The sequence below is a fragment of the Odocoileus virginianus genome, chromosome 12, assembly GCF_023699985.2.
Source record: "Odocoileus virginianus isolate 20LAN1187 ecotype Illinois chromosome 12, Ovbor_1.2, whole genome shotgun sequence".
NCBI classification, from domain to species: Eukaryota; Metazoa; Chordata; class Mammalia; order Artiodactyla; family Cervidae; genus Odocoileus; species Odocoileus virginianus.
The window spans coordinates 12067971-12212149 of record NC_069685.1 but is presented as its reverse complement, the minus strand read 5'-3'; the positions used below and the strand labels follow the sequence as shown (position 1 = coordinate 12212149).

General features: G+C 42.4%; 1 protein-coding gene across 5 annotated transcripts; it reads left to right on the top strand.

The window, feature by feature from the left end:
* The first annotated feature begins 38323 nt into the window (after nt 1-38323).
* SMAD1 (SMAD family member 1) lies at nt 38324-122159 on the top strand. 5 transcript variants are annotated; one of them, XM_070474802.1, is made up of 7 exons: nt 38324-38450; nt 73310-73884; nt 104863-105120; nt 107863-107979; nt 110854-111075; nt 116453-116709; nt 120790-122159. In XM_070474802.1, the coding sequence occupies exons 2-7, from the start codon at nt 73485-73487 to the stop codon at nt 120931-120933; spliced, it is 1398 nt and encodes a 465-aa protein (XP_070330903.1). In that variant the 5' UTR covers nt 38324-38450; nt 73310-73484; the 3' UTR covers nt 120934-122159. The 5 variants fall into 5 exon arrangements, with proteins under 5 accessions (XP_070330903.1, XP_070330904.1, XP_070330902.1 ...); XM_070474803.1 differs by lacking the exon at nt 38324-38450 and adding an exon at nt 38664-38933 and having other exon boundaries at nt 107866-107979; XM_070474801.1 differs by lacking the exon at nt 38324-38450 and adding an exon at nt 38666-38933.
* The last annotated feature ends 22020 nt before the right edge of the window (nt 122160-144179 follow it).

Here is a 144179-nt window from a genome sequence, read left to right as displayed (position 1 = left end):
GACTATGGCCTGCCAGGCTCCTCCATCCATGGAAATCTCCAGGCAAGAATACTGGATTGGGTAGCCATTCCCTTCTCCAGGGCACCTTCCTGACCTGGGATCTAATTCAGGTCTCTGGCATTGCAGGCAGATTCTTTACCATCTGAGTCACAAGGGAAGCCGAAACCACATGCTATTTCATGGAATGTCATGGAAAAAATGAAAAGTGGGAGCATACATCATCAAAAAGTCTATAAATAATAAATGCTGGAGAGGATGTAGAGAAAAAGAACGCTTTACACTGTTGCTTGGAATGTAAATCAGTATAGCCACTAGAGAGAACAGTACGTAGGTTCCTTAAAAAGCCAAAAATAGAGCCACCATATGATCCTGCAATTGCACTCCTAAACACATATCCAGAAAAAAACATAATTCACAAAGTTGCAGGATAGATAAACAATACACAGAATTCATTTGCATTTCTGTACACTAACAATGAAAAATCAGAAATAGAAATTAAGGAATCAATCCCATTCACCACTGCAACAAAAATAATAAAATATCTAGGAATAAACCTACCTAAGGAGACAAAAGAACTGTATCAGAAAATTATAAGATACTGATGAAAGAAATCAAAGATGACATAAACAGATGGAGAGATAGTCCATGTTCCTGGGTAGGAAGAATCAATATTGTGAAAATGACTATACTACCAAACACAATCTACAGATTCAGTGTGATCCCTATCAAACTACCAATGGCATTTTTCATAGAACTAGAACAAAAAATTTCACAATTCATATGGAAACACAAAAGACCCGGAATATCCAAAGCAGTCTTGAGAAAGAAGAATGGAGCAGGGGGAATCAACCTTCCTGACTTCAGACTATACTACAAAGCTACAGTCATCAAGACAGTATGGTACTGGCACAAAAACAGAAATATAAACCAATGGAACAAGATAGAGCGCCCAAAACCCACGCACCTACAGGTACCTTATTTTTGACAAAGGAGGCAAGAATACACAATGGGGCAAAGACAGCCTCTTCAATAAGTGGTGCTGGGAAAACTGGACAGCTACATGTAAAAGAATGAAATTAGAACACTTCCTAACACCATACACAAAGATAAAATCAAAATGGATTAAAGACCTAAATGTAGGACCTGAAACTATAAAACTCTTAGAGGAAAACATAGGCAGAACACTCAATGACATAAATCAAAGCAAGATCCTCTATGACCCACCTCCTAGAGTAATGGAAATAAAAACAAAAGTAAACAAGTGGGACCTGATTAAACTTAAAAGCTTTTGCACAGCAAAGGAAACTATAAGCAAGGTGAAAAGACAACCCTCAGAATGGGAGAAAATAATAGCAAATGAAGCAACTGACAAAGGATTAATTTCCAAAATATATAAGCAGCTCATACAACTCAATACCAGAGAAACAACCCAATCAAAAAGTGGGGAAAAGACCTAAACAGACATTTCTCCAAAGACGACATACAGATGGCTAACAAACACATGAATAGATGCTCAACATGGCTCTTTATTAGAGAATGCAAATCAAAACTACAATGAGATATCACCTCACACAGGTAAGAATGGTCGTCATCAAAAAACCTACAAACAATAAGTGCCAGAGAGGGTGTGGAGAAAAGGGAACACTCTTGCACTGTTGGTGAGAATGTAAACTGATTCAGCCACTACGGAAGACGGTATGAAGATTCCTTAAAAAACTAGGAATAAAACCACCATATGACCCAACAATCCCACTCCTAGGCATATACCCTGAGAAAACCAAAATTGAAAAAGACACCTGTATCCCACTGTTCATTGCAGCACTATTTACAATAGCTAGAACATGGAAGCAACCTAGATGTCCAGTGAAAGATGCATGGATAGAGAAGTTGTGGTACATATACACAATGGAATATAAAGGCCATAAAAAGGAATGCATTTGAGTCAGTTCTAATGAGGTGGATGAACCTAGAGCCTGTTATATAGTGAAGTAAGTCAGAAAGAGAAAGATAAATATCACATACTAACACATATATAAGGAATCTAGAAAAATGGTACTGAAGAATTTATTTGCAGGACAGCAATGGAGAAACAGACATAGAGACAGACTTATGGACATGGGGAGAGGGGAGGAGAGGGTGAAATGTATGGAGAGAGTAACATGGAAACTTACATCACCATGTATAAAATAGATAGTCAATGGGAATTTGCTGTATGGCTGAGAAACCCAAACAGGGGCTCTGTATCAACTTAGAGGGGTGGGATGGGGAGGGAGATGGGAGGGAGTTTCAAAAGGGAGGGGATATATGTATACCTATGGCTGATTCATATGGAGGTTTGCCAGAAAACAACAAAACTCTGTAAGGCAATTATCCTTCAATTAAAGATAAATAAAAAAGCATAATTCAAAAAGATACATGCACTTGCATGTTCACTGTAGCACTATTTACAATAGCCAATATGTGGAAGCAACCTACGTGTCCATCAGCAGATGAATAAATAAAGATGTGGTATATATACACAATGGAATATTACTGAGTCATGAAAAAGAATGAAATAAAGACATTTGCAGCAACATTGATGTACCTAGAAGTTATCATACTAAGTGAAGTAAGCCAGAGAGAGAAAGATAAATATCATATCACATTGTTTATATGTGGAATCTAAAAAAATTATACAAATGAAATTCTTTACAAAACAGAAATAGATCCACAGACATAGAAAACAAACTTATAGCTACCAAAGGGAAAGGGAGTTTGGGATTCACGTAACACATTATTTTATGGAAAATAGATTATCTACAATATAGCACAGGAACTATAACCTATAATAACCCACAGGTAAAAAAAAGAGTTTGAAAAAGAACATATATAGTTGTGTGTGTGTATTATACCATAAGAGTAGGACCTGAAAGTGAAAGTTGCTCAGTCATGTCTGACTCTTTGCGACCCCATAGACTGTAGTCCATGGAATTCTTCAGGCCAGAAAACTGGAGTAGTTAGCCTTTCCCTTCTCCAGGGGATCTTCCCAACTCAGGGATTGAACCCAGGTTTCCCACATTGCAGGCAGATTCTTTACCAACTGATCCACAAGGGAAGCCAAGAACACTGGAGTGGATAGCCTATCCCTTCTCCAGTGGATCTTTCCGACCCAGGAATCAAACCAGGGTCTCCTGTGTTGCAGATGGATTCTTCACCAACTGAGCTATGAGGGAAGCCCTGGCATATGCCAAAGACTAGTTCAACATAATGTGATTTCTGCTTTTTTCCCCTGAAGAGTTTCAGACAAATGTGTTGGGATTTCATGGATCAGTATTTAACAAGCACTGTCCTTAAGTCTTCTGATCAGAAAAGCTTGTGGAACACTGCTTAAGGTCTAGAGCAATCAGTGGAGCACTGGATGACAGCCTCTTATGAAAGGTGAAAACGTAGGACAGGGACTCAAGGAAGAGAAGGAGATACTGCCATGCACAAGAACATTTGGGGAAAGCATCCAATCAGGAGCTGGCAGGTCTAATGTTCTTTGAAGCACACATATTGTGGAAAATTAGAAGGGGGGAATGTTGGCATTCTAGGAAAGAGTGCTGAGCCAAGTTTCAGAAGTGGGCAGCACAGAATGAGGTGTTTAATATGAAGACTGCATTTTGGATTGGCATGCAGAAGGCTGTTGAACAAAAAGGCTGAAGGAAGATTATGCAGGACTTTGGAAGCCAGGGGGAGGTTTAGACTGAGCCCTGAATAACAACAGAACTTAGAGGTCAGGTAGAAGAAAGAAATCCAAGAGAGGAGTTTGAGGAAGTGGAGCCAGAGATAGGAGGAAAATGTAGAGGAAGGAATTTCAAGAAGGTGGGTCAACTATCTGGAATGCTGCTGAAGTGTTAAGTGGGAGGAGGACTAGAGGGTCTTTCTCAGGTTCAAGAGCACGCATGTCACTGAAGATGCAGAAACACAGCTGCCTAATGGATCCTGAGCCATTCCCCACCTTTTGTTTCTGGACACACAACTAGTCTAGCTTTCAACCTCTTTCAGTTTGGTTGTGGTCAAAGTGAATAGTCCTTGGGCAACTCTTGCCTCATTTACTTAAGAGAAAACTCCTAGCCTTGAATGTCCACTTTTCACAGTGCCTGGAATGCAATGACTAGCTTGACTTTGGAAGGTATAAGTTGAAGATGACAGGGTCATTGTCATGGCGCAGAGGTATCCACTAGCTCTCATGGTCACCTCAACATTGTTATGGAGGAGAGAAACACATTTCTTTGTTCTTTAAGACACATTGTTGAGTCTCTTATTACAGCAGTTTAGCCTGTTATCCCAATAGAAAATTGGCACCCAGCACAGGGTGGGTGTGGTACCACTAAAACAAAGAATTAAAATTCTGTTGCATTGGCTTAAGAGGCTGGTTGCCAAGTAGTCAGAACACAGACATCACTGTCTGGAAAGCTGATGATCCTTATATATCACAGTAAAACATTTATTAGAAGAACCACCTGCAATAGTTTGGAAGACAGCGTACCTAATGAGCTAACAGCTCTAGAAGGGGTGGTAAAGAGCCAGAATATGGATTTTGATTGCCTACTTCTCAAAGAGGGATTTACCAAGAAGCTCTTGAAGCTGAAGGGCCCCTCACTGGAGGCACCCCTTCCATGGATCTGGAAGCAACACGTTCACAGGGGCATAAGACACAGTACTTGTGCGTGCTCAGTCACGTGCGACTCTGTGACCCACAGACTGTAGCCCACCAGGCTCCTCTGCCCATAGGGTTTCCTAGACAAGAATACTGGAGTGAGTTGCCATGCCCTCCTCCAGGGGCCCTTCCCATCCCAGAGACCGAACCGGGTCCTCTGCATCTCCTGCATTTGGCAGGCAGAGTCGTTACCGGTGAGTCATCTGGGAAGTCTCTCTTCACAGAGGTATCTGTTTTGGCAATTTTTCCAAATTAAGATTTTTTAATTATAATCAGGTAAGACAATTCTGTTTCTACTCCAGCTTCCCTGTGTCACATGTTCCCTTGCGGGAGATGATGAAGTAATGGCCGCATTTTAGTTGTTGATACATTAATTTGGGGTAAAGTGAAACATAACTACATGATTTGCTGTTACTTTCACATATGGGCAGGTTATCACTAGCCATCCCAGAGTAAGAACAGCTACTGAAAATATCACTACTGCTTGGTGGACTATCTTATGGAGAATATGGCAGGAAGACTTGGCATTACTTTAACAATGAATGACTCCTACAGTACCCAACATCACATGTATGTAGACAGTGGAGAAGAAAAAATAGATGAGGTGGTTGAAGCCAGAAGCTAGTGTGTGGGAGACTCTTCCAATCATTACACAGGTCCAACTGTAAACACAATGTGGCTCTGTTTGGTATGGAAAATTTAGCACATTTAAAACATGTGTGTTATTCTGTGTATATATGTATATTATATGCAAATTAAAAGTTTAAATATTTTAAGCAGGAAATTTGTTTCTTATCAAGGCCTAATCAAAGCTGAAGTTCTCCTGTTAGAAATATACTCATTAATGGGTACCAAGTCACTTCAGTCGTGTCCAACTCTGTGCGACCCCACGGGCTGTAGCCCGTCAGGCTCCTCTGTCCATGGGATTCTCCAGGCAAGAATACTGGCTGTGTGGGTGGCCACGCCCTCCTCCAGGGAATCTTCCCAACCCAGGGATCGAATCCACGTCTGTTACGTCTCCTGCACTGGCAGGGGGCCTCTTTACCACTAGATCCTCCTGGGGAGCCCACACTCACTAACATATTTATACAATTTTAATTGGACCACGCAGTTTTCACCTTTTTCACTTGGAACCCATTTCATGACCATGAAAACACACTATTCAGGGCTTCTGGTACAGAAATCGCAATTGGCTGACAGCCCCAACTGCTGTTCCACTAGTTCTACCACTGCATTCACCAGCCCGTGAGCAAGCATGGCAGCGGTGCTCAAGGTACCAGGGCTCCTTCTTCTGGGAAAGGCAGGACTCCCCCAATTGCTGACTGTGGCCTGACGATGCCCCATCAGCCAGGACAAACTGCACTATAGCCCAAGGCGCTTCTTCTCTTCCCTCCCCTCCATTTCCTTCCTACCCTCTCTCCTTCCACAGATGCCAGACCCACAGCACGATCTGAAGGTTCTCCCTGCCTTCTCCTTCTCCCTCCCCCATATATCTCATGTATGTTTCATCTTAGCATCTGGTTCCTGGTGGACCTGAACTAAGGCAAGTGTCATAAGAATGGTCCAAAAAACAGGCAGGAAGGTGAAGATTTGGGGGGCTGATTCACCTACTGCCCTGCAAGGCAATCTACTCCAGTATTCTTGCCTAGAGAATCTCCATGGATAGAGGAGTCTGGCAGGCTACAGTTCACGGGGTCACACAGAGTCAGACACAACTGAAATGACTTAACAAGCATGCACAGCGGGCAGTGAGCGTAACATCCCAAATGATAAAGTGAGGCGGCCTGGCCCAAGTGATAAAGTGAGGCGGCCTGGCCCAAGGTGGCAGCTCAACTGTTAAAGATCTCAGTGGTGATGACCTGGGGAAATGTTCTGGAGGAGGAAAACAAACGTGCAGGGTGGTGTTTCAGCCAGACATGGAATCTGACAGGGCACAGCATACACACCAGAGGCCCTGTTCACAGGGAAGGATGTGAGAGTGGGCCCACAGCCACGGGATTCCGTGGTCCGTAAGGTACCATCATTCAGAAGGAGCCAGCCTCATGCAACAGTGAAATAACCTTTCCAGGTTACTCAGTGCCAGCTCTAAGACTATCCTCTGTAAGGGTTAGGTATTGCTCTCTAGGAGATATCATATGTACTTAATCAAAGAGCCTGCTATGCCCCAATGAGGAAGACGACAGGGTCCTAGAAACCAAGAAGTGGAAGCAGAATGATCCCATTCACCATGCTTCCCATGACCCAACTGAAAATCATCTTTCTGTTATTTTATTCAACAAAAGGAAGCTCTGGACGATTACAACCTGCTGTGGAACAACAGCCACTGTCAGGCTTAGGACAACACTCCTGTTGTGGAGGTGAGCACCAAGGAATGTGAGTGCGACTCACGTCCCTCATGTTAATATATCTGCATGCACATCACGTAAGGCTCATTCCTTTCACAGGAGTCATGTTTTGCACAGCTATATCTTTCCAGCTTGCCCCAAAGACGGCCTATTCTAGACACAGAGGCTGTCATGGGCTGGACTGCGGCCCCTCCAAAATTCACACGTTGAAGTCCCAAACCCTCAGTACCTCAGAATGGGGCTATATTTGGAAACAGGGCCTTTCAAAAGGTGGTTAAGTTAAAATGAGGCTGTTAGAGTGGGTCCCAACCCCACTGACTTTATAAGAGGAGGCAATTAGGACACAGACGCACAGAGGGAGGGCCGGGGTGAGGACACGAGGAGAAGACGCTGCCTGCAAGGCAAGAAGAGAGGTCTCATCAGAAGCCAACCTTGCCAACACCTTGATCTGAGACTCCAGTGCGGACAGAAAATTAATTTCTGCTCTTCAAGCTCCCTAGTCTGTGGGATTTTGTTATGGCACCTCGAGCACACTGATGGATGTTCTAACTTAGATTTTTCTGTAAAGAAACTAAATGTAACCACAAGGTCCACCTCCTATAAGGTTGTTCAAGGCTTACTTTTTTTTTGGCCGCACTGCATGGCATGTGGAATTTTAGTTTTCCAACCAAGGATCAATCCTGTGTCCTCTGCAATGGAAGCACGGAGTCTTAACCACTGGACTGCCAGGGAAGTTCCAAGACTTGCATTTTAAGGAAAACCGATATTTTCAAAGATTTGGACAAGAAATCCAAATCCATTTTCCTTTTTGAAAAATATTTACACAATATATTAATACAGTAAATTACATCATTTTAATTGCAATTTGTACAGACATTTGGAACATTAAAAATGCCTGATCTGGACATATATGAATGGTATTTTCTTTTGTCATCTATAAATTTATACATTCAACAATAGAAGTAAAACTCAAACTTATTAGAATGTGAAAGTGATAAAGATAATTGATTAAATCAATAGGAATTATTTTGACAAAAAGCAAATTATAACCAAAAACTTTTCAGATCACACCTAAAACCATAATGTATTGAGAATTACAGATCCATTTGTGTGTCTCCTTTGGGAAAATGTCTATTCAGCTTCTCTGCCCATTTTTAAATATGTCTGTTTGGGGTGGAGGTTGTTTTTGAGTTGGATGAGTTCTTTATATATTTTGGATATTCACCCTTTATCAGATATTTTGCTAAAGAAGACATACAGATAGCCAACAGGCACATGAAAAGACATTCAACATCACTAATTATTAGGGGAATACAAATTGAAACCACAAAGAGATGTCACTTTATGCCTAGTAGAATGGGTATTATCAAAGAAGCAAGAAATACTAAGTGATGGCAAGGATATGGAGAACAGAGAATCTTCATACACTGTTGGTGGGAATGTAACTTGGTACAGCTACTATGAAAAACAGTATGAAGATTTCTCAAAAAATTGAGAGCTACTATATGATCTGGCTATCCCACTTCTGGGTATTTGTTCCAAATATGAAAACACTAATTCAAAAAAAGATATGTACCTCTGTGTTCAATGCAGCCTTATTTACAATGTGCAGGCAAGACACGGAAACAACCAAAGTGCCTATTAATAAATGGATTAAGATAAGATATATATATTTAATATGTATATTATAAAAGATACATTATATATGGGCTTCCCAGGTGGTGCTAGTGGTAAAGAATCTGTCTGCCAATGCAGGAGACACAAAGAGTTGTGGATTCAATCCCTGGGTCAGGAAGATCCCCTGGAGGAGGATACGGCAACCCACTCCAGGATTCTTGCCTGGAAAAGTCCGTGGACAGAGGAGCCTTGGGGGCTACAGTCTGTGAAGCTGCAAAGAGTTGAACACAAATAAGCAACTGAGCATATTCTATATGCTCACACAATGGAATATTACTTAGCCTTTAAAATAGAGTGAAATCTTGCCATTTGTAACTGAAGAGAGAGCTTCAGTCTATTAGGCTAAAGTGAAATAAGTCAGATAGGGGAAGACAAATACCATATTATTTCACTCATATATAGAGTATAAAAACAAACAAACTAAATGAACAACCAAACAAAAAATAGACACATAGATGAGAACAGAGTGGCAGATACCAGAGGCTAAGTGTTGGGGGGAGACCAAAATGGATAGTGGGGATCAACTGTATGGTGACAAGTGAAAACTAAATTTTTGGTGGTGAGTACACCATAGTGTATACAGCAGTAGAGACATAATGTTATACACATGAAATGTTACCTCAATAAAAATAAATTTTAAAAAAATTTTAAAGAAAAATAGATCCATCTCAAACAGAAATAATGAATAAGTTCTTTGATTATTTGGTAACAATTAATTAAATTAATGATATATACAAATACATGGGGAAAATATAAATTGCTGCTGATTTAACAAAATTCTGATTCCATCCAAGATACTAACAGAAAATTCATATTGCTCTGCCTAAACAAGTATATCACTTTTCAGTGACAAACTACCTACTGAGTGCTGTCAATTCAAAGATTATTTAAAAGTTGACCTGCACTAGAAATCTTGAACTACTCTGATATCTTATAGTCCATACATGAAAGAAACCAGATTGAGGTTTTCCCAAATTAGATGATAATCATAAAAAAAAAGAGATGAAACCATATTGATAATAAAAAGAAAATAAAATCCACATACACTTAGAAATTAACAGACTATTAAATCATAGTTTAAAAATAAAAATTCAAATTTAAAACACTTAGAAATGAATAAAGCTTGAACATATAACTTGCAGAGTGAGGTGAAAATGGCACTTCCAATGAGGGAGTGTTGTAGAAACGAATAGAGATCGAAAATGAATGTGTTAAATGTCCAACTAATAAGTTAGAGAAAACAGGATAAGTCTGCAGGAAGGAGATAACAATGACAAGAGCAGAAATGAACAAAATAGAAAAAAATTACAAAAGAGAAAAATCAATAAAACCAAAGTTAGTTCTTTAAAAATATTTATTAAAAGGTCAATCTCTCATAAAAGTGATCAAGGAAGAGAAGGCGAGAGACAGCATGATCAATACTAGCACTGAAAAGGGATGTATCATTTATCTCTGTTGTATCCATGGTTATATTAACAGTACTATGAACAAACTTATATTAGTATAAAATTGAAAATAAAGACAAAATGCAGAAATTCTTAGAAAAATATATCCCCAAAATAACTCAAAATAAATATATATTATATATGCAATAGGCAAATTCTACCAAATTTTATGAAATGAGTATTTCTAATCTCATACAAGCTTAGAAATGTAAAAAGGGGAAAAATTCAGGAATATATTCTCTGAGGCATTTTTAACTTTGATACTAAAACTCGAAAAGATTGGTACAAGAAAAGTATTTTGGGAACATGATGCAAAAATTTTAAATAAAACACCAAACTGAATCTCACATGTACAAAAAAGCAAGATACATCATGATCAAGTTGCATGTTTATCCCAAGATTGAAAGACTGCTTTATTATTAGAAAATCTATATATGTCAGTTACTGCATAAAATACATTAAAGGAGAAAAACAGTGTGGTCATCTCAACAGATGTAGAATAAAAATTGTATATCTTACTTTTGATAAAAATCCCTAACAAATGAGAAACAGAATTTTCTCACCCTAATAAAGGATAGCTACCAAAAATTTACATAAACTCTCATTTTAAGTGTGGAACATTGAAAACATTCCCTTTAAAAGTAGGAACAACACAAAACGTTTCACTGATAGTAAACACTGTGATAGATATCCAAGCCAGTGAAATAGAGATAAAGAAATGAGATACAGGAAATAGAAAGGAAGAAAACACTCATTTTTCACAAATGCTGTATATACAGACATAGAAAACCCAAAAAAACCTATAGATAACTTATTGGAACTATGAGTTTGATGAGGTAGCTGGCCAAAGATCAATACACAAAAATCAATTGCATTTATATACACCAGTCCACAAAGAGTAAATGGACTCTAAATACCCATTGAAAATGGCAACAACAATGGCTGATTACAAGTGGCCCAAATTTCATGAAATATATCCAAAAATTATTCCAAATTTAATCAAAATACCTGCAATTCAAGAAACTCACTTGGTGTCCAGGAATGAATGAATGGATAAAGAAAGTGTGGTGTATTTATACAATGGAATTTTATTCAGCCATGAAGAAAAAGGAAATCTTGCCATTTATGACAACATGGACAAACCTTTAGGATATTATGCTAGGCGAAATAAGACAAAGACAAATACTGCATGGAATCACATGTATGTGGAATCTGAAAGAAACCCAAAAAACAAACTCACAAATACAGAGAAGAGATTGGTGGAGGTGGGGCATGGGCAAAATGGTCAAAAGGTACACAGCCTCACTTGCGTTTAAAGGACAAAAATAGGCTATATTTCAAAATTTAGGTCCTGGGAATATAATGTACAGTACAGTGATCATAGTTAATAGTGTATTGTATATCTGAAAGTTGCTGAGAGTAAATCTTAAATGCTCTCATCATAAGAAAAAAATTGTAATCATGCGTGGTAATGGACTAAACTGTGGTAACTAAACTGGTAAGTGGTAACTTACTGTGATGGTCATTTTGTAATACATGCAAAATGGTACAGTACGGTGACTATAGTTAATAGTGTATTATATATCTGAAAGTTGCTGAGAGTAAATCTTAAACGCTCTCATCATAAGAAAAAAATTGTAATCATGCGTGGTGATGGAATAAACTGTGGTAACTTACTGTGATGGTCATTTTGCAATACATGCAAAATGGTAAGTAAGTGGTAACTTACTAAACTGTGGTAACTAAACTGGTTAGTGGTAACTAAACTGATGGTCATTCTGCAATACATGCAAATATTGAAGCATGTTTTACACATGAAGCTACTGTAATTTTATCTGTCAATTATATCTCAATATAAAGAAAGAAATTCAATGGAAGTTCCAGTGGGTTCTTTCTTGAAGGCCTTCAAGACAATCACTAGAAACTGCCAACACAGAGAACCTGACTTTTATGCATTTGTAAGAAGACAGCAGTTCATAGTTAACCAAGGGCGGGGATACACAGAAATGGCAGGTGTTTCCTACTTCTTCAAAACAGACTGCAGGTGATTTAATTCCAAATCACTGATGGTTTTAGCCTGGGAACAACTTCCAGACATTGTCTTACCTATTTCCTCTGGTTACACATATACATACAAGAACTGAGAACCAAGCTGTTAGCCAAGCAAAATGACTTGTCCAACATGATGCAAAGTGTTACAGAATTGCCACTGGTAACTCCTTAATGCCCAGTCTTGAGGACTTTCCCATAAGTCAGAGGAAAAACTTTTTTTTCCCCCCCACTAATTCCCTGTACCCTGGTAAATCATAGGGTACTCCCAATAAACAAACAGAATTGACCCAAAAACTTCTTTCAGGGAAGAGCCAAGAAAATGTGAATATGGTTTGGGGGTAAAGAAGAGTTTAACTGGAGTGTGAGGATTCGTTGAAGAGACATGAGGGAGAAGGCATAGTTTGGTTCCCAATTCATGGTCTGGGGACCTGGGACACTTTTCATAGAGTCTGTGAGGTCAAACCATTTCCCATTTACACTTAGATGTGGTTTCCCTTTTCACTCTCCTTCTCTCTTAAGCATACAATGGAATTTTCCCGGGGCTACATGACCTGTGATATCACAACAGATTCAGTGCAGAAGCAGATAGGAGAATATAGCTGTTTTCTACTAAATCAGACACGGGAGAGATTTTTAAAAATGTGAAACGATGCCCATCTTCTCACTAAATTTTTGAAAAATAGTAATCTTTTCATAAAATGTGTTAACATATCAACATATATTTGTTATTGTATTTTTAATATATAAGTAAATATTTTTGAAATTTCTTCAGTCTTAACTTCCAATACAGTAAATGGTGACAAATATTGCCCATCTAAATGAAGGCTCTTTGAGGTGCTCAAGAACTTTTAAGAGGGAAAAGGGATCCTAAAACAAAAATGTTTGAGAATCACTGTCCTAGATTTCTTAAACTATGTTGAAGAATTTGTCTTTCACTCACAGGGAGTGGCTCGTCACTGGAGGGTTTTGATCAGGGAAGTGCAAGGTCAGAGGCAAGACTTTGGGAAGACTTATCTGACTTACATATGGGTAGATGGACAATGAAGCGGGGATGAAGATAAAACTATTAAGAGGCCATAAAAATGCAGTTGAAAAGCAGTGACATGGTGGGACTAGACAGAAGTAGGCAGAAGGATACAGTAGTAGGATTCACGAGTGAGGCAACTGACGGGGCTCAAGCAGTACTGCAGGGAAACTGATGAATGTGTTCCCGAGTTGACCAAGGCCGAGGTGGCACCCTTGAGGGGAGTAGGGGAAAGGGGAAGTAGATGTGTTTCTCAGTGTTGAGTTTATGCTCTGACACGTTCACCTCCAGGCAAAATTGTGACTCTGAGCAGATAGCTGGAAACGTGAAAGAGGAATTTGAGAGAGGTTCGTTCACATTGGGCATGTGGAGTTGAGTGGGTTTGAGATGATGAAGACATTTCCCAATGAGACACGAGGAGAGATAAAGATGGGGAGCAAAAAACCCAGAGGAGCAGCAATGGAGTGGTGAGGGAAGCTCGGATCCTAAAGGCAGAGAAGAAATTGGACTTTGCAATGTCCCAGAAGATAGGAAGGAACACTTCTAAAAGAGAGTAAATGGAACCCAGAAGTCGACAGGGTTGAGGGGCTAAGAGAACTGGAAGACCCCCTGAAGGAGGGCATGGCAACCCACTCCAGTATTCTTGCCTGGAGAATCCCCGAGGACAGAGGAACCTGGTGGGCTATAGTCCTTGCGGTCGTAGAGAGTCGAACACGACTGAAGTGACTTAGCATACACGCACAGGGAATTTGATATGTAATTTTACTGGAGAGGTGACTGTGAGTCAGACCACAAGGAGCAGAGGAATGAGTGTAGGTTGAGAACGCCTAAGAAGCATGGCAGCAAGAAAAAAGAGAGAAGGTGGTAGCCTGCTCAGAGGATGGAAAAACTCTGAGGATGGAGATATCCAGAGAAAAAAGCAGAGGTACCAAATAAATTCTCTCTTCGGAATCAGTAAGAGGAAGTCTGAAAAAAAGGAAAAAGACTGATTAGTATTGTAGAAAATGAGTGGATAGAATGTGAAAGAAAAAAAAAAAGAATGTATGACAGTGTTAAAGGTAGCAGAAATGTAGGGACACCTGAACTGGGGGAGCTCAGTGCATTCCAGGAATCTATGCCTGCCAACAAAACAAAACAAAACACAAAAAGGTTCTAGTTCCAGCAAACTCCTGGAGCTTTGACAACAGTAAACATTCAACTCAGTTTCCTCTGAAAAGTAGAACTCAGGGAGATTTTATTTTTGCATATGCTTCTTTATAACTGGAAAGTTATTATCACTTTTTCAATCAGGAGTTTGTATTTCTTTTATAATTAAGAACATTTATAGTTTTTAACACTGGGTCAAGGCCACAGTTTTATTTATTTTTAATCTTTTTTAAGGCTGCACTGCTCAGCATTCAACTTCCCTGGTGGCTCAGATGGTAAAGCGTCTGCCTACAACGCGGGAGACCTGGGTTCAATCCCTGGCTTGGGAAGATCCTCTGGAGAAGGAAATGGCAACCCACTCCAGTACTCTTGCCTGGAAAATCCCATGGACGGAGGAGCCTGGTAGGCTACAGTCCACGGGGTCACAAAGAGTCGGACATGACTGAGTGACTTCACGATCATTCACAATCTTAGTTCTGCAACCCGTGCCCCCCTTATTAGGAGCACGAAGTCTTAGCCACTGGACTGCCAGGGAAGCCCCAGGGCCACAGTTTTAAACAATCTATCCCTGAGGAATAGGAAGGAAATATAATTACTTATTATTCTATACATTACTTATTACTCTCTCTATATATTCTCACTTATTACTCTATATATTTATACTTTAGAATTTCAAATGTGCATGAAATTAAAAAAAATTTTAAGACTTACAAAACACTGTCACAAAGGAGAAACAAATAGTTGATGTTTCAGTCTCTGCTATTCAGCATTCAGAGCCAGACACAAGGGTACAAAGCCCTTACCCTTGAAGTGTAAAGAGATGGGACATGATGCAAAGTAGCTTCTAAGCTCTAACCCAGTGTACAAAGTGAAAATGTCATGGCGCAAGTTATAAGGCTGCTGGGACTGATAAGAAACAAAGTAATCTGATACTTTCTAGAGCAGCGTCAGCGGGCTTCTGTGGACACCAGGTTTTAGAAATTAAGGAAAGATTGAATGATGGTAAAAAGAAGGCATCAAATGTAAACTACTCACCTGAAATCACGGCTGGGACAAAAAGCACTTTACAGTAATGTGCTTAGGAGTCCATGCTCTAAAGTCATTATTAACACATGGGTATGAATCCTGGCTCTGGCTCTTCACATTGTGTAGTCTTGGGCAAATCACTTAATCTTAAAAGGGGGTAACTGTAATATTTGCCACATAAAATTTCATGAGACTTAACTACAATGCTGCATGTAAAACATTTAGTTGGCTGTCTTGCATATGGTCAGTGTTCAATAAATACTTGTTATTTTTCTTGTCAAGTTGCATTTATGTCTATTATAAAACATAAATGTAGCAAACATAGGCCTCCATAAATTCAATTAATATTTACAGTCTACTCCTAGTTATTTATGCTAATATAAAATAACATAGCATGAAAATAAAAATTCATTACAATAAATGCTTTGAGAACACCATGCCTGCAGATATGCCACAAAATGTATGAGATATTATCTCTGCCTTAAACACTAATTTGCAAACAAGATTTTAAAAGATACGTAACAATACAGGTCAGTTAATGCCATGTTTCAAATATGTGATTTGGATCAAAGAGGTTCTGGAGTTTGAGGGTTAAAGAAATCACTGAGCACAGAAGGAATTCGGAAAGATGTTTCAGGGATGAGATTTGAATTGATCTGAAGAATAGGTAGGACTTAGGAAAGTCAGGAAAGGAAAAGGGCATCCTGGGGAGGGAAAATGTGATAAACAGAGCTTGAAACAAAAAAAATTGCACCCCATCTAAATGAACATGGCGTCCTGGACTGTATCCTAGGAGAGCCAAAGGACATCAGCAGGAAACTGGTGGTTAGTTAAGAGTAATACAGTGATGTTGTTTTGTTAATTTGGGAAAATGGCACATGATAATGTAAGATGTCAACATTTAGAGAAACTAGGTGAGGAGTACAGTCATTCATCAGTATCCCAGGGAGACCGGCTCCAGAACAGTATTCCTGTGGATACCAAACTCTGGGGATGCTCAAGTCTCCTGCATAAAATAATGTAATATTTGCCTAGAACATAGGTACAGCCTCCTGTATACTTTAAATCACCTCTAGGTTATTTGTAATACCTAATCTAATGGAAATACTATGCAATTACAGTTGATGGCTTGTGAGAAGTTCAAGTTTTACTTGGGGGAATTTTTTGGAATTGTTTTAAAAAGTATTTCCATTCATAGTGGTTGAAACTATGTTACAAAACCCCCAGATTCAATGGGTGAACCATATGTAGAAACTCGACCATCTCTGCAGCTTCTCTATAAATCTAAAATTACTCGAAATTAAAGTTTATCTTTAAAAATGAGTTTGTGGGAAAGTAAACAAATATAACCAAAGCTCAGAATTTGGCTAGGAAAATACTGGTGAATTAAAATGAATCGGCGGAATAAGGGACCAAATAGTAAATGACTTTGCAAGCCTGGCTAGAGATTTTGGACTTCTGAAGTCCTTGTAACGTCACTGAATGTAGAAGGATGGTCACGTGTTTGAAGGAGAAGGGAGCAGAGCCCGCCTTGAAATGGGTGCTCTGTCCCCATAGAGGCTTGAATGTCATCGTCGTTAGTTTATACTTGTTCAATCCCACACTCCCTGAAAAACAAGTAACACATTTTCGCTTTCATATTTTCCCCAGTTATTAAAATCCTAATGCTGGGTTAAATGCAATCAGAACTCACAAAACCTTTCAGAGTTCATAGAACAAAATCTGAATCAAATGGAACCAGGACATACAGATCCTTCTGGGGTCCATGGAACAAACTTTGAAAAAAATGGAACCAAGACGTACAGAGCCTTCTGGCAATCAACTGAACAAACTCTGATTAAATGGAACCGGAATTCACAGAACTTTCCTGGGCCCACTGAGCAAACTCAACTCAATCACAACTCACAGAATCTTCCAGAATCCACTGAGCCAGCTCAGAATTAAATGGAACCAGAACTCACACAACGTTCGGAAGCCCACTGAGCAAGCTCAGAATTCAACCGCACCAGAACACACAGAACCGTCCAGAACCCACCAAGCAAACTAAATTAAACAAGCAGAACTCACCCGGAAGCTCCGGGCTCGCAGAACCATTCGGCAGTCGGCCAGGCATCCCTCCGCACGCGCCCTGCGCTGCGCTGCGCTGCGCTCGCCTGTCCCGGCAGCCCGGCTGCTTGGACTCCTAGGGCCCCGCAGACAGGAGACACCGCACCGCTTTGCGTTGCTGCCTCTCACTGAAGTGGGGTCAGGGGCTGAAGGCTCCTCCTCCTTATGGACCACGAGCCCACCCGTTGGCATCACCTGGATCTTGTTGAAGTCCTGCATCCTAGGCCTTCAGCAGCAGATGGTTCGAGGATCTGCATTTGACCAGGTTTCTCAATTATCTGTAGCCGCATAACAAACCACTCCACAGCGGAGATGCTAAACCAGTAAACATTTACCATCTCACACCTTTGCTGAGGGTCAGGGCACACCTTCATTGGAGGGCTCCTGCCGAGTGCTTCCTAAGGCTGCAGTGGTGGTGGTTTAGTCGCTCAGTCACGCCTGCCTCTTGCGACCCCATGGACGGTAGCCCGCCAGGCTACTGTGTTCCTGGAGTTTTCCAGGCAAGAGTACTGGAGTGGGTTGCCATTTCCTTCTCCAGGGGACCTTCCATACCCAGGGATCCAACCTGGGTCTCCTGCATTGCAGGCGGATTCTTTACCAGCTGAACCAGGAGGGAAGCCCCTGCAGTAGGACATGGCCAGGGTTTTCCGTGGTGGTGGCGGAAAGTCCGCTCGCTGCCTGGCCAGTTAATACTAGTGTGATCAGAGATGACAGCTCTTCATCACGGGGCCTCTCCACCCCACAGGACAACTTGAGTGTCCTGACAACGTGGCAGCTGGTGCCCCATGCCAGTGGTCCGAGAGAGCCGGTAAGACGTCCCAGCGCCTCCAAAGTCGTCTGCGTCATTACATAGGTCATGTGTAATGACATTACCTGCCTCACTCAGCCTGGGAGGGACACCCAGGGCCATGACTGCCAACCAGCAGGCTCACTGCGGCCGACCTGAGGCTGCCGACCCTGCCCAGTACAGTCGGGGGAGCACCAGCTTCACCCAGAGCTCACAGCCCTGATGCATGGGAGCTGGGAAGGTTTTTGAGATTCCTTGGCGTTGGCAGGATGTGGGGCCTCCTTCAGGGCAATGGGCTGCTCGCACTGTCCAGTCTGGCAAAGCGTCTCCCAGCCCTTGCTGCAGACGCCAGAAGGATGAACGCATTGATCCTCACTGACATGCAGACATGCAGGGCTAATTGAACCCCACGTGGTGGCTTGTGAGCACCACTCTTCCCAAGGCGCCTAGGTGGCTGGCTCTCCCACTAGCATCTCCATCCCTCTGCCTCCCATCAACACAATTTCTGTGTTTACCGCTTTGGTAGGTGTGAAATGGATCTCATCATTGTCATGTGAATTCCCAAGATTAGTTACTAAGGCTTCTAGCCATTTATATTTCCTTTGTGTGCAACATCCATTTTTCTACTACAGGGTTTCTTTCTTGACAGTTGACATCTTTTATACATTTTGGATACTAATCTTAAGCAATTACATGTGTTACAAACAGATAACAATTCTGATCCTGGGGTAAACTACCAGATGCTGAGGAGCTGAAAGTAACTGATGCCTACCCCCCAACCCTGATCATTCAAGCCTTCATTACTTAACCTCCCTCAATAGCCATAGTCTTGGAGTGGACTTTTTCTTTATGAAAAATTAGTATTGGAATGAGGTGCCACTTCTGCTGTATAGCCAAGAAGAATCCCTTGGAGGATACTGCGTCCTTGTAGAGAAGGATTAAAAAACAAAGCCCTAAGTTATAAAAATGTGAGGCAAACAGGCAATCCTGCCAGTGAAAGTTTGTGTGTAGGTGTAGGAGTGTAAAATGACTGTGTTTGTTGCTTAGCAACATTTGACTTTCTCCTTTAGGCGCAAGGGGAGGATCCCTTGTTGGGAGGGGTCAAGGTGGTCCCATCCAGAAGGAGCCAAGCCAGCTCTATGGGGAAGATTTATTTCAACACCTCAGGAGGCTGGGGTTGGGTTTTTTCCAATATGGCCCACCTGGCACTGTGCTAAGCTTTAAGGGGAAATGGCTGGGCGTGTGACTATGATCTTAAAGAGAAGTGTCCTCAGAGTTCAGGGGGACGCTACTGGGGTGATGGAAAGAACAGAGCTGAATCAATAGGAGTCTCTTAGCAAGCATGAACAGATTTCCTGCCATCGGAGTGTGCAGGACCACCTGTAACCTCACATGGCAGAGACCCAAGGCCTGGCGTTCGTGGACTGGTCACGCTTCCGGGTTTTCTCTCTCTTCCTGGCTTCTTACTGCAGAGCCAATCTGCTTTGAACTAAGTTCTCGTGTCCCTACCCAAGTAGGGTGGTTGGGGGAGGCTTTGGGAAATAAGGAGACTTCCTGTCACTGAGGGCAGGTGGGTGCTCAAGCAATACTGAATAAATAAAAGGTGAGGTGTCTGTACTTCAAGCTAGTGTGTGGAGCATTCCAGATACACTACTGACACAGATTTCCACCCAGTGAGTCATTCCCCTTACGGTCTTTCTCTAAGTTTCTTAAATGTATTCCCACAGCACCTGCAGTTAAGCTCAGTGTTTCTGGGAATGTAAGAAGCAAAACACATCTCTGAGAAAAATGGACCCACAGGGTAATAACGAGGGCTTTGAGAACAGGAAATCTGCATGTGCTGGTCTGGTTCTTTATGCTTCTTCTTGCTCGCCTCCCAGCAGGCGGCCTGTCTGAAGCCATCTCTAAGGACACTTGCAGGATCCTCTAGGTCGGCCATTCCATGAAAGCAAGAGTTCTGTGTTCCTTACTGACCTACAGGAGGGCCAGTTAGAAGCTCAGTAAATATTTATTTAAAAAGAAGAATCTAGAGAGCTAAGGGACATGAAAGTATCTAAACACTACCCTGTAGGATTGAAGATGGATGACGGTTCATTTCTGCCCACTGAAAACCCTATAGAGAGGGACCAGTTTCCTCGGAGAAGATTTGGTGCACGGAAGGAACACATTAATACAGATACTCTGGGGAGAAAGCCTGTGTGATGGAGGGCTTCAGTCTAGGTCTCTGAGAGTTAAAATGAGCCAAAGAACATTTGCTTACTGACAAGTATCCATACCAAGAGGAAATAGAGAGCTTCAAAGAAAGGGAAGTAAACCTCAGTATTCTGGGCCTGATGCCAGATATTCCAGCACATGAAAGATGACAGACAAAGGAGACAGCACCTTGAGACCTATTCCAGACTGTATATTTTCCTCCCTTTGTGGGTCAGCCGCTGTTGAGTAATGTGTGTCCAGGAAGTAATAGAGAATGTGAGGAAAGATGTTTTCTGCTGCTCTCTCTCTAATTCTAGGAGCCACACTGTCAGGAAGGCTCGAGGTCTAAGTCATGTGGTGATGTCTAGACTATGGGAGAAGAAACAGGATGACGGTAAGATGTAGCTTATCCAAGGATGCTCGTGGCTGAACGAGTATTCATAGTGTGATTTCCCCTCCCCCCAGAGTGACTGAAGGGTCAAGGCAGCCTCTGTGCTCTGCTCAGTCACTCAGTTGTGTCCGACTCTTTGCGACCCCATGGACTGCAGCCCGCCAGGCCCCTCTGTCCATGGGATTCTCCAGGCAAGAATACTGGAGTGGGTTCCCATGCCCTCCTCCAACCCAGGGATCGGAACCCAGGTCTCCTGCACTGCAGGCGGATTCTTTACTGTCTCAGCCACCAGGGAAGCCGCAAGGTAGCCTCTACTTACTGGGAAAGAGGAATATTTTATCTTTTTTTTTTTTTTAAGTTGTTGCTGTGTTAGGGAGCTCTATTGTTGCAGGTTTTCTGGGACTTTGTACCATGTTTTTCTCCTTAGGCTAATATAGAGAATGATCTAGTAAGTCGCCTGTGTCTTGCTACTTGTTCAGCTCTCTCTGGTGGCTCAGAGTCAGACATGACTGAGTGATTAATACTAACTCTTGCTACTTGCAGCAGGGGAAGAGTTTTGAAAAATGTAGAATTTTGAAAAGGCACAGAGTTTATCTGACCTGAAAGGTTTATACCTAATTCAGGCAAAGTGGGGAGGCTTTCTGCAAAGATGAGAATTGCAAAGCATAGGAGTTTGAAAGACTGAAAAATCTACAGGCTCTAAAAATCTTGAGTAGAAAAATAAACACTTTTAGAAAATTTACTCATGCAGGCTGGGTTCTCACTACTGTAAAAGTAGAGGTAAGACTTAGCAGGACACACTATTTTGACAATTTATATTAGTGAAAGGACCATTTAAGAAAAGCAATTTTGGCAAAAGAATAAACCCGTAGTGAGACTGTTTTACACAATTAGCATTATTGACATTTAGGAAACCTAAGTAGAATAAAGTCAATAAAATTATAACAGGTATTCATCATGTTCTTCCATTTTGATTCAGTGTATTCCCTTATTAAATATATATTTCAGCATAAGTAGTATATTGATCACTTAACAACAGAAACTCAGAGCCCAAATATCTGAATTTAAATAAACACTTGGGAAGTTACTTCCTTTACAAACATGTGCTGAGCACCTGTGATGTGGCCGATCCGGTAACAGGTCTCTTGAACACGTGGCTGAATAACACCCAGGCACTTGCCTTATGAGCAGCTCATATAATCCAGGCAGCAGCTGCTCACACAAAGATAATCCACAAAATAGGGTCTCTGAGGTCATGCCAAGTGCCAGCCAGCACTATATGTAATTCTCACAGTCTCACCACAGCAGGCCTATTAACCCATTGTATAGATAAAACAAAGAGCATGAGCTCCTTGCCCAATTTCACAGGGCTAATCTGGCTCCAGAGCTCTTGAAGCTTTCCTCTGCTTGTGTGTAATACACACAATGATGGGCCTGTAAGTGATGGACACACACACAGTATTATAAAAACACAGAACTAGCACTTTTGACTGGGGTGGTAGGAATAATGAGGGAAAGCTTCCTAGAGGAAGCCAGGCCAGAAGGAAATCCTAAAAGATGTGTGAGTATTAATGTTACCAGCCAGGGTTCTCTGCCTTCCCCAATCAGTAGAAATTGACGAGAGGCCAGACCAGAAATTCAGGCAAGGCCTTATTCGAGGCCCTGCTGCAGCGAGTGTGAACTCCAACAACAGGGTCCCTTGCTTGCTTGCTCCCTGAGGGGCCTGAACTTGTTCCTTATATGGGGTGAGGGTGGGCGTGTGTCTGGGCATTGGGCTGCAGGGGAGTTTAAGGTGTTTTGCCCAACCCTCTGGTGGTGGTGTGTGCAGGCAACAACGTGCAGTACCCTGCCTTCACTCATGGCTCCTCAAAAGTGGCAGTTGGGATTTTTGGTCTCTTTGTATTTTTTGGGTCAAGAATGTGCTCCAACTGTGCGTGTATGCAATTGTTTTTCTTCTCATACAGTTTCTTTGCATTTTGTTGCTCAAGGAGCGGTGTGTCCGGGTGCGAGCATTGCACTGCACTGCAGCACAGAGTCCCAGGTCCCAGCTTGTCTCATGAAGTTGATGGTTGAAGGAAGGTAGGCAGGAACTGGTGATGGAGAGTCCTGTGAACCTTCCCAGGAAGCTTGGACTTCTCCCTGTATTCAGGGAGATTCTACCGAGAGGTTTTAAGCTGGGAAACAACATGGCCAGACTTATGTTTTAGATCCACCTTCTCCTCTGATGGCGTTTCAGAGCGGTGGATCTCAGAGTTCAGCATTTTCCTGAGGGCTTTTGTGTTCCCCTGGTGGCTCAGCTGGTAAAGAAGCCACCTGCGATATGAGAGACCTGGGTTCAATCCCTGGGTTGGGAAGATCCCCTGGAGAAGGGAATGGCTGCCCACTCCAGTATTCTGGCCTGAAGAATTTCATGGACTGTATAGTCCATGGGGTCCCAAAGAGACTTGACTGAGTGACTTTCACTTTCCTGGAGGGCTTTTAAAACAGAGGGCTGGGCCCCATTTCCTGAGTTTCTTATCCAGTTGCCTTGGTGTGAGACCTGAGAATTGGCATTCCTAACAAGTGATACTGCTGTGACTGCAGGCGCCACACTTGGAGACCTCCACTGTTGTTGTGCACGATGTATCTGAAGGGGGTGAGGCAGGAGACCATTTAGGAGGCTAATATCAGTAATTTAGGAACGAGAAAAAGAACATCTAAAGTCAAATCTAGAACTAGAGTATAAGCTTTATAAGAACAGGAATTTTGTCTCTCTTATTTAATTCTGTATTTCCACCATCTAGATTACCGTCTGAAAGTGAACATGTTAGTCGCTCAAGTGTGTTCGACTCTTTGTGATCCCAGGTACTGTAGCCCACCAGGCTCCTCTGTCCGTGGGATTCTCCAGGCAAGAATACTGGAAGGGGTTGCCATTGCCTTTCCTAGGGGATCTTCCCGACCCAAGGATCAAAACTGGGTCTCCTGCATTGCAGGCAGATTCTTAACCATCTGAGCCAACACAGAAGCCTCGATTACTGTCTAGCACGTAGTAAGTGCTCAATAGGCGTTCACAGAAAAAAAGATGGAGTTCCAGGTTTCTAACCTGAATGACTGAGTGATGCCATGAATAGTGCTAGATACTAAAGGATGAAGGACAGCTTTGGGATGGAGATTGTGATATGTTTTGGATATGTTGCATCTGAGGAATGTGTGAGAGTTCCAGGGGAATAAAATCATATGATAGCTAGGTATGAGAATCTAAAGCCCAGAATGTAAGAGCTCTGGGCCAGAGATACCCATGTGGACCCCACTGGCAAGTGGATAGCTGGTAGTCAGAGCCAGGAGATTGGTCAGTGAACTTGCTTGAGTGGAGCAGTTGGAGTGAGAAGAGCCAAGAGTTAAGAGTGAAGCACCACAATTTATGGAACAAGTAAAGAAGAAAGAAGAAAAAGAAGATGGTCAGAGAGGCAGGAGAGAGCTAGGGGAGTTCAGTCATGGGAGTCAGGTGTTTTAATTATTTGCTTTACTTTTAATTATATAAAATTTCACACATAAAAAAGAGTGGAAAGAGTAATACGATGTCCCATAGAGCCCTCAACAATGGTCAACTCACAACCAATCTTATTTTACTTATGTTTCTACCCACTTCCTCCTGCCAACTAAATCATATTATTTTTTAAATGAAAAATACACATCATATTGGTTCATTAGCAAATATTTCAGTATATGTCTCTAAAAGGTAAGCTCTCTTTACAAAAATAGCACCATCATGTTAATTCAACTAGTCCTCTGGTTGAATGGCTATTTGGGTTGTTTCCGTTCTTTTACAAAGTCAAACTTTTTGAAAATGAAGGAACGACTCATAGTGCCCAGGGAATCTGAGACATCTAAAGAAGACATTAAAGAATTCATCCGATTTTTCAATATGAAGGTCACTGACCTTAACCTGGGCTAAGGTGTATATACATAAACTACCCAGCAGTATGCAGTACCTAGCTTGGCAAGGATGGTTTTGATGTCATGGTACAAACTGAAATCAGAATATTACGGTCACTGGGTGACTGTAAGAAAATGGAGATGTCAGGATGTATAAACTACTCTTTGAGCAAGTTGAACAGGAAAGGACACAGAATTGTAACTGGATAAGTATTTGGAAATAAGGGGTTTTATTTGGGGGGCTCTGTTTTATATATTTATGAATGTATTAGAAGATAGACAGTGTGTATGGAGATATAAAGAGAGTTAAAATGAAAAGAAATGTTGATGGCAGAGAAATGCTGTAATCCTTCATTTTTGAAGAGAAGACTTGCAGTTGTTGAAAGTATGGTTGGAAAATCTAAACATGTAACAAGCATCTTTAAAAAAAAAAAACTTTTCCTGAAATGTTTAGGAACTCAAGTTGCCATGAAAAGGCAACTTTCACTGGCCTGATCCTTGTCCCCTTGAAGCTGACTATAACAGAGGCATTCGTCCTAACAACAGCATTCTAGGATCTCTGCTACACTTCTGTCACTACCGCCTAACCGAAACCACCATCTTTTCTTGCGGCCACCATAGCAGCCTCTGTCCGGCCAGCCTGCTTTCACTCTTTGTTCTTATGTGGTTTCCCTTTTCTCCAGAGAAGCCAGGAAAATGTAACTCAAAATTCTGCCTCTCCCTTGCTTTAAGCCATTCAGTGACTCAAAAGTTGAAAAAGACTCCAGAGTCCTTGGAAGAGTGTGGAGATGATGATCTGTAACTTTTTCAGTCTCCTCTCACTATCCACATCTTAGCTCAAAGCTCTTCCCTTAGAGGGGCCATCTCTGGCTGCCCTACCTAAAACAGAACCCTGCCCATTCCCTAAAGTCACTGTTTATCACCACGTCCTGTTTGTCCCCCTGCCTTAAATGATCACATCTTCTCTCACCTTGTGTTCATTGTCTGTCTCCCCAATTAAAATACACACCAACGGAAAGGAAAAGCTTTTAGTTCACTGTAGTAACCCCGAGGCCTTAAACAATGCCTAGAACACAGTGGCCACTCAATAGACACTTGCTGACTCTATTAATACTGTTCTGTGTCTCTTGCAAGGACCTGCTATCTTTGTCCCACTTATTTTCTCTACTTTGCTTTTACACAAAGCATTTCAATTGAACAATTATGACTTCAGGGAATCAAACTTTGAAATGGACAAAATGGAGTTTGAGTTCCTTAACAACAAAATGCAAACTTTAGGGAGTTTTATATAGGCAGAGTGGAGTATCCCTGAGTTAACTGGAAAAAAAAAAAAAATCCTGATCACCTTGTCTCAAGTGGAAAAGTGCAACATTAGCCTTTCTTTTGAAAGATGAGATAACTCAGGATATGTGCTGATGCAGAGTGGAAGAATCCTTTAGGGAACCAGAAGAAGGGTATTCTTGGTGACAGAGTAACCCTTTTGATCCAGCTGTACAGATAAATTGCAACCCACAATACTAATGCCTGAGACTGCCTAGTTTGGAGGCAAAGTATGAGCAAGCCAATTTGGCTACAGATCTATGGCTAAATATTCCAAGCTACTTTATAGATAATGAAGATTGTGTTTTGAGTTCCATGTCCCTGACTTTTGGGTTTGGTTATTATTTTTCCCCATACTCAGGAGACAAAGGAAGTGTTATTTATCAACTATCCTCCAAAAATTCTTGAGAAGACAGTGGCTTAAATGTGATTGATTTAGTTGGATATCCAAGCCTTATAGATCAGTTATTGCTGATCATTGTTTTAATTTTCAAATAAGTTTCCTCATCACAATGGCTATAGTCAGAAAACATTAGCTAGAATAAATTATAAAAAGCAAGATTTTTTAAAAGAAAAATCTCTTATAAAAGAAAAAGCTTGACTATATTTACACAACGGACTTTAAAGGTGATGCCCTGTGCCATGCCGCGCTCAGTTGTTTCAGTCATGTTCGACTCTGTGACCCCATGGACTGTAGCCCACCAGGCTCCTCTGTCCATGGGATTCTCCAGGCAAGAACACTGGAGCAGGTTGCCAAGTCCTTCTCCAAGGGAACTTCCCGACCCAGGGATCAAAGCTATGTTTCCTGTGTCTTCTGCATTGCAAGAACTTTCTTTTTTCCCTCTCTCTTTTTTAAAATTATTTTTAATTGAAGGATAGTCATGTATGGATGTGAGAGTTGGACTATGAAGAAAGCTGAGCACTGAAGAATTGATGCTTTTGAACTGTGGTGTTGGAGAAGACTCTTGAGAGTCCCTTGGACTGCAAGAAGGTCCAACCAGTCCATCCTAAAGGAAATCAGTCCTGAATATTCATTGGAAGGACTGATGCTGAAGCTGACACTCCAATACTTTGGCCACCTGATGCAAAGACTGACTCATTTGATGATACCCTGATGCTGGGAAAGATTGAGGGCAGGAGGAGAAGGGGATGACAGAGGATAAGATGGTTGGATGGCATCACCGACTCAATGGACATGAGTTTGAGTAGACTCCAGGAGTTGGCGATGGACAGGGAGGCCTGGCGTGCTGCAGTCCATGGGGTCGCAAAGAGTTGGACACGAGTGAGCAACTGAACTAAACTGAATTGCTCTACGATATTGGTTAGATTGCTGCCATCCATCAACATGAATCAGACATAGGTATACGCATGTCCCCTCCCTCTTGAACCTCCCTCCCACCTCCCATCCTTTCCCACCCCTCTAGCTTGTTACAGAGCCCCAGTTTGACTTCCCTGAGATACAACAAATTTCCACTGGCTTTCTATTTTACGTATGGTAGTGTATACACTTCCTTGCTACTCTTTCCATTTGTCTCACCCTCTCCTTCCTCTCCCCCATCGTGTCCACACGTCTGTTCTCTATGTCTGTGTCTCCATTGCTGCCCTGCAAACGGATTCATCAGTACCATCTTTCTAGATTCCATATATATGCGTTAATATATGATATCTGTTTTTCTCTTTCTGACTTACTTCACTCTGTATAATAGGCTCTAGTTTCATCCATCTCGTTAGAGCAGGCTCAAATGTGATCCTTTTTACGGCTGAGTAATATTCCATTGTATATATGCCCCACAACTTCTTTATCCGTTCATCTGTCAATGGACATCTAGGTTGCTTCCATGTCCTAGCTATTGTAAATAGTGCTGCAATGAACACTGGGTACAGGCATCTTTTTCTATTTTGTTAATATGCCTAGAAGTGGTATTGCTGGGTTGTATGGTAGTTTTATTTCTAGTTTTTAAAGGAATCTCCATCCTGTCTTCCATAGTGGCTGTATCAATTTACATGTTCACCAGCTGTGGGAAATTGTTCCCTTTTCTCCACACCCTGTCTAGCACTTGTTGTTTGTGGATTTTTTGATGATGGCCATTTTGATCAGTGTGAGGTGGTCTCTCCTTGTAGTTTTGATTTGCATTTCTCTAATAATGAGTGATGCTGAGCATCCTTTCATGTGTTGATTAGCTGAGCATCTTTTCATGTGTTGATTAGTCATCTGTATGTCTTCTTTGGAGAAATGTCTGTTTAGGTCTTTTGCCCACTTTTGATTCCCCGGGTAGGCCAGATGGCTTCACAAATGAATTCTATCAAACATTTAGAGGCTAGCTAATGCCTATCCTTCTGAAATTCTTCCAAACTTGCAACAGAAGGAATACTTCCAAACTCATTCTACGAGGCCACCATGACCCTGATACCAAAACCAGACAAAAACATCACACACAAAAAGAAAACTACAAGCAAGATCACTGATGAACATAAATGCAAAAATCCTCAACTAAATTCTAGCAAACAGAATTCAACAACACATTAAAAAGATGAAGTTGGGTTTATCCCAGGGATACAAGGATTCTTCAATATATGCAAATCAATCAGTGTGATACACCATATTAACAAATTGAAAGATAAAAACTTTATGATAATCTCAATAAATGCAGAAGAAGCTTTCAACAAAATTCAGCACCCATTTATGATAAAACTTTTCAAAAAATAGGCATAGAAAGAATCTACCTTAACATAATAAAGGCCATGTACAACAAACCCATAGCAAAATTATTCTCAGTGGTGAGAAAATAAAGGCATGCCCTCTAAGATCACGAATAAGACAAGGGTGCCCACCCTCATCACTGTTATTCAATATAGCTTTGGAAGCCCTAGTATGGCAACCAGACAAGAAAAAGAAGTAAAAGGAAATCACATTGGAAAGGAAGAAGTAAAACTCTCACTATTTGCAGGAAAATTCTTTACCGCTGAGGCACTGGGAAAGCCCTGAAGGGTGACAAAATAATACTAAAAATCCCAGTCCTTAAGTCCCTTCACCGTTCAGCTAAAACTATCACAACATCGTTAACTGGCTCTACCCCAACACAAAATAAAAAGTTTTTTAAAAAAAGCTAAAATTTTTTTAAATAAATGAAAACCAAGTTTTAAAAGATATCAGCCAAAGAAATAAAAAGTTAAAGACAAGTTTAATGGAAAACTTCAAAAGCTTCTCTGTCAGTCTTATTAGTTTATCATAAGAGAAAGATAAAGAAAAATCTAAAAGTACAACTGGCAACTCTAATTTCTATGTGACTTTGTTTCTGTTGCTCATTTTGAAATGCCCTAAATTGTATTTTTGAGGTGAAACCCCATAGGTGAGGTCATGTTCACCAGCCCTTGAGATTTACTTTTCAATTTCTGGCTCAGCTCCTGAAATCATTCTTTATGTTCTCTCTCCAAACCAAAGGGAAGGCATTCTTTGTGTCTATCAATGCTGTGTTCTCAAGGGCCTGGTTGTGTTCAAAAGGAAAGCAAAAACAAGACTTACCTAAGGAGTCTCCTCTTTTAAGAGTGAAACCCCATCAGTTCCTCCTTGTAATCAGGAGAAGAAAATGTTCCCCCATACTCTTTTTCCAGGAATGCATTTTGAAAGAAGAAATTATTTTAAGAAATTTTTACACCTCAGTAGAGTTATACCTTAACTCAGAAAATCTGGTCTGTCTTTGCGACAACTTGATATGACAGTTGTCTAAACACAACATACAGGGGCTGTTTCTGCACATTCGTGAGTCTTACCAGAACAGAATATTTTTACATAAAACTTTTCAAGTTCCAGGACAGAAACTTACAAGTGTTTTATGTATCCTTAGCTTAATACCAAAGAAAAACATTTACAATCTCTAAGAAAATAATAAAACCTAATCTAAACGGATACACCTAACATCTTTACGCAATAAAAAGAGGGGTGTTGTTAATATACCAAGTACTTCAAAAGATTATCTGGTGAAGTGCTCACAAGCCTCAACCATCATGGTCAGAGATAAATGGCAAAGACGGAAGGGCTTCCCAGGTGGCGCTAGAAGTACCAGTGCAGGTAGAATAAGAGACGTGAGTTGAATCCCTGGGTTGGGACCATCCCCTGGAGGAGGGCATGGCAACCCACTCCAGTATTCTCACCTGGAGAATCCCAAGGACAGAGGAGCTTGGCGGACTACAGTCCACAGGGTCACGAAGAGCCAGACACGACTGAGGTGACTTAGCATGCACGCAGAGTGTGGAAGATAAGAAGACTTCTGTAGCAGGGACTTCTAGCTACCTATCCAGTATTCAGCAGGATGCTGAATGTTGTCTAACAACAACAAAAGAAAGAAAGTCTTCATTTTGGGGTGTTTGTCTGTTTTTGTGGTGTAAACGCTCCCATTGTGACATACTTCAGGCTACCGATGTGTTTAACAACCACCTTGTTAAAAACAAACAAACAAACAAACACCTGAAAATCTAACCATTAGCTCTCACAAGCCAGAATGAGCTATTTGGAGCACATCACTGCATTCATCCTCCTCTTCTTCATCACTAACAGAAATTCCATTTTGTTGCACTGACAATTTTCTAAGATTAAAAACAAAAGAAAGGCATTTCCCAGTCATTTTTTTCCCCAGTCATTTTTTTTCCCCCAGTCATTCTTGAAAACAGACCATAAGACACCATGTGCTGATGAGAAGTATGCACAGATCATGGTGGCAGTGGTGCTGGTGGTGTGAGCCTTAGAAGAGCTTCAGAGTGCTGCTGTGTTGAGAATACAATTTCTGCATCCACAGTCAAGTATTTTAGGTAGACTCATTCCAACAAGATAGTTAGTGGATTGGTCAGTCTTTAAAAGGCTTTGGATGCAGAAATTGTATTCTCAACACAGCACCATGAACGTTGAGTGAAAAGAATATTGGCTACCATCGTTGAACACCTCCAGTGTACCAGACACCGTGATAAGCACTGTAGAAGCATCAGCATACTTGCTCTGTGACCTTGGCAACCCACTTAACAGTCTGATGCTTCATGCTTGTCTATAAAACGGAGATAATGTAATAGCTATATCATGGGGTTGTTTTGAAAGATAAAGGAGTTAATAATATATATGTAAGGTGTTCAAAGCAATGCCTGACAAACAGCAAACACTAAATAAGTGTTAGCTATTATTAGCATGATTATTATTCCCCACTAACGCTACTGGATAGGCACTGTTATTACCAGCAGATGAGGGTAAGGGCACCTGTTTCATAGGGAGGTTGTGAGACTATCAGGAGACGATCCCTCTCAAGTGTTTAGCATTGTGTCAGGCAAACACTCAATAAACTCTAGCTATGATGAGTTCATTACAGAACAGCACTCAGATGAGACTTTTCAGTGAGATCTGTGCAAAATAGTGTGAAGGAAAAAGTAGTTTTGTGAGGATGGGCGTGGGTGGGGGGTGCGAGTGAAGGTTAGTGTTATTCACCTATCCCTGTAATGTACTTATGGTGCCTTGTGATATATAATTAAGCTGTCAGAGGATGAGAGATATTTGACATGCAATAGATATGAAACAAATACATGGACATGGCAAGAATGAAAAGGAGCGAGAAGACTTCGGCTTGGGGGCTTTGGCACAGCAGAGAACTCAGGCTCAGGGAACCCGGAGTTGGCCCTGATTCTGCCATTTAATGGTTTTTGACTTTGGGCAAATCATTTAACTTTTCACTTTCCTCATTTGTTAAAATGAGAATTCTGAACTCAGTGCACTCACCCATCCCACCTTTTTGTTGTCTGTTAATTAATTTATTTATGTATTTGGCTGCACCAGGCCTCGGTTGTGGCATGCAGGATGTTTAGTTGCGGCATTCGAACTCTTAGTTGTGTCATGTGGTATCTAGTTCCCTGACCAGGGACTGAAACCAGGCCCCCTGCCTTGGGAGCACAGAGTCTCAGCCACTGGGCTACCAGGGAAGCCCCATTTCAACTTTAAGTAGGAATTTTGTTTGTTTAGTATCTAGGAGGTGATGTTGGACCATAAAGAATAGGCCAAATTTTGTAAACTGGAGCTGCGGGTTCATACATCAAGTATGAATGCAGGACAATATTTAGATGCATTGGGGTAACACCATTGCAAATTTGCCAGCATTTTGCTTGAGAGTATGAGTGAGACCAGGAAGGAAATGTGAGTCAGGGTCATGCTTTGAGAACCTTGGGTACCAGGCCTTGAAGTTAGAAGTGTATTGGAAGCACTGCTAAACTACTAAACTTTTCTCTTTTTTAATATTTATCTAATGACGCTGGGAGGGATTGGGGGAAGGAGGAGAAGGGGACGACAGAGCATAAGATGGCTAGATGGCATCATCAACTCAATGGGCATGAGTTTGAGTAAACTCCGGGAGCTGGTGATGGACAGGGAGACCTGGTGTGCTGCGATTCATGGGGTCGTAAAGAGTTGGACACGACTGAGTGACTGAACTGAACTGAACTGAACTGAATTATTTATTTGGCTATTACGGGTCTTAGTTGCTCCATAGGGAATCTTTGACCTTTGTCGCAGCATTTGGGATCTTTATTTTGTTTTTTTCTAGATATGGCATTAGAACTCTGGTTGCAGCAGTTCCCAGACCAGGGATTGAAGCTGAGCCCCCTGCATTGGGAGTGTGGAGTCTTAGCCACTGGACCATCAGGGAAGTCCTCACTGAACTTTTCTGAGCAGGAGAATGACATGCCCAAATCACTCCCCTTGGGAGATTATTTCAGCAAGGAGAATTTTTTAAGGATCATCTGAGGTATGGGGGAGGGGGAGGGGACCACTCTAGAGGCCTAGGCCTGAGATCAAAGCAACTGGGGGCATGGGAAAGGAAGGATATGAGAGAGTGTCAAGAAGGATGTGAGTATCACATGGAAGGGATGAACCCGTGGAAATTCTCCCATATGATTTAATTGGCAAGGCACTGATGTGACAGTTCAGCAGTTTGGTGCAGAGCCATTCATTCTTGGCACAACCTAGGGGTCTGAACATTTGTTAGGTGAATTTGGAAACAACAGTTTGAGCGGTAGGTGGTAAACTCATAAACTCAGGGATCAGCCATTGTTAATAATGGTTGAATCAACAGGTTAGATAAGCAAAGAGAACCCTATCGATTTATTATAGTTTAGGAATTCAGTAGCTTTAATATTCACTGTGAGTTTGGGGGGATAGCAATATTGAAATTCCTTGTGGTAGAAGAAGGGAGGAAAGTCTTCAAAGGCTGATGACTAGATGCTGCAAATACTACCTGACCCAAATGGAAACGTGGTCTCCGAGAATAATCCTAAGCAAGGATTCTAGAAGGCCCCACACACTTCAGAAACTGTTGAAATTCTTCCAAAATTCTACTGTCCCCGGGATATTTATCATCAAATGTCCACAGTGCACAGACTGTTTTGAAGATCTTAAGGCTAACAGCTTTTGGCAAATTCTTAGAAGTATCATTGGATCTGAAATTTAGAGTTGAGAGTGAGAACCATCATAAGAAAAAAAGCATTACTGTGAAGTATGTTCTACTCTGGGCTTCCCAGGTGGTGCTAGTAGTAAAGAAACTGACTGCCAATGCGGATACACGTAACTTGTTCGATCCCTGGGTTGGGAAGATCCCCTGGAGGAGGGCATGGCAACCCACTCTAGTATTCTTGCCTGGATAATCCCATGGACAGAGGAGCCTGGAGGCTGCGGTCCAGAAGGTCGCACAGAGCCAGACACGACTGAAGCAACTTAGCATACATGCATGCACGCACATGCTCTACTTTAAGAAAGATGCCCATTGGAATTTTCACAGTCATTCTATTACAGATTTATTTCTTCAGCAAATATTTGAGTGTCTACCGTGATAGGTCTATGCAAACTTTGGGGATGTAATGAAAACCAAACTAAATAGAGCTCCCACCTCATATTACTTAGAAGGCTGTAGTCTTCCCATGAATATTCAACAACATGCTACGTCCATAACTACAAGCAATTCAAAGTTCTATGGAGGGAAGTGTAGGATGAGAGAAGAAAGGGATACCGATGTCCAAAATGTATGATTCTCGCCACTCCATGATCCCTGGAACACCCCCCACCCCCACCCCCAGCACTTTATTTTTGCCTCCTGCTTCTTTTTCCTTCTAGTTTTATTGAGATGTGATTGATATCCAGCACTGTGTAAGTTTCAAGTGTATAGCATAATGACTTGAATTACATACATCGTGAAATGATGACTGCAGTAAGTTTAGTGAACATCCATCATCTCGCCTAGACACAAAAAGAAGGGAACTTCCTTTATTAATGTGAAGAACACCGCACCAGTGATCCTTGGCAGGCTCCTTCCTGGGAAACATTCACTTCAATTCACTTAAAAAGCTGATACACAGACTCTACATTGCATTTATTTTTTTCTGTAGAACCATCTCTTAACATAAGCTTTTGGGTTCATAGTTGGCGTTCATATAAATTTTGCAGCCAATTTTAAGGGCCCACCTTTTGGTAAATGATTAATGATTGATGGACCAACTGCTTACATAGCAAAATGAAATTGTCTTCTGTCCCGTGACACCTCCTTTTCTGCGAGGATCTGGTCCACTCCCTAGCTCAGCCCATCCACTTTTTCTGATCATACTGCTGAATCTTGCCATTATCCCAGACTGTCCCAGCTCCAGGATTTTCATCTCCAGCATCCCATTCTCAGACTGTTCCTCATCTTTGGGGAGTGGCTCCCAGCTCTAGCAATTGTTAGGCTCCCCCACCCCAGACCATCATTCCTTTGAAATTCTCACCTTTCCATCATCATCACACTCTCCTGTGTCCTCACCTCCTTCCTTATCATGGCTTTTCAGAGTCTCCCCCTTGCCTACATCCTCTGCCTCCTGACCCTGGTTCCCCCCATCACATCTACCTGCAAAATTCCAGCTCCGCCCGCTTAGGCCGACCGAAGCTAGAGGAAAAGCCACAGCCATGCTGACTGGCCTCGCTTTAAATTCATGACCACTAACCTCAAACAAGCACTTAATAGCGCTGCCTGGTAAATTTGCTCTCAAACTCTTCCCTAGAAGATAACTGTCTCACGTCTGCTCCTCTCTCTCAAACCTCCAGCATCTCTTCCCCCCTCGCCATTGTCAGGAAGTAGGGTCTGTGGCTATTTCACCAAGATAAGAGGCGCAGAGACAAGAGAACATCCCTGCGTTTCCAGCCCTGCAGTCACCAGCCCGCGTGTAGCTGGCTTCACACGCTGCCTTCCCTCCCCTGCCAGCTTGTCCCCGCCTCAGCATGGAGGATCCCGGCTCTTCCGTGAAAGGGGGAAAGAAGACTCAGCTCCAGGGTCTTTGCACTTAGAAACTCTCGCTGCAAATGCTATGGCAGGCTCCCTCTTCCTTTACAACTTCTTTTCTTGTTTGTTTGTTTGTTTGAAAGGAAGTAAAAATAAGATTTTATTATTTACCACTCTAATAATCATAGGATGTCTAAACATACCATTAGATAATGCTGTTCCTTTAGTCCTGTCATTTTTTTTTTCATTTATTTTTATTAGTTGGAGGCTAATTACTTTACAATATTGTAGTGGGTTTTGTCACACACTGACATGAATCAGCCATGGAGTTACATGTGTTCCCCATCCCGATCCCCCCTCCCACCTCCCTCTCCACCCGATCCCTCTGGGTCTTCCCAGTGCACCAGGCCCGAGCACTTGTCTCATGCATCCCGCCTGGGCTCTGCGCTCGGCACAGCGGGTATAGTGATGAACAGACACAAAATCCTGCCGTTTTGGTGAGGGAAGTCCTTAGGCAGTGATAAGTGAAGTGCCCACGCCAAGCAGGGAACGAGGATACGAAGTGTACGTATCTGGTGGAGATGTGGTGGGGGTGGGGTGAGATTTTAGAGGGACCAGAGTAGGCCTCATTGAAAGAGGAATGTCTAAGTGAAGACTGGAGAGAGGTGAGGGAGGGTCCTGTGGGCATCTGAGGGAAGGGCTTTCCAGGGAGAAAGCAGCTGGTGCAAACATCCTGAGGTGTGAGTGTGGCCCGGGTGATTCCACGACTTGTGAGGAGACCACGGTGACTCGAGGAAGGAGCAAGGGATAGAGCAGGAGAACAGGTCCGGAGCAGTCAAGGGAGGCAGGAAGGAAAGTTCATGAAGGGCCTTCTCCACATTGTGAGAACTTTTGAGTGAAATGGGGAGTCAAGGGAGGATTTGGGAGCATGCAATGATATCAAGGCAACCCACATTGAAGTTTTCACAACTGTCTCAATTAGGTCCTTTTAAAAACAGTTCAATTTTCTATTGCTATTGAAAGAAATACCTGGCACCTGGGGCAAAATCAAATTTCATAGCATGTGTGGACATGAGTGTGGGTAAACTCTGGGAGTTGGTGATGGACAGGGAGGCCTGGCGTGCTGCAGTCCATGGAGTTGCAAAGAGTTGGACACAACTGAGCGACTGAACTGAACTGAACTGTGGTATTAGTAATTATCATTTGGGGCTACTAGGCTTTGCTGGGAAAGGTCATCTATAGGTTAAAAAAATTAACAGCTCTTTGTCTTTTTATAGCTTCCCCCCAGAGTCCAGGATCCAAACATGGATTAATCCTGTCTTTTTTAAAAACAGCTTTATTGAAATAAAATGGACATGTCGTATAAGTTGCCCACTTAAAGGGTGCTGTTCAACGAGCTTTAGTATATCTATATAGAGTTGAGCAATCATGATCACAGTCTAATTTCATTTTATTTATTCATTTATTTTGGCTGCACTGGGTCTTAGTTGCAATATGTGTGCTAAGTTGCTTCACTTGTGTTTGACTCTGTGACCCTGTGGACTGTAGCCCGCCAGGCTCCTGTGCCCCTGGGGTTCTCCAGGCAAGAATGCTGGAGTTGGGTGTCATCCCTTCCTCCAGGGGATCTTCCCAACCCAGTGATGGAACCCGTCTCCTGCCTTGAGAGGCGGATTTTTTACCTCTAGCGCCACCTGGGAAGCGGCTGCAGTATGCAGGATCTTCATTTGAGGCATGTGGGATCTAGTTCCCTGACCAGGGCTTGAACCCTGGACCCCTGCTTTCTGAGCATGGAATCTTAGCCATTGGACCACCAGGGAAGCCCCAGACTAATTTTAGAACATTTTTGTCACCCCTTAAAGAAACTTTAGCTATCACTCCACACCCTCAGTCCTTCCATTCCTCCAAACATAGGCAACTATCATTCTACCTTCCATCTCTATAGGTTTGCCTGTTCTGGATATTTTGTATAAATGGAAGCTTACAATCTGTGGTCTTTTGTGTCTGGCTTCTTTCACTTAGCATAGTGTTTTCAAGTTTCATCCATGTAGCTTGTGTCAGTGCTTCATTCCTTTTTATGACTGAATAAGGTTCCATTGTATGGATATAGCATACTCTATTTATCAAAGGAGGGTTTGCACAGAGGAATGACCTGATCAGAGTGGCATTTAACAAGGCTCACTCCAACTATTGTTTCAAGGAGTAGAGAATGAAGAATTGTGTCAAATGTTGATTTTAGGAAAAATAAGGTGAGGCCCAAGAATTGATCTGTAACTGCTCAAATCATTTAATGAAGAAATTAGCAGAAATATTCTGATCTGTGTATAAACAGGTTTTACATATTTGCGGGGACTTGTTGCATTTCCTCTGAATAATTAAACATGGAATGCAGAAATAATAAAATAGCTAATAAATAAGAATTTTAAATGAATGTGCACATGTAAAAGTACATAAACAATTGGAGAGTACCATTAATTTTCTAAAAATACTGGAGGTAATGGCTCTTTTCCTACATGTGAAATTTATTCCTCAGAATAATTATTCCCCTCTAAACATAACTCAGCATTATGGTAATTATCCAAGATTTCGTGCCAGCTTACACAGAGCTGGCCAAGAGAAAAATTAAATCTCACGAAAAGATACTGTCAATGTCTATGCAGATCAGGTTGCTGGGAGCTAGTTCGTTTTTATTTGGAGAAGTTGGTGTCATTTGAAAGACTTAGAAACTGGTTGGAAAAACTGTAAAGTTCTATTGTGGCATTTGTCATCTGTAGCAACCAGGTAACCAACTGGAATCATTAGATCCCGAACTGGCATAAAACACACGTATTGATTGATTCAAGGTTTGGTATAAGCACAGGCAATCGTCATTAGGATATCCAGTTCTGGGTACGTGCAACTTCTAGGGCTTGCAAATCACTAAGTGAGGGGCAAGGAAAACTAGACATTAAAAAGGCGAGCCTCGAAAGGTAATTGTCAAAATGCACTTCGCGTTTCCAGTGCGGTTCGGTGGGCACGGTAGGAGTGTGGATGAACATTTCGGAAATAAACACTGACAGCGAAACTTCAGCGGCAGGTAAGGCACAAGCCGGTTCCCCCTGGACGGAAAGAGGCAGGGGCAGTAGTGTTTTCTCCTCGGAACAAGCGGGGCGTGGGGCTGGAAGCGGGGGAGGCGGCGCGGGCCCAGCGATCGCGCCGGCAGGGCCGGGAATTTGGAGAGGATCCCTGGTCGGGCGGCGGCGGCGCGCGGGTGCGCGTGTGAGCGAGCGTGCGGGCGGGCGGGCGAGTGCGCCGAATATTGGCAGCCGAGGAGTGGAGGCTGGGCGGCTCCGACTCCCTGACGCCAGCGCGACCAGATCAATCCAGGCTCCGGGAGCGAGCGAGCGGGCGGGCGGGAGGAGGAAGGAGAGGCCGAGCCGCTGAGCCCGGGCCGACGCTCGGGGAGGCACCCTGCGAGCGCAGCGCGGCGCAGCGCCCGGCCGCCCGGACCGGGGCCGCGGGGGACCCGGCTCGCCCGGCCAACTCGTGCGCCCGCGCGGATGGGCGCGCAGCCAACCCGGTAAAACGAAACAGACCCGAACCCAACTTTCCCCTCCGCCGCGTCCCCGCCCTCCCCTCGGCGCCCCGGGCTTTCCAGCGCCGCCGCCGCCGCCGCCTCGGGCTAGGGCGGGCGCGGGCGGGCCGGGTGGCCGCGACGGAGCGCGGGGCCGGTGGCGCGGGCTGCGGCGGGGAGGGGGTCTCTTCCCCGCGTGGGGCGGATCGGGGGACCCCCCACCCCCGCCCATGATGGCGCCTCCCGGCCGCTCTAAAGGAGCAAACCTGCTACCTTCCGCCCTCGGCGCCGGACCAGCCGGGCAGGGCTCGGGCCGCGGTGCCCCCCGCGTCTTTGTTGGGTCTGCGGTGGGGAAGCCGCGCTCCTGGGCTCCCGGGCTCCCGGCCCTGCCTGCGCCCGGCCCTCCGCGGCCACCCTCCCCCTCCGCCCGTTTCCCTTTCCCTTCCTGCAGCCGGGCTTGGGCGGTCGGCGCGGCCCGCGGGCCCATTGTGTCCCGCGCCGGCCCGGGCGACCCCTGCGGGAGTCGGAGGGCGGCCGCCGGCGCTGCTCTTTCCGCGGAGCCGGGCTCGCGCCAGGGGGACACCCGGTGCCCTGGGTCCCTCCGCGTGCGGGGCGGGCTCGCTCCTCTGCCCCCCACCAGCCTCTTGGGGGTCGAGGTCAAGGAAAGTTCGCACCGAAATTCCCTCTAATTTATTCAAAGGTCTGGCAGCGGCGGCGGCGTGTAATTTTTTTTTTCTCTTCCGCCTATCCCCCATCCCCCCCGCCGAGTCTCCCGAGTGTCGTCTCATTCCTTTCCCTTTCCCGGATTCGATTGCCTCACTGCATGTGTGTTTGTGAGTTCGCGGTGCAACAACTGTTCATTTACTCCGAGCCCGGTCTTTGTTAAGTGTTTCTTCGTGTTGCTAAGGGAAGGTGGGGGTGAAAGAGACGTGGGCTTGTTTTTCTAGTTGATTTATATATATATATATACACACACACATCTATATGAAGGCTTCCAGGGAGAGCGTTTTCTTAATGTACTTTGGGAAGGGCGGGGGAACCGATGCCTGCAGGTTCTTGTAACAACAGTAGCTGCGGCTTTTGTTTATTTTGCGGCGCGGACGTTGTTTCCATGCACTTGCAAGATCGCCGGTAAGGCACTTCCCTTTCTGAAAATCCGGGCGCGTCTCCCAACCATCTCCCGAGAAAGCACCGTCGTCTAAGGGCTGTGACAACCGGCCGCCTGTTTGTTTCCCCTGAGGTTCTCTGGCCGTTGTAGCTGAAGTTTCTTGAGTAGGTGGAATGACACAGAAGTTGCCTCATTTCTCGGTCTGTGGTTCCTGCTGCTGAAACTTGGAGCTCGCCGCTCAATCGCAGAATGCCTTGATTTCAGAACCTTTCTCGCTCTCGTGGCCTGCCGTGGATAGCGTGCTTACCTTCAGGAACACAATGAGAAAACTGTTCTCTGCGCTGGGTTGATTTTTCATCTTGTTTCTAATTACCGCCTGATGCTTTATTGGAGGTAGGTGAGCTGTACTGGAGCCACGATTGAAAAAGAACCGGGCCTGAATCAGTGTTCACGGCCCCGGGGTTTTCCAGTGGTATAAATACTTTGCATCAGTGTTACTCTGTTGGAGGGGCCAGGCCTGAATATGCTGTAGCTGATTTAAGTGTTTGTGCTCCCCTCTCCCTCCATCTTTCTCTTTTGCAGTTACTTGGTATTTCTGTGCAGGTGGTGTACATTTGTACACTATTGCAATTCTTTAGGAAACTGTAACCAGGGTCTTGGGAGATGGTTTTCTAGAGGTGGGTGATGCCAAAGCCTCTGGAGGATTCCAGCAGGATCGGGTTTCTTCTGAGGGTAGGGATTTGTCCTTGATTTAGTTTTGACCGCTCCAGCCATAGGTGTGTAACAAAATACATTTTTCCTGTTTTCAGTGTCCTTTGGTGTTATACCCCGAAGGAGCTGATGACCTTTGCATTTTAGAGAAGTGACAATTTTTAGGCCATTTAACATGTTGACTTATACCTCTTGGAATTCAGTTTTCTACTAAGCTCAGTGGAGCATTCAAAGGAAGTGTCTCATTTTTCCAAATACATTTATTAGTTGAAGACTAAATTGCAGTTTGTAATTTTGATTTCTAGTAATTCTGGGTTTAATAACTTGGTTAGATTGGAAAAAGAATAAACTTGCGTGTAATTAGATGAGTGTATTTAAGCTGCAGTCGCCGCCGTAATCAAGGCCAAGTTGTGTGTGTATAAAAGATCTCATTTGTGTAGTCTTACAAGGCTAATGGAGGCATCACTGAGGCTTTATAAATAATGTAAGTTGTGTATAATGTGAGTCTCCAGAGACGGCACAGAAAGCATCATTACCAGCCTTTTCAACCTGCTTGAGATCTTAAATTGATTTACAGCACTGAACTGGTGCAAAATGATACATCAGGATGACATGGGGTCAGCCTGTAAAAGTCTATGATGTCAGCCTATTAGTTCAGTCATCATAATTAAACCATATTACAGGGGCAGCTGAGCAGGAGTCTGGCGTTATCCTTCAGATATGGGTGGTACATGGATTCTGTTTATAGCGGAAATGCAGAACTGGTGAGGAACGCTCGTATTTCTGAAAAAGAAGAAAGGCTTTCAGAACTCTGAGTTTCTGAAAAGAATTGTAGATAGATTAAGGGATGTTAAGTCTGCGTTAAGTAGCTTTCCATTTGGTAGTGGACAGGCGGATGCTTTGGGAGTGCTGATAAGGACCTTTGCAGCTCCGATCCCTGCACTGAATCATGCTTCATGTGAGCTTGAATTTAACTTGGCCTTAGAGACCTTCTAAAATATCAGAGGACCACATACTTTGCATCTCTGATCCTTAACATGGAGTCACACTGTATTGATGTACGTTATTTCTTTAACTAATCAGAGTTACCTGCTCTCTACTGAAAACAGAGACACTAATATTTGAATTGAACATATGAACAGTTCAGGAAAAGAAGATCCTTCTTTTCTGCTTAAATTTCTGGCACTCCTTGTTCAGTGTATCTGTCATCTGGGGTTGTGCTATCCAATCTGGTAGCCATAACCACATGTGGGTATTTAAATTGGAATTAATTAAAATGAAATGAACAGTCACCTTCCCAGCTGCACGAGCCACATTTCAAATGCTCAGTAGCTTACGTCGCTAGTGGCTACCACATTGGAGAAGGTATACACAGAATGTTCCCATCGTCACAGATGGACAGTGTTGGACACTGCTCCTTTGGAACCTTTGCCTCTCCTCATCCTTGCTTTCTACTCTTCTTTCAGCTGCTACTCTGCCTGTTACCTCTGTGGATGAGTTTGTGGGGTCAGAGACAGAAAGAGCTACATCACTCAATTTTGCTGTTTACTAGTTGCTTTTGTTAAAAAAGCTTGGAAGTGACCATTGAAGCTGCTGCGTAAAATGAGGTTGACTTTTCTGTGGATCCTATTAATCATTGGTGTCATGGACACTAACTTGATTTGGAGCTTTGGGTAGGAGAATTACTAGTAGCTGATTTTTTTTTCCCCTGGTATTTTACCATATCCTTGTCTTTAACACTCTATCTCATTTAAGCCTCAGAACTTCCCCAAGTACTGTTGTCAACATTTTACAGGTAAGGAAACTGAGTTCAGAGCAATTCATTCTCTTGCCTCAGGCTACATAACTAGTGATTATATTCTTAGCAGTGATGTGAACAAGGCCACCTCACTCTAGAGTCTCTCTCTTTAAACTGTTTTCCCCCTTTTAACTGACTTTTTTTAATTGGAGGGTAATTGCTTTACAGTATTGTGTTAGTTTGCTGTACAACAATGTCAATCAGCTTTAAGTATATATGGGATCTTTTCTCATAGCTCAGTGGGTAAAGAATCTGCCTGAAAGGCAGGAGACTGGGGTTCGATTCCTGAGTCGGGAAGATCCCCTGGAGAAGGAAATGGCAATCCAGTATTCCTTCCTGGAGAATCCCATGGACAGAGGACCCTGGCAGGCTACAATCCATGGAGTTGCAAGAGTCAGACACGACTTAGCAACTAAACCACCACCATAGATATATCCTCTCTTGAGTCTCCCCACACCCACCCATAGAGCTTCACTTTTAAATATATTAATATATCTAGAGTACCCGACTCATCATTGTTCTGCTGGGCTTTATTATTCTGGTGTAGACACAGCTTTAATTTTATTTTTACGCTTTTAGGCATATTTGCCTTTTCTTACTGTGCTCCACTGGGTCATTTTCTGTTATCTTTTAAGTGGTTAAGAAAGGAAACAGTGATTCTACATATCTAAGCAGAACATAATTGGAGGAATAATTCTGGCATAAAAGTAATGTATTTCAAAGCCAAATTAGTTTTATCTCTGCTTGTCTAGAAACCTATCACTTTCTTTTCCCTTGCTTTTTTCTTATATAAAATCACAAACTGATGGTGCTAAAAAAAATGTTCCAGTACTGTTTGTCTCATTAAAATTAATCTTCCTTTGGTTGGTAAACACTGCATCTTGAGATGCAAATAGTTCACTGCAAATTCCTTGGAAAACTTTTTTCTTTACGTTTAATGTCTACTTTAGTGTAGTCTTGTAGTTCAGCCAGTGTTAAATTTGGGTGGGGGGCAGGGCCATCAGGGCTGTTTAAGAAATCTGATGAAACCCTGGATCGTCTGTCTCGCTTGCATCCTCTAATCCAAACATGCTTATTTGCTCTGGTAAGCTTGTGTGTACACAAAAGTACCCCAATTGCGTGATATTTCAGGTGAAGGACATCCATGGGCCTGCCTTGCCAAGTGTGCTGATAAACATAGGATTTGTAATTTCCTTTACAAAGCGTAGAGATACTGAGTGTTAAAAACTCCTCAGATGACTTTCTGCTCCAGTTGGTTCCTATCGAGTTGAGTGATCAGGGATCAGGGAGGGACGGAGGACTTGGCTGAAGTCACCGGCCAGTTTCTGGAGGAGGGAAGCCCACGCTTGGATCTCTCTCACTGTCAAGTTCCCAGGTGTTTGGTTTTTTTCCACCATGCCTGCAGTGTTCCTGGGCTTCCCTGGTGGCTGAGATGGTAAAGAATCCGCCTGCAAGGCAGGAGACGTGTTATTCCTGGGTTGGGAAGATCCCCTGGAGAAGGGAATGGCTACCCACTCCAGTATTCTTGCCTGGAGAATCCCAAGGACAGAGGAACCTGGTGGGCTCCAGTGTCACAAAGGGTCAGACCCAGCTGAGCAGCTGACACTTCCCAGTGCTCCTGGGGCTTTGGGTCTGATCATACCCAGTGTTACTTGGGGAGGGGAGGAAAGAAGAATTTTGGGCATGGTGCTGGCTTTGTGTGCCCAACATTGTTTGAGATGATAAGGGATAAAGTCTGATCGCCTCACAGAGACTTTTTTACAGAGTAAAATTGATCTTTTTCTTTTTTAGAGAAGGAAAAGAAAATGCCTCATTTAATCAATGAACCCTTTCTAGAAAATGGGAGATCCAAGATTGTACAAAGCGCAAATGAAATCAGGCAATTCTACTATACAAATCTCCTCTTTCAGCTCTCAAGAAGAAAAAAGAAAATCACATTTCTCACCAAAAGCTAAAGATTGAGGTATTTAGGGAAGGAGCTAGGGGGTACTCGGGAGAGAATTGGAAGGTCTTAGGAGAAAAAGGATAATTTAAATATTCAAAGGTAGAGAAATTTGACTTTAATTATTAAATGACATTGAAGTTGATGAAGTGTTCTCTGCCATTGTACTTCTGTTTGTGGTTTTTCTTTTCTTTTTGAATCACTGTTACAGGTTTATCGTTAAAGGGCATGCAAGTCAGCAACAGCCAGATGGAAGAGATGCGCAGGACACGGTACCAGGAAAAGTGCTCCATGCCCTCCGCAGGCACCCCACCCTCATAGCATCTTTTTTTTTTTTTTAAACCAAGGCTTGCTTATTCATTTGGCTGCATCAGATCTTAGTTGCCACACGTGGGATCTTTGTTGGGGCACATGGACTCTCTAGCTGTGGCTTGCGGGCTTAGTTGCTCCGTGGCATGTGGGATCTTAGTTCTTCAACCAGGAATTGAACCCGCATCCCCAGCATTGCAAGATGGCATCTTAACCACTGGACCTGGGGGAAATTCCTTCTAAGAGCATCTTAATGTGTATTCACCAGCCTGGAGGCTCTGGTCTTAACATTTTGGTACTAAGATGAGCAGGTCGTGCTTTGATAGCAAATAGAGGCATCTCTGTTTTGCCTTGAGCTGAAGTCTCTTGACTGTTTATATCCGTTTTCTGCTATTACCTCGTAGTGCAGCTATTCCAGCTAATCTGGTGATCTGTCATCTGATTTGCTGCAAAAATACCTGAAGTATTTTTAATACTTCTTCTGGAGTTACTGTCTTTAAGAAGAAAAAAAAAAAAAAGCTAAGCTAAGTTGCATGAATGTATTTACTTAAATCTAAGTCTAAATCTTCACTTTGGTGTTCATTATTTTTTTTTACATTTTAATAATCATTTTATTAGTAACAGAAGAATCTCCCTAGTATTTGCATAGTGCAAAAAGCTGTTATTACCCCTAAAATGTGATATAGCAGTCATCCTTCATAACAGCAAAAGAACAAGAGGAAAATCCCTTCATGTTATAATTCACACTAATTTTGCTAGTTTTAATTAGAGCATTACAATGAAGACCTTAAATTATAAATTCATGTGGTATGTTTAGAAATTAAATTACAAAATAATACAAATCCTTTTAAAGTCTAATGTGCCAACAAAGTTTAATTAGGATTCAGTTTTCAGATTAGGCAAACAGTTTGATTCTGTGAAGTGTGTAAAGTTTGGAAGGAACAAGTTAGGAGGAAGATAAATTATTTCACAAACTTTTTTTTAAAGATCAAAAAAAGACACAGTGTTTAAACAGATAAATTAATGTTCTACCTTGTTGACAGCAACATACAGAAAATACTTTTTTTTTTTTTTTTTTTTTTAAGCAAAGTGTTCATTATTAAGATAGTGTCAGTTTTAAAGACATCCTGCTAATCCTAGGCAAAGAAGTAACTTTTACAGCCATTGCTGGCTGACTTGCAGAAGTAGCAGGCCCTGTAGAACATTCATTTGCATAATGAAAACTGTCTTTCAGATGGGAAAAACCAGTCTTTAATAAACAGTTCAATTCCAGTAACTGCATCAGGTTTTTAGGCAGATACTAGGAAGTGCAGTATTTGAGCAGTTTAACTTAACATCTTTGTGATGATTTAATAAGCTAAAATGAGAACTTTAGGGAAGATTCCCTTTTGAAGATAAAGCTTCAGACTTTACGGTTTGCGGGAGTTCATACCTGGCAATTCTCCCAAATCTCTGCTTGGTTCCTGTGCTCACATAGGAGCCTTATTTAGAACCCAGGTCTATGGTGTGTGGATTGATTTCTTAACTAATTTTCTTGAGACAGACAAGCCTGCATTTCAAGGAACACATAGAACATATACAACAGTTAATTATGCATTTTATGCTTTTAACCTCATAATGAAAATGAAAATTCACTGTCATGTTTGTGAAAAGCATAGAGGAGTCTAGCTTTTGATTCAAAAATATATGCATAATTATTTAATGCTTTATTTGTAATTTCCTTTTAATTTTAGGGCAGCTATATTGTATTTTTTCCTACAATCTCAAATAGGATATAGTTACTCAAAGTATTCATTCATTTTACCTCTCTATCTTTTGTAGTTTCTCTGCAGTGTGCTTTTGCAAAGTGGAAGTATTTCAGGCCTCTATAGTTTTTGTTTTTTTTTCTTTTAGTTTCAAATACAACAAGAGAGAAAAGGGAACTAATTATCTTTCAAGTATTATAATTAGGCATTAAATTAAGTCATTATTTAGTTAGCTAAATGCAAGATCTTTTGGGTTTTTTTTCAATTGAGAGAGAACATGTCTTTTTAATGGAGGAGAAGGGTATGAAATATCTCCTTACTTGATAATTTTGATGTAGTGTAGTAATGAGCATATGCTTCACTTAGTCAGCAAATCTTTATTAGTTCAGAGTGGCTCAGTAGTTCGTGAGAAGACAGAAAAAAGTGAAAAATTAGATGCAACATTGCGAGAGTTGTTACATAGTGTTAATAATATGAGGGTAAGTTGTACAGAGAGCACACCTGAGGTCTTCTGTGGTGTGGAAGGACCTGCAGGTTTGCATGGGCCAAAGGATGAGACATGGGGTCAGAAGAGTGGCTTGGAAGACTGGAGGGAACATCAGCCTTAAGAGAACTTTCTGCCGTGATAGAAATGTTCTGTAACGAACGCTCTTCAGTACTGTAGCCACTCATGACAAGTGGCTGTTGAGCATTTAAAATACGGCTAGTGCAGCTGGGGACTGCATTTTTAATTTCGTTAATTTATGTTTAAATAGCTACCTAATTAACAGTGCATTTTTTTTTTGGACAGCACAGATCTGGAGGCCAGCATGCAGCTCCAGAAGGTATTCCCACAGGGGGTTTCCCTGACGGGGTCCTATAGGGCAGTGGTCCCCAACCATTTTGGCACCAGGGACTGGTTTCATCCAAGACAGTTTTTCCATAGACGGGGGTGGGTGTGGGGGATGGTTTGGGGATGATTCAAGCACATTACATTTATTATGCCCTATCAATGTAATGTGCACTTTCTGTTATTATTACATGGTGATATATAATGAAGTAGTTATACAACTCACCATAGTGCAGAACCAGATCATCAGGCATTAGCTTCTCACAGGGAATGTGCATCCTTGGTCGCTCACATGGCCAGTTCTCAGTAGGGTTCGCGCTCCGTTGAGAATCTAGTGCCACCTGCTAATCTGACGGGAAGCAGCGCTCAGGCCGTAACTGGAGGGATGGGGAGCAGCTGTAAATGCGGATGAAGCTTCCCTCGTTCACCTGCTGCTCGCCACGCACGTCCCGCTGTGCGGCCCAGTTTTTCGCTGTGGGTTGCTGTGCCGGGGGTTGGGGCCCCCTGCTGTAGCGTGAGGGGGGAGAGGTGTTCCCCAGGGTGAACTTGGATGGGGATTTGAGGACCTCAGCGTGCCTGAACAAGGAAGCATTGGGAAGTCACTGGAGGTGTTTGAACATGCAGTTTGCACTGGAGAGGGTAAAGCCCCTATGCCAGCAGATAGATAAGAAAGCACTTTGAGTTATCTTTCTGATGGGGTGGGTTTTGTGAGTGAAAAAAAACCACTTGGTAGTTATTTGACGATAGAGTAATGGGGGAGAGATGTCAGAGATTACGCTTAAGTCCCAGTCTGTGCCTGCTCAGTTGTTTAGTCATGTCCAGCTCTTCGACTCCACAGGCTGAGGCTCTTTGGGCTCCTCTGTCCATGGGATTCTTCAGGCACGAATACTGGAGTGGGTTGCCATTTCCTTGGCCAGGGCCTCTTCCTGACTCGGGGATTGAACCTGTGTCTCCTGCATTAGCAGGTGGATTCTTTACCATTGGGTCACCTGGGAAGCCCTTCCAACCTGAGTGGGTAGAAAATTAATAAAGTCTTTAAAAGAACAGAGAACTGGCTATGGAAGGAAGGCTGTGTGAATGACAGGTTGAATGTAACGCGGTGTACCTAAGTGTTCTACGGGCACGTTAGAGACACATAGCTACACTGAAGTCTACGGAGGGGCTCGGAGCTCTCTGTAGACTCCACATAGTCAGCTGCTGGGAAGGACAGTGGAGCATCCAGGAATGGACGGGCATTTGGAGAGGGTCATGAATGGAGAAGCTGAGAGCTGGTGGGTTGCCTCTTCCACTGATGCCCACGATTAGGAACTAGTAGAAAGGAGAGTGGAGAAGGCAACGGCAGCCCACTCCAGTACTCTTGCCTGGAGAATCCCATGGACAGAGGAGCCTGGTAGGCTACAGTCTGTGGGGTCGCTGAGAGTCGGACATGACTGAGCGACTTCACGTTCACTTTTCACTTTCATGCATTGGAGAAGGAAATGGCAACCCACTCCAGTATTCTTGCCTGGAGAATCCCAGGGACGGCGGAGCCTGGTGGGCTGCCATCTATGGGGTCACACAGAGTCAGACACTACTGAAGTGACTTAGCAGCAGCAGCAGCAGAGAGAGGCATGTTTGGAGTAGACCAAAGAAGGGACTGGAAGATGTGGGGTCAGGGGGGTTAAACCAGGGAGCCAAAAGGAGAGAGAGCCCAGAGGAATCTCTGGGGAGCGTGTTGTGTGGTTCAGGGTGAAGGAGAGAATGTCAGGGTTCATCAACTGAATGCAGCTGAGATGAAGAGGCTGCGTAAATTGAGAGAGAGTCTTATACTCCCTCAAGTGACTTACGTTTCAAAATTGATGATACTTCTTCATATTTGAAGCTTGAGGGAAAGAAGTTAATGGACAAAGAACCATCACAGATGATGGAGTTAGTGATCTGGAGATGGTGACGAAACCACAGTCATGGTAAGGAGGGAGACTGCGAAAGAGGCAGATTGGGGCCCATAGAAGAGAGGGAAGTGGCTGGCCGCGCTCATGCCAGCTTGGCTGGTTCCCTCAGTAGAGGAGGAGACAGGTCAGTGCCTCCATTGGGATAGTGAGCAGGAGTGGAGGATCAGAAAACGGTACTGAAGATATAAGAATAATACAGACATTTTGGAATAACTGTCATAGTTGGCATGCTAGGAGATCTATGGAGAATTTAAAGTTTGAACAGCCCAAGGAAGCCTGGGGTAAAGTTTGATGTGGCTGTGGAGCAGACTAGTGTTGTTGCTTTTTAGTGTTGGTATAACTTGGTGGCCTGAAAGTAAGAGTGGAGAAGAGTGCTGGCAGAGATGATTCTGGCCTAGGGATAGCAAACAGGTTAAGAAATGAGGCATTAGAGTCAGGTTGCCTGGGTTTAAGTCCATGCTCCTAACATTTACTACCTTTTTGGGTTTTTTTTTCTTCCAACTTTGGGAAAGCTACCATTAACTTTCGTATGTCAAGTTTCCTCATCTGAAAAATAGAGATAGTAGTCTCAGCCTCAGAATTGATATAGTAAGATGAGTTATCCTTCCATATTTTATCCAAGATGCTGCTAATCGTAAGATGTTATTTCATATACTGCTGAGGAGAAAAACCATCATATGGGGACCACATGCCATTGATTGTAAATTTCCTGGTTTGGAGCGGGTGCATCTTGCTGTCAGCTATGTAAAGAATACATGAAGGGCTTAGCCTGGGACCTGGCACATAGTGAGCCTTCAGAAAATATTAGTGTTCATTTGTAAGAGGCAATGTGATTTTGAAGTCTAGAATGTTAACGAGAGCAATATCGAATCCAATCTAGATAAGGGGTCACAGGTTCTAAGGCATCTAATGCATTAAATGAACTGAAAAGGGTTAAGCAATGAGAATCCCGATAAATGAAATTGTAAAATATCAGGTTTGGGAATTTGTAGAGCAAGTGTTTCCCTGACAATTCCAGATAAATCTTTTTAAGAAAAGTATAGTAGTTGAATTAAGAAAAGAATCTCCTTTGATGACTTTTAAAAGTTGTTTAAGTTGCCCAGAGCTTTTAAAAGTATTCTAAATTTATCTTTGTGCTTTTCTTACAGTGTTCATCAGTGTTAAAAATTTTTTTTTTTTTAAATCAGAGAATACATTCTCAGTGCAGAAAAATTCTGGCATGGATTCTTGTCAGAATGGAAGGGGGAGATTGATTTTTGATAGTTATTGATTGAGTGAATTGACTGTCATTTTCAAAAGATAGTAGAAGGGTAGTATCAATAGCTACCTATAGAGCTCTTCTAATCATGGCTCCAAAGGCAGAAACCATAAGGAAAAATTTATACATTGAACATCTGTGTGACCAAGCACACATTCATGAATGACCACACTCAAAAACACAACCTTTCAAATCTGCAGCAAGTTAAACTTTCTTTGTAAGAAACTTTTTAAATCAATAGGAAATACACCCCTGCAGAAAATTGGTACATGGACCTAGAGAGTATTATACCAAGTGAAGTCAGACAGACAAAGACAAATATCATAGGATGATATTTATATGTGGAATCTAAGAACATAATACAGTGACCTTAATTGCAGAACAGAAACAAACTCACAGAAAATAAACTTACGGTTTCCAAAGGTGAAAGTGAGGGAGGGATAAATTAGCAACTTGGGGTTAACAGATACACACTACTGTATATAAAACAGATAATCAGCAAGGGCCCACTGTATAGCACAGGGAACTGTATTTAATATTTTGGTATAGCTTGTACTGGTTTGTTGTTGTTCAGTCTCTAAATCATGTCTGACCCCCGTGGACAGCAGCTCACCAGGCTTCCCAGTCCTTCACTGTCTCCCAGAGTTTGCTCAGATTCATGTCCATTGAGTTGGTGATGCTATCTAACCATCTCAACCTCTGCCATCCTCTTTACCTTTTGCCTTCGATCTTTCCAGTGAGTTGGCTCTTTGCAGACTGTAGTTTGCCAAGCTTCTCTGTCCATGGAATTCTCCAGGTAAGAGTACTAGAGTGGATAGCCATTCCCTTCTCCAGGGGATCTTCCCGACCCAGGGACTGAACCCAGGTCTCCTGCATTGCAGGTGGATTCATTACCATGAGCCACTGGGGAAGCCCAGTTTGTAATGGAAAAGAATCTAAAAAGAGTATATGTATAACCGAATCATTTTGCTATACACCTGAAACACTATTAACCACCTATGCCTCAATAAAAAAATAAATTCTGATCTCTTAAAATTGGTAAAGGGCATGAGCAAGCAATTCACAAACAAATGCAAACTAATAGAAGTGAGATGTTCTGCCGTGCCCTGGATGAGACTCTTCATTGGAATGGGGACAGTGTCTTCTCTTTTACTTGATTGTATCATTCTTGTGGACCAGGAAGGATCAGTCTGGGGAAACTGCACTTTTCTCACTGAAGGAAAGGAAGCCACAGTTTCCTTGCCTCCTGAGAGAAGCTGGAGTACAAAGAGGTACCCGATGAATCTTAAGTTGGAATGTTGAGAGACAAGCCAGCTCCATCCCATTTCCTTAATGTTGCCCCACGCCCCTCATGACTTTGGGCTCGGAGTCTCCTTGTTAGCACGTGTTCCCAGCACTTCGGGGCTGCCAGGTCCAGGCAGTTTCCCAGCTGGCACAATCAGTGCACCTCAAGGATACCAGTGCTCCATAGAGCATATCGAGATGGGCCCCTTTCTCTCCTGCCTGAGTCATGGGATTAGATTTGATTCATTGCAGTGTTTCCTTTTTCATACGAGACACAGCAATGGTCTTGAAACATGGTTTTGATTATTGAGCTAGACTGGCTCATAAGGTATTAAAAATAACAAGTTTCCTCACACAGTAAAGCCTCGTATAAAGTGAAAAAAATTTCAAGTTAGGCATCAGCATTTAATTGTCTCTTAAAGGTAATACTGTAAGTCTCCTGCATACAAACAAGTTCTGAGAGCCCGTTCGTAAGTCCAGCTTGTTGGTAAGTCTGACAAAGTTAGCCTAGGTAGATTTAACTAACACAATCGGCTATATGGTAGTACTGTACTGTATAGATTTATAATACCTTTCACATAAATAATACATTAAAAGCAATAAAGGAGCCATTTTTAATCTTACAGTAGAGTACCTTGAAAAGTACAGTAGTAAGGTACAACAGCCGGCACGCAGGGTACACTTGCATCTTGAATGTCCAAGGCTTGAAGGTTCGTATGTAGGGGACTTACTGTAGTTAAGATTGTGGGTGTAAGAAAGGCTTTTCATGTGACACCAGTTGTTGGTGGGGTCCTTACCTAACTGAGGTACACTCAGACTTATCTCAGCATTGAGTTTTTTACCCGGCTGCTAGACAGAAGAGAGTTTGTCAGCATCTTCTGCCCCACCATCTCCTTTCTTTAAAAATGATCTACAAGTATTTCAACATTTGCGGGGGGGTGGCTCGGGGAAGCTTTTGAATCTCACCCACAGGCTTACCCCTGGGCCTGTTACCTCTCCTCTTCATTCCTGGGTCCTTTTGGGGGGCGGTGACTAGGAGCAGGGGGCCTGAACCTGTAAGCATTAGTCAGACACATCGCTCAGACTCTCTAAACAAAGTTGGGGAAGGAGGAGCAATGCAGGCACCAAGAGTCTTTTGGTTTTATCAAAGTGTGTCTTTAATTTTATGGGTAGCTTTGCAAAGGGAGTGGTAAGGCTGCAGTGAGTGTCTCTGTAGGAATTACACCCTCAGCCCTCTGCCATCCCATCTGTTACAGCTTCATGTTGTGCTGTGTCCGTTGCTGGCTTTGCAGTCCGGTATAATTAATAACAACCTCTTTCTTCCCCCAGTGTTCGTGTTGTGTGCTCAGGACTTCTATTCAGTTTGTTCAGGCTCGAGAGAACGTTTGATTAGTTTCAAATGGTCGTCTGTTAAACTGTGAACAAAATTAACTTGATTATCATTGAAATGATCGGCATTCAAACTGTCTTGATAGCATTTATTTGCATGGAAACGCTGAAGACTTCTGTCTTGTCACACTGTCCAGGCTGAGATGTTGATCTGTAGTCCAGGAAAGCCTGCTTTAAAAATAGGTGCACCCTCACTGAGTGGTTCTGCTTTTTGTTGAGCTGGTGTTAATCAATTCTGCAAGTATTTGACACGTCCAGCACTGAGTTCTATCTCGGGGAGGGAGAGAGAAGCATCTCAGTCAGTTTTTGCCCTGCAGAAGCAGTCTTACTACCGATAAGAGGAGACTATGATTCTTTGGTGGCTCAGAGGGTAAAGAGTCTGCCTGCAATGCAGGAGACCCAGGTTCGATCCCTGGGTTGGGAAGATCCCCTGGAGAAGAAAATGGCAATCCACTCCAGTATTCTTGCCTGGGAAATCCCATGGATGGAGGAACCTGGCGGACTACAGTCCATAGGGTTGCAAAGAGTCGGACACGACTAAGCAACTTCACTTTCACTATCATGATCATACGAAAAGTTAAATAACAAGGCATCATTATTCATGTTATAGCATCTTTAGGATGTAACTCCAGTAATTGGGATGGCCTTTTAGAATCAAGGGATTGAAAGAAATTGGATGCAATTGATAGAACTCCTGTGTCCTGCCCACTTCCAGCTTAGTGGATGGAGTCTTTAAGCAAGTTTTTGAGAGTCTTTATTTATACTTCTGTTGGTAGTGTCTCTCTTAGCTTGATAAAGTTGACATAAGGGGTCATAAATGTGGGATTTGCTCTGAGAGCTTGTAACTTTGGGGAAAAACATGAACTTTGTCTAGTTGGCTTCTGTTTTAATAGCTTTTATTAGAGTTATCTTAGAAGACTTAGAAGATAATGGCTACCCACTCCAGTATTCTTGCCTGGAGAATTCCATGGACAGAGAAGCCTGGCAGGCTACAGTTCATGTGGGTTGCAAAGAGTTGGACATGACTGAGCGACTAAGGCTTTCACTTCACTTTCATTCGGTTTTTAGACTGCGTTCCTTGAGGGTATGTGGACAGTATCTTTATGATTTTTGTGTTAGCCCAGTGATTCTCACTTTGCACATCAGAATCCTGTGAAGGACAGCACTGCACAGACCCCGGGGCCCAACTCACAGATGAGTTTCATGTACAGCAGCAATAAGAATTGTCGGCTTGACACGTGGTAGTTTTGAGTGAATTTCTTCATTTCAGTGTCTTTAAAAACATGTCAGGAAACAGGACTTGTGGCGTGTCGTAGGTCCTTTGTGAGCACGAAGTCTTGATACCCAGCAGTGCTAGGTGCCGGGTGATACCTAGGCTAGGTGCTCCATGCTCCCCAGGTAGTTCTGAGGGTTACTGTTTTCCACCCCCTTTTTTTCTCTGAGGAGAAAAGAGAATGTGTGTCTTTGAAAGCTTTCCCTTTTCCCTCCTTGAAGGAATCAGCAATTCCTTGTGTGCAGGAATCTAGAGGTGGGGGCTCATAAAGACAGTGGTTGGGACCGCAGGCATCAGGAGCTCACGAAGAGGAGAAAGGTGTTAGAGGAGAGCGGGGGTCGTCCGCAGAGTCTGGAGGAGAGCGGGGGTCGTCGGCAGAGTCTGGAGGAGAGCGGGGGTCGTCGGCAGAGTCTGGGGGAGAGCGGGGGTCGTCGGCAGAGTCTGGAGGAGAGCGGGGGTCGTCGGCAGAGCCTGGAGGAGAGCGGGGGTCGTCGGCAGAGTCTGGAGGAGAGCGGGGGTCGTCGGCGGAGTCTGGAGGAGAGCGGGGGTCATCGGCAGAGTCTGGGGGAGAGCGGGGGTCGTCGGCAGAGTCTGGAGGAGAGCGGGGGTCGTCGGCAGAGCCTGGAGGAGGAGAGCGGGGGTCGTCGGCAGAGTCTGGAGGAGAGCGGGGGTCGTCGGCAGAGCCTGGAGGAGAGCGGGGGTCATCGGCAGAGCCTGGAGGAGAGCGGGGGTCGTCGGCAGAGCCTGGAGGAGGAGAGCGGGGGTCGTCGGCAGAGTCTGGAGGAGAGCGGGGGTCGTCGGCAGAGCCTGGAGGAGAGCGGGGGTCGTCGGCAGAGCCTGGAGGAGGAGAGCGGGGGTCGTCGGCAGAGTCTGGAGGAGAGCGGGGGTCGTCGGCAGAGCCTGGAGGAGAGCGGGGGTCGTCGGCAGAGTCTGGAGGAGAGCGGGGGTCGTCGGCAGAGCCTGGAGTAGCGCTTTTGCGTCACAGCTGTGGGGAGGGCAGCGCTGTGACCACCAGCATCTCATGGGGAGAGGCCAGGGATGTGGCCAGATGTCCTGTGATGCCGAGGGTGAGAAGCCCTGGACCAGGGGAGAACCAAGGGGACCAGGAGGCAGATAGGACCCAGGCGTGGTTGTGTCCCTGGCCGCTGCTGCCGCCACACCTGTCTGCCGTCGGCTGTGTCATTGTCCCTCCCCCAGATCCTCCGAGTTGAGAGCACTGTGTTTTGCCCGTCTCTCGATAGCATTGTGACTACCAGCTGTGTAGGAGCCTTTAAAATGCACAGCTTAGTATTTTCTAGAATAAAATGTGATAGTTGGCAGAGTCCTTTAGTTATTTTCCATCTCTACATTTACTTGAATGGAACAGTGTTAACCTCGTGGGAAAAAAAAGAGCCAGTAATTTTTGTCCTGTTTTGTGTATATTTTCAGTAAAGGACCTAAAGTAAAACTGGAAGAAAACATTAAAAAAAAAAATCTAGTAAGTCAATCTCTGAGGAAATCAGAATGAAAGGAAACTTTACAATCTTAACAGAGTCTGGCTACTAAAAACTTAATTTTTAAAATATTATTTCTTAGTGAGCTAAAGTTGCTCAGTCATGTCCAACTCTTTGTGACCCCATGGACTATACAGTCCTGGAATTCACCAGGCCAAAATAGTGGAATGGATAGCTTTTCCCTTCTCCAGGCGGTTTTCCGAACCCAAGGATTGAACCAGGATTCTCCTGCATTGCATGCGAATCCTTAACCAGCTGAGCCACCAGGGAAGCCCAGGATTACTGGAGTGGGCAGCCTGTCCGTTCTTTAGCAGATCTTCCTGATCCAGGCATCAAACCAGGGTCTCCTGCATTGTAGGTAGATTCTTTACCAGCTGAGCTACCAGGGAAGCCCAAGTTATTTCTTAGAGCATCATTTATAAAGGAAAGGTTTGGGATAGCCCAAGTGTTTCCCGTTTAGGAGTGGATAAGAAATTACAGCCGTGCTGCTACTTTTTTAAAAAAGAAAAAACCTTGAAAAATTCTGGAGATGATGATTGTGATGGTTGCTTAATGGGGTGAACATACTTAATGCTACTAAAGTGAACACTTAAAATGGTTAAAATGAAAATTTATGTTTTGTATATTTTCCACACAAAAAGTGCCATATGAAAGAGGAAAAAAAAACCACTACACAGTAATTGGTAAAAATAAACTAGATTTCAAACAAAAAAAAAAATAATCAGTGAGAATGTAAAGAAAATGAATTTCTTTAGAGGAGTTTAATTGTAATGTTCCACAGACTCATCACAAGAAAAGAATATTAATACTCAAGCACATAATGTGGGCTGTTAGTGTGAAGTAATGGTGCTAACTGCCTTGTGTCTTTGTTGAGTTATAACTTTTTATCCCTGTTTTAGGCTCTTTAGATGAAAATGGACTTAATCTCATACTTGCTGCCCTGGTAAAACTCTTAGTTTTTCCATATTCTAGGAAAGTGGCAAGGTACCAAGAAGGAAAACAACACCAAAAACAAAAATAAGTTGGGGCGGGAAGGAGCTAGAGGGATTAAAATAAAACTGTAAGCAAATCCTTGCTTGTCAGTCCCTCTCCTTTATGCATGAGACAAAGGAGGAGGTTATTCAGGAGAAGCAGGAATGGTAGACGGGTTGCCTTGGCAAGCCCTTAACCTTGCTGCACTTTGGTTTCATCATCTCTAAAACAGTCTTTACGTCATGGGATTCCTGTAAGGATTAAGAGAGTTAATAGGTATAAGTGCTTGGGGCTTCATTGTGGCGGCAGTGGTGGTGATAGCAGAATGATTTTCTTGCTCTCTCTGCATACTTGAGCTGTGTTGGAAATTGACGGCAACCATCACCATGGATACGCTCTTGCGTGGTGTTTCCCATAGAACCACCGGCATGACAGTCCTTTGAAGTGGGTGGTGAGAGTTTATGGAGTCTTCGAACTGGGATATTTCAGATATTCTGTAAAGACTACTGCCAATAGGATGAATTTCGAGAGGAGGATTAGAGTGATTCCTGTGACAAAATAGGTTTTTAAGTTTTTATAATATAATAAAATGACTATAGTTAACTCTGTCATCTATGTATTTTCCACAGCAATATTAGAATCTTGAACAGGCATTTCTTTAGAATTTGCTGTGTTCTCAGAGTATAGAATAGTTTTATGATTAGTGTAATTAAGCAAAGTGTGCTAAGGAATGAAAAGCTTCTTTGATAAAAGTGTAATACCTATTTGAGAAGCAATGGTTAATTTTTATTAAGGCTGCTTTGGATTATCCATTCTGTAGTTCATCCCCACTGATGCACATGGTTGATAGCTGAAGCTCGTTTGGATTTCTGCATCAGGGTAGGTAACAGAAAGCCCAGGGTGCACAGGAGATGGAGTTGTGGTGAAGAAATGGCCTAGGTTTTTGTCCACCCTCCCTTAGATAATTACAGAGCCTGAACACGTCCTGCGACTCTTATCACAGTCAACCTGATGATGTGGTTCTTCCACCCTTCACGCCTCGCCTCCGCTCAACAGCTGTGAGCCTGGTGATGCTGTGAGCTGTAGCCTCCCCAGTTTTTCCTGCCGTCCCTTTATGTAAGCACTTAGAGAACTGCTCAGTTAAATAGCGAATCAGTGGAGAGTAAAAGTTTCTTAGAAAGTTGAACATACAGAGGAGGAGGAAGCCTTCTAAGTGCACTGTGTTGATTGGGTTTTTCCATCCCCGTTGGTAAATAACTGACTCTGGGGAGGCTGATAGGCAGAACTGGACTAAACAGCTGATCTGAGGCGAAAGCGGCCTAGGTTTCTGTGCAGGTCTCACCTGATCCGTGGGTGACGCCTGCTTGTACCCACAGCATTACTTCCCTAACCGATGAGAGACAAGCGCCTCTGCTGCTGTGTCGCTCTTGCTGGAGGGAGCTCTTGCTGGAGGGTAAAGCGGGCGGCCGCTCTTTGCTCAGTTCTCCTCTGTGAAGGCCTCTTAAGTCCAGCTTGGGTTTTTGGCAGATTGAAAACAAGATGTCATTGATTGTGAAGGGGAGTGAAATCTGGCCGATCTCAATGTTTGTCACAGTGGTTATGTAAACTTAGATTTTAAGGAGTTATTTTTATTCTTCCAAATAACAGATTGACATACTGGGAAAGGACAGGACTGAATTGCTTTTGAGGTATCTGATTAATACAGAACATTTCTTTGGTAAAAAAAATTCAAGCATTGAAAAATGTGAAGGATATTTGAATTATTAATGGGAAAGGGACTAGAACGGGGAGGGAACTTATTTTTTGTTATAATATGCCATTTTGTAAAATTGAGTTTTTTGATCATGTGGTTGAATTGCTTAATAAAAAAGTACATTCCCATCAAATATCCTGTTCACCCAGAATTAGATCATATATCCCAAATCCATAAATAGGAATGAATACATTTCTGTGAAAATCCTAGTTCAGTGATAATTCTCTTCTATACAGAAACACTTTCAATGATTTTTTTTTCTTTATAAAAAGATAAATCTTGCCACCTGTTAGTCATAATATTGTCTTCTGGGGCCATGTAGAACAAATCTCTTAACCTACTTTGAGTTTTTATTTGTTTTTATTATTGGGGCTTTAAAATTGGAAACAGTTACTGGTTGTAAGTAAAAATGGTCTGCTCTCCTGCTCTCCTCTCCACCAGCTCACTCCCTAAAGTAACTGCTTTTTCAGCTTTGTTTCCTTCCTGGCTTTTCAAGGTACACATATATTTTACATGTACAGGTTTTGTTTCTATTCGAGTTTTTAAAATGAGATTGTACTGTGTGTAGTGTTCTGCAGCTTTTTTTTAACTAAACAATTATCATGTTTTTTTTTCCATGTTAGACATGAAAGGCTGTCCTCCCCCCATTTTTTTAACAGTTAACATCTTTGTCGGATGTACTATAAGTCAATCATTCCATTATTGTTAGACCTCTGGGTTATTTGGTACGTGAGTGGTCTTGAACATAGATCAGGCTCATCTGAGGATGTTGCTTCCCTGGGAGCTGCTTCTCCGGCTGTTTTCTCTCATAACCCTCATACCACAGGGTCTACAGGAGTGGGGGTCTCCCCGCTGCCCGCCTCAGGCCATTCTTCCAGCATCCTCCATGAAAACACCCAGCTGTGACTGTCGTGGCAGACTGTGCCACACCCCCCACCTCCTCCCTCACTGCTCCAGGATTCTCTGTCCTTATTCCCTTCGTTGGCGCAGACAGTAAAGAATCTGCCTGCAGTGTGGGAGACAGGAGACATGGGTTCAGTCCCTGGGTCGGGAAGACCCCCTGGAGAAGGAAGTGGCAACCCACTCCAGTATTGTTGCCTGGAGAATCCCATGGATGGAAGCCTGGTGGGCTACAGTCCATGGAGTCACACAGAATCAGACACAACTGAGTGACTAACACACACACTCCCTCTCTCTCTCCCCTGCTCCCTTTCTGCCTCCCATGATCATTCTTGAGAGAAGCCTGCTGGGCTACAGTTCATGGGGTCGCGCAGAGGCAGACATGACTGACTCACACACACCCACTCCCTTTCTACCTCCCGTGATCATTCTCGAGCTACTTCTCTGGTGACCTTTGACCCCCACCTCAGGTACCCCATCTCATAGGGCTGTGATATGGGATTTTAAGACCCCAGAATTAAAAATTAAACAGACACCACCAACTTTATGGATAGGTATTTTCTTCATAAAATGTATTTGTTCATAGCCGTAACTTCAGAATGTGTTAGTCGTTCAGTCATGTGACCCCATGGACTGTATAGCTCTCCAGGCTCCCCGGTCCATGGGATTTTCCAGGCAAGAATACTGGAGTTGGTTGCCATTTCCTCTTCCAGGGGGTCTTCATGACCCAGGGATTGGATCCCGACCTTTGCATCTCAGGCAGATTCTGCACCGCTTGAGCCAGGGCAGTAGCTAAGGTCTGACCGTTTGCTGGACTGATGCCAGCCTTTATCGTCTTGAACTACAACAACTGCTGTGGCTTCCTCACCGGTCTGCTTACTCCTTCCCACTCTGTATCAGTCTTCTTCCTCCTGCTCCCCCACTTTCAGCCTGTTCTCAGCCCACCCACACCGCAGTCACCCCGTGAAGCTGGCGGTGGGACCACGTTGGCACCTCTGCCCCCAGCTCAGTTCAGAGGGAAAGCTCCAGAGTCCTCCTGGCTCTCCTGTCTGCTCCTCCCCTTCCCTCTCCGTCCGGGCCGTGCTGGACTCCGTGCTGCCCCTGGCACATTTCAGGCACATTCTTGCCTCTTGGCCTCTGCCCTTCCTTGCTTCCACTCTGCTTGACATATGCATCCTCAGATTGGCTCCATCCCTCACCTTTTTAGGCTTCTGTGGGAAGATCACCTTCTCAGTGAGGTGACCTGAACCACTAGAATGTAGGTCTCATGAAGGCATGAATTTTTTTTTTTTTAAACTTCTTTTTCCCTCTTGTTCAGTGCTGTGACCCAGTGCTTAGAATATTGTCTAATATAGGGGCCCAGGTTTGATTCCTGGCCAGGGTACTAGATCCCATATACTGCAACCAAGACCTGGAGCAACCAAATAAATAAATATTTAAAAACAAAGAATAGTATCTCATATATTCTGGGGGTTTGTCAAATGAGCTGAAAGACTGCAGTGGTTATCAGCTTTTCTTTTTATCATTTTCTTTATAATAAGTTCAAACTTCACTGGACAGACAAAAACTAGGACACAAACTGTGTGTGTAAACAGAATATTAAAATTAGCTTACTGTGAACCCACTCTGTAAATATGTTACATTTCTCAGCATGTTAGAATTCTCAAATCAATTTTACGTATTCCTATTTAAGGCTGGTAACAACCCAGCGGGGTAGGTGGTGAAATCAAAATTTCGTGGAAAAGCAAATTGAGGCTCAGAGGTGTTTTATAGCTGCTAAGTGGGAAGCTTCCCTTTAGACCTGCCTTTTTTCATTCCAACTGAAGCTCCTGTTTTCTCACTTAGAAACGTCTTAAAATGACAGAAACATGGTGGGGATCTGATCTGGAAGTCTGGAGACGGGGTCCTGAATTCTCACTCTGGGTTTTCGCCTGCCTTTTGGGTCCATTTCGCAAGCGCATAAAATAAATGGTTCGCTTTAAAATTCCTGACAATGACAGAGCAACAAGTTTTATTTCTCTCACCTGTGGAGGAAGTGGCCTCCACCCAGTTTTACTGAATTAGGAGGGAAGTGATTTTTTCAAGTGATAAAAAGAAATAAAATTCCACGTTCTTCCCAGAGGAGGAGTTAACAATTGGGAGAGTGGCGTGAGACTGCATGTTGGTTTGTAAAAGGATATAACTTGTAAAGATGTTTCCTTTGATGCCTGTGATGAATATGGATGTGTTTCCCTTTTAGAGGGTTCTGATTAAATGACTCAATTAAGAGCAGAGCTGGAGGATCTAAATATAGGGAGAGGGCGCAGGCCGCCTGCCCGGCGTATGTCACTCACCCCTGCAGATGTGCGTGTTTGTGGTCATAAACAGCACCTGTGAGATCGGTGCAGGAGCAACAATGTTCCAAACACTGAAATACAGCAGGATTGGTGGGTTTTGTTTTGTTTTGTTTTGTTTTAAGTACAAAGGTTAGTTTTTTTTCCTCCTCTGGCCTATTCTGTTTTCATCTGTGAATTTAGTATTTGAATTACTTATTGTTTTAACCTGATGAATAGACCTCAGTATCTCTTGTGGTTTAAACTGTAGATCTCCTGCTTACTAGAAAATGATCTGGAATAAGTAACTCAACCTCTGATCCTCAGGTTTATTAGTAAAATGGAGATAATGATATGCATCTTGAAAAGTTGGTATAAAAAGTCAGTATGAGTGTGAAAACTATCAATACAATCCTTCTAGTAAGGTAATAGCCCAACTAAAATAGTTTCTTCCATTTGTTAATGATTGAATCATTCATAACTCGTCACTTAATGGAAATTTACCACATTTAGCATTCTTTGCAAGCTATAAAATTGCTCTTTTATGATAATTTAAAAGACTCAAAAGAAATTTTTTTCTGAGAGACAACTACTGCAGACCTTTTCCTCTGGTAGACAGACAGTAAAGTTTGAAAATGCCTCTGCTCTTCCAGTGTTTGAGTAAGCAGGTGCAAGCCAGTAACTGTACAGTTCTTGAGTTGAGGTGACTACAGATGAGATTTTTCAGAATGATGTCGTTATGACCTGGATATCTTGGAAGGCTTACCACCTACAGAAGGACAGTTTTCCATTATAAGCATAAATTTGAGGAGGGGAATTCAGGGGGGTTAAAGAGTGCTATACAACTTTTAGGAACTTCCCTGTAACTCATACGGTAAGGAATCTGCTTGCAATGCAGGAGACCCGGGTTCGATCCCTGGGTCAGGAAGATCCTCTGGAGAAGGGAATGAACAACCCACTCCAGTATACAACTTTTAGAGGAAGTGGCAAGGAGATGTAGAAATAAGCCAAGTTTCTTGAAGTTGAGGACAGTAAGGAAACTCTGCTTTAAGCATCTACCTACCTAACTAATAAACATGTATCATCTGGTGAAACAAAACCAAACGGACACTATTCTGCAGGGAATATCTGTGACTAAGAAAAATTGATCAGGTGCCCTGTCAGCAGCCTGAATTTGTCAGGATGGAAGGACTTGTGTATGCTGAGCAGAACCAGAAAGAGTTCTTGTCTTGAAGAATTTTCCAACAAAATGAACACATATTGAAGAGCGTACTTAGCCCAATTGAAAATGTAAACTACAGCACTATCATTAGAGACACATCTAAGTGTGACATCCATAAATCCTTGATTCCTTTTCATTGAGAGGATGGTGATTTTGAAATCATTTGGCTGATATATTACAGCTTGCAGTGAACTTCCAAGTGGCAGGTGGCAAACTCGTCCTTTTCTTTTTGATTCCTACGATTCCCGCTCACTTCACACTCCGTTGAGAGAGACCACATCTCGGCAGCTCTGGCTGGCTTGTCCCTCAGATCACACCTAAGAGACTGGAAGAGAGGCTGTTGGTGCCTGTATTTTTTTTTTTTTTTTTAATTTTTATTAGTTGGAGGCTAATTACTTTACATCATTACAGTAGTTTTTGTTATACATTGATATGGTGCCTGTATTTTAAAGGCACTGGTACCTGCATGATTGCATGATGAAAATTAGCTTTCAAGAGCTGGTCCTCTCTTCCACCTTCACCCCCTAGTTTCTCCAGATTTGGAAAATTAATCTCTGAAAAAAAAATTTTAATGAAAAAGAGGCAGACTAGCTATTCTTTGTCATCAATCTCACATTTAGAAAGTGGGGAGAGGTTTGGAAGTAACTGAAACAGGCTTAATAGTAAGAAATTCAGGAAAGTTAAATCTGTCTTCTGGGTGTTTGGGCTTTCCTGGTGTCTCAGCTGGTAAAGAGTCTGCCTGCAATGCAGGAGACCTGAGTTTGAAAGATCCCCTGGAGAAGGGAAAGGCTACCCACTCTGGTATTCTGGCCTGGAGAATTCCATGGACTGTATAGTCCATGGGGTCGCAAAGAGTCGGACACAACTGAGCAACTTTCACTTTTCTGGGTGTTTGTGTCAACAGGACATTGCTGCTGTTCCAAGACCAGCAGAATTCCTCTGTGGTCTACAGTGGATGTTCATATTACTTTATTGTATAGGAGCTATAAATATGTATATTTATAGCTTATATATATATATACACACACGTATATATATTTCCCCCCTAAGGACTCAAAGTAGAGTTCCTTTTAGCCCAACTTCTGAGCAAAGAAATAGAAGGTTTAAAAAGTGCCTTCAAGTCTGTCAAAAAGATAGAGATTTTAGTCATCTGCACTTTCTTCTTGTTCTAGGATTTTTTTTCCCCTTCATTTTGATTAGTGGCAAGCTTTATTTAGCTGCGTTTGACCTGTTTGGAATTGGGAAATGTTGAATGGAAGTTGAGGGCTAACTGCCGCTTGTTTGATATAAGAAAAAGAAATGCAGAGGGTCTTCACCTATTTTCTCCTACAGGACAAGTATCTCAAAAGTGAGTCCTAGTTGGAGTAACCGGGAGAAGGAAACATTTGAACAGATGATTTGTTGAAATCAAATCATAGACGATTTTTTACTTTGGGGTCTTTTCTGAGACTGAGATAACTAGAGAAAACCCTTCTCTCTCTCTCCCTCTTTTTTTTCCTCATTGGGATGGCATTGTACTTGTGTAGCAATTTTAACTTTTCTTTTCCGCCCCTGTTTGCCTTGATAGTGGATAATGGTGTAGCATTTTCCTTAAGGAACTGTGTGATCAATAATCTATGGTGCTTTTATGCAGAGCTGTTTGGAGTTGGTACCATTCCTATTGTGTCCTGTGTGTTTCCAGGGTACTCTCTCTGCCTGTCTTCACTACTGGTTTTCCTTGGTACCCTTCCTAGGGTTGGTTTTCCAGCTGGAAATGTGAGCATGTGTGGCTTCAGCCTTCCTATTCAGGCAGTCTTTGGGGTGTCCTTGGTTCTGCTTTTAAGTAATAGGTATTTTAGCTTTATCCAAAGCTTGGTAGTTTCCCAGTTCTTCATAACTTTTCATTAATTCTGTAGCCTGTTTGGTATGGTTCTCCCCTTCTTTCTGTGAATTCGCCATTGTACTCTTCCCAGGAAAGCTCATGGCAGTTCTTGGATTCTTGGCTTAAATGGGTTGCTCTTTCTGTTTTAAAATATATTCTAGCATTGAGTCTCTGGAATATTTTTTCTTTGAGGGTCTTCATCTTTTTAGGCATTTTCAACCCAAATCTGTAGTGTCTCGTCTGTGATTCTGTGGTTTCTATGAGTGTCAGGAATGTTTGGGTGTCTGTTTTATCCTTCTTGGGAATCATGATTTGTTTTGAGGCATCTACTCTTGGTTAGGAGTATATATGGAGAAGGAAATGGCAACTCACTCCAGTGTTCCTGCCTGGAAAATCCCATGGAGTCCTATGGGGTCACAAAGAGCCAGACGCAACTGAGCAGGAGTATGTGGTTGACATTAGTAAATGAAATAAAGCAGGTTAAAAAAGAAAAAATAGTCCATTTTGGAGTGATGAAAAGTTATATTACAGATTTCCTGGTATGTTCACTTTTTGACCCTTTTTGATGTTTTAATTCAAGCATCTCAGGGGAGGTAAGAGTTCTCATCAGGCCTTGAATTCTATCTAAAATTGGATGTTAGGGTAGAGACGCCTTTCCACAGTACTAATTAATATTGCTGCCAGTCACTTTATGCAGTACACCTCTGAGGGACTTCCCGTTTCCATGGCATTCTAGTGAGGTGTGTGGTGAAATAATTTAGACTTGACAACTACTAGACTACAGGAATCATATAGTTTGCTTATGATTTCTCAAAAGCTCCACGGTAGCTCTTTGAGAACTGGAGTCTTTCTGTTTCTTCACAAGGTTATCCGGAAAAGGCAATGGCAACCCACTCCAGTGTTCTTGCCTGGAAAATACCATGGACGGGGGAGCCTGGTGGGCTGCCGTCTGTGGGGTCGGACACGACTGAAGCGACTTAGCAGCAGCACAAGCTCATCAGTTTAAGAAGAGCTGGTGGTATATGTCAGGAAATACACATGCATTTTATGTATGCTGGAAATACTTTCTCCAGCAAAATGGATCAGACTTTTTCGTAGAAATACAGTCTTTACAAAGTTGTCCTCTTTCTCAAGTAACTTACCCAACGGTTAAACAGTTCCAAAGCGAAGTTAATCAATATCCCATACTTTTAGTTCCTTGATTCTTTTGATCTTTATGCCTTGATGTTTTACCGTTAGAGTTAAGACAGTAATGAACCAAAGAACAAGAAGTTGGGGGCTGGGGTGAGTCACTTGCTTCACCGACAATAGACCATTTATCTACTTTTTTTAAGGCACCTGGCAGGAGTCTTTGATACTTCTCCCCCAGTAGCTTTTGGAGCCTGTATTTTTTGCTGATTTTGTTGAATAATTTAGTTATTCTTCAGTATTTAAAGGGATCATTTATTTTGTCTAGTTCACTGAATTCCAGCCAGTGCACGAATTGCAACATCACTAGTCTGAAGCTGCAGAGGGCGACTGGCCATCCTCTGTCCCCCTTTATCCTGCTTTCCTTGATTTGTAGTGCTTGGGAACCCCCCACCCCACCCCACCCCACCCCACCCCCATGTCTTTTTATCGTATCTTCTGATGCAGATTAGAATAATTTTCTTTTGAGACTTTCAGTGGGAATCTGGGATCTGAGGCATTGCCTGGCAGAGAGTGTGTTTTGTTGATATCCACACAGTTGGATAATTACATGTTTCTTTGCTAGATGAGGCAGAGATGAAGAAAATGCCCCGTGTGCAATTGGCTAATGAGGGTTCCTTTCAATATAGAGCAAGTTCACACACAGCAGTTAAAGGTATTTTACAGCTTTTTGCTTTTTTTCTTTTAACGTTTAGAAATACCACATAAGTTGCAGAATTCAATAGCCATGTCAAAAGGAGCATTATAAGAGTATTTTTCGCATTTGGTTCTGATAGTGGTAACAGAAATCCTTTCCATGAGTGAGACTCCATAGGGAAAGGTACTGACTTTAGAACCCTGTCTTAAACTGCATTTTTATTACATCTCAAATTGGGTCACACTGTAAGTCTAATCTGATTTATAAGTAGACTTTGTATGTGGCTTGAATTAATGAATTGAGGTTTTTTTTTTTTTTTTTGTCATTTGCAAATATTTGTTTATAGAGGCTTTTTAAATTTTTTAAAGTTACAGATTTTCATTAAAGAATGTTTGACAAGTTTTAACAAGTAGGAATGAGAGGGACTTAACCTTCCAGACCCAGACACTGTTAATACTTTGATATATTTACATAGTTGTTCAAGCTATATACACAGTTTTATGTTCTGCTTAAGGTTTTTTCCAAGTTATCATTTTTATGAAAATAATTTTTAAGGACTACATAATACTCTTTTGGATGGGCTATACTACAGCTTCCTTAACTATTTTCCAATTTTTAGATATTTATTTTTTTCCTTACAATAAAGAATACTCTGATGAAAATCATTGTGCAAAAACAGTTTTACGTTTTCAGTGCAGAATATTTCCTTAGTGTAAATTTCTAGAAGTGAAGCTACTGGAACAAATCTTGCCTTTTTTTAAAGACTTCTTGGGGGTTCTTTACCAGTTGAGTGCTTTTTCTTCTTTGTCAGTGTGAAATGTTTGTATTTGGAGAAGAGGGAAGGAAATCTCTGTTTGCTGACTCATGTTTTTATTTTGCACTTTAAACTGATAAGGCCACTTAGCTCTTGACATAAACTAAAGCAGGAAGTACCAAAAGGGGCAGAAAAAAATGAGTTGTCTTGCCAAGGCCATCGTGTCATGGACTCTTGAGTTCCTGATGGGAGGTCGGTTACTTGTTCAACTTGAATATAAAAAAAAATGCTTAACCCAAGGAGGCAAAAATCAGTCATCAACCTGTGTTTTGTTTCATATGCACATTTATATGCAAGAGTTTGTGATCATCTTCTCATTTTAATATTTTTAGTGGCATCAACCCCTCCCACCCCCCCCCACCCCCCGCAATTGCCCCTAAGTGTTTGGAGACATTATTATTATTATTTTGTTGTTGTTGTTGTTTTTACTTTACAGGGAGGCCTGGCGTGCTGCAGTTCATGGGGTTGCAGAGTCAGACACGACTGAGTGACTGAGCTGAACTGAACTGGTTAACAATGTTGTGATTCAGTTTTTTGATGTTGTTGTTTTTGTTCCCTGGGTGGAGAAGCCTTCTATATTGAGGATATCACCTTAGCTGTCTTTCTAAAAGATGAATCTAATCACAGTGATGCTCTGATTTAAAACCTTCCATTTGTCCACAGGATAATAGGTATCACAGGTCCTTCACAGTCTTGCCCTGCCCTTATCAGCCTTGTATCATCTACATCAACCTTGAACCCTAGCATTTCCCTGATGTCTGTTAGAACTAGCTATTTAGAAAAGTGGTTTAAAAAATTGAGCCTCTAGAGCCAGAAACATGGGTTCCCCCTCTGGCCCCACCACTTACAACCGTGCGCATAAACCTTGGACAAGCTAATTAACTTTTCTGTATTTCACTCTCCTCACCTGTATAGTAAGGAAAACAAAACGCTCACTCAGGAGGGGTTGTCACCAAGTTTAAACTCGGTAATAAAGGGAGCAATGTCTCTCCTGTAGCGATCACGCCAAATACTAGTTGTATTGTTTTGCAAAATTCTGCTCATCCTGTAATGATATTTCCTCTTTGGGAAAGCTTCCTGAAATCCCTGGAATTAATTGTGCCTTCCTTTTCTTCTCTCCTTTTCTGCTTTTACATACTGTCGTGCGGCGTTTTTGCCCGCCGTAGAGCTTTTGTGGCACAGCGTTGTGGTTGGCTCACGGTTGGCACACGCGCGTCCAGGGGCCGCCTCCCCCGTTCCTGCGCTCAGAGTTCGCCTTGGTCCACTCGGGGAACGCCATTCCCGCTGAGACCTGCTCCGCGCAGTCCTTGAACTTGGCGTGCGGGGAGCCCGTCTGCCTCCGGTGAGCTCGCTGTGGACACCCTGGCTCTTCAGGTGGAGCCGTCTCGTCTCCGGCCTCAGAGGGGTGGCTTCAGTTCTCAACAGGGCGCAGTGCAACTTCGGTGAATGAATGTCCATTTGAGTAGTTAAAGCAAAGGTCTGAAATTGTGGTCCTCAGTCTCCCCAACTCCCCCCCCCCCCCCCCCCACACACACACACCTTCTGGGACAAATCCATCAGCTCTAGAGTTTAAAATAGCCCCAGGTGATTTTGGTAGAAACTCACCCCCTCAATTTGAAAACCGTCGACTGAAATAAAAAAATGCAGTTTTTGGAGTTGAAGAAAAGGACATACAGGATAAGAAGAAATGTATTCCATTGATAAATTGTTACTAGAGGACAAGAAAAAAAAAGTTGTCTTTCTTGTTCTTTTGTACAATTAACCTTTAGCAACAGTAAATAATCGTTTCAGGAGGTACACCCTGACCAAGTGTGAGTCTTGATGCTAGCTTAGTCTTTTATTTTCTCTTATTGTTAGGCATAAATAATGCCACTTTCAAAGGATTGGTAAATCTGAGTAAAACTCTTTACAGAAGGGAACAGCTGAGCCCCTATAGCCTATTGAGCGAGTAAAGCTCCACCTGGGCCTTCTGATTCCTTTAGGGAGCTAAATCAATCATCAGACATTTATTGAGACTCTGACATGTGCCAGGTACAGGGCTCCGCTCCAAAGACAGGAAGACAGTCAGATAGAACTCCTTTTTCCTCTAGTGAGGAAGTAACTATCGGCATGTACAATTTGCTGTGACAGCAGTCCATCATTATTATCCCTTTCAGTTCTCAGAATCAGTAATGATTTCCCCCTTTTATTCCTGTTACTGGTAATCTGTGCCTTTTCTTTTATTGATTAGTTTTGCTAGAGGAATATCTGGTTTTATTAGTATTTTCAAAAAGCCAACTTTGATTTCATTTTCCTATTTTTTTTTTATATATATATATATTTTTAATTTTTGCTCTCATTTCCTTTTACTGTCTTTGGGTTTAATTTGCTGTTCCTTTTTTTTTTTTCTTTTGGTAGATACATAGAAAATTAGTTTTCAGCTGCTTTTCTTTTCTAATATATGCACTTAAGATTATATATTTCCCTGGATGAGCATGGATTGAGCCACATCCTACAAGTTTGATGTGTCAGATTTTTATAATCATGCCATTTAAAATACTTTCTAATTTCCCCTATATTTGCTGCTTTGACTCACAGGTTATTTAAAAGTGTAATTATTTTCAATAACAATATTTATTCTTAGTTGTACTATGATCAAAGGGCGAATTCTGTGTAGTTTTATTCCTTTGACATTTGTCGAGATTTGCTTAACGGCCCATTATATGGTCAATTTGGATAAGTATTCCATGTGTTTTTTAAAGTACTATGTACGCTGCAGTTGCTGGAGGCATACGTGAATTGAGTCAAGTCTTTAAATATACAGTCTCCTATATCTGTCAATTTTTATTTGCTTGTTTTGTCATTTACTATGTTGATCTCCCGCTAAGACTGTTTGTCATTTTAATTATGTCAGTTTCTACTTTATGTATTTTGAAACCGTTACTGCTTGGATAAAAAATTAGGATTGCGATATGTTCATGGTAGAGCACCTCTTTTAACATTATGAAATGTCCCTCTTTCATCCTTGGTGATACTTCTTTGAAGTCTCTTTTGTCTGATTTGATAGCTATGTGAACTTTTTTGGTTAGAATATGCACAGTACAGTTCTTTCCATTCTTTTTCTTTCAACTTTTCTCTGTCCTTATATTTGATGTGTGTCTCTTGTAAGTACACTGTATGTTTTCGTTTGGCTTATTTAGTCTCTTGATTTGTAAGTAATTCTCGAGACTTTGAGGATTATATCTGAATCTTACTGTTTTCTATTTGACTCACCTATTATGTACTCCTTTTTGTTCTGAAGTTTTTTTGGTTAATCATATTTTTTAACAGAATTCCATATTTTTAACTCCTCTATTACCTTTTTATCACTTTTAAATTATTCTTTCAGTGGTTGGTTTATTATGACATGAATTCATAATTTATATCAATAATAATTTAATGCTTTAGCATGGCCTCGGTAGTATAAGGACCTTAGAACTCTGAATTCATTTATCCCTTCTGCTTTTTTGTTATGCATTTTAATTCTGTAATTTAAACACCACGAGATATTCCTGTAATTGTTTTGTAAAGTCCGTACCCTTATGGAACTCTTCATTCTTTCCTACAGTTTCTTGCTCTTCCCTTGTGCTTGAGAATTCCTCCTGGAAGCCAGTTATTTCAGATTTTGTTTGTTATAAAGCATTTTTATTTCACAGTCATTTTTGAATGATTTTTTTCCCACTAAGTATATAGCATTCTGAGTTACCAGCTATTTATTGCATTTGGCATGCTAAAGATATCATTTTACTATCATTTTGTTTTCATTGTTACTGTTGAAATGTCAGCTGTTATTCTTATTGTACTCATTTGAAAGTATTGTCTTTTTAAAGATTTTTGTTGTAGGTTTTCAGCAATTATACCATGATATGACACATTAAAACTTGTGTATTTCTTTCTATTTCTCCTTCTTGGGATTTGTAGGGCTTCATGAATCTGTGGCTAGATGTCTGTTGGCAGTTTTGGAAAGTCTTTGGCCAATAACTTTCAATATACATACATCCTCTCTCACAGTTTTTTTCTCCTCCTTTCCTTTCATCTTGATCTAGTCCAGCATTAATATTCTAGGCTGTGTTTCTAAACACTGTCCATTTCAGTTTAGCCCTTGCACTAGGGCATGCCTCTTAAGGGTCTCAACGGGAAACCAGAGTTTCTCCTTCTTGGCAGGCCCTCAACGCTGGTTTTTTTTGGGGGGGTTCTCCTCAACACCATGAGACTCCTGAAATCTCTGCTTGGTCCTTTAGCTTCTTTCGTCTTGGCTTCTTACAACGTAGCTTTGGCAAATGCCTTGAGAAGAAAAGCAGTGAAGATTGTTCAGCTTATCACTTCATCATTTTTCACATCTTTTCAGATGTGGCCCCTGATGTCCTTAGTACTTTGATTGCTCATTGATAACTTTAAAAAGTTGGACTTTCCCCCCCACCTTGATTTATTCATTTGTATTTTATTCAACTTTTATAGTTGTTTTGGGGAGGAGATTGTTTTGATACCTGCTAGTCAATCTTAGCTGGAGTTGGTGCAAAGTTATCATCTTTAATCTTTTTAACCATTTGTGTTTTTATCTTGTGAAGAGTAACTGGAAGGTTTAAATGAAACAACTTGACTAAAGTATTTGGTACAGTATGTGTTCATGTGCTTCATTTCATTTCATGTCAGTAAAAAGCATATTTGAAGAAGCAGGGAGTGAATTTCCTACCTTAATTGCTTAACAGTCCAAAAGCATAGATTTATTTACTGAATAAAGACCCTAAAATGTTGCTACATTTATCTAGTATAAATATAACTAACTACCTTTTCTTTTAGCATGAGATATTTGAGCAAACCAAAAACAGATGTTTAGACTTGTGTTTTTAGTTTTTCCTGTTACTTTTAATTTTTGTTGATTGAGGTGTGTTTCGAAATAAATATTTTAGAGCCCATGAGTGACTCTAAATATAAAATATCACAGTATCTGTTGAGAACTTGAACTTTTTTTGCACTAAGGGGTATATTGCTTCTACCTCATAACTCATATAAACAGTAGCATACTTCTTTTTAAATTGCATCTCAGTTTATTCATCTATAAAATTGCAATGATTGTACTACCTAGTGGAAATAATTATTTAAAGGATTAAATACTGTGCTAGTCTGCTGCCATAACAAAATACCACTGACGGAGTGGCTTAAACAATAGAAATGTATTTCTTACAGTTCTGGAGTCTGTGAAGTCCAAGATGAAGGGTCCAGCCAGGGTGGTTTCTGGTGAGACTATCTTCCAGGCTTGTAGGCAGCAGCCTTCTCTCTGTGTCTGCAGGTGGCCTTTCCTCATGGATGCACACATAGGGCAGGGGAGAAATCTCTCCCTTCTTCTTATGAGGCCACTAATCCTCTCAGGTTGGGACCCTATCCTCATGACCACATTAGACCTGAATTACTTCCTTGAAGGCTCCAGGTTCCATCTTCAAATACAGTCACACTGAGGCTTCAATATGAGTTTGGGCTGGGGGGGGGGGGGGGGCGTGCATAATTCAGTCCATAGCACACTGTAATACATAAAAGCACTTAAAATAGTACCTGGTCCATGGAAATTGTTTAATAAATTGTGATTTTGTGGTAGAGACGATTTGAAACATCTTTTCCCCCTTTTTTTCTTTTCCAGGTGCTCACTTTGCATTCCTTTTGGAAACACCAGGAATGGTCATTTCTGCTTTGCAGGACCTCGGCACGCAGAAGCTAAGGAGAATCTTATGTAGATAAAGTGAGGCCTCTCTGTCCTTTCACGTTTGGGGACATCTGCATTTCTCCCTGCACAAGGAGTTGTACGCAGCACCATCATGAACGTGACAAGTTTATTTTCCTTCACAAGTCCAGCTGTGAAGAGACTTCTTGGCTGGAAACAGGGTGATGAGGAAGAAAAGTGGGCAGAGAAAGCCGTTGATGCCCTGGTGAAAAAACTGAAGAAGAAGAAGGGTGCCATGGAGGAACTGGAAAAGGCCTTGAGCTGCCCGGGCCAGCCCAGTAACTGCGTCACCATTCCCCGCTCCCTGGACGGCAGGCTGCAGGTCTCCCACCGGAAGGGGCTGCCGCATGTCATCTACTGCCGCGTGTGGCGCTGGCCCGACCTGCAGAGCCACCATGAACTGAAGCCCCTGGAATGCTGCGAGTTTCCCTTCGGCTCCAAGCAGAAGGAGGTGTGCATCAACCCCTACCACTATAAGCGCGTAGAAAGCCCTGGTAAGTGAGTCCTTCCTGTAGATGCGTTGAGCAGATTTGTGTCGTTTCTCGAAATCATCCCTTTCCATGTTTTTTTGTTAGGGGGAAAGTCATGTGTCAGTCCTTGGAAGGGTCATACGTTCTGACAGCACAACCTCTAGTTAACTTTATTTCTTAGGAGCTGCTGCTGCTAAGTCGCTTCAGTCGTGTCCGACTCTGTGCGACCCCATAGACGGCAGCCCACCAGGCTCCGCTGTCCCTGGGATTCTCCAGGCAAGATTCTTAGGAGCAGGGCTGTGAAAACTGTCATGGAGGTATTGATACCTCTACCTTTTCATAAATTGTTTTCTTGCTAAATTTATTCTTTATGTTTCCCTTTGGTTCTATGCATTTCTTGAGACAAAGTTAGCTATGATTTTATTGCAAGGGAAGAAAATCAGGAGAAAAGCATGGTGTTGCTGTCTGCATACTTGAGGGTGGTTGCCAGTGACTTATATCACTTTATCCTTAAAAATAGCACTTTTTATCATCTCCAGTAGAATTTTGGCTATGGCATACTCCCTGTGGAGGATATGAAGGAATTATGTTCTGCTGTGGAATCATTTGATACTATTACTTTATACGAGATACTCCTAGTTTTTACATGTGTGACCTTGGAGGGGGTGGAGGAAGCATAATAAAAGATATACTTTTAACATTTACTTGGTTTTGACTTAAATTAGAGTCTGAATTCTAGACAGTGGCATCAGTTGGAAAGTGATTAGGCAATCTCGGGCACTTAAATATCTCAGTGTCAGATTGGAATCAAATTTGTTGATGGATTAGTTATTAATAGCTAATGGTTACCAGGGGTTCCCAATGAGGCTATGCGTTAGATTCATGTGGCTCCCTTCCAGAAATTCTGATTCTGGCAGAGCCCAGTGATCCGTATTTTTTTTTTTTTTTTTGATCCATGTTTAACATGTACTCCAGGTAGTGTTGATGGGGGCTATTGGATTGGTGTTTGGGGACTGTGCTACATCCCATAATAACCTGGTTGTCAAATAAAAGGCATTCTGTTTTCTTATGGTTTCTAATATTTATGACATTTAAAAAGGGAATAATAAACATCTTTGTATCCACCACCCAGTTGCCTTCAGTAACTACTGTTTTGAATTTGATGGTTAGATTTGATGAACATCATTCCCAGGTATGCTTTTTACTGTTGTTTTATATGTATGAATCCTTGACAGTATGTATGTCATTCAACAGACAGTATGTTGTTTTGTGTATTTAAAGGTATTGTATAGTGATATTAGAGTATCCTTTTACAACTTGCTGTATTCATTCAACACCATGGTTTTGTGATTTCAGTATTACACTTTAGGGTTACCTTGTCAAGGCCTGTGAAAAATCCTTAGGAGGTTTTATTAGAATTTCGTTGATTTCATTTGGGGAAGAATTGACAGTTCTGCTCTTGAGCACAATATTTTTCTAAATTTATTTAGGTTTTTAAGTTTTCTCCATGAAAGTTCTTGCACATCTTTTCTTAGATTTATCAATATTTCTAGACAACCAGGTCTTATTGTATCCTTTTTTTTTCATTTATTTTTATTTTTATCCTTTTTATTTCATTTTTTTTCATTTATTTTTATTAGTGGGAGGCCAATCACTCTGCAATATTGTAGTGGGTCCTGTCATACATTGACATGAACCAGCCATGGATTTACATGCATTCCCCATCCCAATCCCCCCTCCCACCTCCCTCTCTACCCGATCCCTCTGGGTCTTCCCAGTGCACCAGGCCCAAGCACTTGTCTCATGCATACAACCTGGGCTGGTGATCTGTTTCACCCTAGATAATATACATGTTTCGATGCTGTTCTCTCGAAACATCGCACCCTCGCCTTCTCCCACAGAGTCCAAAAGTCTGTTCTGTACATCTGTGTCTCTTTTTCTGTTTTGCATATAGGGTTATCATTACCATCTTTCTAAATTCCATATATATGTGTTAGTATGTTGTAATGTTCTTTATCTTTCTGACTTCTTCACTCTGTGTAATGGGCTCCAGTTTCATCCATCTCATTAGAACTGATTCAAATGAATTCTTTTTAATGGCTGAGTAATATTCCATGCTGTATATATACCACAGCTTCCTTATCCATTCGTCTGCTGATGGGCATCTAGGTTGCTTCCGTGTCCTGGCTATTATAAACAGTACTGCGATGAACATTGGGGTGCACGTATCTCTTTCAGATCTGGTTTCCTCGGTGTGTATGCCCAGCAGTGGGATTGCTGGATCATATGGCAGTTCTATTTCCAGTTTTTTAAGAAATCTCCACACTGTTTTCCATAGCGGCTGTACTAATTTGCATTCCCACCAATAGTGTAAAAGGGTTCCCTTTTCTCCACACCCTCTCCAGCATTTATTGCTTGTAGACTTTTGGATAGCAGCCATCCTGACTGGCGTATAATGGTACCTCATTGTGGTTTTGATTTGCATTTCTCTGATAATGAGTGATGTTGAGCATCTTTTCATGTGTTTGTTAGCCATCTGTATGTCTTCTTTGGAGAATATTGTATCCTTTTAAAAGTTACATTTTGTTACAGTTGTTCATGGCTAGAAGTGTACTTGATTTTTTCCAACAAGCTTGATGAATTCTCCTTGTTCTAATATAGACATTCTTTTACTGCTTGTTATACCCACTGTGATGTAAATTTTAATGTATAGTATATACAACAGGGTCATTCAGGTACATGGCTTTTTGATCCCCATAGTAACTCTAAGAGGCACAAAGGGAAGATTCGAATCCCACTTTACTAACGGCGAAACTGAGGTCCCTATAAATTAAGTGACTGCGTGTCAGACAGCTAAGAGCTGTATTGAGCAAACACTGGACGGGTTTTCTCCAGCCCTCTCCCTCCGTCCTGACCGTTCATCCTGCGCAGCGGCACTTGCCTCCTGACTGGCGCCCCCTGCAGGGGGGCTCCTGCACTGCAGGGAGTGTTCTTTCAGGATGCACGCTCCAGCCATGTAACCTTCCTGCTTCCCATTACCTTACACACAGCTTTGTGTTCTGGTCCCCGCCTACCTTGCCAGCTTCTTTCCCCACCTTGCTTCTTTGATGTACTTCCCTGGTGACGCAGGTGGTAAAGAACCTGCCTGTCAGTGCCGGAGATGCAAGAGATGCAGGTTTGATCCCTGTGTTGGGAAGACCCCACAGAGAAGGAAATGGCAACTGGCTGTAGTATTCTTCTTGCCTAGAGAATCCCATGCACAGAGGATCCTAGTGGGCTACTGTCCATGGGGTCACAACGAGCTGAGCCTGACTGAGCACACACACGCTTCGTGTGGTTGAGTCACATGGGAACACTTGGATGCACTCCTCCTATGCACCTCATTTCTTCTGCTGCTTTGCCTAGTTCACTCTTACATAAGACACACTTTTATTTACCATTTTGTTGGTCTTCCTTGCAAGAGTAAATCAAGCTCCAAGATGGCAGGAACCATGTGTATAATTAACATCTTTACTTTTAATAGTGAGCACAATTCAATACATTTCTGATGTTAAAGGCAAACACTGCTTTTAATTACTCTGTTTGGCCATTTTTTCTTTCTTGAGAGATGAGTTTTTGGTTTGTTTGTACCCTCTGACCATTATCTTCCCTGTTGTTTCATTTCATTGCCATTACTATTGGACATTAGATGAATATTAAAACATTAAAAGTTAATACGGAAATGATTTTGTTACTCTTAATAATTTAAAGACCCCGTTGCTGGGAAAGATTGAGGGCAGGAGGAGAAGAGGACGACAGAGGATGAGATGGTTGGATGGCATCACCAACTCAATGGACATAGGTTTGGGTGGACTCCGGGAGTTGGTGATGGACAGGGAGGCCTGGTGTGCTGCGGTTCATGGGGTTGCAAAGAGTCGGACATGACTGAGCAACTGAACTGAACTGAATAATTTACATGTAATTTTAATATATGTGCTACCGAAACGAGCACTAATTACATGTAAAAGGCTTGACAGGTAGGAGTTGGAAAACCAGCTAAAATAAGGCATTTTGAGACTCCATGGATATCACTCCATCCTCCCCTTTAGCCAAGAATCTGGGGAGCCATGTGTAGGCCAGTTCTCAAGAACTATGAGGCCAAGATTTGGTGAATTTGAACATGTCAGGATTTTCCTTGTTTTTCATACTGTGAAGAGGATTGAGAACAAATGGACTTTTTCAGAGACCACCATGAAGCACTGCCTGCACTTTAGGGGGGAAAAGCTCCACTAAATAAAGTGCCTGGGGGGCCTTAGCCCCGCACACTCCGAGTTACACAGGCCTGCGGCAGGGCACACTCCTGGCTGTTTGTGTGAACTGGGAAACGAGGGGGAGTTCTAAGCGGCAGGGCACACTCCTGGCTGTTTGTGTGAACTGGGAAACGAGGGGGAGTTCTAAGCGGCAGGGCACACTCCTGGCTGTTTGTGTGAACTGGGAAACAAGGGGGAGTTCTAAGCTGCAGAGGCACCGCTCAGCACTGCATTCCTTTGAACTTTGTTTTTACCTTTGAACTGGTTTACCTCAGATACAGTATTTCAAAGAGCAATTTAGCAGTTGAAGCATAAGTTAGGTCTCCCAAATTTGTCGTTTTCTGCCAAGGCCCCTGTTGAGACCTCAGGAGGAAAATCCAGGAGAAACTGCAAGTGTCTGGAAGGTTTAGAGCAGTGGTTTTTCAAAGTGTGTGGTCCCCAGATTAGCAGCGTTGGCATCACCTGGGAACTTGGTTGAAATGCATATTTTTAGATCCTTGCACAGACCTACTGAATCAGACTCTGGGGATGGGGCCAGGAGTCTGTGTTTGGACAGGCTCTCCAGGTGATCCTGATTCAGGCTCAGAGTGTGAGAACCACTGGTTTCCAGGCAAGTCATCAAGTCCAGTTGACAAGATGAGGTCTCTTATTGAGAAGAGATGCTAATGAGTTAGAGTTTGAAATCCCTCTTTATTTAGAAAGTTGCATCTTGTTAGGGGTATAAAATTGACTTGCTCTCTCCAGAATGTCCCTTCCTGCTGATATTTATTGAGATTAGCTTCTGATACAATGTGTCTCTAAGGGGGTGGTAGAGTAGAGGGGGAGAAGGGAATGCTTTGTTATTTGACCCAGTAGACATTTTCTAGTTGTTCTTTTGGGTATCTTTTCTGTGTTTCTTTGACCAAAAATAAGTTTAATAGGTTTAAGTAGCTGCTGTTTTTCTTTAACCTATGCCATTTGTTTTGATTTTTTTAGACAGAAAAGAGTCTAAAAATTGTAGTGGTGGGGGCAAGAAACCAAAAGTTATAGAAACACTTGTACTCATCACAGCTAACAATGGGATTTACCTATGGCTGATTTATGTTGTGGTTTGACTTCCCTTGTGGCTCAGACGGTAAAGCGTCTGCCTACAATGCAAGAGACCAGGGTTCAATCCCTCAGTCGGAGGATCTCCTGGAGAAGGAAATGACAACCCACTCCAGTACTCTTGCCTGGAAAATCACATGGATGGAGAAGCCTGGTAAGCTACAGTCCATGGAGTCGCAGAGAGTCGGACACGACTGAGCAACTTCACTTCACTTCACTTGACAGAAAATAGCAAAATTCTGTAGAGCAATTATCCTTCAATAAAAAATAAGTAAATTTTAAAAGCCCCCAAAAACAATGGGATAGAGTGTGAGAGGCCAGAACCTTTCTTTTGGGCTTCCCTGGTAGCTCAGACAGTAAAGAATCTGCCTGCAATGCAGGAGACCCGGGTTTAATCCCTGGGTTTGGGAAGATCCCCTGGAGGAGGGCATGGCAACCCACTGCAGTATTCTTGCCTGGAGAATCCCACGGACAGAGGAGTCTGGCGGGCTGGTAGTCCATGGTGTCACAAAGAGCCGGACGCAACTGAGCAACTAATTTCTTTTGTTCTTTTTTTGTAAGTACTTACCAGAGGTAGAAGGTCCAGAGTAACTTAGCCATTAGTGAAACATGCATCTTTGGGGAAAGTATTGATAGAAAGCAATAAGACTTGTCTGCAGGTGTGTGGACAGTTATAGGAAAGAGGAAGTTCTTGTGGCTTCTGAAGACTAAGGTCCTGCTGATGAGGTAACAGGTGGCTGTTTACTTGGACTTTTGGTAGTCTTTAGACTCCAGGCTACTTATTAGTGGTTGGGTTAAATGGCGGTCTTCTTTTTCTTGACCAAAGAAAATGCTGACATGATGAAGTCAGTCGTCTCACTGTGAGGTGAGAAGCCATTCCGTGGCTATCTGCTGCCATTAAAATGCCTTCGTGGAGATTTCTTGTCTTTTTTTTTTAATGTTTTTCACATGGTTCCTGAGAATTATCTCCTGTACTTTGAACTTCAAAGGCCATATCGAATCTGAGCTTGAAATTCTGACATTTCAATTTTGATTCTCTCTAAAGTAACACGCTGGTGTTCACTTCCTGGTGTTCCTTTCATTTTCAGCATCATAGCTCCCAGCTGTTTAAAGTTCACCTAAAATCCTCTTCAGAATTCACCTGAAATCTTCTTCACCTGTGGACTGAATGCGGCTTTTGCCCCTTTGGCTGCCTCAGTCACTGGGTAGTTCCTAGCTCTGTAAATTTTGCCTTAAAATCTTAGAAGTGGACAACGAGTCGGTGGTTACTGGGGTCTGAAGGGGAGTGTGCGTGGCTGTAGAAGCAGCGTGGGGGAGGGACCCTTGGGTGGACGGAAGTGCTCTGTGTCTCGGCTGTATCTGTGTCAGTGGCATGACTGATCCTGTTCTAGTTTTGCAGGGTGTTACCATTGGAGGATACCGGGTACAGGGTAGGCAGGATTTCTCTGCTATTTCTCACAGCTGCATGTGAACCTGCCATTATCTGAATCTAAAAATGGTGATCCCTGAAAGAAGCAGCTAGTCTGGAATCAGTCACCTGAGTGCCGCTCCTCAAGACAGACCGTTGTATCTGGCAGGCAGCCGAGGTGCTCTATGAGAACTTTCATTTTGTCACACAGAATATACTGAAGGCTCAAGATTTAACAAAGCTAATGTTCAAAAATAGAATCAAAAATTTTAATGTGTTTCTTCACGTTGTAAGTGTGGTTTTTCTTGAGCCAATGATGACAAAAACCTCTGTGTAATTAAAGTGTCTTTTTTTTACAGTCTTGTGTTAGTATATCCATTTGGAGGATGGGGAAGGGTGGGGGCGAAGTATTGACTTTTCCTCCAAGTTTATCTGAGTAATGTGGATATCTAGGAGTCTGGTAACTGCAGCTGTAAGCCAGATACAAAGATACAACAGTTAGAAGCATTGTGAAGATTTGGGGTTAACTATCAACAATATCAACTATAAAAATTAAAGCTTTGTGACCTGTGTATTATAGTCAGTGTTCTCCAGAGAATCAGAACCAATAGGATAGATATGGATCCTATGTATTTGTAAGGCCCTATTAAATTAAAAAATTTATTAATTATCCTACTAATAAGTCTGCTGTTGGTGCTTCCCTGGTGGTCCAGTGGTTAGGATTCAGCTCTTGGTGCTGAGGGCCTGGGTTCAATCCCTGGTCGGGGAACCTAAGGTCCCACAGGCTGAATGGCATGCCCCCCTCCAAATAGATTTTAATAAGTCTAAAAAGAAGTCTTAATATTTATTATAGATTTATTATGGAAGCTGGCTCACATGAGCGTGGAGGCTGAGAAGTCCCACAATCCGCTGTCTGCAAGCTGAGGAACCAGGCAGGCTGGTAGTGCAATCCCAGTTTTAGTCCAAAGGCCTGGGAACCAGGAGCGCTAGTGTCCAAGGGCAGGAGAAGACAAATGCTCCAGGCTTTTTGTTGGCAATCAGCATTTGGGTGCAGTCCACTCACATTGGCAAGGGTGATCTCCCTGACTCAGTCTGTCATTTCAAATGCTTCTGTCCTCTGGAGACACCCTCAAAGACACAGCAAGAAGTACTGTTTCACCAGTTCTCTGATCATCCTTTAGCCCAGTCAAGGTAACACACGAAAATAACCATCCCACCCCATGAAAAAAAACCCAAATAAAATAGAAGCAATATTGTAACAAATTCAATAAAGACCTTTAAAATGGTCCATATTAAAGAAAAAAAGAAAATTTCTTTTCACTCAAACATCTACAATTCATGTACAACTGCCCAGGAACTGAGTCTGCCCCAGAAAGACAGTAGGAATCTGCCGGCAGTGCAGGAGAGCTAGGTTCAATCCCCGGGGCCCTGGAGAAGAGAACGGCAACCCACTCCAGTACTCTTGCCTGGAGAATCCCATGGGCAGAGGAGCCTGGCGGGCTACAGTCCATGGGTTGCAAAGAGTCGGACACGAATGAGCGGCTGACACACACACACAGGAAAGACAGGCACGTGAGTACAGCAGCATGCTAAACTGAGTGATGGAGTGTGTGTGGGGGACACAACCTACGCTTACAGGCCTGAGAGTGGCCACAGAACTCAGCTCGCCTGACTGTAGCGCGTCGGACATTGTGTTCCAGTCGGTGTGGTGGTTCAGATATATGTCTTAACGTGTATCTGTACATTTCATTGTACAAAGGATTTAAATCAGTCTACAAGGAGACTTATAGTAAAGTAGAAAGTATTACTAATAAAGTAGGCCAGGGGAAAAAAAAACTTCATAAGGAAGGTCAAAACTAAGGAAAATCAGCACGTCTATGTTGCAGGAATCACTTGATACAGATGTAGTGCCGTGTAGTTACTGTGTGTGTGTGGTCCTAGGCTGGATGGCTGGCTCCTGCTTTTGGTGTGTGAGAGATGTGTTTGACCCTGATGAAGGAAAAATGCTCTGAAGGTTGTAGAGCATTTGTGCCTAAGGGTGGATGGTGGGTTAGACACTGAGGCAGTTTGCAGAGCCTTCCTTGGGGCAAGCACGGTGTCCTCAGACTTTGCAGTTCCTTCTCCACCGTCTACTCAGGGCTCTATTCTCCCATCCACGTGGAAGTTTTGTTTTGCAAAAGCGTTTCACTACTACTTCTGCTTCCGTGCAAGCTCAAAGCACAGCCAAGTGGACAGGTACTTTAGATGGTAAACTTTTTTCCCCTATATTATTATATTGGCATTTGGTTTGTGTCTGATAATTCATCACTGTCATCTGTGGTTTAATTAGAAACGGATGAAGTAATGTAATCGTGTATGGGATTTTATACCCAGATCTCTTAGTGGATTCCTTTATCTTAAATCCAAGACAAAATATGAAGCTTATTATTTTGCTCTTTTCTTCTTTCCTTGAGCAGCTGTTCTTAGTGCATGATTTGGGGCACTGGTTTTGTGCTATTTATGATTGGATGAACTCATGGAAGCTTTAGCAGTTACTATGTATTATTTGTACATAAAATATAAAAGTACATAAACTACAGAAGTTGAAGCAGATATCTAGATAATTATTGTGTGACTTATTTCTGGGTAGAGTTTTTTTTATTGCCAGATCTTTCCCAACTTGAAATTTTAAGACTGTGATCCACAGATTATACGAAGTGTCTTGCTCATACTTTTGTTTTCCTGACCATTATCCTCTACTTCATTCCTTTTCTGTCTCTGCAACAGTTAGGTGGACTAGAGAAGATATTTTCAGACCTTTTGGATTCACTTAAGGTTCATCGCCGTTGCGTGGCTGTTCCTACAGTCCATAAGGCTGTAGGAAAACTAGCCAGCCAGCAGCCGTTAAAACCCAAGCACACACGCAAAGAACCATGGCTGATGGAAAAGCATTTCTGAAAACCACAGAGAAACACTTGTAATAAAGTAGTTCACTGATTGCAGTTGTGAGGTAGTAATGTTTTCAGTCAAAAGGAAAAGCCTGGCTAATAGCTTCCAAGATTGGCTTGGGGTGAACTAACATTGAGACCTGCGAGTTGTGTGCTGGGGCTTTTGGTTCCTACATGTGGCTCCTCTTGAAGCAGCAGTTTCTTGTGGGTCTGGGAGTGTTTCGTGTGGTTGTGGTGGGGACGCTGCAGGTGACCGGCCCTGGGTTGGTGCAGTGCCTTAGGCTCTTGATGGACACTTGAAAGGAGAGAGAGAAGGGAAGGAAGGTTGGATTTTGTAACGATCTCAGGCTGATTCTCTTGGTTTTATTTTCAGCCTCCTTGGTATTAACTGTTCAAAGCTTCAAAGAAAAGACTGGACATGTCTTTCTTCTGAAACTGTCCCGTTTCCTTGTCTTTTTCTACTTTGAAATGCAGTACTCTCTCAAATGACCAAGCCTCATGCCTGACAACCCTGAGTTAGCCAGATCATCAGACCTCAGCCCTGATATTTGGAAAAACGAGATTTGTTTGGGGAGGAGGTAGGGAAGGAAAGAGTGGAGGTTTACAGAGCAGGGCTGAGGCACTTCTGGCAGCTGGAAGCTACCCTGACTACTGTGTTAAAAATCTCAAGGGCCTGGAGAGTAGGAGAACTAAAAAACAAATTTTGTTAATTTGCTAGCTTGGTACTGTTAGATGCTGGTCTCGGGACTGGTTTGAAAGGCTGCAGTCTTGTTTGCCCTGCGTTTAGGCTGGTCTGGGCACTCACGACGCCAACAGCAGTTCTTCCCTGTGGGTGAAGATGTGTTGAGGGACTGAAAATTTCCCTTAACCCGTTTCACCTTCCGAATTACCAGCACCCTCAACTGAATTCTCTATTGTCGTGACCTTCAGCACCGAAGCCTGCCCTTTAACATTCATTCCATTCAGTCTGCTCTTCATAACACTGGTATAGGCCACATGGGTTGTATCACTGGAAGTAATGTTAACCTCTCTGAGAAAGAAAGAAATCTGGAAACAGACTTTGTTTAAATAAAGAGATTGAGATCCACAAAGGACTGTTTGGCATTTTTCTCCCCTGGTTATTTCTTTATTTTTCTTTTATTTTTTGAGAGAATCTAGTTTCCAAAATTAGTAAGCTTTGATTTATTAGCTACATAAGGAGTAGACTTTTTTTAATTGAAAATTTTAAAAATTATTTATTTTTGACCTCACCAGTGGGCATGTAGAATCTTAGTTCCCTATGTGCATGCTAAGTCGCTTTAGGCATGTCTAACCTTTTGCAACCCAATGGACTGTAGTCCACCAGGCTCCTCTGTCCATGTGATTCTCCAGGCAAGAATACTGGAGTGGGTTGCCATGCCCTCCTCCAGGGATCAAACCCACATCTCTTATGTCTCCTGCATTGACAGGTGGGTTTTTTACCACTAGCACCACCTGAGAAGCCCTCAAACCCATTCCTTGCATTGGAAGCGCAGTCTTCCCACCACGGAAGTTCTGCCCTCCGCCCCCACCCCATTCTTTAAATGCTTGTTTTTATGCTCCGGAATCCATTTAGCAGACCTTACAATGAAAGATGAGGTTTCCATCCTACTGCATCATGATGTCATTTCCAAAGCAGCTCTCTGAGATGCTGCTGTTCTCGGCTCCCTGCTCTCTCACCAAGCAGCCGTTTCTTATCTGAGTTAAGAGTGTGGCTCACATGGTCACACATCACCTGCCCGCCTGCCCACTTGCCTGGGTGGGATCTTCAGTCAGGAAAAGGCAAAAGGAGAGACTGTGCCTCTTTGAGTACTATTTGGGAAGCTTCTTGTAAACTGAAGGTAAACATATATATGACAACAGAGTGAAATTCATTGTCTTGTATGTTTTTTCCTGTGTGTTTCCCTATAATTCCATCTAGCTAGCTCTGTAGCAGACTCAGCAGGATTTTTTCTGTGATAGTATTGTTTCTTCAAGCATGTAAAAAGTGTCTCCAGAGTATGGTGCTGTACTGGACGGGTTTGTTTGTTTGTTTTAAAGAAAACATTTTTAAAATTTATTTTTTAAATTGTGGGGAAATTGCTTTACAATGTCATGTTGGTTTCCGGGCAGGTATTTAGGTGCAGTGGTTGTTAGGAAAGAGGTGTGGGCGAGTGCTTTTGAGACATCTGACTACAGCTCTTCAATAGGAAAAAGAACAGCTGATGTTAAAATGAGTTATTTTTCAGAGAGAAAACTGATGGGAGCATGTCCTATGGACTCAGGTCAGCTTGAAGGGGCTGTTCCTGTCTCAAGCAGATAGTATGACCAACAAGATGATTAAGGTCAGAAATGAATTACCAGCCACTGGAGGATAAAAACAGGGATCCAAGCTGATAATGAATGAGGGAGAGGGCTTCCCAGGTGACTCGTGGTAAAGAATCCGCCTGCCAATGCAGGAGATGCAGGTTCGATCCCTGGGTCAGGAAGATCCCCTAGAGGAGGAAATGGCAACCTGCTCCAGTATTCCTGCCTGGGAAATCTCATGGACAGAGGAGCCTGGCAGGCTATAGTCCATGGGGTCACAAAGAGTCGGACATGACTCAGTCACTAAACAACAGTAAATGAGAGAGGAGGGTTGTTGCTTACAGTAGAATGCTGACTGGTAGATGTGGAGTTCTCTAGGAAATTCAGGACAAATGGGAACTATTAAAGGAGATGCTTCTCTGTCGTTGTAGGGTTAAAATGTGGTGGGGCAGAAGCTCAGGGTCAGAAGCCTTGGACTAAAATTTGGCATTTGGTTTTTTTGACCTTGGGCCTGTTCCTTCTCTGCTTTGAGCTTGTGTTTGCTAACATGTGAAATGAGGAGTGATAATATCTACCTTCCAAGGTCAAGCTGAGGATTGAATCATGCACGTGAACAGGCTTTCTGCACTCTTGGGAACATTAAATGTGGCTGAAACAGTGATAGAAAGAGCATAACTTCTATGCCCATCTTCTTCAGAATAAGAACAAAATTGGTAATGTTAAGTTTTCACCAAACACATCTTCAGAAAACTATACTACAGTTGATTAATGAACAACTCCGAGTTTAGAGCCCTCCACACTGTGGAAAATCCATGTATGAATTTAGAGTCAGCCCTCTGTATCCACGGTTTTGCATCCTGGGTTTCAACCACCTGAAGATCATGTAATACATATTTAGTGAAAAAAAAAAAAATCCATGATTGTGGATCTGTGCAGTTCAGATCTATGTTATTCCAAGGGCAATATTTATGGTATTAATAACAGTAGCAATAAAAATTAAAATAGCTACTTTTTATGTGCCAGGCACCGTGCTCATGGATTCATGTGCATGCGCATTTCCTCCTGACCTCAGCTATAAGAGGTACAGAGAGATGCCAAGCAGCTGGGCCTCTGAGCTGCTGTTTGTGTCACGTGGCTTTAAGGGGAGAGGCGGCATTCAAACTTCTACTTTGTAGTTGAAGTCTAACCACAAAATCCATGCTGCCACTCACCACACTGCTGCTTCCCTGAAGGAGTCATTCCCCACACTTAGTTTTCTTTCTTTGACAAAGGAGAAAGGTATCCAAAATTTTCAGTAGCAGAGGATTTAATCTAAAATACATATGTGCACCAGCAGGTTGAGTTTGGGATTGATAGGAGATCAACTCAGTCAATTCTAAAGGAAACAACCCTGAGTATTCATTAGAAGAACTCATGCTGAAGCTCAGATACTTTGGCCACCTGTTGGGAAGAGTTGATTCATTGGAGAAGACCCTGATGCTGGGAAAGATTGAAGGCAGGAGAAGAAGGGAATGACAGAGGATGAGATGGTTGGATGGCGTCACTGACTCAGTGGACATGAGTTTGAGCAAGCTCCGGGAGATGGTGAAGTACAGGGAAGCCTAGCGTGCTGTAGTCCATGGGGTCAAAAAGAGTCGGACACGACTGAGCGACTAAACAAAAAATGATAAATTGAGGGTCTACACCTGTGCTTCAGATGTTTCTGGAGGTTTTATTGGTATTTATTTTGCATCAGTCAGTCTTCATCATTAGATAACAAGTGTCTGTTTCCTGGATTATATTTAACAGAATCAAATTTGATCTCAGAATGAGAACTAATTGCAGGCTGCTGCAATGACAAATGACTGCCTGGTGTGACACCTGGGGAATGACCATTTCTGTCCGTATCAGTAGCAGCCAGTAGATGCTTAGGCCCACTCTGACCAGAGCCCAGGAACTTGTTAAAACTGACCTGTGCAACATCAGGGGACAGCTGTCTCCACTGCTGCCTGGTTGTATATTCGTGGGCAAGTTAGGTAGTCTCTACCTCAGTATTCACCCTAGGTCAGAGTTGTCATGAGGATTGTTACTATTCTGCAGTCGCTTAATTGTGTCTGACTCTCTGTGACCCCATGGACTACAGCACGCCAGGCTTCCCTGTACTTCACCATCTCCCAGAGCTTGCTCAAACTCATGTCCATTGAGTCAGTGATGCCATCCAGCCATCTCATCCGTTGCCTCCCCCTTCTCCTCTTGCCCTCAATCTTTCCCAGCATAGATTAGTTAACATTTGGTACAGCACTTGACGTAAGTCAGCACAATATAAATGATGAAATACAAAGAAACCTGTGAGAAGTACTAATGTTCCCATTTTACTAGTAAGAAGTGAAGTGTAAAGAGTAAATTCCCCATCAGTTGGCTCCTAAGTAACTGAACAAGACTTCCGTCCAGAAGTCCAAATCTAAAGCCTGCTTCTAACTCTTTTTAAACTTCCTGTGAACCTTATGAAGGACCTTTTCCTCTCCTGATATTTTAAGCTGACACCCTGACTTTTTTTTATCTCTAACAAGCTATGAAGTCTCTGATAACATAGCACCTTCCTTCTGAGGGACTTAAGCAAATAAATATTGGTCAGAGGAAAGGAGCCTGGGGTACGGATGGAAGAGGAACTGGAGAGAGGAGCCGGCCACAGTCGGCCTCCCAGAACGGGGTCTCTAGCCCTGCGGGGAAACGGAGGCTCCTGCATCTGAATTCACCCCGCCAGGACCCTGGGCTTCTTGATCTGAAGCCATTGCTTTTTCTGTGGCTCTAAGCCTTCTGACCAAAAAACCTTGACATTGAATTTTCTTGTCAGCTTAGTATAAAGCTATGCTGGTCTTCTCTGTATCATTCTAACTTAATCTACATACCTGAGGATTGAGACTAATGCTGTATCGGGTTTTAGAGGTGGAAGGGATGCTGCTTAGACATCTAACAAGGTGAGAAAATTGAAGTCCAAGTTCCACAGCTAGTTAAGAGAGAGACAGGACAGGAAGCGTGGGGCTGCGTTGCCAATAAATACGGTAACCACTCACCTTCCCCACCCAGGCTGCGTTCACTCAGACACCAGAAGGTCTCATCTGTTGTGGGGGGTGAGATAGAGGAATCTGCCTCGAAATAAGTGTCTTCCTAATTGACTGAGGACTATGCTTTGAGCAAGGTCTATATTAGTCAGCTTATAATAACCAATCCAAAAATAGTAATATAATTCACAAACATAAATTAATTGAAAAAAAAAATTTATTAGGGACCTGTTATATACCAGGCGCTGGACGATGCAGAAGAAAAAAGCTCAATTCTCCCCCGAAGGGGCTGGTTGTCTGAGTGAGGTAAAGTCAAATTAGCAGTAAAATGTTGCTGATGCCATGATAGTCTAAGCCGCAGTGGGCCACAAAGCAAAGAGAAATTCATTTCTTCTGGGGGTGGGTAGAAAGAACAGGGAAGATACCCTAAAGGAAATGACACCGAACCTGAGATTTGGAAGTATATCAAGTGAGCAAAAATACAGGACACGCAACCGGCAGGTGGAAACTGCTGGCAGCCTGGGGCGGCTGGGTGAGGAGCAGGGGGAGAGAGTGACCCCAGAGGGTGGGTTGGAGCCTGTGTCTGAGTCTCCAACCTGAGACATCCTGTGGGTGCATATCTTGCAGATAAGATGTTTCAAGGGGATCCCCTTTGGTGTTTGGAAAGAGGGAATCCCCTATTACTTAGGAAATTGGGTTCTCAGAAGTTGATTTCAATTTAGGCCCTTTTTAAACACATTATTGACTGGAGAATTTTTGCAGAAACTTAATGCCTGTGGCACTATTATGTGTCTGGTCAATATAAGTAAATTTCATCTTTTTTTCGCAGATACTTTTATTGAATACAGTTCATTTCTTTGTTTATATTTAAGTTTTATTCACATGTTTATCTTATGTTCATGTATGTGTCCTCAAGACTGAGTCAGTTCTAATGAGGTAGATGAAACGGAGCCTGTTATACAGAGTGAAGTAAGTCAGAAAGAAAAACACCAATATAGTATATTAATGCATATATATGGAATTTAGAAAGATGGTAATGACGACCCTATGTGCAAGACAGTAAAAGAGACACAGATATAAAGAACAGACTTTTGGACTCTGTGGGAGAAGCCGAGGGTGGGATGATTTGAGAGAATAGCATTGAAACATGTATATTACCATACGTGAAGTAGACCACCAGTCCGAGTTTGATGTATGAAACAGATCACTCAGAGCCAGTGCGCTGGCACGACCCAGAGGGATGGGATGGAGAGGAAGGTTGGGGGAGGGGGGGTTATGACGAGGGGACACGTATACACCCGTGGCTGATTCATGTCAATGTATGGCAAAACCCACCATAATATTGTAAAGTAGTTAGCCTCCAATTAAAATAAATTAATAAAAAAAGAGTAATTGATACATTCCTCAAAAGTAAATAGTACAAAGTGAAAGGAAGTGAAGTCGCTCAGTCGTGTCCGACTCTGTGCGACCCCATGGACTGTAGCCTACCAGGCTCCTCCGTCCTTGGGATTTTCCAGGCAAGGGTACTGGAGTGGGTTGCCATTTCCTTCTCCAGGGGATCTTCCCAACCCAGGGATCGAATCCCGGTCTCCCACATTGCAGGCAGACGCCTTAACCTCTGAGCCACCAGGGAAGCAAATACTACAAAGTTGCTCTCTTTAGACAAAAATCATCTTAACTTTTAAAAAGATGTTCCCTCCAAAAACTAAGCAGAAGAATGGAAAGAGAATGTTAAATACACAGTCTCTTTCCAGTCTTACAGTACTGAGTACAGTCATCTGGTGGTTATTATAAGCAGACATTGATTCAAACCCTGGCCCTCCGCTTAGCAGCTGTGTGACCTCGGACGTGTCCCAGAGCTGGGCTGAGCCAGCTTCTGCATCCACCATGAGGATTCAGGATCTGTTATAAACTCCGGATGGGCGGGGACAGTGACAGTGACTGTCCCCGCTGCGTCCCGCCCAGAGCCTGGCCCCGGGGTTCGGTGAGCGTATATGGAGTGCCCAGCTTCACACCCTCCCTTCTGCCATGTCACTACCAATACGCACACAAGATAAAGTGCCCCATTCAGGGATTTGGGGCTCTATTTGCGTTAAAATTTAACCTCAATTAAGTGTCCTGAGAATCTTTTCTTCAGTGTAGTTTCCCTGACATATCCTGAGGTCAGGAATTTTATTTCATAATTGCATATACTATTAACTTTTAAGTAGTTTTACCCTCTCCACCACTCTCTCCTGGGAATGTCTCTATTGAGGAGGTCACGAACACACACTGAATTGAGGAACATCTGCTTGGCACAGTTGTGATCCTGGGCACAGCTGCCCTGGCAGGTCGACTACCCTCCCCCTCCTCACCGCCCCCCCCCCCCCACCGCCACCTGTTTTCAGAAGAGAATTGAGGCCGTGGGACCTGATCCCGGGGTCCTAAGCTCCCATTAGCCCTGAACCACCATCCTGCTCGCGGGTGACCTCACTGACTGTCCTGAGCGAGGTGTGGTCTGGCTCTTGGGCACCACGATGCTCCAGATGAGCAGCAGCAGCAGCAGACTTGCCCAGTTCACGACTAGAAGGGCCCTGGGCCTTCAGACCCCTTGCTCTGCGGAGTGAGGAAAATTGAGATCCTGGGAAATAAGTGACTTTCTCAAAATCACAGAACTAATCATTATCATCATCAGGCTAGAACTTGGGCATCTCCAGTGTAACCTAAAGTCCTTTTCCACGTCTTCAGAACTAAAGGGTGTTTATGTACTGCTGGGTTGCAGCCAGCTTATTTGCCATCACATCTGTGTGGACAGCCTGGAAGCTTTGTTATCAGAACTCTCTTGTGTGTGAAAAAAAAATTTTTGTCCATGAACATTTGGCCTATCGTACCCTCATCTGCCTTCACTGGTTATAAGACTACTATATGCAGATGACTTAGTGATAGAATTTCAAATACTTCAAAATCTTAAAAACATTCACAAATCTGGAGGGTATACAAGAATACCTTCCACAGCCCAGCCCCTGTCTCCGGTGTTAACTGTTTTCTTTTTCTTTTTTTGACCTTTTCTCATTTTATTTTATTTATTTATTTATTTTTTTGTTTTTATTTTTTTTTCCATTTATTTTTATTAGTTGGAGGCTAATTACTTTACATCATTACAGTAGTTTTTGTCATACATTGAAATGAATTAGCCATGGATTTACATGTATTCCCCATCCCGGTCCCCCCTCCCACCTCCCTCTCCACCCGATCCCTCTGGGTCTTCCCAGTGTACCAGGCCTGAGCACTTGTCTCATGCAGCCAATATGCCCTGGTACTCAGAGAAGCTGAGTCCAGTGGCAGAATCACAGATGTCTCCTGCAACTTGGTTCCTGAAACAAAAATACATCCTGAAACTTTCTTAGTTTGGTTTCCCTATTGACTAGAAAAGGGATTTTATTTCATTTTTTAACTGAATGGTGATGGTGGTTTTAGTTGCTCAGTTGTGTCCAGTTCTTGCCACCCCATGGACTGTAGCCCACCAAGCTCCTCTATCCATGGGAATTTTCCCAGGCAGGAATACTGGAGTGGGTTTCCATTTCCTTCTCCAGGGGATCTTCCTGACCCAGGGATTGAACCTACATCTCCTGCCACTAGGGAAGCCCCAACTGAAATAGATGCATAAATACTTTGAAAGGCAGAGATTTGACTTTTTTTTCTCATGAGCGATTAGGAAAAGATACATACAGCAGTTAACTAGGAATTTTTGAGTCGGTGGAGGGAGGTGTAGTGAAATTATCTAGGAGCCTTCCCCCTCACCCCCCAAACTAGAATCTACCTGAAGAGATGGTGTGAAGACAGCTCAGGTTTTTTGTTTGTTTTAACCAGGGTTAGGACTCCTGAAATATAAGGATGTTACAGCACATTCTGATTTTCAAATGATTTAATTCAAAAAGAAATTTATGTGCGTAAAGAAAGTGTTTAAACACTGGGCCCCTCTTTCAGAGGAGATTCTCGCAACTCAAATGAACCAGCAGAAACAGTCCTTAAAGGGAAGCTGCAGACTTGAGTCGTTCTCTCAAGTTGCCAAGTAGGAGTAATTTTATCAGTGTGCCGAGGAAAAGGGTTCCCGGAAGAGCCAGAGCTCCCCTGTTTCTCTTTTCCCTAAAATAGAAATAGACTGAAACTGGAAAGAAATACTGAAGAAGATACTCCTCACCCTCTCTGCCTTCCTGTTTCTGGCCCGAGTCAGATGTGGACTTTGCACATCTCGCTCCTCTCACCCGGCTCATCAGCCTCTCACCCGAGAAATAAGAATTTCAAAGAGGTTTGTTTACACGTAGATAATTGGTCTGAGTATTTTTCTTTGCTCTTCCCCCAGTAGCAAACATAGCTTCATACTGAAATATTGCTGAAATGAAAGGAAGAGGAACTGGAAGGCAGGGAGACTGGGTCAGAGCATGCGTCTCCTGTCCTTGAGGAGTCAGCGCAGGCGAGGCGCCTGGGCCTTGGTTTAGAGCAGCTTGTGTGTGTAGACCCAGCCCTGCCTAGCTCGCTTCCCCCATCTCTTCTCCCGCATTAATACTTCATGCCAGGACTAGCAGCTGTTTCAGACCCCCATACCATTCCTAAATTTAGTCAGTTATTGTTTGTAGTTTGGATGACCATAAAGTTTGCTGCCCAAACCAGAACACTTTTGAGAGTGATGTGCTAAGTTGCTGCAGTCGTGTCCAACTCTTTGCGAGCCCATGGACTGTAACCCGCCAGGCTTCTCTGTCCATGGGATTCTCCAGGCAAGAATACCGGAGTGGGTTGCCACTTCCTTCTCCAGGGGGTCCTCCCAACCCAGCGATTGAACCCGTGTCTCTCATGTTTCCTGTATTGACAGAGGGGTTCTTTACCACTAGCGCCACCTGGGAAGCCCTTTTGAGAGTGACATTGGGTCCCCTATTAATAATTCCATCAGAAAACAGCTACAGGCTGGGACTGTCCCAGGCAAGCCAGAATATACAGATACCTTATTTATAATTTCCAAGCTACACAGATCACATTTGATAGTGATTCACCTATTAGCATCATCAAGGAGTTAGAAATGTTTCATAATTGAACTTATTCAACTAGACTGGAGTTTTCTCCTGTGAGTTGTGTTGACCTTAACTTTAATTTGTCCAGAAGCACTTCTAGAATTTATTCTACTCACTTATCCCTTAAACAGACTGTATCAGACAGAATTTAACATTCTTGGAAAGTTAGTCATCAAGACCGCAGAACCTCAGGGGTTGAGAGTGCCCTTGCCTTTGCCTTTGTTTGAATCCCAACTCTCCACCCTTTCTCTGGGACCTTAGGTAAGTTATCCCCTCCAGCTTTCTTTATTTGCAGGGTGTGATAATGTGCTCAGCGTGTTTCCAGGCTTAAAGTAAGTATCAGTGGTGCTAATCTGAACTTTGTGGATTTTAGTGATCGCCTGAAAACCAATTTGATGAACGTCTCCTTGCTTCTACATACATACTCTTAGTTCTAGAATCTAGCTTTATATCTACCTGCCTCCTTGCTGTTACTTTTTACTGTAATTTTCTGAGAAATTATAACTTGCTAGTATTGTGACGACGAATAAATAGGAAACCCGTACATTCACACCACCCCGGCACAGCGTGCCTTGCCAGGTACTCAGAGCCACAGGTAACATGGCAGGGAGCATCTTCCCGGAGGCCAGTTATACTGCCTTGTAAGTGGTTCAAGACACCACTTTCATGTTTGATAAACAGTGAAGAGTAGATTGTAAGCTGTATATGGATTGATTCAGATCAATCAAAATGTCAATATTTCAATTCCAGTGGTGCTGCTGGGACCCCAGCTGGATCCACTGTCCTCTGTCACTGAGGCGTACTTTGGTGGAAAATGTTGAGAAATCCTGGGGAGATGGATCTCAGAAACATCCTAAGGGTATTTTAAGAGGGTTTGAAGCACTGGTTGCTGCTCTTACTAGAGGGTTAAATTGAACTTGTGGTAAATTGGACAAAAATGTCCTCTTCCTTGAGTGTATAGGAGGATATCCATTTTTTTTTTACCTTGAAGTTCTGGTTAGTAACTTTGAACAGCCCACAGAAGACGTTGCATGTTTTAAATGTTAATCACCACTTTAGCATGAGACTTCTTGCAGCTCCTTACTTTTGGTATCTTCAGTTGGATTTCACTGTAGGAGCTAGTGTATCTGTGGTAGCAAACAAAATTTCCTTTCCTGAATGGGGATTCTGAATTGGGAGATGTACATCTTACAGCCCCAGAAGGAGACACGGTAGGATAAAACTGTCTTATTTGGAAATGTAGTAGAATTCGAGAACTCCAAGAAATGGTTACCAAACCTTGAACATAGGGTTGGAAAAGGAATAGATAATGGAACATTTTAACCATTTATTTTTTTAACTCTCAAAAGATGGTTTGGAATTGCCTCTTTACATTTATTTTTTGAACAGCTTTATTGAGGAATAATTGGCTTAGAATAAACTGTACATGTTTAAAATGTACACTATGATTAGTTTTAACATGTCTGTGAAAGCATCAGCAGAGTCAAGACAATGAACTGACTCATTACCTACAGTAGTTTGCTCCTGCACCTTTTCAGCCTCTCCCCCCAGCCCCAACCCTCATCCACAGACCGATACTGTGTTTTCTATCACCATACACTGTTTTGCATGTTTAGATTTTATATGTGTGGGATCACACAGTATACACTTTTTCTGTCTCCCTTCGCTCAGCGTATTATTTTGAGATTGACCCATGTTGCTGTGTGAATCAGTATTTCATTCCTTTTTATTACTGAGTTGTTGCTTCGTTTCTAAGTCCAGCTCTTTTTGTGACCTCGTGGACGGTAGCCAGCCAGGCTCCTCTGTCCGTGGGATTCTCCAGGCAAGAATGCTGGAGTGGGTTGCCATTTCCTGCTCCAGGGGATCTTCCTGACCCAGGGACTCTTGGGTCTCCTGCATTAGCAGGTGGATTCTTTACCGCTGAGCCACCAGTTGTTCAGTCACTAAGTCACGTCCGACTCTCTGCGACCCCGTGGACTGCAGCACGCCAGGCTTCCCTGTCCTTCACCATCTCCCGGAGTTTGCTCAGGTTCATGTCCATTGAGTCGGTGATGCCGTCTAACCATCTTATTCTCTGCTGCCCTCTTCTCCTTTTGCCCTCGCTCTTTCCCAGCTTGAGGGTCTTTCCCAGTGAGTTGGCTCTTCACGTCGGGCGGCTTCAGCTGCAGCGTCAGTCCTTCCAGTGAGTATGGAGGGAGCCGCCAAGCAAGTCCCTTCCTATTGAGTCTTGCCCGATATGGGCTTCTCCGGTGACTCAGCTGCTGAAGAATCCCCTGCCATGTGGGAGACCTGGATTCCATCCCTGCACTGGGAAGATCCCCTGGAGAAGGGAAAGATACCCACTCCAGCTTTATGGACTGCATAGTCCACAGGGTCACAAAGAGTCAGATGATAATTAAAAGGTACCATTTAAAACTGACCCACTAGACAGTGTAAGGTTAAGTAAGGAAAAAATGGAAGACATTAAAAGATACAAATAGAAAAATCATCATATAACAGCAATTTAAAACCATCTTTAGAGCTTCCTTTTAAAAAAAACACAAATTACATCACATAGAGAAATATAGTAAATATAATACAATAACTAACAAAAAATAGCATGACAGAGTTGATACCAAGCATGAGTTATATCAATAAATAGGCTTAATCACCTATTAAGAGATTTTCAAGTTGGTTCATAAAGCAAAACTTTATGCTGTATTTAAGAGACCCATCCCCTCCCCCCAAGAAAAGTGATTAAAAAGCTAAAAGTCACGGAATTGGTAAAGATATATCAGGCCCCTGTAAACAACAAGTGGAGGATTGTGATTGTGACATCACACAAAACAGAATTCAGAAGCCCAAAAGGCACTGATGCAGACACTTCAGCACGTTACTGCCTGAGGCGTTTTTGCAGAAGCTGACTTGGTGGGTGATTGTTTTGTAAGTGAATATTGAAAGACCCTCGTTTGAGTAAATAACTTTTTTTGCACTTAATGTATTTATTTGATACTTTATATGTCTCACTAAAGCATTCTCATGTTTCATTGGCGTGTGATAGCAATATAGCTAACACCTCTGTGCAGGAGAGCAGAACGCCTGTTACACATACACCATGTGTCACTGCACTTTCCCTTAGAAGAGCAGACTCTACACTTTTTGGCAGCATTTTTCTTTTAGTCCTCTGGGTATTATTTCCTCTAGAATATGTTCATTTATTTTACCTGATAGTTGACAAGGTGGATTTCTTCAGGGGCTCTTTTAGAAATGAGAGATGTCATGATGGTCATTTTTTAAGATGTAAAGTTGCATTTACAGTACACACACACTTGGAGCAAAGACCTAACAGAGTGAAATGTGAGTGATTATGACAATCATGAGCTGTGTAATGAGCGCTGAATCAGTCTTAAGCTCTAAAACTTCATGATACGTATGGTCAGTGATATGTTACAGTGAATGTATATGCACCAAATATCACAGCAACCTCCTGTATAGAGTGTGGCAGGAAAAACAAATAGAAACACCCCAATAATAGGAACTTTAATACACCAGTCTAAATACATGACGGGTGATGTGAGAAAAACCTAAGTAATCACAGCAGCCAGAGGGTGGGAAACTGCCCACAGGCCACGTCAAGTCTGTTGGTTGTTTTTAGAAGTAGAGCTTTTTAACGCAGCCACACCCAGCTGCCCTCCAGGTGCGGTGCCCAGACTTCTCCCTGCACTGACTTCTGTTGCCGGGCACAGGCTCTGGGGCCCGCGGGCTTCAGTAGTTGGGGCACACGGGCATGGCTGCTCTGCCGCATGGGGAATCCTTCTAGATCAGGGACTGAACCTGTGTCTTCTGCATTGGCAGGCGATTCTTTACCCCGGGCCACCAAAGAAGCCCCATTTCCATGAACGTTGTATTGACACTGCCAATCAGTTCCGTTAGGCACAAGAGAATTATTTGAAAGGAAGAAGTAAAATTAGCTGCGGGAGACTTGATCATTTGCTGGAGAACTAACTCTGCAGTGAGTCAATGATAAAAATAACTGAGACAACAAAAGAATTCATCCAGATGGTTACAAATAAAGTAACACAGAAACGTCAGTAACCAATATGTCAATAATTACCAGATAGAAGGTATAAGTGAAAGGTATAAGGTAAAAGTGAAAGCTCCATTTAAAATAGCAACAGAAAAGATAAAATACTTAATAAACTTAATAAGAAATGGTTAAAATGTAATACAGTGTTACAGATTAAATTCTGTCCCCTGCAAAATATTATCTGTTGAAGCCCCAATCAGAAGTACCTAAGAATGTGACTGTATGTGGAAACAGGGCCTTTAAAAAGTTAAAATGAGGCCATTGGGCTGGACTCAAAACCGACTGGTATTCCTGTAAGAAGAGGAGAGAGGGACATACATACAGAGAGACACCAGGGAAGTAACATGGAAGAAGCACGGCAGGCAAGTGGCCGTCTGCAAGCCAAGAAGACAGGTTTCAGAAGAATCCAACTTGCCAACACCTTACTGGTGGACTTCCAGCCGCCAGAACTGTGAGTGAATAAATTTCTGTGGTTTAGGCCCCACGGTCTGTGGTATTTTGTTACGGGCAGGCCTAGCAAACTAATACAGATAGTAGCTATGAAGTAATCCTGAAAGATACAAAAGTAGACCTGACCTCCCCAGTTCTTGAATAGAATATTTTGACATTATAAGATATTAATTCTTACTAAGTTAATGTTTAAACACAATGTGATCCACTAAAAGGACCAGTAATCTTTTTTTTTTTTTTTCTGGAGGTCGACAAGGTGACTATCAAAATTCATATGAAAAAGTAAGCATGTGAGTAAAACTGTGAAGTGGACTGTGAGAGGGAACCAGCCCTACAGATATTAGCATATACTATAGTCTCTGCGGGCCTTCCCAGGTGGCTCAGTGGTTAGAATCCGCCTGCAGTATAGGTGATGCAGAAGACGTGGGTTCAATCCCTGGGTCGGGAATATCCCTTGGAAGAGGAAATGGCAACCCACTGCAGTATTCCTGCCTGTAAAATTCCATGGATAGAGGAACCTTGCAGGCTACAGTCTGTGGGGTTGCATAGCATCAACTTGACTGAGCACACATGCACACATAAAGTCGCTATAATTAAACCAGTGTGATACAGGGCAGTGGACTAGAATGGAATGGGATGGAATGTCTGAAAAACAGACCCTGATATACATGGAAGTTTATGAGAAAGGTGGTACCTCTGACCACTAGGACAGAGGTGGGCTTTTTAATAAATGGTATTGGAGCAGCTGGCTAGCCATTTGGAAAGATAAAGTTAGATCTATTCCTTATGGTATAAATAAACTGAACTCCAGATGAATCAGAGATTTAAATAAAATATGATACCTTACATGCATTGGAAGAATGCTTAGATGAATTCCTCCTTACAACCTGGGTGTAGAAAAAGACTTTCTATGACTCAAAATCCACATGCAATTAACAAAAAAAATTGATTACCAAAAAATAAACTTGCACAAAAGCAAAATCAAAAGGCAAACTGACAGACTGTGATAAGCTATTTGGAACATAATATATCATGGGCTGATATCTCTAATATATATAAGATATATAGATAAGATATTATATAGATAATAATGTATCTTATATAAGATATTATTATATCTTATATAGACAAGATACAATATCTATAATATGGATAAGATACTATATGTTTGTCTATATGTTTATATGATTTATCTTTAATGAAAAATGGAAAGACCAAAAATGAGCAAAAGATACAAGCAGACAGTTCACAAAAGACTAAAATAGGTCTTCTGAAGTACATGAAAAGATGATCAACATGAAAAGATATATATAGAAATATAAAAGGGCACCAAAATGCCTACCATTTTTTCACCCATCCAATTGTCAAAAACGTAAAAAACTTGACAAAAGAGTCTGTTCAGGAGACTTTGGGGGAAAAATCATTTTCATTTGTTGCTTGTAGCTATGCAAAATGGTACAACTCCTATGCATGGATACTTGATGATAACCAAATTATATCTGTATTTACCCTTTCACACAGTAATTCCACTTTGAGGATACACCTTTAACAGTACTACAGTATATGCATGGCGTTATTCATTGCAGTATTGTATATAATGGTTAAAATATTGCAAACTACCTAAATGCCCAGATATAGGAGACAGGTTGAATAAACTATGGTGCTGTTAGCTATAAAAACAAATTGGGAAGATCTCTATAGGTAGTATGAAGTTAATTCTAGAATATGCTAAGAGCCATGTCACTGGTAAAGATGTTGGGAAAGATTGAAGGCCAAAGGAGAAGAGGATGAAATGGTTAGATAGCATCACAGACTCAATGGATGCCAATCTGAGCAAATCCCAGGAGATAGTGAAGGACAGGGAAGCCAAGCGCAACTCCATGGAGTCTCAAAGAGCAGGACACAACTTAGCGACTCAACAACAGCAAACAGTTGAAAAAAGCAAAGTGCAGGGGGCTGCCTTTTTTTTAGTAATAAAGATGAAATAAGAAAGCAAACATTTATCTTCTGATTTCCTCAAGAAGATGCACAGGAACCAGAAAAAAAAATGAAATAGATTATGCTCTGAGGAGGTTAGATGGGCAGGCTGAGTGCATTGTCATATGTGCATATAATGAGGTGTTGCACACAGCACTGGATGGATCATACAAGCAGCGTGTCGCGCTAAAGCCAGACACAAGGGTGTATATGATTCCAGTTACATGGTTACATTTTACTACAGATGTGTGATACCCCAGTACCTTTTTTAAGTTCATTAAAATATACCTGTACCTACATCAGGAGTGGCAAAATCATCTCACCTTTTAATTCTGAGAAGTGAGGAAAACGGTATCGATCTTGTCAAGTTCATCTGTAGAGTGCTGCTTTGTTATAGCTGGTGGTTCACTTCCGAGGTCACAAAAGCTGATTGATCTCACCTGTGGTGTACACCAAGGGCAGACCTGAGCTTTAGAGCCAGACAACAGGTACACGGGGGCACGTGCGCAGAGCATCCACCGGAGGTGCAGAAATACATGGCCTTCCCCTGCCACTGTCATCTGCAGGCAACGGGGAAGAAGGAAATGCCCAATTCTAAAACTGTTAGGCAATAGGAGTCGCTGAAACAGGAGCCCATGTAAGGTGGGGTGGGGAGGGTGAGAGAAGAGAGATGGAGAGCTGATTTTCTGTTGCTGTCTGGTGCTCCTGTTGGTAGGAGGGTTCAGTTCAGTTGCTCAGTTGTGTCCAACTCTTTGTGACCCCATGAATCGCCCCACACCAGGCCTCCCTGTCCATCACCAGCTCCCGGAGTTTACTCAAACTCATGCCCATCGAGTCGGTGATGCCATCCAGCCATCTCATCCTCTGTCATCCCCTTCTCCTCCTGCCCCCAATCTCTCCCAGCATCAGGGTCTTTTCCAATGAGTCAACTCTTCGCATGAGGTGGCCAAAGTATTGGAGTTTCAGCTTCAGCATCAGTCCTTCCAATGAACACCCAGGACTGATCTCCTTTAGGATGGACTAGCTGGATCTCCTTGCAGTCCAAGGGACTCTCAAGAGTCTTCTTCAACACCACAGTTCCAAAGCATCAATTCTTCAGTGCTCAGCTTACTTCACAGTCCAACTATTACATCCACACAAGACCCCTGGAAAAACTATAGCCTTGACCAGATGGACCTTTGCTGGCAAAGTAATGTCTCTGCTTTTTAATATGCTGTCTAGGTTGGTCATAACTTTCCTTCCAAGGAGTAAGCGTCTTTTAATTTCATGGCTGCAGTCACCATCTGCAGTGATTTTAGAGCCCCAAAATATAAAGTCTGACACTGTTTTCACTGTCTCCCCATCTATTTCCCATGAGGTGATGGGACCAGATGCCATGAATTTGGCATCTTAGTTTTCTGAATGTTGAGCTTTAAGCCAACTTTTTCACTCTCCTCTTTCACTTTCATCAAGAGTCTTTTTTGTTCCTGTTCACTTTGTCCCATAAGGGTGGTGTCATCTGCATATCTGAGGTTATTGATATTTCTCCCAGCAGTCTTGATTCCAGCCTGTCCTTCCTCCAGCCCAGCGTTTCTCATGATGTACTCTGCATAGAAGTTAAATAAGCAGGGTGAATATACAGCCTTGACGTCCTCCTTTTCCTATTTGGAACCAGTCTGTTGTTTCATGTCCAGTTCTAACTGTTGCTTCCTGACCTGCATATAGGTTTCTCAAGAGGCAGGTCAGGTGGTCTGGTATTCCCATCTCTTTCAGAATTTTCCACAGTTTATTGTGATCCACACAGTCGAAGGCTTTGGCATAGTCAATAAAGCAGAATAGATGTTTTTCTGGAACTCTCTTGGTTTTTCAATGATCCAGCGGATATTGGCAGTTTGATCTCTGGTTCCTCAGCCTTTTCTAAAACCAGCTTGAACATCTGGAAGTTCTCGGTTCACATATTACTGAAGCCTGGCTTGGAGAATTTTGAGCATTACTTTACTAGCGTGTGAGATGAGTGCAATTGTGCGGTAGTTTGAGCATTCTTTAGGATTGCCTTTCTTAGGGATTGGAATGAAAACTGACCTTTTCCAGTCCTGTGGCCACTGCTGAGTTTTCCAAATTTGCTGGCATATTGAGTGCAGCACTTTCACAGCATCATCTTTCAGGATTTGAAATAGCTCAACTGGAATTCCATCACCTCCACTAGCTTTGTTGGTAGTGATGCTTTCTAAGGAGGGTTTAGAGGCCAGTATTTTCTAGCTGTTAAAGGTAAGCATCAGAATAGTGACTATAAAGGCAAATTGGGAAGCGGTAATTCAAGTTGTAACAGCTGAAAGAAAAAGGGAAAGTGTTTGATTGTGTAGGTAATTTAAAGATATTGCACTAGTTCAGGGCATGTGTCTTAATTTAGAATATATTGGGTTGACCAAAACGTTCATCTTATGGAAAAACTCGAACCTTCTAACCAACCCAATAGATTTCTGTTGGTGTTGGGAAAATGCTTATGACTATTGGGAACTTTTTCTTCAACCAAAGTAGTTTACATTTCAAGTGATTACTGAAAGGTAAAAGGAAGAATTATGTCTTTTCATCTTACTTTTTTTCTCTTTGTGGGTTTTTTTTTTCCTTAATTGAAGTATAGTTGATTTCAGTGTTGTGCTCATTTCAGATATACAGCAAAGTGATTCTGCCATATACATATATATATATACACACACACATTCTTTTTTAGATTCTTTTCATTATAAGTAACAATTATGCTTTTGATTCGGACAAACTCCATCACTGTGTGAAAAAGGAAATACATTTATTACACCAAAAAGATTTGTTTCTAAGGGATAAAATTGTAGCGAAATCAGTGAATCTTATGGAGGATTGTGGAGACCTTTAAGATACAGCATATGAGACCTTTTAACACCTTCAGAAACTGATTTTTACTTAAACAATTTTCAGCTCATGAATCAGTTACAATCCAAGTGTTAAGAGCACTTTTTCCTGTAGAAATGGTATAAGCCATGGGTAGATTGACTGGAAGGTCCTCAAAAATCTACTTAATTCCTAATGCCACTAAATATGATTTCTTGGGGGAAATGTATTCTGAGTCCTAACTCCCAACAGCAATAACAGATTTTAAATCTCCTGCTTTCCCTCTCGTGAAGCTTACCAGATGGCCTGTTTTTCTCCTTTTAACCAAGGCCACAAGAGCAGTGGGGATTCCAGGGCCCTGTGTTATTGGGGAGGAGCCGTCTGGTGACCCTGCAAGAAGCTTAGGAAAACCCAGCTAGGGTTCTGGTAGCTGGCCCATCCCTTCCCTTCTCATCACCCTTGTGGTGGCTTTGCCTCTGGGGTTTTCTGGAGATTGAGAACCACCATGCTAGTTATTGACTCCTTAGGTTCCTAACACACGGAGCTTTGGGGAGTGATTTGACTTGTCTTATTTCCTTCTCTACTAGTGCGTACATTTTTTGGACCTTTGTACCTTGGGCATTCAGTAGGTGAAATGCAGATTGTATTGCTTCCTTTGCCTATCAGGTAGTGATAAGGATTGCTGAGAAGTGGCAAATACATTCAGATCCTTCGAGGAAGGTGTTCATGAAGTGTGACTACTAGGACACACTATGAAGTCTGTCCCACAAAACATCATATTTTATCTAATTAATTATCTTCACTGGCGTTTGGATTTTATACTGCTCATTGTATGTAGCCTCTCAACTTTAGTTACTATTAGCACACTTTCTGTGGTTTAAAGTGAGCTAACGTGTCCATTTAAAACATCTGTGGTGAGTAGGGACCGCCCTGCTGGTCCAGTGGCTGGAATTTTGCCTTCAAATGCAAGGGGCACAGGTTCGGTCCCTGGTGAGGGATCAAGATCCCACGTGCCTCGCAGCCAAAAAAATCAAAACAGAAGCAATATTGTAACAGACTCAATAAAGACTTAATTTTAAAATGTTTGTGGTGACTAATTCACAGCGTTCAGTAAATATTATTAACTCTTAAGTGTGACAGAGTTAAGAGTTACCTCCGTTTTCCACCAGGGCGGTAAACTGGACTTGTCGATGGCGATGTATGTTCTTAGCTGTGCCTTGGTTTCTAGTGGGTGAGAAAATTAAGAATCAGGGAACTTTTAACATTTTTCACGTAAGAGTGTATTTTGCGGACTTTGCCTGGGCACTCTGTTGATGCTGCGGCTCTCTGGCTAGGCCGTCAGTGATTCTGAGCAGACCATCGTTTTTACCGCATTTGTTCCCGAGTGGGAAATGGCTTTTCATTTGAATGGTGCTTTTGAGTTGGCAGCGCAACAAAGTTCAAATAACTTGTTGTGACTTACAGATTATGTTTCAACTTTGTTGTGTTTCAGTGTGACCTTATTAAAAGCTTTTCATCATTCTGATTTTGTACCCTCTTTTTTTTTGCCCTTTCCCCCTTTCCAGTTCTTCCTCCAGTACTGGTTCCAAGACACAGTGAATACAATCCTCAGCACAGCCTCTTAGCGCAGTTCCGCAACCTAGGGCAGAACGAGCCTCACATGCCACTCAACGCCACCTTCCCGGATTCTTTCCAGCAGCCCGGCAGCCATCCGTTTCCTCATTCTCCCAACAGCAGTTACCCCAACTCTCCTGGAAGCAGCAGCAGCACGTACCCTCACTCTCCGACCAGCTCAGACCCAGGAAGCCCCTTCCAGATGCCAGGTAGGTTGCCGCGTTCGGTGATGTTCTGTGGTCAGTAAGACGCGTCATCTCAGTGCCGTGGAGAAGCTGGGTTTCCTGGAACGGGGAGAGCTCGCAAGCTTGGGACATGGCACGGTGCTCTAAAATGCAGGATACAACTTTGAATGAAAGGAGACACCTCGTAGCCAAGCAAGGCGGTGTTTTATTTGTCCAGCACAGATGCTTGAATATGTTTTCGTGTTTGATTTTTGGAAGGTTTTGAAACAGCTGCATCCTTCTGGGAGTGGCATGGTTGTTCCAGCCTTTGCTCTTGATAAAAGCGAGCGGAAAAAAAATAGCACACCACATACATTTGCTGTTTTCATGCAAGGGGGAAAAAAAAACCCTGTCAGAAGCGCAACCTCAGAAAAGATATTTCCTGGGGGATCTCACACACACACCCCCCCCATACACTTAATTAAATTCGTTTAAGTGGTGATGTAATCCTGAGAAACATACACTTGAACAACAAAGGACTTGCAACAGAAGTACTGGAAACCATCTGCTTGTTTAACTTAGCAAAGACAAAAGACCATTATCCTTTTGTAGCCTTCTCTGAGGGTGTAATGTCTGTCAATTAAATGATTAATTAGGACATTATATTTTTCGAGTTATAGGTTAATAAGCCAGCATCTCAGAACAATAAAAATGATTAGTGCCAGATTTCTAGCCAGTCAGCCTCACAGAGGGTACATTAAGCAAAGATACACTTCATATCTATTAACATTTAAAGAAGGGAAAAGGAGTGGGCAAGCATGTTTAACATATTGAAATGTTTGGGGGCAAATTTGAATCTGATAGCATAGCTAGTGTCTTCTCAAAAATTGAAAAGTGGCCCATACTTGATATTCGTATCTTTTATTTAGGTATTTAGTGCTTTTTTACATTTTAAACCTGTTTATATTGAACTTGCTTGTTTTTCAATCAGAAACTGTTTAAGATGAGGATGGGAGATAGATTTATTTCAAAATCCAACTCATATCATCTGGTGATTTCCTGTCCCCTCCTGGACCTGTTGAGTTTGAGGAACAAGTTGGAGGCAAGGAGATTGTTTGGGGCAGCTTTGAAGCAGTGGCAGACTCAGGGTAGCCCCAGGAGTGGAAACTACTGAAGATTATTGCATGAATTTACACCTTGTCCCTGGCTGTCAGGGATTAAGGCCCAGGCCGAGTAGAGAAAACTTGGAGCAGAGAAAGCTGAAGGGGTGGGAGGAGGGCCTCATGGAGAGAGCAGAGCATCACCCATGGTATCCGGTCCTTCCCACCGGAGCTGATGCCACAGGGGGTTGATGAAGTTTTCACCAGCCTGCTTGCAGAAATTTATTGGATTTGATCTCAGAGGAGGCTCTTTGTCTTCGTTTTTGGCTGGAAATAAAACAGAGGCAGTGTTACAGCTGCAGGGAAGAAGCTGAATTTTAAAAAGCTGTAGAAAGGGTAGAAAAGGCCTCCGGATCAGGTCCCCGGGGTCCTGTCTCTGTGCTCTGGGGCCTAGCTCCTAGCAGCTGGGGGCTGGGGGGGTGGGGGTTGGGGAGACGGTGGAAGTGGCCAGGGTGTGATTCAGCGGGGGAGTCGTTCTGGGAAATCACCGAGAAACTCTGCAAGAACCGTGTTGGCTTTTTCTCTTTGGCGGTTGCCCTGAGTGGTGTCAACTACTCATCCAGGCTACGGGTTAAAGTAAAACTGCCGTATGTGCTAGATGGTACCATGGGCTCGCCATGGCCCTTGAGGAACTTGTTTTTCCATCACGAAGGATTATTTGTGGGAAAGCCATACCCTTTGTTTTACTTAAGAAAGTACAAGACTGGGACTTCCCTGGGGGTCTAGTGGTTAAAACTTTGCCTTTCTGTGCAGGGGCTGCAGGTTTAATACCTGGTTGGGGAGCTGAGATCCCACATCCCCCTCATGGCCAAAAAACCAAAACATGAAACAGAAGCAATATTGTAACAAATTTAGTAAAGACTTAAAAATTGGTCCACATCAAAAAAAAATTAAAAGTGAAAAATGTGAAAGCACAAGACTTGTGTTAGTGTTGTTTCAAAAATCACGTTGTTTGCGTCTTATTTGCCAGTTGATTGTGAACTTTCCAGAAGGAATGTGTACAAAAATTCTGAAATAGATGATTGTTTGACAAACTGATTTATTTCCTCTTATTCTGCTGCTAGAGGCTAGTGATAGGAGTGGATAGGAAGTTAGGTGGTCCTAGCAGACTTCATGAAGTCATGGAAATTCACAGTTTGAGTCAGTAAGTTGGCTGTCATGAAACTCAGTTGGTAAATTCCTAAGAGCCCATAGATTTAGTGCACGAGACCCTGAAGCTCCTTTTCTGAAGAAGTCCTGTGTAGCTTTCAAAAGTTTTCCATCCACCAGGGAAATGACAAAATGCAGAGGTCCTGTGAAAGTGGGTTGTGTGCAAGCATGTTTAAATGCTCTTCTGATTGTTTTAAAAAGGAGTGATTCTGGGTAAGCAGACAGCTTCTAAAACTGGTATACGATGCTTTCCTCCCACTGAATTTTCACTACAGTCATATAAGAATATGAGATGGTAGCCATTTTCAAAAAGCATACACCAAGCCCAATGTCTGTATCATCCAGTCTTCAGATGGGGAGGGTGAAGTGGCCACTTAATTTCTTAAGAATTTCTGCGTGGAAGAGAATATATGTTTTAAGCTTGTGTGCTTGTGTGTTTACTAAGGATAAACAAGTCTTTTTTTTCCAAATTTTGTAGCAGATACACCCCCACCTGCTTACCTGCCCCCTGAAGACCCTATGACCCAGGATGGCTCTCAACCCATGGACACAAATATGATGGCGCCTTCTCTGCCCTCAGAAATCAACAGAGGAGGTAAGATGAAGTGCTGCTTATTCTCTTTTTAGAGCCTGAAGTTCTTGGTCCAAATGTTGCTTTCTCTCACAAATTTTTATTAGTCTTGAAAAAGATAGCTGTTTGAAAAAGAGCACTTACAGTAAGAGAATTTTAGTGGAAAGATTCCTTGGATTACAAATAAGCCTTTTATATGAAGAACAGACATACCGATTTAGCTAATAAAGTCTAAATATAATTGTGCAGCCATCTGTTTAGAGCCTTAGTACTTAATACTTCCAAATTGATGATAAAAGAATATTTTTAAGTGAAAGACAAAGGGATGTTGAGGAGGGGGGAAAGTCAGTATAAAATTAGAGTTTTCACTGGTGATTTCCAAAATGAAAAGTGCATATATCAAGCTTTCCAAAAGCTTCTTTTGTTGTCAGGACAAATATTCATAAGCCCCATCTTCTTTCTGGCCCTCATCTAGCATCGTGGCAGCTGAACAAAACTAATAGCATTTGTTCCCTGCGTGCATGGTTCAATTAATAGAAATTGAAGGACTTCTCAGGTGGCTCAGGGGTAAAGAATCTGCCTACAGTGAAGGAGACACGGGTTCAGAACCTGGGTTGGGAAGATCCCCTCAAGTAGGAAATGGCAACCCACTCCAGTATTCTTGCCTGGAGAATTCCATGGACAGAGGAGCCTGGCGGGCTACAGTCCGCGGGGTCACAGAGAGTCTGACACGACTTAGTGACTAAACAACAACGATGCAAATTGAAGTTAAAATAGAAGTTCCTTATTAGGTACGTCTTATTTCATTGTTAGCACTTTTTTAAGTAAAGGACTAGAAATAACCTCAGACTTTGTCAGAAGTTGCTGATACTCTTTAAGCTTTTCAAAGTTGATGATGAACTCAGAGAACGTTCCTTCAATGTGCAGTGCAGTCAATTGGAAGTTACACCTTTTTAAGGTGTGAGCATTCTTATATCTGTTTTATTGGCTATGTGTTTCATTTTTTTACTGACCCTGGATTTTGATAATCTGTGAAGCATCCTCTCAAACATACAATTATGAGCTGACAAAGATTCTGGTTGGGGAAAATCACTCCTATCTCACACAGCTTTGGAATGTGTATTTGGGGAACAGAAGAGAATGAACACAGCCTGAAACAGTTACGAGCATGTTGACTTGTGGCCACGGTTGTTAAGCCCATGCTGTCTGATTTCAGAAAACAGACCTTTAATCGGCTTTCAGATTTTTCCTTTAAATGGCTTAAAATTGCTTCCCCATTAGAAAGTAAGTTTACAGTTAATGTTTTTCTAAGGACTGCTGGCTTTGTTGAACCTTGGTGGTTTTCCTGGAGCAGGGGGTCAGCACACTGCAACCCACGGGCCACATCAGCCTGCTACCTATTTGTATAAATAAAGCTTTATTGGGACATAGCCATGTTTATTCATTATGTATTATCTGTGACCGTTTTCGCACAGCTAGGGCACAGTTGAACAGCGGCCACAGAGGCCATATGGCCTCTTAAGACCTTACTGGCCTTTTACAGAAAAAAATTGTCAGTCTCCAAGCTAGGTGAATAGTACTTTGATCCTGGTAGCTGATTAAAGCCTTCTTTTAATGACGTTGCAGCCTTCTTTAAGATTTGGCACCTGTAAATCTGAACAAACCTTGCTAATTGATATAACAGGCTGATTGACATGGGATGACACTTAGCAATCATGGAAGATGGTGTTTGTTTTCAACTCACCTGCTTAGGTGTATAAAGCAGCTAATGTATGGATGGATTTTTTAATGATTATTTTTCTTAATTTCTTTACCGTATTCTAAAGTAAAGGGCATTTTAATATTCATTGAGGTTGATGTTCAGAACACAGAGGTCATTCTCCTTTAACAGAGTTCATGCTTCCAACATGAATTTTCTTTCTTTTTTTTTTTTTTAATGATTGTATACTCCAGGCTTCATAAAAAAACTTCAGATCATTACATATTGGCACAGTGGAAATATATGGTTTGTATTCCTGGAATCTCTAAAGCAGTGATATAAGAGGTTTTACTGCAGAAGGAACTTATCTTTAGAACCTTTTAGTTGCAAATGTTTAGAAGTATGTTCTGTTTGGAGATTTGTTAGTCTTAAGAGATTTGACTTAACAAGCTGCATCCTGTCAGTAAAGTTGGGTAATTTCCATTGTTGGCCCATTCTGGGAATGGAGAGACAAAACACACCTGCTCTGCATGACTTAAAGCAAATATAAGGAAGTTAGCATGAAATCTGGGTGAGAGAGATATGATTCATCCAGGAAGAATGGCCAGCTGGCAAGATTTCTTCCTGAGTTTGAGGACTGGAGCAAGGCTGTAACTGTGAGAGTTATTGGCAGCGTGAAGTCAAGTAACTTCTTATCAATAATTAGAAACTGATTTTTCATTGCTTTGAGAAAGCATCGGCATACTGAGGCGCTGTCCGGAGTCATTCCTTTTTTGTGCCAGCACCTTTGGCATATTTCCTGTCCTCTATTGTTCTCTCCCCACTTGTTTCTTTTTCACTTGCCACTTGTTGTCTTTCTTTAGATGGTGAGCCAGGGTCAGTGGTGGGGTCATTTCCATTTTGGCAAATTATAGAGCCAGCAGTGTCCTGGGAGTGTCCAGCCATACTGCTGGAGTGCTTAGCTGTCGTCTTGTTGATCCGACAGCCATCAGAGAAAATTATCTTCCAATGAAAGGTGAATGCGCCACTTAGCAAGGAGTCCCTGCTTCCGAGATCAGAGATGAACTCCGTACCTGATAATAGTGGTGGCTGTGTCACATCTTCATTCCATGACCCTGAGCCAACTTTACGCCACAGTTTCAGTTTTCAAACGCCCGGGGCACTCCTCATGGCTGACTCTAAGCTTTCCCTTCTTACAGATGTTCAGGCAGTTGCTTATGAGGAACCGAAACACTGGTGCTCTATTGTCTACTACGAGCTCAACAATCGTGTGGGCGAAGCGTTCCACGCCTCCTCCACGAGCGTGCTGGTGGACGGTTTCACCGATCCTTCCAACAACAAGAACCGCTTCTGCCTCGGGCTGCTCTCCAACGTTAACCGGAATTCCACCATCGAAAACACCAGGCGGCACATTGGGAAAGGTGAGCCTTCACTGGCGCTTCCCTTGAACGTCTGTCTGTCGTGTTCTCCTTCCCCCAGAACTGAACGACAGTCATTCTTGGAGCCAGCGCCAGATAATATGCACCTGCTCCTGTTTGTAAATAGTTTTTTAATTTGTGTCATCAGGAAGTTCATTTCCCAATCAGTGATTTTTGTGGTCTACTGACTCATAATTGTCGTTTAATTAGTTGAAATTGTGATGTGCTATTTGGGGATACTCTTCTGTCATGTTTTGCTGCAGGACGAAATAGCTGTTAAAAATTCTTTACAACCTACGACTAAAAGCAAATGCAAACAAGTAAACTCTAATGTATTTTAAGTGGAATACATTAACTTACTGGGGAAAAAAAATTCAGAATAACTTATGAATATAGTAGCAATGCAGGAGACCTGGGTTCAATCCCAGGATTGGGAGGATCCCCCGGAGCAGGAAATGGCAGCCCACTCCAGTATTCTTGCCTGGGAAATCCCGTAGACAGAGGAGCCTGGTGAGTTGCAGTCCATGGGGTCACAAAGAGTCAGACACAACTGAACGACACTAACATAGTACTTGCATATCCTTGGCCTGGGCCAGGTAAGGTAGAGTGCCAACAAACATATCCTGCGCTCGCTTGAGTAGTCTTTATTTAGTGGCAGAATGAAGGAAACAGTTATGAAACTTTAAGATGTATTCATATTATAAAATTAAGCAGGTGACTAAATGTGTGGATGTTGTGGGGACCCTGGGTTTCCGCTGTGGTATAAGAGACGTGATGGAGGGTAAAAAACAAACCCTGTGGAAGTTTTATTGCTGAAAGGGTCAAGAGGCAAAGATAGCCAGCAGTAGTAAGCACATCCAGTGATCAGATCATCTTTTCTTGACACCATGCTGCTAGAGAGGAACCCAGCCTTTGGAGAAAGGGCTGATTTCAAGGCTGGAACAGGTGGGCACAAGATGAGCATAGAATGTTTTGTTATGTCCAAAAGTAAAGAAATATGTACGCATGATGGAGACATGTCACAGGAACCAACTTGGAGTGATTTCCACTGCCAACTTGGATAATTGAAACACTGAAATAATTAAATAAATATAGTGATGAGTTTTAAACCACTGGAGAACAATAGTAATTCATAAGTCCATAGCAATAATAGGTAAGTAAATGAATGGCGAAAGCTGATGGCTAAATATAGTGTGAGTTGGTGGAAAGTCTCCATTTTGCAGCCCATCAGGCAAGAATTGTCAATGGATGCTAAGTATAGAGAGAATTTTTTTATGAGAATCAGGGTATTTGTATGATTTTTAAGTATCTCCTCACAGACTGCCTATTACTTACAAGGGAGAGTAAAAATCAATTATGTATCCTGGAGAAATTGGAGAACAACTTGACTAGGTGATCAAAATAACCATCACCAGTGAGAGACAGATGGCTGTCATGTCTGCAGCTGTGGTTCCCTGGTGAGGAGGTAACATCACCCACAGTGAATTCCAGTTGAGAATGCAAATCTGAGTCTAATCATAGGGTACCTTCAGACAAACCGCAGATGAGGAACACTGTATTAAAAAGGGTGAGGAGGGACTGTATTCTTCCAAAATCTCAATATCAAAAGACAGAGATGTGAGAATATTCCAAATTAAAAGACGCTAGTGAGATAGCACAGTTATGTAGTAATCTGACCCTGGACATGATCCTGTACCAGACAGGGAAAAAATACTACAAAGGTTATTCTTGGGTTAGCAGACAAAGTTAGAATATGAGTGGTATAAAGAATAGACATAGTATATCAATGTTAAGTGCACTGGCATTGCTAACTGTACTGTGTCTTGTAAGAGAAGACTCCTGTTCTTAAGAAATACATAGGGGTAAAGGGCCATTGTGAAATGGTTCAGGAAGAAATCATATGTGTCTTATATATTTATCGATCAATAGAGAGAGATCTATCCATCTGAGAGTCCTCTGTCAGAATATATACACACGTGTGTGTATATGAGGGTGTGTGTATATGAGGGTGTGTGTGGAAGAATAGGTGGAGGGTGGTACCCGTGGTGAACATATGGAGTAAATTTTCACAACAGATGAATCTGGATAATGGTTATACGGGTGTTCTTTGTTCTGTTTTTCTTTGTTGTTTGTTCTGTGTCTATAAGTTTGAAATTATTTCCAGAGTAAAACTTTTTAAATGACCTCTTGTGAAATTTAAACCAAATTAAAAGGTTATTTAATAGATCCTTAAAAGACATTGGAGATGCAGTTGAGCATTTAATCCTGGAAACAAAAATAACTCCTCTTAAAGCAGGAATTGATAGATAGTTCCTTAGTATGGTTAAGGCAAAAAAAAAAATCTAAACTACACATTTAATGATGGAATGCCAGAACTTAGGTTCATAGCATATAGATATCTTCCTGTGGTCTGTAAACCCCTGAAACTGTATATAAACACAGTTTTGCATGCATTTGGGACAGAGGAGCATATTTTTCATTACGTTCTAAGTTGACCATTACTCCATAGTAGTAAAAAGCCATTGTACTCTGGAACATTCCTAATAACAATTAGGAAGAAAACATGGATTCTGAGAATGCTGCTAAAATTGTTCCAGATGCCTTGACTAGAAGCACTCAAATGAAGATTTATAAATAATGGAAATAAGCCAAGTTACCATTATTTGTAGATGATATGATTGATTGATAATATTCTTGGGATCGGCTTTGAAGTGAAATTAGAAGGGCAAAAACTCTTGATGTATTTTGCCAAATTACTTTCCAGGAAGTCTTTTTTAATTTTCAGTCATACCAGAAACTTATGAGTGTCTTTCCATTTTTACTCATTCAAAATTACTTACGGTGATTGTGTCTAATAAAATAATAGGATTGTTTATCTAGAAACTGCTAAAGAATCTATTTTTAGAAATTGTATGTCAGTTTTCTTTAATATGGCAATAACCAGTTAGAAAAATATAATGGAGAGAAAAAAAATCACATTCTAAGTAGCAACAGAATGCATAAATAACCTGAACCAGCGATATATGAGAATTATATAAAGAAAACTAAATTTAACTGAGAGAGAAAGAAAATTTGAATAAATAAATGGCAGTCGATGTTCCTTACAGAGAAGACTTAATATTGTGAGAGCATTATAAGGATATTCTAATTCTTCCTAATTTAATTCATAGTTTAAAACAATCCATGTCAGAATCACAGTGTGATGTTTTTTGATAGTTGGAAGATGTATATTATGCATATTTTCTGGAAGTGTGTATTAAAGGGGCTTCCCTGGTGACTCAGATGATAAAGAATCTGCCTGCAATTTGAGAGACTCAGGTTGAATCCCTGGGTATAATTTCGTGAAAATAGCTAAACTTTTTAATGGAGGAGTAAATTAGTGTGTTGACAAAGCAACTGAATAAAATAAATTCAGACTGTACTATATATAAAAGTTTAATGTGTGTTAGGTAAAACATAACAAATTGGTAGACTGTTTCAGCTGTCCTGTAATAACAAAGTTAGCTTTGCAGGGAGACTAAGAGTACGAATCCTGACCTCATTCCATATATGCAGGTGGGTTAATGAGTTGAATTATTTTAAGGCAAGCTATTGAAAAGTTTGAAGAAAACATGCTGATCAGAGAGGCAGAGATTTTCTAAGCATAAAAAGCAACAGAAAAGTTTACAAGAGATTTGTCTATTTAGAGATTTCAGACTTCTGTGGGTTAAAGAAAAACAATAGCGTGAATAAAATTAAAAGACAAAGGACTAGCAGGGAAACAAATAGGAAATAAATTATTTATATCTCTCCTATATGTGCAGCTCATAAAAAATGTTAAAATACAGGAACTCCAGTGGATAAATAGGTAAGAAATATGAACAGTAAATCCACAAGAGAAACACAGCACAGGTGGTGAGTAAGCAGAGGAGCTATATCCAGACTCACGTGCAAATTAGAACAATATTGTTTTCCAGCTATAAATTAGGGGAATTTTGTTGTGTTTTAAACTCAGACTCAGTACTGGCAAGGGTGAAATGAGAAAGGTACACATCTGCAGCTGGAGACATGTAAATTGACACGAGCACTCTGGCAAAGTGAATCAAAAGCCTTCGATCCAATGACTTAACTTCCAGAAGTCTCTCTTAAGGATGTTATCAAGAATTATGCAGCGACATTGATTATGGCATTGTTATCATAACAGAAAATTAGCATTGACAGAATGGTCCAGTAACGGGAGAATCCTTTAAATAAATTGTTGTGTTCATTCAGTCATGGAAATGTGTTAAATGTTTGCAAAGAAAGTTTGGTGATACCCAAGACCCCAAATGATGTGTATTCATAGTTATTACCTCTGGTCCACTAAAAGAGTGATCATGTTTTCTGCTTCTTTATATTTTGCTTAACTTTCTAAATTTTCTAAAATGAAAATTCCTCAGTTTTATAATCAGGAAAAAAGTAAAAAAACAAACACACACCCCCTCAAATTGTTTTCTCTACATCAGACAGAAAAATGGACTTCTGCTCCAGCAGCGATGTAATTGTTACAGGAATCTTAGCCATTGTGTATACTTATAAACACAGCACACAGTATTTTGGATGAGACAATGGTTTTGGCGCTGACTAAGCCTTGCCAGAGTTACCTGCAAGGTCCGCTGTTGAAAGCCACGTGGGATGTGACTCTTTGCTTGGTGGCCTGTAATGATATGGGGCTTTGTCAGAGTGGTGTTTTTTTTTCCCCCCTTTCATTTTTTTTTTAAGGATTGGATAAGATCAATTTCCTACACTCCTGGTACTCAAGATATCACCGGAAGAAGTTTGGAGCAGATGATAATTCAGCAAGTTCATATTCTACCCTGAATGATTTTTTCTGGGCTTTTTTCCCTGGACCTTTTCTTCTTTCAGCTCTCAGCAATACTTCCTCCACCTGTGGTTTTCTGGTTTTTTACTCCTCTTGATCCTCCCTTTCCTTATCCTAAAATTTTTTGAACAGCTTAGCTGCAAAATAAATACAAGAGAGCTTATGTGATGAATATGTGTAGGATCCCATAATCAAGTCCAGCTTTATTATGCTCTATTTTTTAAGTGAGACTGTGCTCTCAATCCATGGCCAAATAGGGCATTAAATGCTTTTCAAAATGAAATTGCTACCCTCTGTTAACTGATTTTTAAGTTAACACACTTTGCTGTGTTATTAAATATTTTCTAGAAATTGTCTAGACATGCATGTTGACATATGGACTTTGTATTAACTGATATTGTTAACTAAGATTTTATCATTTGTGCAAGACTTAGAGAATGTTTATCTAATAACCGTGTAAATTTACATTCTGAAGCTACAGCGATGCTTGTCAGCTGTGAAAAGCAGTAATAACCACCCCGTATGCTTGTCTTCCTGCAGGAGTTCATCTTTATTATGTTGGAGGTGAGGTATATGCCGAATGCCTCAGTGACAGTAGTATTTTTGTGCAAAGTCGGAACTGCAACTACCATCACGGATTTCATCCCACTACTGTTTGCAAGATCCCGAGTGGGTGTAGTTTGAAAATTTTTAATAACCAAGAGTTTGCTCAGCTACTGGCACAGTCTGTGAACCACGGCTTCGAGACGGTCTATGAGCTCACAAAAATGTGTACTATTCGCATGAGCTTTGTGAAGGTAAGTGGTTTTGATTCCTCTGGTCAGGGTTTAATGCACTTCTGCATTATATGTAAATCTGTATCCTTTTGATACATGTCTGTAGACACCAACTTATTATCTAGCCATTTTAACCTTTAATAAGATGTCACCTATTGGGAAAATATCATTGGAATGTAGGAGTGTTTGTGTTAAATGTTAATAATAGCAGGTTTTTTAAAACTTCCTTATTTGAGTAGTGCTATTTTATCTATTGTAATATTATTAGAATATGTTTTATATATATAACATATATACTCTAAATGCATGGTTGTCTTATGAGATCAATCCTATAAACACACCCCCCTTTTTTTTAATTCTATATTTGTTAGCATTTTTATGATGATAAACACTTGGTGATTTTGTTTTAGCAATAAGCAAGTGATTTTTTTTGTAGAGTCAAAGTTTTTTTTAAAGCAAAAGTTCATCACACTGAGATTTATGTTTGATTGGTTGAGGATTTTTTTTAGTGGTTCCAGCAAAGCTTGTGATTTTTTTATAATTTAAGAGTTTAATAAGGCCCTTGCCTCAGCGCTAAGATGGTGCTGTTAGGTTTGAGGAGGGTGAAGGTTACAGACATTGTTCACTAGAATTGACCTCTTTGCTGCCTCTTCTTCTGCCTCTGAGAACTAAAAATTTTAAGATGCCATCAAAGTATAAAAAAAGTTCAAATATCTGATTAAATTTATAAGTCAGTAGGTAGCTCAGTGGTAAAGAATCCACCTGCAACGCAGGAGACACAGGTTCAATCCCTAGGTCAGGAAGATCCCCTGGAGGAGGAAATGGCAACCCACCCCAGTGTTCTTGCTTGGACAATCTCACGGACAGAGGAACCTGGCGGGCTTCAGTCCATGGAGTCACAAGAGAGTCAGACACGACTTGGCGACTAAACCACCACCACCACCAACTTACTGTGGCTGACTTGTCTCTGAATTCTCAAACATAGATTTTCCTCCTCTGTTACCCTGAGTAGCAAAACTAATTATATATTTGGGCGAGGCAATCACCTTTCATGTCCTCTCCTCAGAAGCTCACTGAACTTGTTGTTAGACCTGTTCTGTGATGAATTTATTACAGAGGATAATTTCAGAACCTTACTTTGTTAATCATCCTTTACATCAAAGATAACTTTCCCTGAAAATCATTTTTTCTTTACTTCTCTGAGTCATGTTAGGAGAGTTTCACTGTGTTCTCTTAGTGTTTGTTTTCTTGAAACATAATTCAGCAGTTTCTTATAGCCAAGTCTGGTACCTTTCAAGTATTGAAGAAGGTTTTCCTACCTTTTAGAGTGGTTTTCCTATATACTGTATACCTATGAGACTACAAAGAGCTTTCTCATCCATTATTAATGTGCACGGTTTAATTTATTTAAAACTTTATTCTTTTTTTTTAAATTGAACCATTTTTAACATCTTTATTGAATTTGTTACAATATTGCTTCTGTTTTATCATTTGTTTTTTTGGGTCACGAGGCATGTGGAATCTTAGCTTCCTGACCAGGGATCGAACCCATAGCCCCTGCATTGGAAGGCGAAGTCTTAACCACTGGACCACCAGTTGTAGTTCTTCAGTCACTAAGTTGTGTCCGACTCTTTTCAACCCCTTGGACTGCATCTCGACAGGCTTCCCTGTCCTCTGTCTCCCGGAGTTTGCTCAAACTCATGTCCATTGAGTTGGTGATGCCATCCAACCATCTCATCCTCTGCCATCCCCTTCTCCTCCTGCCCCCAATCTTTCCCAGCATCAGGGACCACCAGGGAAGTCCCTCATTTTTGACTTAGCATTTTGACTAAAGTGAATTTTAAAATTAGGACAGTGACTTGCCAGCATTGTTTGTGTTTATTGTTTTTATTGATAGGGAGGAAATATAATAAATAAAACATGAAGATCCATGTTCTAATTCTGTCGTGTGATTAAGGTCTGTCGTGTGATTAAGGCCCAGAGATTCCTTCCTGATCCCCCTGTTCATTATCTTTAAAATGGGTGGCTGTAGTTAGGTAACTTCAGTCATAACTGGAGTCCCTTGATGAGTCCATTATTATTATCAAAGGACCACTCTAGGAGAATTTATGACTGTAATGCTCCAGTTGGCTTTCTTCTCAAACTTATTTCTTATTGATTACCCAATCAATTTTAATGATTTTACTTTTACAGATTTTTAATTATTTACTTTTACACAAGTGAAAACCACCTTTACACTAATAAAAAGTGTTTATAATCAAAGATATGCATTAAAAATAGATTAGCATTTCATTCATTCTGCAAACATTTTTTAGCACCATTCCAAAATAGCAGTACAAAGATGATAAAACACCTAAAGTCTCTAGCTCCAAGATGCTGATGGCGTCAGTCTGTGTTTAATTATAATATAAATTGATAAGTACTGGAATGAAGGGTTATACAAGCTGTAAAGGACAAGGCTGAGAAGCTAGATTTGGAGAGTTAAACATTTTAACCTCTTGCTGACATGATAAAGGGCAGCTACTTACTACATTAGCAACAAAAAATATGATCACTGTAGCCTTCTTCTTTATTAGCATAAGCACAGCATACTTTTCCCTCAGCATCTTAGAGAAAGGATATAAAACATTTCAATAATATTAATAGCCGATTTTGTACTATTTTGTGAAGATGACCAATTTTGGACTTTAAACATGTATTTTATAAGTTATTTGCAGAGTAAACTCCCCATATCTGACAGTTCTAAGTCATTTCAGCTCAACAAGCATCTCTAAAGCTTCTGCTTTGTGCCAATCACTGCACTAGATGTTTGAGATAAAAAGTAAGTGAGGTCCAGTCTGTGTGCCTTCAAAGAACTTACTGTCTAGTGCAGGAAACATGCACTTAAACAAACCTTTTAATTAAAATTAGCAGTATGTTGATATATGTACAGATGCATGGATGTTTATACCTATGCGGTTCATATATTTCAAGTTTCTTCTGAAAGTTCTGATATTCAAATACATTTCTTAAAATTCCTGAGATGGATAAAGAGAACCCAGCCTTCTCTGACATCTCTCAGGAAACAAGGGTTTATCAGTATCTCATATGCCATCGTCCACCACACCTGTAAGGATTTGATGTTTGCAATAGCAAAATTATTTTTCTCTTTTTCATAGAGACTTTTCTTCTGTCAACCTTTATGTCCTAATTCAGTAATCCTGAAGGTCTCTGGCAAGCTACCCTCTTGTACAAATGATCCGAGTCACTGGTTAGGTGTTACTAATAGATTTTTGGATACTTCTGTGCTTCTGCCAGATTCCCTTAGAGATCAAAAGGTCAGGAGCTCTGTGTTTGCAAGGGAACTGTCAGCGGCTGAGTAGGGAGAAACAGAATGTCACTTTGTCTTACATACCTTTTTTTTTCTTATTTTCTTGATGATAAGAATTTAACAATACCTGTCATCATAGTATCAATAACATAACGGGCAATGAAACTGAAAGTTAGAAAGTGGCTATTACAACAGCCTTATAATGTAGTTTGGGCTTATGTGGTGGCTCAGACGGCAGAGAATCTGCAGTGCAGGAGACATGGATTCAATCCCTGGGTTGGAAAGATCCCCTGGAGAAGGGAATGGCAACCCACTCCAGTGTTCTTACCTGGAGAATTCCTTGGACAGAAGAGCCTGGCGGGCTGCGGTCCTTGGGGTCACAAAGAGTCGGACACGACTGAGCGGTTAACACCTGATAATGTAGTTTAAAACTTTCATTCCCTGAGACTTGTACTCTTTTTTTTTTTTTTGGGGGGGGCCATCCTGCATAACATGCGGGATCAAAAGTTCCCCAACCAGGGATCCATCCAGCCCGAGTCCCCTGCAGTGGAAATGTGGAGTGTTAGCCACTGGACCACCAGGTAAGTCCCCTAAGACGTTGCTTCTTAATCTGGAATCCACATATGGTCTTTGGGGAGCTGTGACATTGTCTGCCGAATCGTGTGTCCACATCTGTGTTGTGAAGAGAACCTTATCTTTAATCGGAGCGTCTGGTTGTATGAGCTGCTTCTACTCGGTAAAGGTGAACCCCTGAGTCAAGCAAGTTCAATGACTTCCACTGTTGTTTCTAGGGCTGGGGAGCAGAATACCACCGCCAGGACGTTACTAGCACCCCCTGCTGGATCGAGATCCATCTGCACGGCCCCCTCCAGTGGCTGGATAAAGTTCTTACCCAGATGGGCTCACCTCATAACCCTATTTCATCTGTGTCTTAAACGCCTCAGGCTTCTGCCTCTGGAAAACTATTGAGCCTTGCATGTACTTGAAGGATGGATGAGTCAGACAACCATCTGAACTGACAAAGGAGCCTTGACAATACTTGACCTCTGTGACCAACTGTTGGATTCAGAAATTGAAAAACCGGGGTAACACACTGTTGATATCAAGAACCTGTTTAGTTTACATTGTAACATTGGATTGTAAAATCAACTAAAACGCATACTTTTTAGCAGGACTTTGTGTATAGTTAAAGGAGAGAAGGCCAAGCCAGGGACAAATCACCTATTGGAAAAATGATCCTAAAAGTCTTTTGTGTTTGGCACTTTAAGATCATCATTTGGCAGAAGTTAAGCATTAATAGTCTTTCTGACGTGTGTTTTTATCAGGTTTAGAGCCTGCGTGGAGTCTTCTCTTCGTGGGTTTTCATAATATTTTAAAACTATTCGTTTAGTAAAGGTTTTTGTTTGTTTTTTAAGTAAAGGTTAATCTTGGTGATATACATAGTAATCTTTCTAAAATTGTATGCTGACCATAATGCTGTCAGAATAATGTTAGACATACGCTCTTTGCTAAATATATATGTACAGGATATTTGAAAGTTAAGAATTGATTAGACTAGTGGGTTTAGGAGTATTGAAGGGGGCGGGGGGAGAGGGAAACGACAGATGTAGAATATACTGTAAAAATTCAGTTTGTTGCTTTAAAGAAACAAACTAATGTCTGAATTTTGCTGTGTTTCAATTTTTTAGAGATTTTATCCCTTTTTTTTTGCATCTTCTATCTCATCCTCTCCCAAAAAAAAAAAAAAAAAGTTATGCAGCTGGTTAATTCATGTAACTGTGAGAACAAATGAATAATTCCTTCTATTCTGAAATTGACTGCCTATGTACTTCAATACCAGTTGAATGGAGTTGCTTGAATTTAATAAGGAGCTTTTATGGAGTTTACAATACAGAAGTAGGCTTTAATTTTCAAGTGAATTATTTGCCAAACCTAGTAACCCTGTTAAATATTTGGAGGATTTAAAGAACATCCCTGTTTAAACCAATTTCAAACTTAAAAAAAATTTTTTTTGTACTATGTTTGGTTTTGTTTTTCTTCTGCTAATCTTTTATATTCACTTACGCTCTCATACATTGAGTACTTTTATTCCAAAACTAGTGGGTTTTCTCTACTGGAAATTTTAAATAAACCTGTCATTATTGCTTACTTTGATTAAAAATTTGTTGTTTCCTTTTTTCACACATAAGATTTTAGGATTCATAAAATTCACTACTCTCTTGAGAGATTTTTCTCAAATATTCTTTGCCAAATATAACTAAATGACTAAAAAACTAAATTGCAGAGGCAGGGAGACTTAGTCATGAAAAGAGCAGTGCATGTCTGCTCAGTCACTAAATCATGTCTGACTCTTTGCGACCCCATGGGCTGCAGAGGGAGCCCCTCTGTCCGTGGATTTCCCAGGCAAGAACACTGGAGTGGGTTGCCATTTCCTCCTCCAGGGGATCTTCCCAGCCCAGGGATGGAACCCCAGTCTCCCAGGTCTCCTGCGTTGGCAGGCAGAATCATTGCGCCACTTGGGAAGCCCCAAAAGAGCAGAGTCACTTTAAATCAGAAAAGAAAGGATATAAATGAACTTTAAATGTGAAGAAAAAACAGACTTGCTCAACTTGAAATTCCGGATCTACATGCACAAGATTTTTTTATGTGAGGAATTTCAGCAGCAGCTGTCATTGGTGTATACCTCTCAGTCAACCAGAAGTCCCAATTACTGAATTTCAGATGAGGATGCAAGGGTGACTGTGAAAGGACGTATGTGACATGGGGGGAGGAAGGAAAACTAGAATTGCAACAGGACAGAATGATTGCCTCTGCCCTCTCCTGGGGATTGGCTGATCCCATTCTCTCAGCCCCAACACTGAGTTGGCCCATGAAGGACACAAATTTGGGGAGACTCAGATTCTTCCCTGGCCAAACAGATCCCACTGTTTCTCCTGTACATTTTTGTACCTCTTTCCCCGGGGTGTTTATCAGCCTCATTTATTCTCCAAACTATGACCAAGCAGAAATTTCTGCTTCATCTTGTTGTCTCCAAACACATCATGGTGTAAGCGTAGGGAGTCAGATGGAAGACCTCCGTCATAACACATTCATACGTGCATTGCTGGTTGGTTTCACTGCTGTGAACCTCTGTACCTTCATATGTAAAATGGAGATAATGTTGTTATGTCCTCGCCACAAAGGTGAGGAGAGGATCTCTTGGAAGAAAAATGCGTGTGAATATACCTTGGAAACACAGCTGCCATGCAAGTACGTGGTCAGTGTTTGCTTGGATCTTCTCCGCATTGTGTTTTCCCCCTCACCTACCAAGTCATTCCTGGCACAGGTAATCTGGATACTCGGTGGTGATTGCTATGCATTTGTGCTAAGTCCCTTCAGCAATGTCTGACTCTTTGCGACCCTATGGACCATAGCCTGCCAGGCTCCTCTGTCTGTGGATTCTCCAGACAACAGTATGGGAGTGAGCTGCCATGCCCTCCTTCAGGGTATCTTCCCAACCCAGGGATCCAACCTGCATCTCTCACATCTTCTGCACTGGCAGGCCGGCTCTTTACCACTAGCACCACTTGGGAAGCCCATGGTGATGAGTGAACTATAATAAAGAGATTAACACAAACTTCCCTGGTGGTCCAGTGGCTAAGAATCCACCCTGCAATGCAGGGGACATGGGTCCAATCCTTTTTTGGGGAGTTAAGATCTTCCTTGGTTGGGGAGCTAAGATCCTATATGCCGTGGAGCAGCTAAGCCTGCAAGCCACAACTAGAGATTCTATATGCTGCAAGGAAAGATCCTGCATGATTCAACTAAGACCTAACAAAGCCAAGTACATAATTAAAAAATGAAAAATTAACAAAGTTATCAGGCTTCAGCAATGAAGTATAACTGGAAATTATCTAAGAATAAAGAGCTCAGGTCAGTATTTCTCACCTTGTTCTTAGTGGACAGCTATTTTTCACTTTTCCCATGTTCCTGGGGCTGCCTATTGGGACAGTTGTGCCAGTGGTATTGCTACGCAGGCAGCCAGCTTCGAAATCTACCAGGTGAAACTCCCAAATGTTCCAGGGCCTTAGGAGTTGGCAGTATGGAGCCTCTATCAGCCCTTCATGCTCAACTGCAATTATTGGTAGTTTTGGAAAAATCCTGGGACCATTTTCATCAGCCATGTGTGTGCTAAGTCTTTTCAGTAGTATCCAATTCTTTGTGACCCTAGGGACTGTAGCCCGCCAGGCTTCTCTTTGTCCCTGGGATTCTCCAGGCAAGAATCCTGGAGTGGGTTGCTATTTCTTCCTCCAAGGGATCCTCCTGACCCAGGGATCGAACCCATGTATCTTTACCACTAGTGCTAGCTACGAAACCCTATGTCATCAGCCATAGGAAGCTTTTAAGTCTCCTGGAAGTTTTTCATTAAAGGAATAAGAAAGCCAAGCAACCATTTGTTTGGTTTACTAGGAAAAATGTAAACTAGTTCAAACAAAAAGTTAACTAATGTGAAGTGTTTTCGTGGTAGCCGTGTTTTCTGCCCCTAAGAAACCACTAGCTGGGCTGATTAGAGGTGGAAGGCCCTGGAGCCACCGCCTCACCCTGCTACTTCACAGACTGGACTTCCAGCGAATTCTGAACTTCACTGCACTTGTTTTCTCAGCTGTAAAAATAGAGACAATAAAGTCTATCTCACGGGTTATTGTGGCGATTTAGTCAACCTCTCATGAGTATTAGTACTACTGGTTAAATCTGGCTCAGAAGACAATCTGAAAGGAATTCAATTCAACAAACATTTGATGAAGACCTACTTACCATTAAGGCATTTAATAAGCACAATGGAAAATTCTGAATTTAAGGACTTTTGAGCCCAGCATGGGAAATGGGAAGAGAAAAAACTAGCAATTCATGAGTATGTAATGAGCCAGGCTCTGTGCCTAGAGTTCCCACACAATGTCTTCCATCCTCGCAAGAACATGTGAGTTACTGTGTCTTTGACTTTTTTTTTTAAATGAAGAAACTAGTTTAGATGTGAAATAACTTGTCCAAAGTCACCTAGCTAGGTATCGTTGTTGTTCAATTGCTAAGTTGTGTCTGACTCTCTGACCCCATGCAATGCAGCATGCCGGGCTTCCCTATCCTTCACTATCTCCTGGAGTTTGCTCAAACTCATGATGTCGATGATGCCATACAATCATCTTATCCTCTCTCACCCCCTTCTCCTCCTGCCCTCAATCTTTTCCAACATCAGGATCTTTTCCAATGAATTGATTCTTTGCATCAAGTGGTCAAAGTATTGGAACTTCAGCTTCATCAGTCCTAGCTAGGTAGCATAGGACTGATTTTAAAATTCTAGAATGAGTTTCATTCTGATCTGATTTTAATACCTAGAATTAGTTTTATTATATTCTTACTCTTGTCATTTTGCAGACATGTAAACTTACTATAAAATAAGGCAAAATGAAAAGCACAGAGAAGCACAAAGAAAATTTTAAAAAAAGAGTTCAGACTTGGCTGAGTGGAGATCAATGAAGGTTTTACAGACAAAGTTGTGTTTAAGGTTGAACCCGGAAAGCTGGAAGCATTTTGAAACTGAGGCAAGAGAACAGTCAAAGTCTGTATGATAGCTACCTGGTGTTTGAAACACACCAGCATCTGTCCACCAATTTCTAAAGACCTGCCTCCAACCGACAGGCTTCTTGTGGGGTTTTCCATACAGTATAACGTGATATTCCTTCTGGCTGCTATCACATGGTCCAGGCGGGGGTCTGTTCAGGGACTGGAAGTAGGGAAGTGCCTGGCTGAAGCTACGATAAATCTTAGAGGAGTTGCCTGCTGCCATCTCTTGTGCTGTCTGGGCTGGAGATGAAAAATGAGAGAGACAGCGTTCTCAGGGAATCTGGGTTTCCAGGCCTAGGATGTCCCAAGTGCTGCCAGAGTCCTGTTCTTGGCTCTCCTGGGACACGCCAGAATCTGTGGAGAATCCCCTCTTCTGCTTCATGTACTTTGATTTTTGTTACCTGCCAACGAATGTGATTTAAGCAATTAATTGACTCTTTAAAGCCAGACCATTTTTATAAATAATTTTGAAAGTGAAAGTTGCTCAGTCGTGTCCAACTCTTTGCAACCCCATAGACTATACTCCAGGCCAAAATACTGGAGTGAGTAGCCTTTCCCTTCTCCAGGGGATCTTCCCAACCCAGGGATCAAACCCAGGTCTTCTGCATTGCAGGCGGATTCTTTACCAGCTGAGCTATCAGGGAAGCAATGGTTAGTACAGGTGACTTTAAATTCTTACTTACTCAAGATTTTAAAAGTCCAACAAAAAGAAGAAAGTGAAAGTCACCTGTACTAACCCTTGATAAGTAAATTAAGTTTATCTTTGACCTAGGTGATTATGATAACTTAGCAGAGAGATATGCAGCAGGTGATGAGAAACTCAGGTCTGAAGGCTGGTCTTCTTTCAGAGATGATAATTGGCATTTATTAAGCAGTTACTGACACCAGCCATTGTACTGGGTGTTACAAGTGAGTATATCCTTAGCCCCGCCCTCAATTTTGGACTGGCTCCAGATTGGGAAAGGAGTACATCAAGGCTGTATATTGTCACCATGCTTATTTAACTTCAATGTAGAGTACATCATATGAAATGCTGGGCTGGATAAAGCACAAGCTGGAATCAAGATTTCCGGGAGAAATATCAATAACCTCAGATATGCAGATGACACCACCCTTATGGCAGAAAGTGAAGAGGAACTAAAGAACCTCTTGATGAAAGTGAAAGAGGAGAGTGAAAAAGCTGGCTTAAAACTCAAGATTCAAAAAACTGAGATCATGGCATTCAGTCCCATCACTTTATGGCAAATAGATGGGGAAACAATGGAAACATTGAGAGACTTTATTTTCTTGGGCTCCAAAATCACTGCAGCCATGTGACTGCATCACTGGTCATCACTGGTCATCACTGCAGAGGCTTACTCCTTGGAAGAAAAGCTATGACCAACCTAGACAGTGTATTAAAAAGCAGAGACATTGCTTTGCCGACGGGTCTGTCTAGTCAAAGCTATGTTTTTTTTCTAGTAGTCATGAATGGATGTGAGAGTTGGACCATAAAGAAGGCTGAGTGCCGAATTGATGCTTTTGAACTGTGGTTTTGGAGAAGACTCTTGAGAATCCCTTGGACTGCAAGGAGATCAAACCAGTCAATCCCAAAGGTGATCAGTCCTGAGTATTCACTGGAAGGACTGATGCTGAAGCTGAAGCTTCAATACTTTGGTCACCTGATGCAAAGAACTGATTCATTGGAAAAGACCCTGATGCTGGGAAAGATTGAAGGCAGGAGGAGAAGGGGCCAACAGAGAATGAGATGGTTGGATGGCATCACCAACTCAATGGATATGAGTTTGAGCAAGCTCTGAGAGATGGTGAAGGACAGGAATTCTGGAGCGGGTAGCCACTTGCTCCTCCAGGGGATCTTCCCAACCCAGGACTTGGTGCCTCTGGGCTCAGTCGCAGGATGCTCACTAGGGACGATACTGGCCCGGGATGGGTGTGGGAGAGGATGTATACTGGCAGAAGGGGCAGATGAAGGAGAACTAGGCACATCTGGGTGCAGAAGATGCGGTGTAGCTGGACTGTAGGGCAATTTGCAATGGTGAAGAGAAGAAAGGGGAAAGGGGGCCAGTCATTAAAGATCTTGTTTATGTTACACTGAAAAAGTGAAATGTTTTGCCCCTAGGATTTTAGCTCTTAGAGATCTCAACCTACAAGCAGTTCAACCGCCCAAGGCCCAGGAGAGAATTTACACTGAAGCACACACCCGAGGAGATTCTCCGGTGGTTCAGTGGTAAAGAATGCAGGAGACGTGAGAGACACTGGTTCCATCCCTATGTTGGGAAGATCCCCTGGAGGAGCAAGTGGCTACCGGCTCCAGAATTCTTGCCTGGAAAATCCCGTGGACAGAAGAGCCTGGCAGACTGCAGTCCACAGAGTCCCAAAGAGTCAGACACGACTGAGCGATTGAACATATACCTACACATGAGGATGAGAAAGGAACTAACACAGTATGAAAGAATCACTGAAGCCAAACAGTGACTGCCAACAAGGGGGTTTTAATGAACAACACGAAGAGAACAGATAGAGAAAGGGTGAGAACTTAAGGTTTACTGTTGTTTCTCAGAAAGTCCCTGGTGACCTTAGAAGTTTTGGTGGGGAGGGTTCATAAAGCCAATAGACAAGAGTTAGAGAGTCTGGACTGAAAAAGTGGAAGCACAGAGTTCTGATGCTAGAAAAGCTGAGTGGTGAGTAGGAGACAAGGAGAAGTGAATATGGTGAGTGGGGACAGGAGGAAGTGAGGAAGGCCATGTTAGAACAGAGAGCTATTAGGTGCCTGCGAGATGAGGTCGGCCCCGAAGGCTGGACTGAGGAGGCGTGGAAAGGTTGAAACAGATGCTCTGAAGAGAGGATTTAATCAGCAGTAAGTTGAGCCCCGGGGAGCACATCCATGGCACAGCTAAGGCAGCGGATGTGAACTGGAAGTAGATCTGATCTTCAAGGTTCCATAAAGGCCCTGGAATTGGGGGTGGGTTTAGGGAAAATGAGCATGGTCACCTTCCCACATTTCCAACAGCTGAAGGAGGGCTAAGGTAGAAAGGATGACAGAGGATGAGATGGTTGGATGGCATCACCGACTCAATGGACATGAGTTTGAGTTGGCAATGGACAGGGAGGCCTGGCGTGCTGCAGAGTCAGACATGACTGAGTGACTGAACTGAACTGAAGGTAGAAAAGCTGCTTGCCCACTGCCATTTCTAGGGAGCATGGGTGTGGAACCTTCAAGTAAATTCTGGACTGGTACAATATCAGCTGAATCATTTACAACCATAGGTATTTCTTAAAAGAATATGTTTCATGTATTGCCTGCATTTGATCTGCAGTGTTTTTCTAACACTAGCAGAATTTATTAAAGAGGAACAATTTGCCCAATCCCTCTCAAATTATTGTACTAGATTTAGGTTTCATTAATGTTTCACCCAACCTAAAAGATGAGCTCTTAGCCTCAATATTAGTTGATTCTTCAATACATATACTTTTTTTTTTTCCCTGGGAGAATTGGGATTGTAAAAACTGTAGGCAGTTTACTGAAAAGCTTATTTATATTGAGTCCAATGATTATATAAGTGTTAAACTTTTATCATTCTTAAGACGTTTCAAGGCAGTGGTCCCCAAAGAGGATGCCTCTAGGACTCAGGGCTGCAGTTTCCAAGCGCTGAAACTGGAAGGCTTTCAGCAGATCTGAAGCCCAGTGCTGGCAACTGAAAGGCCGTAATCCACGCCAGTTGAAATCTAGCATGGTATTTAAGAGGCAGAGCCGTATTATATTTAAAAGCTTGGGACTGACTTTATGAAAAGCTGACAATGTATAAATTCTCCACCTCGGTCAGCAAACCAGTTAATCAGAGTAACACATGTCTCTTTAGCCCTTAACATAGAGTAAGTGTTAAAAAGAAAAAAGAAGCAGAAATTGAAATTGAGCTGCCAGTACCCTTTAGGACCAGATCCCCTTTGAAAACGTTCTTCTTTCCCTTGATCTTGGGTCAGGTGGAGTCACTTCCACCTTATTTGCATCCCATGTGGATGTGGCTGTTGAATCAGGGCACCTGAGTTTTAAGGACCAGTTTTCAATGCCGGCTCCATCACTCTTGAGCTGTGTTTCAGGCAGATGAATGAACGTCCATTACCTGTAAAACAGGAAGATGGCTTCCATGTTCTTGTAGGTTGTGTGATGCACTCTGATTCACAGGCACACTATGAACATCTAGTAGTGGCTTGGTGGCCCTGGGGATGCTCACCAAGCCAGCGTCATAAATGCAGGCCTCTCAATAAAGGGGGTGGTAGGGTTCTAAGTATCTCTGGGAGATGGGAGATGATTTAAAACTCAGAATTTTTCAAATCCCCACAAAATAATAAACATTCTAGTAAAGAAATGGCAACTTACTAGTAAACAATGTTCTAGTAAAGAACATTCTAGAAAGGAAATGGCAACTCACTCCAGTACTCTTGCCTGGAGAATCCCCATAGAGAAAGGAGCCTGGCGGGCTACAGTCCATGGAGTCGCAAAGAGTTGGACACAACTGAGCGACTAAGCACACCAATAAATATGCAGTGAGTTCTGGCAAAGAAAAAAGTGAAGAAAAAAAAAACGCAGTGCCCAGTGTGTGCCATAACTAATGTTAATAAAACAAATCCTGTCCTTTTCTTCTGATGCTTCCAACAAGAGTCCCATCTGTGGATTCTTTTTTATTTTGTTTTTCTGCATTTTTCCCTCTTTGAATTGAATGATTCTTTGAATTCTATAATGCTTTACAACTTTCCAAAGTTTCACACCCATGACTTCATATGTGCTCAGTCGCGGCCAATTCTTTGTGACGCCATGGACTGTATCCTGCCAGGTTCCTCTCTCCATGGTATTTCCCAGGCAAGATACTGGAGTGGGTTGCCATTTCCTCCTCCAGGGGATCTTCCCAACCCAGGGATCGAACCGGCATCTCCTGCACTGTGGGCAGATTCTTTACCACTGAGCCATGGAGAAAGCCCTATGATTTCATATAATCCTGTAACCACCCCTTTTCCTCCATCCCTGTGCTGGCCCTGCTTCTCTCTCCTCACAGGTAATGGCTAGTTTGCTCTTTGTATCTGTGAATCTGCTTCTTTTTTGTTTTATTCACTCGTTTGTTATATTTTTTAGATTCCACATATAAGTGACATCCATCTATGGATTCTTGACTAAAGAATCTCAGGGTGACTATACTGCAAGTTTTATCCTATTTGCTAAAGAATTTTGCCTTCAAGGTGCTTATAAATACTGATTTTCCTTTTCTTCCTTTGGCTATGCTTCATGGGGTGTGGGGTCTTATTTCCCTGACCAGGGATCAAACCTGCGCCCCTTGTGGTGGAAGCCTGGAGTCTTAATCACTGACCCGCCAGGGAAGTCACTGGTGAAATGAAAATAGGGAAATGAAATGAAAATACTGATTTTCATTTATTTTGCTTCCTACATTACCCCTAATCTAGAGACTAGCTCCTTGTTAGGACATCTCTTAACCCTGGTGATTTCCAGTTCTACAATCCTTTCTTTAATCCTGGCTCCTTCCTGGGCTATTGGACATGGATGTTTACCACACCGGATCTCAGACCTGTAAGTTGCACCCCCAGTCTTAGGGTGCTGCTAACCCCAAAGTGTTCAAGCCACTCTTCTGTGCTCCCTCTCCCCCAGATTCTACTTCCTCTGCTGAAAGAACACCCCACTGGGGATTCTCACCCGGGGTACCCCTTGGCCACAACCTCAGCCGTTGTTCTTCTGCACAGCGCCACATTCCACATTCTTGTTTATCCCTTTGTAGGCAAGGCTTTATTTTGGTGGTGTAATTCTGTCTCCACCGGTCAGGACATGGACACCTGCTGTTCCCTACTTCTGGAAGATATGATTCCTCACTGGGTAAACTGGCGGCCACTCTGCCCTGGGTGTCTGCCTAAGTACACAGCAGACTCTCCCCTTACCAGTCACCAGATATTAATAGCTCATTTGTATCTCATAAAACCCATTAACTCAGGGCCCTACCAATTTTCCTACTCCACCCTGCCACTTGCCTAAATATATTTAGAAACTTCAATGAGCATAGGTCCTTTGGAGAGGAAGGTGACAAGATAAACCAATTTAACCTTTATAGGATACGTAATTCTACTTAAGTATAAGGCATTAAAGGTAACACCATTAAGAAATGTTTCTGAAGTTAAAAGCCGTAGGACAATAAAACACTTTAAAATTTGAGCCATTGAGAAGCCAATCCCAGTGGGCTGTGACATTGATCTATCTTTAAACTGGGTGGATGGTTTCTACGTATATTCCAGGATCTAACTTCTGGCTTTCGGGAGACTGGGAGTGGGATGAAGTAAGGGAGAGGGAAAGGCTTTGAGTCAGAGATTACGTCCCCATCCTGCCTCTGAGCTCCCCTCACAGTGGCCTCTATAAAGTTCTCCAGGTCCTCAGAGGCCATATTTTCTCTGTAAAGTGGGAAACACTCCTCAGAAATGTTGTAAAGATCAGGAACAATTCTGTAAAATGCTGCTTGCCATGCCTGTCACCTGAGTTGATGCCCAATAAATAGTAGTTGCCATGATTATGTTTACTTAAACCAGTGGGGTAATCTTTTTTAATTGAGGTATAATTGCATTACAAAATTGTGTTAGTTTTTGCTGTACCACAAAGTGAATCAGCTGTATGTACTATATGTACACATAGATCCCCTTCCCTTTGGGCCCCCTTCCCACCACCCGCCTCCCAGCCCACCCATCTAGGTCATCCCAGCACACGGGGCTAGGCTCCCTGTGCATACAGCACCTTTTAACTTACATGTTTATTTGACAATTCACCATAACTGCCTTCAAATTCAAAACTCTTAAAACTGTATGGTATGGGGTAAGGAAGTTGTATATGCGTGCGTGCATACTCAGTCATATCTGACTCTTTGCAACCCCATGGACTGTAGCCCATCAGGCTTCTCCGTCCATGGGATTCTCCAGGTAAGAATACTGGAATGGGTTGCCATTTCCTCCTCCAGGAGATCTTCCCGACCTAGAGATTGAACTGGTGTCTCCTGCATTGGCAGGCGAATGTTTTACTGCTGATCAATGGAAGTTGTATACACATCTCAATAAAGCTACAAAAAAGAAAGATTGTTAAAATTTAGAAAATGCAGTCTATCCAATTCCATTAAGAAAGATACAGGTGATTTTTAAAAAGGAAAATCTCAGGACCTATTCTGCAGGTGACCTGTAAATACTGATTAATGTACTTCAACTGTAGTTTTTCATAAGGACACAAGCCCAAGTTCTCTGTTATATAGCCTGCCCTTAATCCAAGCATTAACGACTATTTTTCTATCATAAGATTGTTTTGATAATCAGGCTTTACTCATTGGAAAATAATTTGAAATGCGTGATAAAATACATCCTCGTGCTTTGATAAATGAGTATAATTAGCTTCCAAAATTTTTGTTCATGAGCCCAAAGTGGTGTCAGCAATCATTAAATATTCCCATTTAAATTAATGGAAGGACTTCCTTGGCAGTCAGGGGGTTAAGACTCTGTGCTTCCAATGCAGGGGATGCAGGTTCAATCCCTGGTCAGGGAACTAAGATCCCATATGCCATGTAACCAAGGCCAAAAAATAAATAAAAATATTTTTTAATTAATTAATTAATGGAAAACAGTGTTTCTGCTAAAGAAATAATTAATAGAGTGCCTCGTTTAGCGGTGTTGGAGGACCCCAAGGCTCTGTCCTGGCCGCCCTGCCTTCCTCCAGCACCCCTTCCTCCAGGGAGGCTTCCTTCACTCTCCAAGCCCACGGCATTGGTTGTCCTTTCTGTACCGCAGACTCGGCTCCAGCCAGGGCATCTCTCGGAACCCACACAACTACCTACTCACCTGACATCTCCACATGGGTGTCACCGTAAACAGCATGGTCAAAACCAAACTCACAATTCTCAGACCACTTCACCACCACCTAAGTCGTCTTCTCCTTCTTTGTAAATAGCATCACTAATTTCCTGTTGTCTAAAGCCAAAGCCTTTTTCTCATTCCACAGCAGCTCAATGAGTAGATGCTGTTACCTCTCCTCTCAAAACACACCCTCAAGCTATCCATTTCTTGCCACCTTTGTTCCTTCCATCCTCGGCTCCTATCATCTCTTGCCTAGAATACAGCCATCCCTTCCCGACTGGTCTCCCCGCCTCCCTTCTCACCCCTGCTACAGTCGACTCCCCACAGGACATCCAGAACAAGCTTTTAAAAACGCTAGTAGTTTTTTTCTCTTCCTCGTGCTTCCAATGAGCTCCCCCTGGGCACATAGAATCAAATTCAAACTCCTTCCACTTGCCTCAGCGGTTCTTGTCTCTGGGGAGTGACTGGAATTGAATAGGAGCATTTTTGATTGTCATACTGATTAGGAGGGGGGCAGCTCCTGACATTTAATGAGCAGGGTAAAGTAATCCCATGGACGGGATTTTCCAGGCAAGAAGACTGGAGTGGGTTGCCATTTTCTGCTCCAGGGGATCTTCCTGTCCCAGGGATTGAACTCAGGTCTCCCACATTGCAGGCAGACTCATAACCCTCTGAGCCACCAGGGAATCCCTAAAGTATACCAGATGTCCCATAATTGTGGGACTCTCTTTATTCTGCCTGCTGATCTGTATCCAAGCCTGGATGTGGACTAAATATGATTTTTATTTATTTATTTTTTTCTTTTTGGTTGCAATGGGTCTTTGTCGCTGCTTGTGGACTTTCCCTAGTTGCGGCTAGCAGAAGCTAATTTTCGTTGCGGTGCATGAGCTTCTCACTGTGGTGGTTTCTCTTGTTGCGGAGCACAGGCTCTAGGCATGTTGCTTTCAGTGGCTGCAGCCCTCAGGCTCAGAAGTTGTGGTGCAGGGGCTTATTTGCTCTGAGGCATGTGGAATCTTCTGGAACCAGGAATTGAACCCCATGTCCCCTGCATTGGCAGAGGGATTCTTATCCATCACACCATGAAGGAAGTCCCTGACTCACTATTATACATTAAACACAGAGTAGAAAGGATGTGCTTTGTTTGGCTCTAAACTTTATCAAAAGATGTTAACAATTTCAGAAATCACCCGTCTCCGGGGGAAGCCACTGGCTGTGTCTGAGTCACTGTGGCAAATTTCCTTCACGTGCACACTGATCCTACTTAGATGGGCAAACATTCATTTACCTCTTATCTTCCAATAGAGCTGTGCCTGAGCATTTACATGTTGAAATACAAAATGCTTTCTTATAAATTGCCTTTTAAAATTATTCCTTTAGCACAAAATAGATTGGTTGATGATACCAGTCTAGGCTTAAGAGTAAAACTTTTGGACTAACTAGGTTCACCCTTTGAGGGAGAAGATGAGGGCCCTTAGATATAAGGCACAATTCGTTTGCCAGTGTGTGGAGTATGGTGGTCATAACAACCTTATAACAAAATAAACAGTAACTGACACGGGACCTGTAGGAGGGGCCTTACTCTTCTCAGGAGGAAAATTGCAGATGAGGTCCATTAATCGATGGACCAACCACAAACTTGGGGCTGGAATTTCAGTTTTACTATCACTTTTGTTTCCTTGGAGGACTAGATAGATTTGTCTTCTCAATATGTTTTTAAATTAAAAAAAAAAAAGTTACGGTGAAAAAGGAGCCATGTTATCTGGGAACTTCATTTTAAGGCAGGTCCATGGTGTTGCAAAGAGCAGACACGACTGAGCAGCTGAACTGAGCTGAACGGGAGGACCACTACCAAGTATATTTTTTAAGGAGGCATCAGGTCTCAGGTTTGAGAACCACTGTGATATATAAAGAGCATTCATCATTTGACCATGTCTAAAACTATGAAGTTTTGCATTATGAAATAAAATGTTAAGACACTTGAACCCATATTGTGGCAGAGGTGGTACCCAGACTCACTTTCTTTTTTTTTTTTTATTAGTTGGAGGCTAATTACTTCACAATATTGTAGTGGTTTTTGTCATATATTGACATGAATCAGCCATGGATATACATGTATTCCCCATCTTGATCCCCCCTCCCACCTCCCTCTCCACCTGATCCCTCTGGGTCTTCCCAGTGCACCAGGCCCGAGCACTTGCCAGACTCACTGTTTCAAGACTGCACATCAGTGTGCTAACTGAAAGTGCTGTTCACAATATTTTGCAAGCTTTTATTTTCCAATTAGGTGTGGTGTTTCTTGTGATCAGTTGCTTCAATTGTGTCCAACTCCTTGCAACCCCGTGGACTGTAGCCACCACCACCACCCCCCAGGCTCCTCTGTCCATGGGATTCTCCAGGCAAGATTACTGGAGTGGGTTGCCATGCCCTTCTCCAGGCGATCTTCCTGACACAGGGGTTGAACCTGTGTCTCTTATGTCTCCCTGCACTGTCAAGTGGGTTCTTTACCACTATCACCACCTGGACAGCCCAGTGTTTCTTAGTTAAATTATATTTGTGGGCACGTGTGGAGGACATAAAAGCTCATATATGTGAGATCCTGTTCAAACTGGGATGGAAAACAACATCATAATGGATGAACATGAGGTTAGGTAACTCCCGGAAAATGGTTGTTTGTATGTGTGTGTGTGTGTGTGAGAGGAGAAAAAGAGTCATGTCTGACTCTTTGTGACCCCATGGACTGTAGCCTGACAGGCTCTTCTGTCCATAGGATTTCCCAGGCAAGAATACTGGAGTAGGTTGTCATTTCCTTCTCCTTCTTCCCGACCCAGGAATCAAACTCACATCTCCCTCATTGGCAGGCAAATTGCTTACTACTGAGCCACCAGGGAAGCTCAGGTGGACTTGCAGATTTCACGACATTCTCAAAACCATACGTGACCAGTAAAGGGTTAAGATCCAGCCTACTATCAACCTCTGTCCATTTATGAAATAAACTGAGAACCAAGCAGCTGGGTGACTTGTCCAAGGCCCGGCAGCACCTTGATGTCTTAGCTACATCTAGAACCCAGTCTCCAGGGATTTTCTCACCCCTTAACCATGTTGCCATCCTATCAGAGAGGGCTGATGATCTGACAGTTCTCCTAGCAGGGTTTCTTGAACTTAAATTCTTAAACTGATGTCAAGATCCCACTTGTCCTAAATTAAATATAATATGAAGAGGTACCACTTTAAAACTGGGGGTAAATGTCTATTACATTGGTCTCTGTTTTATACCAAGACTACATAACTGTACTACATTTAAGTGCTATTGAATACTCCATTTTTTTTTTCCTGTGTGCGTTTTGGAGACAGTGTGAAATTTCATTTAAATTTGTCTTACAGGTCAGAATGCAAATTTTGTAATAAAGTTACTGAGCTGTGTTTGAGCTTTAAAATTGCAGTTGGTTTCTAAAATTGAAATGACTTGCTTTATTTGTACATGAACCAAGTTATTTAACTCTTTTAAAGGGACTATGTATGAATTTTATTACTTGGTTTTCTCTGTTGGAAATGACCATCAGAAGTTCCCTGGAAAATTTTTATTTTGACTCCATTTTTATGCTTTTAGAGAGAGGAGCATCACTGCTCTTTGATTGGGGATGGTAAAAAGAGGTTCTGTGTTTCCATTCCTTGTGGAATGGGACCCTCTTTAGAATTACTAGCTTGGTGCAATTGCTGTCAAAAGCAACAAAACAGTCTATTTTCACATGCCTATTTTCTTCACTTTCTTAAAAATTGGAGTACAGTTAATTTACAGTGTTGTTTAGTTTCTGCTGTCCAGCAAAGTGATTCAGTTGTGCAGATGTGTGTGCATGCTCCGTTGCTTCAGTCGTGTCTGATTCTTTGGGACTGTAGCCCAGCAGGCTCCTCTGTCCATGGGACTCTCCAGGCAGGAACACTGGAGCGGGACCGGGCTCCTCTGTCCATGGGATTCTCCAGGCAGGAACACTGGAGCGGGACCAGGCTCCTCTGTCCATGGGACTCTCCAGGCAGGAACACTGGAGGGGGTGCTGTGCCTTCCTCTTCCCAAGCCAGGGCTCGAACCCACATCTCCTGTGGCTCCTCCATTGCAGGCAGATTCTTTACCCACTGAGCCCCCTGGGAATTTATACATGCATATATATTATACATCCTTTTTAAAGTTTCTTTTCCATTATGGCTTATGGTAGGATATTGAATATAGTTCCCTGTGCTATACGGAAGGATCTTATTGTTTATCCAAGCTATAGATAATAACTTATATCTGCTAACCCCAACCTCCCACTCCATCCCTCCCCAACCCCCTTGCCCTTGGCTTTTAAATAATGCTAAAGAGCAGGCGTTTCTTCCCAGGTTGCACAACTGCCGGTGTCTGCGGTGATTCTCCTGAGATCTTGGAATTATTGCTGAAAAAGTCTCACTTAGAGGGCTCAAATCAGTCAGGGGTGGGAGAGAGGGGAGGGGAGAGAAAGCTCCTGGTTGCAGGAGAGCTCTGTGAGATATGTCACTATCATTCTGAAACACCTGTCCTCTCTCTGAGATCCCAAAAAATGACTAGATGGTGTGGAAGAAGAAAGGCCAGAAAGGAAATGATAAGAACCTTATGTAAATGTGGAGAAATGAAGCATTAGCGTCACTTCTGTAGGAGGAACAGCTGGGGGTACATTGCAAACGCAGAACAGACCGCAGTAGAGCAGGGGGGGCCCCCAGAAGCCTAGACCAGGGGCAAAGCCGCCCAAGGCAGCAGACAAAAGGAGCAGAGTCCAGAGCTGAAGCAAAAGGAGGAGAAGGAGAAGACTGTAGTCTGCCCTCCACTCCCCATGCCTCGCAATAACTGCCTCGCATGCTCACCAGGCACCCCCACCCTCACAGAGACACCCTCAGGTGCCCACATGCTGCCCTGCTTGTTTGCAAACCCCACGTGCAGGCTTCTTCCTCATTCATTCATGTATGCGGGCGTCCACCTAGCAAATGTTTACTGAGAATGGCTTCTGGTAAAAGTCAAGATTTCATCTAGCCTTGGAACAGGGCTGCCAGGAAATTGCAAAGAGATGGCTCCAAGGAGATGGTTCCTTGGGATGGTTCCAAGGAGAGCCTTAATCAACTGCAGTGTGGGGTTACACTCTGATAGAATTGGGGTCACTGGCAAAATGCTCCCCCCCTCCCCAGGTTCCATCCCACAGTAGTCAAGTAGTTGTTTGCTCTGGGCTGACCGTAAGTGTGAGCAGCCAAGAGGCAGATGACCTGACGAGGCCTGGCGATTGGAGAAATGCCCTCTGATAGTGATTAGGGGTCAAATGCCAGGTGGTGTTAATGATAAAGAACCTGCCTGCCAATGCAGAAAACATAAGAGACCTGGGTTGAATCCCTGGGTTGGGAAGATCCCCTGGAGGAGGGCATGGCAACCCACTCCAGTATTCTTGCCTGGAGAATCCCATGGACAGAGGAGCTTGACAGGATGTCCATGGGGTTGCAAAGAGACACAACTGAAGCGACTTTGCTCGTTATGGTATTGGACTTCCCAGGTGTCTCAGTGGTAAAGAATCCACCTGCCAATGCAGGAGATTCAGGAGACTTGGGTTTGATCCCTGTGTCGGGAAGATCCTCTGAGGAAGGAAATGGCAACCCACTCCAGTATTCTTGCCGGAGGAATCCCATGGACAGAGGAGCCTGGTGGGCGACAGTCCATGGGGTCGCAGAGAGCAGCCAGCTGAGCACGCACACATGTTTAGTTATTACGACTTTATACTTGACTTCTTCTCTGGTGTTCTTCCCCCGTCTCCAGCCCGGTTGTGTGCACCACCGTACTGAATGTTGACCCCCCAAAGGTGAATCTTCAGGGGCCTTCATTGAGGACACAGGTAACAGACTAGGTGGAAACCCTGGATTCCCCTTGTAAATACTGTGACACCACGGTTCTCTCTTGTGCCTACCTTTCACCTCTTACAAACCTCATGTGACCATTTGCTTTGGCTTGAGATTTTGTTTACAAATACAATTATTTAAGTTCTTCATGAAAATAATGTACACATGGTTGGTTACCCATCAAAGAGCACAGAAGGACTCATTACTGCCGAGCAGCTGTCTGGACTCTGCTCTCCTCTGTCTTCACTGTGCTGCCCAGACGCAGCCATCGAGCCCTCTGTTGGTTCCTGTTGGTTGCCATCTCCAGGGTCTGAGTAATAAGCTTCCAAAACTCCTTATTGCCAAATTCAGACTTAGATTGAAGAAAGTAGCGAAAACCACTAGACCATTCAGGTACGAGCGAAATCAAATCCCTTACAATTATACAGTGGAAGTGAGAAACAGATTTAAGGGGCTCGATCTGATAGACAGAGAGCCTGATGAACTATGGACAGAGGTTCGTGACATTGTACAGGAGACAGGGATCAAGACCATCCCTACGGAAAAGAAATGCAAAAAAGCAAAATGGCTGCCTGAGGAGGCCTTACAAATAGCTGTGAAAAGAAGAGAAGCAAAAAGCAAAGGAGAAAAGGAAAGATATTCCCATCTGAATGCGGAGTTCCAAAGAATAGCAAGGAGAGATAAGAAAGCCTTCCTCAGCGATCAATGCGAAGAAATAGAGGAAAACAACAGAATGGGAAAGACTAGAGATCTCTTCAAGAAAATTAGAGATACCAAGGGAACATTTCATGCAAAGATGGGCTCGATAAAGGACAGAAATGGTATGGACCTAACAGAAGCAGAAGATATTAAGAAGAGGTGGCAAGAATACACAGAACTGTACAAAAAAGATCTTCACGACCCAGATAATCATGATGGTGTGATCACTCACCTAGAGCCAGACATCCTGGAATGTGAAGTCAAGTGGGCCTTAGAAAGCATCACTACGAACAAAGCTAGTGGAGATGATGGAATTCCAGTGGAGCTATTTCAAATCCTGAAAGATGATGCTGTGAAAGTGCTGCACTCAATATGCCAGCAAATTTGGAAAACTCAGCAGTGGCCACAGGACTAGAAAAGGTCAGTTTTCATTCCAATCCCTAAGAAAGGCAATGCCAAAGAATGCTCAAACTACTGCACAATTGCACTCATCTCACATGCTAGTAAAGTAATGCTCAAAATTCTCCAAGCCAGGCTTCAGCAATACATGAACCGTAAACTTCCAGATGTTCAAGCTGGTTTTAGAAAAGGCAGAGGGACCAGAGATCAAATTGCCAACATCTGCTGGATCATCGAAAAAGCAAGAGAGTTCCAGAAAAATATCTATTTCTGCTTTATTGAGTATGCCAAAGCCTTTGACTCTGTGGATCACAATAAACTGTGGAAAATTCTGAAAGAGATGGGAATACCAAACCACCTGACCTGCCTCTTGAGAAACCTATATGCAGTTCAGGAAGCAACGGTTAAAACTGGACATGGAACAACAGACTGGTTCCAAATAGGAAAAGGAGTATGTCAAGGCTATATATTGTCACCCTGCTTATTTAACTTATATGTAGAGTACATCATGAGAAACGCTGGGCTGGAAGAAGCACAAGCTGGAATCAAGATTGCTGGGAGAAATATCAATAACCTCAGATATGCAGATGACACCACCCTTATGGGAGAAAGTGAAGAGGAACTAAAAAGACTCTTGATGAAAGTGAAAGAGGAGAGTGAAAAAGTTGGCTTAAAGCTCAACATTCAGAAAACTAAGATCATGGCATCTGGTCCCATCACTTCATAGCAAATAGATGGGGAAACAGTGGAAACAGTGTCAGAATTTATTTTGGGGGGGCTCCAAAATCACTGCAGATGGTTATTGCAGCCATGAAATTAAAAGACACTTACTCCTTGGAAGGAAAGTTATGACCAACCTGGATAGCATATTAAAAAGCAGAGATATTACTTTGCCAACAAAGGTCTGTCTGGTCAAGGCTATGGTTTTTCCATTGGTCATGTATGGATGTGAGAGTTGGACTATAAAGAAAGCTGAGCACCAAAGAATAGATGCTTTTGAACTGTGGTGTTGGAAAAGACTCTTGAGAGTCCCTTGGACTGCAAGGAGATCCAACCAGTCCATCCTAAAGGAGATCAGTCCTGGGTGTTCATTGGAAGGACTGATGCTGAGGCTGAAACTCCAATACTTTGGCCACCTCATGCGAAGAGTTGACTCATTGGAAAAGACCCTGATGCTGGGAGGGATTGGGGGCAGGAGGAGAAGGGGATGACAGAGGATGAGATGGTTGGATGGCATCACTGACTCAATGCACATGAGTTTGAGTGAACTCGGGGAGTTGGTGATGGACAGGGAGGCCTGGCGTGCTGCGATTCATGCAGTCACAAAGAGTTGGACGTGACTGAGCGACTGGACTGAACTGAACTGATGTCCAGATCTTGATTTATCAATTCTGGACCTTGTGTATTGATTCCCTCCTATGATAGAAGATTTAGCTAATCTGTATGGCTCCCACATCCCCTTCCTGCCCCCTGCTGTCATGGATTCCAAGTTTGTGCTCTCTCTGCACTACAAGCCAATAAATTGAGAGACAAGTTGTTGGGGGCAAGAATAATGACATTATTCAGAAATCCAGCAGACCAAGAAGATGGTGGACTAGTGTCCAAAGCATCATCTTGCCCAGGTTTGGATGCTAGTATCTTTTCTAGAGCAAAGAGAGGGAAGTGAGGAGGTAAATTAGACAAGGTGATGTTGTTTAGTCACTAAGTCATGTCTTAATGTTGTCTAAGCTATAGGCAACATCCCTTTAGAGACTGCATGCATGCTTAGTCACTAAGTTATGTCCCACTCTTTGCGACCCCATGGACTGTAGCCCTCCAGGCTCCTTCTGTCCAGGGGATTTCTCAGGCAAGAATACTGGAGTGGGTTGCCATTTCCTTCTCTAGGGCCTCTTCCCAACCCAGGGAGCAAACCCACGTCTCCGGCATTGGCAGACCCACTGAGCCACCTGGGAAGCCATGCTTTTGGTGATTAACTTGTAGAAAAAGCAATAGCATGCAAAGGTTAAGGTCAAAGAAAGGGATCCAATATGGAGTCAGATTTGTTCTTCCCCATTACACTCCCAGTGTAGCAGTTTCACAATTCTTGTCTCTTTCACTTTGCCCTCAGCTTCTCCTCCCAGCCTTATAACCTGAACCTCTGTTTGCACAATGTCAAGGTTGAAGCATTTATGCTGTGTTCCTTAAACAAAGTCAAGCCTCCTGTGATTTGCGCATAGGTTGATTCTACATGTCCCAGGCCAGTAAACAGTGTTTCCTATCGTTACTAGGTAAATAGTGTCCACCTAGAGCCAAGTCCTGAGCTTAGTCTTAAGATTGCCCCGCCTTCTCAGTGGCTCCAGCATCACAACTATGCCCCTCAATGCAAAGTGTTCCTATGGCTAAGTTCAAATGGATTCTCCTCCTCTGTGTTCTATCATGTAACCAAAATAACATTTAATTTTAGTCTGCTTTTTACTTAGATGTATTTCTTTTTATTATCAAAATTTTATGTTTTTAACAATTTGTATTGGAGTATAGTTGGTTTACAATGACATGTTAATTTCAGGCGTACAACAAAGCAAATCAGTTATCCATACACATATCTCTCTTCTTTTTCAGATTGTTTTCCCATATAAGTTAATACAGAAAATTGAATATAGTTCCCTGTGCTACACAGTAGTGGACTATAACCTTCTGTTGATGGGATTTTTTTTCTTGTAATTTCTGATTCCTTTTCTTCTGTTTTCTTTTGCCTACTGGGATGAGGTTTCTGATATGTCAGCTTGTCTAGTCTGGAGTTCCGATATTCAAACTCTAATCAAGGTGTTGCTGTGAAGAGATTTTGGTAATTAAAGGCCCCAGGCAGTTGATTCTAAGTAAGGGGGATTAAAGTGCATGGGGTGAAGTTTCTCTCAGAGGAAAAGAAGACATCTCTCTGGACCTGTGCACAACAGCATCAGCCTGTGCCCATGGTTTCAAGCCTGCCATGATGTTTTCTTCCTGATAGCCTGGCCTATGGACGTGAGAATTGTGTAGCCAACCCCGCAATCAAGTAAGTCATTCCCTTTGTAATCTATCTACCTATCTATCTATCCTTTCATCTATCAATCTTCTATCATCTCTAACTGCTTCTGCTTTTCTCTTTGAACCCTGCTGTTCTTTTATCACTATTTCAAGATTTACCAGTGTTTTATCATACTGTTTAGTCCACCGAATCCCCCGTTCTCTGGAGCTGTTCCCCCCACCTCCAATCCACAAACATCATTCTCTAGCCCCAACAGACAGCCACTTTCTCAGGACTTACCTTCACTGCTCTCCCAAGTTGAACTTATGTTTCCTGGATTCATATCATCCTGTCTATTGGTTTACTTCCTCATTTTGTTGGAGTTCAACAAAAAGTTATTTCCTTCAAAAAAAAAATGAAGGTAAATTTTGAGACAATGTTTCACATTTTGCTCTCCCTGTTGATGGACAGTTTGGGTACAGAATTCCAGGTTGAAAATGACTCCCCCCTAAAACCTTTGAAAGCACTGATAAGAGTTCTTCTTTGCTCTCTAGGATTGCTGGTGAGAAACCCGTACCAACAGATTATCAATCTGTTTTTAGATGACCTGTTATCTTTCACCACTGGAAGCTTTTGGCTTTGTCATGCTAAATTCACAAACAGGTCTCATTGTTATTAAAATAATTTCACCAATTTTGCTAGGCATACCCTGTTCACTAGAACCTGTGAATATGTTAT

What these genes read in the sequence shown, in the direction of transcription:
- SMAD1 (XM_070474802.1), top strand. Translation starts at nt 73,485, where the DNA reads ATGAACGTGACAAGTTTATTTTCCTTCACAAGTCCAGCTGTGAAGAGA. An exon ending in TAAGCGCGTAGAAAGCCCTG is followed by an intron (nt 73,885 to 104,862) that starts GTAAGTGAGTCC and finishes CCCCCTTTCCAG; the next exon opens with TTCTTCCTCCAGTACTGGTT. An exon ending in TTCGCATGAGCTTTGTGAAG is followed by an intron (nt 116,710 to 120,789) that starts GTAAGTGGTTTT and finishes TGTTGTTTCTAG; the next exon opens with GGCTGGGGAGCAGAATACCA.